This window comes from Hemiscyllium ocellatum, chromosome 43 (genome assembly GCF_020745735.1).
Source record: "Hemiscyllium ocellatum isolate sHemOce1 chromosome 43, sHemOce1.pat.X.cur, whole genome shotgun sequence".
NCBI classification, from domain to species: Eukaryota; Metazoa; Chordata; class Chondrichthyes; order Orectolobiformes; family Hemiscylliidae; genus Hemiscyllium; species Hemiscyllium ocellatum.
In genome coordinates this window covers 14,361,221-14,483,116 of record NC_083443.1, presented here as the reverse complement: position 1 = coordinate 14,483,116, position 121,896 = coordinate 14,361,221, and the positions used below count along the sequence as shown (strand labels likewise).

The 121,896-nt window shown below is 43.8% G+C and overlaps 1 protein-coding gene across 1 annotated transcript; it reads left to right on the top strand.

Moving 5' to 3' along the window:
* The first annotated feature begins 2,828 nt into the window (after positions 1-2,828).
* Positions 2,829-62,282, top strand: LOC132834949 (pyroglutamylated RF-amide peptide receptor-like). Its single transcript, XM_060854118.1, has 6 exons — positions 2,829-3,156; positions 41,987-42,139; positions 46,419-46,480; positions 51,151-51,386; positions 55,738-55,835; positions 61,879-62,282. Exons 1-6 carry the CDS (start codon positions 2,853-2,855, stop codon positions 62,280-62,282), a joined length of 1,257 nt encoding a protein of 418 aa, XP_060710101.1. The 5' UTR covers positions 2,829-2,852.
* The last annotated feature ends 59,614 nt before the right edge of the window (positions 62,283-121,896 follow it).

Sequence of the window (121,896 nt, the reverse complement as noted above, 5' to 3'; positions counted from 1 at the left end):
GGTCTCAGAAAAACTTACAATTTTACGATGTTGATTATCTACAATTAGCTTTTGCTTGTGATAAATGACAGCAAATAAGAAAGCACTGCTGCAAACATTGTGGCAAGAATAATGTGTTAATTGCGAGGATCCTCATGAATCACTAAACATGGAATGAGAATCTTGACATAATTTCCCATTGTTCTAAAATATTAATGAGCAATGTTGAATAGCAAACTGAGAGCAGAAACAAAGAATGCCTTTGCCAGAAATGAATGGGAACAAGTAATTAATAAACAGATGGATTAAATAAGGCATCATGTTGTGTGTCAGTATGGGGATAGTATGCTGAACTAATTGCTTTGCAATGTTACAATATACAGTCTGCCTCAGTAACAATCCATACAGCTTTTACATTGAGGCTTATACAGAAACATATGCAATCATTAATTCATCTGCAAAGTGGCCTATGAGAATATCACATCCTGAGAGTAATTTATGATTGGTGAAACAACTAATTAAGCAACAATCAGGGTGGCCAGCTCACCACTGGTATCTTATTTAGAGTCATATAGATGTAGAGCATGGAAACAGACTCTTCTGTCCAGCTCACCCATGTTTACCAGATATCCTAAATTAACCTAATTCCATTTGCCCCAAATGTTTTAAACCCTCTCTATTCATTTATCCATCCAGATGCCTTTTAAATATTGTAATTGTACCAACCTCTACACTTCCTCTGGCAGCTCATTCCATATATGCAATATTCTCTGCATTAAATTGTTGCCCCTTAGGTCCCTTTTAAATCTTTCCCCTCCCACCTTAAACCTATGCCCTCTGGTTTTGAACTCCCCTACCCTGGGGAAAAAAACATTGGCTATTCACCCTATCCATGGCCCTCCTGATCTAATAAACCTCTATAAAGTCACCCCTTATCCTCTGATGCTCCAGGGAAAACAGCCCCAGCTTATTCAACCTCTCCCTGTAGCTCAAATCCTCCAACCCTGGTAACATCCTTCTAAATCTTTTCTGAACCCTTTCAAGTTTAACAACATCCTTCCTATAGCAGGGAGACCAGAATTGAATGCAGTATTCCAAAAGTGGCCTAACCAATGTCCTTTACAGCCACAGCACAACCTCCCAACTCAATGCACTGACCAATAAAGGCAACCATACCAAAAACCTTCTTCACCACCCTTCTACCCACAAATCCACTTTCAAGGAATTATGAACCTGCACTCCAAGTTTGGCAATGCTTCCCAGGACCTTACCATCAAGTGCTATAAGTCTTGTTTGGGTCAACTGTTAACTTATTTTATGCAATAAATGCAGCCAGCCCACAAGGGTGGTTTACTGAAAGGGAAATGTGCTGGTTTGGGTTGCTGCAATACAATGTAGTCATGTTGTCGGCTGCTGCAAAAGGAGATGTTGTACTGGCAGTGGCACTGGATTAGTAATCTGCTGGCTGAGGCTAATGCACCACAGACATGACCACAAATCCCACTATCGTTTGGATAAGCCTCAAGTTCTTTGTTCAAATGGTACTTGTCTGTATTTCCCTGTATGCTGGTCTTGCAGGCATTGCTACCTGAACATTGGAAATGGGTGATGCTTTCAAAGAGTCACTCTCTCACAAGGTACTGAACTGACTGTTGCAACAGCATACCATAGTATTTTTTTGCAAAGCCTTTAAATGCCCATCAGTTTGTGTGTGTCTGTTTGTGTTTGTGTGTGTTTGTCAGAGTGAGAGAGAATGAGTGTGTGTGTGAGAGAGAGACTGAGAGTGAGTGTGTGTGTGTGAGAGAGAGAGAGAGACTGAGCAAGTGTGTGAGGCTGTGTGAGAGAGAGTGTGTGTGTGAGAGAATGAGTGTGTGTGAGAGAGAGACTGTGTGAGAGAATGAGTGTGTGTGTGAGAGAGAGACTGTGTGAGAGTGTTGTGTGTGTGTGAGAGAGAGAGACTGTGAGAGAGAGTATGTGTATGTGAGAGAGTGGGTGTGTGTGAGAGAGAGAGACTGTGTGAGAGAGTAAGTGTGTGTGCAAGAGAGAGAGACTATGTGAGAGAGTGAGTGTGTGTGTGATACTGTGAGAGAGTGTGTGTTTGAGAGTGTGAGTGTGAGGGTGTGTGTGTGAGACTGTGTGAGAGAGTGTGAGTGTGTCTGTGAGAGACTGTGTGCGAGAGTGACTGTGTGAGAGTGTGAGTGTGTGTATGAGACTGTGAGAATGTGAGTGTGGGACTGTGTGAGAGTGTAAGTGTGAATGTGAGACTGTGTGCGTGCGTGTGAGTGTGTGTGAGGGTGTGTGAGAGAGAGTGTGTGTCTGTGAGAGACTGTGTGCGAGAGTGACTGTGTGAGAGTGTGAGTGTGTGTATGAGACTGTGAGAATGTGAGTGTGGAACTGTGAGAGTGTGTGAAATATGAGACTGTGTGCGTGTGTGTGTGACAGAGAGTGTGTAAGTGAGTGAGTGTATCAGTGTGTTGATGCCACTGTGCTAAAGCAGCTAAGTTTAGTGGTACCTTTGCAGATTCTCCCAGTCTTCAGCAAAACAGGTGCCAATGAGTTAAACTCAAGTCAGTGTCTCATTGCCTTGCATGTGACTTCAGAGAGAATTCATCGTCTTTTGGAACAAGCTAGCGGCTCGCAAGTCCACAGTCTACCCACTCATGCTGAAGTCACCACCGTTTTGCAACTCGAACTTGTTTAATGAGCGTACTCCCTTTGGAGTTGGAGTTGGCAGGATAGTTGGCACTTTGGATGACTGAACAAAACTGGCATCTTTCAGAAAGCTTCCAAAGTCGTTCAAAAGAGAATCCGAGGACAATAAAACAATGAGAAGCACCGACTCCTTCAACGTGACCCCCGAGATCCTGAACCAGATGCTGAATTTTTATAACCTCTCCCGGCAGAAATTCATCCAGACTTACAAACTGCAGCCTCTCGTCTACATCCCTGAACTGCCGTTCGCCGCGAAGGTAACCTTGGTGGTGGTTTACTGCGCGATTTTCCTGCTTGCTTTCTGCGGGAACACGCTGGTGGTGCTGTGTATTGTGAAACGGGGTAAGCGATCTCGGACAGTCACCACAATCTTCATCTGCTCCCTGGCCGTCAGCGACCTCCTCATCACCTTTTTCTGCATCCCATTCACCTTACTGCAGAACATCTCCTCTCAATGGGTTGGAGGTGAGTGTATATCACATGTTATTCTACTGTCCTAGTGTGGTTAAACTGACAAATAAATGCATCTCTACACCAGGATCTGGGACCACAAAATAAAACAACTGGTTCTGTATTTATATTTTGAGTCCAATTCTCTCCATGAGTTTCCAGTAAAGCACTTATTTTTATTTTACATTTATTTAATCCAGTTAGAATCCCTAAGAATCTTCCCACTCCTCCTCCAAGACTTAACGCGAAAGGACTTAACATGCAGCAGCATCTGGATAAGGTCAGAAAGGATTCTAGCCCCAGCTTCCCATTCCCGAGGTGAATTGTCAGTTTTAGTCACCAGTCACACTGCGCCTCCTGCAGTATAAATGTGTTCCCTGCACTCGGCACCATGAACAACATCTACTGAGACTTTGGTGAGTGGGTGAGGATGTAAAAACGTAGGAAACAGGAGCTGAAGTAGGCCATTCGGCCCTTTGAATCTTCTCCTCTGATCATCCAGCTCAAGCCCCTGTTCCCACTTTCTCCCCACATCCCTTGATTCCTTTAACCCGAAGAAATGTTACCTAACACCCACTTGAAAACGTTCAATGTTTTAGGCTGAATGGCTTTCTGTGGCAGAGAATTCCACAGGCTCACTGCTCCCTTAGGGCAGCACGGTGGCTCAGTGGCTAGCACTGCTGCCTCACAGCACTAGGGACCCGGGTTCAATTCCCACCTTGGGCAACTGTCTGTGTGGAGTTTGCACATTCTCCCCATGTCTGCGTGGGTTTCCACCCACAGTCACAAAGATGTGGAGGTCAGGTGAATTGGCCATGCTAAATTGCCCATAGTGTTAGATGCATTAGTTAGGGGTTAACATAGGGGAATGGGTCTGGATGGGTTGCTCTTCAGAGGGTTGGTGTGGACCTGTTTCCACACTGTAGGGAATCTAGTTTAACAAATTTTTCCTCATCTCAGTGCTACCCCATATCCTTAGAGTCTGACCCTTGATTCTGGATTCCTGGTTGTGTTTAGCCATCAGCCATGTCTCAAAGCAGAGCCCACTGATTTATTTAATGCACATTTTAATTAAAGTTAGATCTCTGAAAAGTACATGTCTTTCTTTTATTGTTACTTAAGGGAATGAGCAATGTAACCAAAATCAAATTTCTGTGTAGAGAATCACGTATCATAGAAAATAAAATAAAACCTGTTTCAGAATATATATGTTAAATTTTTAAAAAAATTTCCAAGTTGTCAATTTTCCCCTTCCCTGTTCTTGTATTTCGTATGTTCCAACAAATTCTCCTTTCAGCTCTTCGTGGAACATTTAAAGAGCTTTGGCCAAAACTAACATGTTGAATGCAGTAATCTCAGCTCTGCCGTTTACAAACAGCCTTTCACTGTTTCTGACCTGATGAAGGGTCGGAGCCTGAAATGGCGACTTTCCCGCTCCTCGGATGCTGTCTGACCTGCTGAGTGTCTCCAGCTCCCCACCTACTGACTCTAGCTTCCAGCATCTGCGGTCCTTACTGTCTCCTTTTCACTGTGTTGGTTTGTTCCTGCCATCCTTATTACTGACTGAACTCTGACCACAGGCACGCATGTATGACAAGTCTTTTCCTTGCTGGGTGAAACTATCACTGTCAATCATCATTAACCGGTGATGCCCCTATCAAACGCAGCCCTCTTGCCAATTAATCTCAAGTGATATGAATGTTGATTTTACCCTTAAATTGGAAATCTTGCAATTTATCCTGATGATTGCAATACAAACATCTTCGAATCTGTCTCCTTTCAACAGTGCTCAGGCTCCATACAACAAAATGATGTTTATTGGCAAAACTTTAATTTTTAACACCTTCACCAAACATGGTGCGGAGTCTTTCTCTCCTGAAGACTGGTGACAGGGGAAGATAATATGACGGTGCTGGAGAGATTCATGCCACCCCACTGCTCATCTTTCTGATTCCTGTCTCTCCCCGACTCCCTAACATCACCCTAGTAAGTAACTTCTGTGCGGATTGCTGGCTCAATGTGCCCTCTAATGTGATACTGCTGTTCACAGAGCCACTGACCTCTTGGCTGGCAGCTTCAGGAGGGGTTGGAAAATGATCCTGGGGCAAAGCTCACTGTTTAACTCCAAGTACCTAATAGGGATAAGATAGCAAGCTGGCACGGTAGCTCAGTGGTTAGCACTGCTGCCGCACAGCACCGGTAGTTGGTTTGATTCCAACCTCAGGTGACTGTCTGTCTGTGTGGAGTTTGCACGTTTCCACCCCACCCTCCCCCCACCCCCGTGTCTTTCTCTGGATGCTCTGGTTTGTACACAAAGTCCAAAGATGCGTAGGTTAGGTGAATTGGCCACAGTGTCCAGGAATGTTCAGGTTCAGTGAATTGGCCCTGGTGTCCAGGAATGCGCAGGTTAGGTGAATTGGCTCTGGTCGCCAGGAATGTGAAGGTTAGATGAGTTGGCCCTGGTGTCCAGGGACGTGCAGGTTAGGTGAGTTGGCCCTGGTGTCCAGGAATGTGCAGGTTAGGTGAATTGGCCCTGGTGTCCAGGAATGTGCAGGTTAGGTGAATTAGCCACATTGTCCAGGGACATGCAGGTTAGGTGGATTAGCCATGGGAAATGAAGGGTTAGTATAGGGAGTTGAGTCTAAATGAGATATTCTTTGCATGGTTAGTATGGGCTGAATGGCCTGCTTCCACACTGCTGAGATTCTATGCTACAGTGGGCTTTGCCATTTGCAGTGATGGAGGGTTTTCCCATACCTATTGTTAAATTTGTCATCACACTGAGATCAGAATGTGGAATATTTCAATAAGGATTGACTTCTCTAAACCTGTTAACATTCCCAGGTCTTCAATACAACTTTCTTGTTTGACTCAGTAAAGCATAGGCTTTGCCCAGGCCCATTTAATTAATGCTTCCCTATTTGTTTAACATGTTTCCATCGATTGCTGTTAAGCAAGTGTTTGGAAAGCACTGAAATGTCTTACATTATTTTCTTAGCATGTTGTTAATCATAATGCATTCTTAAACCTCTGCAATCTGCTGCCTCTGCTGTTCCCTCCTATTCTGATAAAAACCTAAATTTGCAAAGCTTTCCTGACCAGCGGCAAGCTTTTTGAGAAAGTGACAAGAGCAAAAAGACAGGCGTGTGTTTTTTTGAAGAACATGAACTAACCAAATCCTTTACATATTATAGTTTTCTTAGATAACACCAGTGTAAAAAAAAATCATAATATTGTTTCAGGTCTAGTGACCCTTTCCAAGGTCTGTTCTGAAGGAAGATCACTGGACCCGAAAGGTTAACTCTGATTTCTCTCCACAGATGCTGCCAGACATGCTGAGCTTTTCCAGCAATATCTCTTTTTGTTTCTAATTTCCAGCATCCACAGTTTTTCATTTTTTTTTCTTAATATTGTTACAGTATTAGTGTAACAAAGAGATTACACAGTATATAATTACAGTACACCACTTATCAGGATAGAGAAATAAATCAAAATATTCCAGAGGGAATTGGATGTTATTTTTTGAGATAGAAATAAAGTGTAAGAGAATTGGTGAAAAATGCAGGAAATTGGCAGACAGTAATGACGCTCATTTGAAGAGCTGGTCCAGGCATGAAGGGCCAAATGGTCTCATTCTGCACCATAACATTCAGCGAAATGTTGCAACATACATTTTTAAAATATATCAAATAAACCAAGAACTGCAGAGGCTGGAAATCTGAAACAGAAATCGCTGGAGAAACTCAGCAGATCTGGAATTATCGGTCGCGAGAAAGTAGAGTCATCATTGTGGGCCCAGTGACCCTACATCAGAACAAGTGACTCCTTGGAAAAGGCGGGAAATATGGTGGAGAGGGGTGGGGGTTGGGGTTAAAGGAGTGATAGGATAGGTGGAGATGTAATGCAGAGAGAGAGAGAGAACTAGTTAGGCAACCAAAGGGTTAGATGATGGTAGACCAGGGAAATGGGGACTATAAATATGAAAGTGGACTGGTTGTGCTGAAAGCAGCCCATGTGATAACACAACCTGGTTTGTTTGGGAGGTAGGGAAAGGACATGAAAACAGGGGTTCAGGTTCCAAAATCATTGAACTCAAAGCTGAGTTCCAAAGGCTACAGGGTCCCCAAGCAGAAAATGAGGTGTTGTCCTTTTAGCTTGCACTTAGCTTCACTGGAACACTGCAGCAAGCCTGAGATGGAATTGTCAGCCATGCAACACAGGGGTGCGTTGAAGTGACAGGCAACAAGAAGCTCAGCGTCAGTTTTGCAGACAGAGCGTAGTTTTGCAAATCGGTCGCCTAGTCTGCATTCTGTCTGCCCAGTGTAGAGGAAGCCACATTGTGAGCAGGAGAAAGTGAGGTCTGCAGGTGCTAGAGATCAGAGCCAAAAAGTGTGATGCTGGAAAAGCACAGCTCGTCACATCACTGGTATCCTCAGTAACTCAGAAACCTAGGCACTGAAGACAAGGGTTCAAGGTACACCACTGCCAGTATATTTTCAAAAGTTGCAACACAAAATCAGGGTGGCATGGTAGTTCAGTGGCTAGCACTGCTGCCTCACAGCGCCAATAACCCAGCTTTGTTTCCACCCTGTCTGTGTGGAGTTTGCACATTCTCCCTCTGTCTCTGTGGGTTTCTTCTGGGTGTTCTGGGTTTTTTTACCACAGTCCAAAAATGTGCAGGTTGGAAGTGGATTGGCCATGCTAAATCGCCCATAGTGTCAAAGGATGTGCAGGCTGTGGGGATTAGTCATTAGTCATAGGAAGTGCAGGGTTACAGGGTTAGGTGTGGGCGGGATGTACTTCGGAGGATCAGTGTGAATTCAATGGGATGAATGGCCTGCTTCTACACTGTAGGAGTTCTTTTCTATTCTGTTCTAAAACCAGGGTGATTAGGGTTGGGTAATAATGACTGGCTCAGCCAATGACACCCATATTCAATGAACAAATAATAAAATAAATGAGTAACGCTGCTGTAAAAACCCATCTGGTACACAGATGTTCTTTAGGGAAGGAACTCAGCCATTCTTACCTGGTCTGGTCTACACACAGCCATGTTGGGTTGGCTCTTAACTGCCCTCTGAAAAATAGCCCAGCAAGTCATTCCATCCAAGGGCAACAAATGCCAGTGACCCCTATATCATTTCAAAGGGTTAAGAAAAACATTTGGAGCAGGTAATGGTGCACTAAGATTGTAAGAGTTAATGGTCTCATTGTGAAGGCACTGCTGGCTAGCAGTGACTATAACATTATTGAATTTTACATTCAATTTGAGGGAGAGAGGTGTGGGTCCAAGACTATTTTTAACATTTAAATAAACTCAATTATGAGCACATGAAAACAGAGCTGACAAAGGTGAGTTTGCAAATTTAAGTTAGAGGATAGGTTGACAGAGATACAGTGTCAGACATTAAATGGACAATTTCAAAATACACAGAATAAGTACATTTAAACAATAAAGAAAAAATCCATGGAACAGTTAAAAATAGATCAAACCAGAAGTCAAAGCATCTAATTATGTGAAGACAGGTGTAACCTCATCAAATTGAATAGAATGTAAGTAACAGCAAAAATTAAAAATTACTAAGGTTGAAAAAAAATTAGAGTATGAGAGAAAAATATCCAGAAATATAAATGAAGGAAGTGATTCTAGAAACGTTTTAGAGTCAAAAGAGATAAGAAAATGAGTATTCATGCCATAGAAGGTGAGTCAGCAGGATTAGTAATGGAAAATGAAAAAATGGCAGATGTATTTAATAGATTTTTTTTAATCAGTCTTCACAATTAAGGATGCAAGTAAAATCCCAGAAACTGTGACAAACCAGGAAGTGTCAGGGCATGAGAAACACAGGAAAATTGCAATCACCACAGAAATGCTGCGGATGGACCTCCAGGCAAGTGTGCCCAAGAACTGATGGACTTGATCCTGGGGGCTGATAAGAAATAGGTGGTGAGATAACCGATGCACTGGATCAATTTGGGGACAATCCCCTTAGACTGGGCAATTACAAATCTAACTCTTTTACCCAAAAATGGTGAATGGCAGACAGCAGCAACATGTATGATCCTAGGGGTCTTGATAGGGCAGATGTGGAAATGATGCTTCCATTTGGGAAAATCTACAACGAAGAGGCCACTGTTTGAAAATAAGGTGTTATCTACTTAAAACAGACAAATTGATTATCTTTCTCTTGCGGAGTCATTGGTATCTGCAGCACAGAACAAGGCCCTTCACCCCATCGCATCTGTGCTGGTCAAAAATCACCTAACTATTCCTATCCCATTTTCCAACCCATAGCCTTGTATGCCTTGGCTGCACAGGCACACATCTAAATGCCTCTTCAATGTGCTGAGGGTTTCTGCCTCTCCCATCTTTACAGACAGTGAGTTCCAGATTCCCAGCAGCCTCTGGGTGAAAATGTCTTTCCTCACATCTCCTGTAAACCCTTTGCCCCTTCCCTTAAATCTATGTCCCCTGGTCATTGGTTCCTCCATCAAGGGACTGGGCTGGGGGAGTCCAAAACTAGAGGCCATAGGTTTAGGGTGAGAGGGGAAAGATATAAAAGGGACCAAGCGGCAACATTTTCAGGCAGAGGATGGTGTGTGTATGGAATGAGCTGCCAGAGGAAGTGGAGGAGGCTGGTGCAATTACAACATTTAAAAGGTATCTGGATGGGTATGTGAATAGGAAGAGTTTAAAGGGATATGGGCCAAGTGCTGGCACATGGGACTAGATTAATTTAGGATGTCTGGTTGGCATGGACAATTTGGACCGAAGGGTCAGTTTCCATGCTGTACATCTCCATGACTCTATGTCTTCCTTATCAGTTGCCCTCAACACTTTATACATCTCACCATGTCCCCTCTCAATCTCCTCTGTTCTAAGAAAAATGACCCCAATCTCTATTCAGGATTGAAACACTCCCGCCCAGGCAACATCTGTGGAGTGTGGGTTTTTGAAATTCTCTTCCTTAAAAGGCTGTTGAAACAGAGGCTTTGAATGTTTTAAGGCTGAAGTAGATAATTTCTTGCTAAGCAAGGAAGTGAAAGTTTCTCTGGGGTACGGTGGGGGGGTGAGGAGAATGTGAATTTGAGGTTGCACTTATATCAGCCATGATCTTATTCAGTGGCCAGTGCAGGATCAACGACTGTTTGCATGGTCATATATGGAGAAAGTGAGGACTGCAGATGCTGGGGATCAGAGTCAAAGTGTGTGGTGCTGGAAAAGTGCAGAAGGTCAGGAAGATCCGAGGAACAGAAAACCGGCATTTCGGACATAAGCCCTTAATTTCTGATGAAGGCCGTATGCCCGAAACGTTGATTCTCCTGCTCCTCGGATGCTGCCTGACCGGCTGTGCTTTTCCAGCACCACACTCTTCGACTTATGCCCATATATGTGTGTGTGTGTGGCTGGCTATTTCCACATTCCTAATGAGTAATGGTGGTCATACAGTGTGCCTTTTACTGCCAAGCACTAGCCTCTGGAATTCCTTCCTACCCTCTCTGCTTTGTTTTCTCTCTCATCCTCTCCAAAAACTTGAAGCCCCCAGAGAATCTTGTGCTCTTAAGTAAGGCATCCCCACCTTCCTCATCCCCATCCTACACACTCTCTCCTCATGTGATGGTCCCTTCATTCATTGAACCCCTACAATGTGGAAACAGGTCGTTTGGGCAAACAAGTCCACACTGACCCTCCAAAGAGTAACCTACCCAGACCCATTCCCCTACATTTAACCTTGACCAATGCACTTAACCCACACATCCCTGACCATGATGGGCAATTTAGCACAGCCAATTCACCTGACCTGCACTGTTCAAGGAAACTGGAGTACCAGAGGAAACCTGCACAGACACGGGGAGAATGTGCAAACTCCACACAGACATTCGCCTGAGACTGGAATCAAACCTAGGTCTTTAGCACTGTGAGGCAGCAGTGCTAATCACTAAGCCACGGTGCCACCCTGTTATTAGCCTGGCAGACCTTCTCAGGATTGCCTCCAGTGGCAGAAAACCTTTCCTTTGAAAAGAGAAAAAACTATTCACAGTATTCCAGTATTTTTCTGACTGCTCCTTCCCTAAATTAGAAGCAAGCAATTTTGTGAACCGTTTCTTCCTGGTCATGATTCCGAAGCAATCAAAGCCTCCATCCCAGCATTTATCTGGGGAAATACTTCAAATTTGAAGAATAGCTTTTAGTAAATTTAGTTGTGAGCCTTAAAATTTCAAACAGTTCTGTAGAACAGTGTAAAATCTCTTAACCTTGCACATTCAATATTCTGGTTGTCATTGAGGTGAACAATGAATGCTACCCTTAGCAGCAGTAATTTTATTTTTACTTGAGCTCACTGAAATTTTTTACTTGGCAGCTGAGGATTACCATTTTTATAAATGTTGAAAAACACAATTACTCCAGAGATGGAGCACATTACCTAAAACTATTCAGATTGCTACAGTTAAATCATTTTGAAGAAAATGGTCTTACGATGATTTTTAGTCACCAGTTCACTTCCATCATCAACAGTTCTTTATTTTCTTTAACATATGATTGACAGGAACATGTAGATGGAAGTGTGTTACCTGCAAATTTGTTTGGGTGGCTATGTCTGTCGAGTTGAGACGTGGATTGTTCTGGGAAAGGAGGTGCTGTCTCTATTCTGAAAATAATGTCCTGCACTTCTGAGACTATTTTGTTTTCAAAGACAATGTGGTGAGGGACTTGGCAAGTCCGTGTGCAATTGTAGAAACCCTTGTGGTTGTCTTGTTTGAAGGAGTGAGGAAAATCAATGAAGTTGTAAGCTAACTGGGTTCATTCCCTAGAGAAAGTGAGGACTGCCGATGCTGGAGATCGGAGCTTAAAAATGTGTTGCTGGAAAAGTGCAGCAGGTCAGGCAGCATGAAAGGAGCAGGAGAATCGATGTTTCGGGCATAAGCCCTTCTTCAGGAGAATTGACGTTTCCTGAAGAAGGGCTATGCCCGAAACGTCGATTCTTCTGCTCCTTTGATGCTGCCTGACCTGCTGCGCTTTTCCAGCAACACATTTTGAAGCTCATTCCCTCGATGCATAGATTTCTTTAGGGATGTGCTTTGCTTCCAAAATTGTTTCTTCCAGAAATATATTCAGTTATTGAGCAGACTTTTGCATTCTGTGACTTCAGTCATTGATACTGTAGAATAATGGGTAGTCATTATGTTTGCTTGGGAGATATGGTTTTTACAACTGTAAAAGTCAGGCTTTTGATAGCTTTGCAGAAGAGCAGAGCTGCAAATCTGATATTGATCTTGCTTTTTGTGCACCTTCTTTGCAGCAGTAATTTTGTATCCCTCTGCTTTGTTCAATCACCAATGATCTTTCTGTCTTTGTTTGCTATGATCTGCCTGTACTGCACGCAAAACAAAACCTTCCAATGGACTTAGGTACAACAATTAATCAATGCAAAATCCCCAGTCTCAGAGACAGGCTGAATTTTGAGGGGCAGCTGCAACAAGTTTCCCTTTCTCCACCCATCATTGGTTTGAATTAAATTTCTCAGCACCTTCCCCTGTTAAGAAAATCTGTCAGTTTGTCTGATTTCATTTGGTCATTTTAAACACAGCATTTCGGACATTCCTGTTTGTCATACGTTTAAGTTTAGTCAGCACTAAACCCCATACTTGCAAAAGAATGCTCAAGGGTATTCATAACATGACACTGTCAGGAATGAAGAGCTGATGAAGGGCTTTTGCCCGAATCATTGATTCTCCTGCTCCTCCGATGCTGCCTGATCTTGTGTGCTTTTCCAACGCCACACTCTCGACTGTCAGGAATGAGGTGAGTGGCTCAGGTAAGCATTGACCGGTTTGTTTTATTTGTTTTGGACTGGAGTGTAAACTTACACTTTCTTTTCCAGTATTGCCACATAGAATTTGAAACCACCCAGAAAGCTTTCCAGGGCTTTGACTGGTGTTTTATTTCCAGCTTGTGAAGAAACTACATACCTGGGAAGTAAAATTGCTTATTTTTTTTGCATTATCAAGTATGTTTCCACTTGCAGTAATGGAACTGTTGGAAAATGCATCAATTTGCATTTTGAATGCAGAGTATCTAGCTGTTGCCAGGGGTCACTTTGAGCAACAAAATGAACAACAGTCACGGTATTAATTTGTTGAAATATGAAGTCAGTTGTGATAATTTCTCTTTCATTTTCAGTTTGCCATTAACAGAGTTTCTAACCGAGAGGCATATGTAGAGAATGGAAAAGACAAAAGCCATTCTGTGAAACTCTGAAATGCCCTGGAGTTTGGTTTGTGCAACTGATACTAATAACTTGCAATGATCATATAATTGTTTTGTTGATTTCTTAACTTTATCTTACAATTGACATTTGTTGAGGATAAGCGCCTATTCAATGTGAACAGAAATCCGGAAGAACTGCGGATGCTGTAAATCAGAAACAAAAACAGAAAGAGCAGGAAAAGCTCAACAGGTCTAGCAGCATCTGTGGAGAGACATCAGAGTTAATGTTTCAGATTGAGAGACCCTTCCTCAGAACGATTCTTCTGAAGGGTCTGAAAAAGAGTTCTGAGGAAGGGTCATTCAATCCGAAACATTAACTCTGACCTCTCTCTGCAGATGCTGTCAGATCTGCTGAGCTTCTCCACCTGTTTCTGGTTTTGTTACCAATTCTATGTGCCTTGACTTCAAGCTACAAAGGATGGAATCAACACTGATGTTTTGTCAATTCCAGAAATTAATGATGTAGCAATTTCTAGCATTTTAGAAGTTAAAATGTTGCAAAGGTCGTGAAATAAATTTACTGCTAAATTTAATATTTCCCTTCATCGCTTCACTTCCATCCTTGTTTAAAATCCTCCCCAAAATCCATCTTTTTGAAAAACATTTGGTCATCTGTATAACAGTTCCTTCAGCTTGTTGTCATGAAATGCCTAAGGGTATTTTATTTGATTAGCTTGTCACAGTAGAACATTGATTATCCTAATGAGATGGGTGGGAAGTTTTTTGTTCGGATAATTGATCGTTTGGATAATTGATCGTTTGGATAATTGATCGTCCGGATAATTGATCGTCCGGATAATTGATCGTTCGGATAATCGATCTGATCTCATAACCTGCATTAATTTACGAATGCCATTATCTGAATATTTCTCAGTTACCCGGCAGGGCACACCATAATGCTGTTTAACCAATAACTGAAAGCTGAGTTGCCTAAGGCTGCTTTTACATTACCTTGAGATCTTGTTCGGATAATCCGAAATTCAGCTAATTGACGTTCAGATAATCGAGGTTGTGCATTATTGCAAATCTGAGTTGAAAGATTTGATCAATTTACATGAAGGATTAATTTTAAAGTCTTTTTTTTATTTGCATGCCTCAAAATGGTGACCAATATAAACCCTTTTAAAACATTAAGATGATTAATTCAGCTATAACTAGATTCACAAGACCTGCTGCCAGGAAGGAATTCTCCTGAGCTGTTCATGGTGGTTTAAATGACGACTGACTGACCCAACTTAGTCATGGCACTCCCTAAATTTGCCTTTGCCAGGTTACATTTAACTAATGCTTAACCTCTACAACTCTTCCTTAAAATTTCTTGACTAAATCCCACATACCTACAAGAATCTAGTCGGCACACATGGACTCCATGGAATTGACAGAGATATGCTGGCATAGCAGCGACAGAGAGTGAGAATATATGATTTGGAGATGCCGGTGTTGGACTTGGGTGTACAAAGTTAAAAAAAATCACACAACACCAGGTTATATGCAAGGTTTGTGAAGGTTTGTAGCTCAGGTTGAGATTCAGGGTGTAGGTTTGCTCGCTGAGCTGCAGGTTTGATATCCAGATGTTTCATTACCTGGCTAGGTAACATCATCAGTGGCGACCTCCAAGTGAAGCGAAGCTGTTGTCTCCTGCTTTCTATTTATATGTTTGTCCTGGATGGGGTTCCTGGGGTTTGTGGTGATGTCATTTCCTTTCATTTTCTGAGGGGTTGATAGATGGTATCTAGATTTGTGTGTTTGTTTATGGCATTGTGGTTGGAATACCAGGCTTCTTGGAATTCTCTGACATGTCTTTGCTTAGCCTGTCCCAGGATAGATGTGTTGTCCCAGTCGAAATGGTGTTTTTTTTTCATCTGTGTGTAGGGCTATGAGGGAGAGGGGGTCATGTCTTTTTGTGGCTAGCTGGTGTTTGTGTATCCTGGTGGCTAACTTTCTTCCTGTTTGCCCTACGTAGTGTTTCTGGCAGTCCTTGCATGGAATTTTGTAGACAGCGTTGGTTTTGTCCATGGGATGTACTGCGTCTTTTAAGTTTGTTAGTTTTTGTTTGAGTGTTGGTGGGTTTGTGTGCTCCTACGATTCCGAGGGGTCTTAGTAGTCTGGCTGTCATTTCTGAAGCTTCTTTGATGTATGGTAAGGTGGTTAGGGTTTCTGGCTGTGTTTGGTCTGCTTGTCGTGGTTTGTTCTTGAGGAATCAGCGGACTGTATTTTTTTGAATATCCGTTCTTCTTGAATACGTTGTATAGGTGGTTCTCCTCTGTTTTCCGAAGTTTGTCTGTGCTGCAGTGTCAGGTGGCTCGTTGGAATGGTGTTCTGATACAGCTTCGTTTGTGTGTGTTGGGATGGTTGCTGGTGTAGTTAAGTATTTGGTCCTAAATACTGAAGAAAAAACTTGATAAACCCACAAACAAAGACAAAACCGATAACACAGGGGCATGGATAAAGAACTTATCAGACTGGACCCCATCTGACACAGAAGAAGCAGTACTAGTAAAAGGACTAAATTTCAATTACTGAGACGCTGACAAGAAGGATTTCCTAGCGGCATTAGGAACCACATTGAAGAACAACAATCTCACGGAAGAAACACAACAAACGATCAGACAGACAGTTGCACCTACTCTGAGCCGAAAAAGGGAAGGAAACAAACTGAACACACAAGAAAAGAAAGCCCTAGAAAACCTCAAAAAAGACAAAAACATCGTTATATTACCTGCAGACAAAGGTCGGCTCACAGTCATCCTGAAAAGAAGGGACTACATAGAGAAAACCAATGCACTATTCGCAGCCACCAACACCTACCAAAAGGTGGCGCTAGACCCTACCCCACAATTAGGAAACAAAATTCCATGTCTCCTAAGAAAATTACACAATTCCAGACAATTAAACAAGACGGAATTCCAACAAATGAAACCCGACGGGACCAACGCCCCACGATTCTACGAATCACCAAAAATCCATAAACCAGGAGCACCCCTCAGACCTATAGTCTCGCTACCCGGAACACCAACTTACAGACTGGCCAAAGAACTACACGCAAGACTGAAGTACCCAGTAGAAGAGTCACAGCACTCCATCCACTCCACACAGGAATTCCTAAAAATCATCAAAAACACCGAAATAGAGGAAGACGAAGCAATGATCTCATTCGACGTAACAGCACTGTTCACCTCCATCAACATCGACCTGGCAAAGGAAACACTTACCACACTTTTAGAACAGACCATCACACGCGCCCCAACCACCATTAATCACATTACCAACAATAACATCATGAAGCTAGTGGACCTGTGCCTCACCACCCACTTCACTTTCAACAACATCGTCTACAAACAAACCAATGGCACACCCATGGAATCTCCGCCATCAGGATTCATAGCAGAAGTGGTAATGCAAAGACACAGAACAAACAGCCCTACCAACCATCAAACCAAAAATCTGGGTCTGCTATGTAGATGACACCTTTGTCATCACAAAACGAAACATTTAACATCATCAACAACAGACATGAAGTTCACCAAGGAGGAAGAAACTGACAACAAACTCGCATTCCTAGACGTCACAGTCGAAAGAACGTACAATGGAGAACTACAAACCTGCGTATACAAAACCGACAAACACTGACCAACTACTCAACTACACCAGCAACCATCCCAACACACACATACGAAGCTGTATCAGAACACTATTCCAACGAGCCACCTGACACTGCAGCACAGACAAACTTCGGAAAACAGAGGAGAACCACCTGTACAACGTATTCAAGAAGAACGGATATTCAAAAAATACAGTCCGCTGATTCCTCAAGAACAAACCACGACAAGCAGACGAAACACAGCCAGAAACCCTAACCACCTTACCATACATCAAAGAAGCTTCAGAAATGACAACCAGACTACTAAGACCCCTCGGAATCGTAGGAGCACACAAACCCACCAACACTCTCAAACAAAAACTAACAAACTTAAAAGACCCAGTACATCCCATGGACAAAACCAACACTGTCTACAAAATTCCATGCAAGGACTGCCAGGAACACAATGTAGGATAAACAGGAAGAAAGTTAGCTACCAGGATACACGAACACCAGCTAGCCATAAAAAGACACAACCCTATCTCCCTTGTAGCCCTACACATGGAGAAAAAAACCACCATTTCGACTGGGACAACACACCTATCCTGGGACAGGCTAAGCAAAGACATGCCAGAGAATTCCTTGAGGCCCGGCACTCCAACCACAACGCCATAAACAAGCACATAGATCTAGAGGCCATCTATCAATCCCTCAGAAAACGAACAGGAAATGACATCACCATAAACCCCTGGAACCCCATCCAGGACAAACATATAAATAGAAAGCAGGAGACAACAGCTTTGCTTCACTTGGAGGTCACCAATGACAATGTTACCTAGCCAGGTAATGAAACGTCTGGATATCAAACCTACAGCTCAGCGAGCAAACCTACATTCTAAACCAGGCATACTAGTTTTCGGAGCGCCGCTCCTTCATCAGGTGATGAAGAAGCTGATGAAGGAGCGGAGCTCTGAAATCTAGTGCTTCCAATTAAACCTGTTGGACTATAACCTGGTGTTGTGTGATTTTTTAACTGGAAATATATGGGTCTTTTACTGAGTGGCAGGCATGGACTCATGGGTACCGCAATGATCAGCACCTGGGCCCCGGCATTTTCCAAAAACCCTTTTGATGAAAGAAATAGGATAGTATATATCTCTCTCAACAGCCAATATTCACCATATATGCAAAGACTCAGACAAGGATTCCAAATGCAGTATTTCCAAGTTTGCTGGCTACACAAAACTAGTTGCGATTGTGAGTTCTGAGAAGGATACAAGGAGGCTTCAGACAAGTTGAATGCATGGGTGCAGTGTAACACAAATGAATGTGACATTATACACTTTGAAACAGTAAGGTGGAATATTATTGCAATGATGATATGCTGTGAAGTGTGGGTGTACAAAGGGATCTGAGTATTCTTGTGCCCAGTCAATGAAAGTAGATGGGCCAGTGTAGCAAGCATTTAGAAGGCAAATGGCACATTGACCCTCATTGCAAGAGGTTTTGAGTTTAGAAGTAGGGATATCTTATTGCAGTTAAATGCCCTCCATATCCCTGTTCATCTGCCTATTACTCTGTCTTCTACATTAATAAGCATCTTGAAATTGAACACGTTGGCCAAACTTTGAGTACTTCCTGCAGGTAGTAACTATTTTGCTAACACCGCTGTGAAGCACCTCCGAGGATTTTGTTACACAAGGACATTACATCAGTATATGCTGTTGAATTCAGCGTCCATGAAGTTTAGTTACCATTTCTTGGATTCTGTGCTCTTTACTCTTTGAAACATCACCCCATTCCTAAAAAATACCACCCTCGACACCTCTGCTGTGCGAACCAGACTTGCATCTCTGCTTTATCTTCCTTTAACAACCATTTTGTAGTTGGGGGGACGTTCACCGAGATGGGAAGTTGATTTGTAACCCAGTGTTGCTTCCCAGAGAGTCATAGAGATGTACAGCATGGAGACAGACATAGAACATAGAACATAGAACATAGAAGGATACAGCGCAGTACAGGCCCTTCGGCCCTCGATGTTGCGCCGACCGAATCCTACCTAACCTATACTAGCCCAATAACTTCCAAATGCCTATCCAATGCCCGCTTAAATGACCATAAAGAAGGAGAGTTCACCACTGATACGGGCAGGGCATTCCATGAACTCACAACCCGCTGTGTGAAGAATCTACCCCTAACATCTGTCCTATACCTACCACCCCTTAATTTAAAGCTATGTCCCCTAGTAACACCTGACTCCATTAGCGGTAAAAGGTTCTTAGTATCTACCCTATCTAAACCCCTAATCATCTTATACACTTCTATCAGATCTCCCCTAAACCTTCTCTTCTCCAATGAGAACAGCCCCAAGTGCCTCAGCCTTTCCTCATAAGATTTTCCTACCATTCCAGGCAACATCCTGGTAAACCTCCTCTGCACTCGTTCTAAAGCTTCCACATCCTTCCTATAGTATGGCGACCAAAACTGCACACAATACTCCAGATGAGGCCGCACCAGAGTCTTATATAACTGCAACATGACCTCAGGACTCCGGAACTCAATTCCTCTACCAATAAAGCCCAGTACACCATATGCCTTCCTCACAGCACTATTTACCTGGGTGGCAACTTTCAGAGACCCTTCGGTCCAACCCGTCCAGGCTGACCAGATATCCCAACCCAATCTAGTCCCACCTGCCAGCACCCGGCCCATACCCCCCAAACCCTTCCTATTCATCTACCCATCCAATGCCTTTTAAATGTTGCAATTGTACCAGCCTCCACCACTTCCTCTGGCAGCTCATTCCATACCCGTACCACCCTCTGTGTGAAAAAGTTTCCCCTTAGGACACTTTCATATTCTGCCCCTCTCACCCTAAACCTATGCCCTCTAATTCTGGACTCCCCGACCCCAGGGAAAAGACTTTGTCTATTTATTCTATCCATGCCCCTCATGATTTTATAAACCTCTATAAGTTTACCCCTCAGCCTCTGACACTCCAGGGAAAACAGCCGTAACCTGTTCAGCCTCTCCCTATAGCTCAGATCCTCCAACCCTGGCAGCATCCTTGCAAGACTTTTCTGAGCCCTTTCAAGTTTTGCAACATCTTTCCGATAGAAAAGAGACCAGCATTGCATGCAATATTCCAACAACAATTTTCATTTTCACTTTCCAGCCCCTGCACTGAAACATTCTGACTGTGGGTAGCACACCCTTCTTATCTGTTAAAACTGTATTAATTATTTGGACTATACATCGGGAAAAATGATTTCTCAGGATTTGTCATTTTTCTTAAACAAGGAAATTCATGCCTAATGCCAACACTAACAGATATCTTGCAAAAATAGAACAAGGTAATAGAATCAAAAGGGTACCAGACAACTTGTGAGAAGCCTAAGGCTACCTTCATGCATTAATCGGCGTTAGCCTCCCCCTGACACCACAGAACCTTTTAAAATCACAATTGCTGCTGGCTACCATTTGGGACTGTGATGTAAAGGGAAGTCTTCACCTGGAGTGTAGTGAAGTTTTTAATTCTGTAACCCAGAGGGGTAGGAAACCTCAGTCTTTGACTTAGCGATTAATAGATTTCTAGACATTACAGATATCAAGGGATATGGGAATGGTGTGGGAAAATAGAATTGAGGTTGGATGGTGTAGCAAGCTCGATGGGCAGAATGGCCTACTCCTGCTCCTCTTTCTGATGTTCCTACCCTCCCTCAATCCCTCCAAAATTCACATTCTTTTGAAATCCTTTTACAATTTCTTCCACCTCTACAAACTCCTTTGACCCTACGATCTTTGATTAGACTTCTCTCTCAGTCAAACTGTAGCTGGAAATACAAGAATAGGAAGAAGCCACTCAGCCCTTTTGAGACTGTTCTAACCTTCAATCACAATCAGGGCTAATCTGTGACTCAACCCAATTGCCCTCTTCTGAGCTCCACAACCTTAATTTACATGAGTGCATTCCCTTCACTTTTACTCCATCCCTTGCTCAGTAACCCAATCTTCGTGCTCCAAGATATTCCAACTCTCTGCATTCCTCTCCTTCTTAAGAACCAAGTTTTAAAAAAAAACTCAAAGATTTTAATCATTCTCCTCCTTTGGATGTCATCCATTATCTGATTAACTGATTTATTGTGTACGGTTTGTGGTCGCTCCATTTTGACAGCGTCGTGAAGAGAGAAGGAGGAGTGAAGCAAGGGCTGCCGGGAAGGTATGGGCTTAATTTATATTTGGGCAGTGGCTAAACCCGGGATACTATACATGTAGTATCTCTCTCCCGCCCCCCCCCCCCCCCCCCCCCCCCCCACCCCCTCTCCCCCCCCGCCTCCTCTAACCAGAAGAAAAAGATTCAGTAAGGTAAGGCTTTTATTTTTTCTTTATCTTTCTTTTTCATGTATTTAAGTGCATTGTTTGGTTTTAGTTAGTTCATATAAAGCTAAGCTTACAATGGCAGGGGACCTCAGACCTATGGCATGTGCCTCTTGCTTGATGTGGGAGCTTGGGAACGTGTCTGACATTCCTGACTCTTACATCTGTAAGAAGTGTGTCCAGCTGCAGCTTTTGTTTGACCGCATGATGGCTGTAGAGCTGTGGATGGACTCATCGTGGAGCATTTGCGATGCTGAGGTGATCGTGGATAGCACATTTAGTGAACTGTTCACATCGTAGGGTAGAATTGCTGAGGGAGACAGTGAATGGGTGACCAAAAGACAGAAAAAGAGTGGGAAGGCAGTGCAGGTGTCCCCTGTGGTCATCTCCTTCCAAAACAGGTATACCGTTTTGGGTACTGTTGAGAGAGATGGTTCACCAGGGGAGGGAAGCTGTTGTCAGGATCATGGCACCATGGCAGGCACTGCTGTTCAGAAGGGCGGGAAAAAGACTCGCAGGGTCATTGTCATAGGGGATTCTATTGTGAGGGGAGTAGATAGACGGTTCTGTGGCTGAAAATGGTATGTTGCCTCCCAGGTGCTCGGGTCAGGGCTGTCACTGATCAGCTGCAGTGCATTCTAAAAAGGGGAGGGTGAACAGCCAGTTGTCTTGGTGCATATAGGCACCAACAATATAAGTAGAAAGCAAGATGTGGTCCTGAAAGAAGAATTCAGGGAGCTAGGAGAGAAGTTAAAGAGGAGGACCTCGATGGTAGTGATCTCGGGATTACTACCAGTGCCATGTGCCAGCCAGTGTAGAAATGAAAGAACAGGCAGGATGAACACGTGGCTTGAGAGATGGTGGAGGAGGGAGGGATTCAGATTTGTTGGACATTGGGACCAGTTCTGGGGAGGGTGGGACTATTACAAAATGGACAGTCTACATCTGAACTAGACCAGAACCAATGTCCTTGGGAGAGTTTTTGCTACAGCTGTTGGGGAGGTTTTTAAACTAAAGTGGCAGGGGGCTGAGAACCAGAAGAGAAAACAAATAGGCAGTGAGGTGGAGACTGGAGACTGTAAGAATTATGAAGATAGCATTAATAAAGGGAAGAGTAGGCAGGGAGCAGATGAACGCAAAAAAACTGGTGGCCTGAAATGCATTTACTTTAATGCAAGGAGTATAGTGTGTAAGACAGATGAACTTAGGGCTTGGATTGGTGCCTGGGAATATGATGTTATTGCAAACACAGAGACATGGTTGAAGGATGGGCATGTTGATTGATAACTAAATGTTCCAGGATATAGACGCTTCAGACAGGACAAGTAGGGAAGTAAAAGGGTGGTGGGTGGAGGTGAGGGGGGGGTGGGGGTGGGAGCAGGGTGGAGTTGTATTGCTGGTCAGGGACGATATCACTGTTGTGCTAAAGGTGCACACTATGGAGGTCTTGGGCAGTGAGGCATTATGGGTGGAGCTGAGAAATAAGAAGGGTGCAGTTACACTGTTGGGGCTGTATTACAGACCTCCCAACAGTGAGCGTGAGGTAGAAGAACAAATAGGTAAACAGATTATCGAAAGATGTAGAGGCGATAGGGTAGTGGTGGTGGGAGATTTTAATTTTCTCAACATTGACTGGGATACACTTAGTGTCAGAGGTCTGGATAGGGTAGGATTTGTACGAAGCATCCAGGAGAGTTTTCTAGAGCAGTATATCAATAGTCCGACGAGGGAAGGGGCCATATTGGACTGGTATTGGGGAACGAGCCAGGACAAGTGGTAGAAGTTGCAGTGGGGGATTTCTTTGGGAACAGTGACCACAATTCTGTAAGCTTTAGAATACTTGTAGATAAAATAAATGAGTGGTCCTAAGGGAAGAGTACTAAACTGGGCCAAGGCCAGTTATATCAAAATTGGGAAGGTCTCAGAAATGTGGATTGGACAATGCTATTTGAAGTGAAGTCGATAATTGAGATGTGGGAGGCTTTCAAGGATAGGTTAAAGATAGTGCAGGATAGGCATGTCCCGTTGAAGGCAAAGGATAGGAAGGGCAAGATTTGTGAACTGTGGATGACAGGAGAAATTGTGCGACTAGCCAAGAGGAAAAGGGAAGCGTACATAAGGTCTAGGCAGCTAAGAACAGAATGGGCCCTAGAGGAATATCGGAAGAGTAGGACAAGTCTTAAACGAGGAATCAAGCAGGCTAAAAAGGGTCATGAAATAGCTTTAGCCAGCAGAATTAGGGAGAATCTCAAAGCATTTTATTCTTATATAAGACGCAAGCGGGTAACTAGAGAAAGGATTGGTCCACTAAAGGATAACGAAGGAAGACTGTGTGTTGAACCTGAGCGAATGGGTGAGATTTTGAATGATTACTTTGCATCAGTGTTCACGGAGGAGAGAAACCTGATGAGTGCCAAGATTAAAGATAAAAGTTTGATTAGGCTGGATCATGTTGACATAATTAGGGAAGATGTGTTAGATAGGCTAGAGGTTATTAAGGTGGACAAATCCCCACGACCAGATGGGATCTATCCAGGATCTATCCCGAGAAAGGAAATAGCTGGGGCCCTGACAGATATCATTGTGGCATCCTTAAATACAGGTGAGGTGCCGGAGGACTGGAGGGTTGCTCATGTTGCCCCCCTGCACAAGACAAGTAGTAGGGATATTCCGGGTAACTACAGACCAGTGAGCCTGACGTCAGTGGTGGAAAAGTTGCTGGAGAAGATACTGAGGGATAGGATCTATTTATATTTAGAAAAGAATGGGCTAATCAGTGATAGGCAACATAGTTTTGTGTGGGGGAGATCGTGCCTTACCAACTTAATAGAGTTCTTCAAGGAAGTGACCAAGTTGATAGATGAAGGAAGGGCTGTTGATGTCATATACATGGACTTAGGTAAGGCGTTTGATAAGATTCCCCATTGTAGACCAATGGAGAAAGTGAAATCACGTGGTGTGCAGGGTGTTCTAGCTAGGTGGATAAAGAGCTGGTGGAGCAACAGGAGACAGAGAAGTAGTTGAAGGGAGTTTCTTGAAATGGAAAAAGGTGACCAGTGGTGTTCCACAGGGATCAGTGCTGGGGCCACTGTTGTTTGTAATATCATAAATGATCTAGAAGAGGACACTTTTGGTATGATCAGCAAGTTTACAGATGACACAAAGATTGGTGGAGTAGCAGAAAGCATAAGGGACTGTCAGAGAATACAGGAGGATATAGATAGACTAGAGAGTTGGGCGAAAAAGTGTCAGATGGTTTTCAATCCAGATAAATGCGAGGTGATGCATTTAAACAAGATTAATTCTAGAGCGAAGTATACAATGAACGCAAGAGCCTTGGGAAAAGTTGATGGGCAGAGAGATCTGGGAGTGCAGCCCCATTGTACCTTGAAGTGTGCTGCATAGTGAATAGAGTGGTCAAGAAGGCATATAGTATGCTTGCCTTCACTAGACAAGGTATTGAACATAAGAATTGGCAAGTCATGTTACAATTGAACAAAACATTGGTTTGGCCACATTTAGAATACTATGTACAGTTCTGGTAGCCACATTGCCAAAAGGATGTGGACGCTTTGGAGAGGGTGCAGAGAAGGGCGGCACGATGGCACCGTGGTTAGCACTGCTGCCTCACAGCGCCAGAGATCCGGGTTCAATTCCCCCCTCAGGCGACTGACTGTGTGGAGTTTGCACATTCTCCCCGTGTCTGCGCGGGTTTCCTCCGGGTGCTCCGGTTTCCTCCCACAGTCCAAAGATGTGCGAGTCAGGTGAATTGGCCATGCTAAATTGCCTGCAGTGTTAGGTAAGGGGTAAATGTAGGGGTATGGGTGGGTTGCGCTTCGGTGGGTTGGTGTGGACTTGTTGGGCCGAAGGGCCTGTTTCCACACTGTAAGTAATCTAATCAAGGTTTACAAGGTTGTTACCTGGTATGGAAGGTAGCTATGAAGAGAGGTTGATTAGGCTAGGTTTATTTTATTAGATAAAAGGAGATTGAGGGGGGGAACCTGATTGAGGTTTATAAACTCATGAAGGGTATAGACAGAGATGGATAGAGACAAGCTTTTTCCCAGAGTGAAAGATTCAATGACGAGAGGTCTCTCTTTCAAGGTGAGAGGTGGAAAGTTTAAGGGGGCAAGTACTTCACACAGAGGGTGGTGGGCATTTGGAATGCATTGCCAGCAGAGGTAGTAGAAGCAGGCACGGTAGATTCATTTAAGATGCGTCTGGACAGATGCATGAGTAGGTGAGGAGCAGAGGAATACAGATGTTTAGGAACAGGTTTAGACAGTTAATTGGAGGCCGAAGGGCCTGTTCCTGGGCTGTAAATTTTTTTTGTTCCAAGTTCTTTGATTTTGATTAGATTAGATTCCATGCAGTGTTGAAACAGGCCGGTCGACCCAACAAGTCCACACCGACCCTCCAGAGAGCAGCCCATCCTGAACCATTCCCCTACATTTACCCCTGACTAATGCACCTAACACTATGGGCAATTTAACATGGCCAATTCACCTAACCTGCACATCTTTGGACTGTGGGAGGAAACCGGAGCACCCAGAGGAAACCCACGCAGACACAGGGAGAATGTGCAAACTCCATACAGACAGTTGCCCAAGGCAGGAATCAAACCCAGGTCCCTGGTGCAGTGAGGCAGCAGGGCTAACCACTGAGCCACATGCTGCCCTTTGTTCTTTGTTCTTCACCAGCAGAAGAATGTGGAGGCTTTGGAGGGAATTAACTACGAGGGGAGATTGGACAAACTTAGTTTGTTTTCAGTTAAACCTCAAAGGATTAGGGGAGACCTGATAGAAGTTTACAAAATGATGAGAGGTGTAGATAGAATGGTTAGTCAGAGTCCCAGGGTAGAAACGTCAGATAATAGGGAACATGGGGTTTGAGGTAAAAGGGAGTAAGTTTAAAGCAGATGTGGGAGGCAAATATTTTTTACACAGAGGATGCCAAGTGACTGGAATTTGCTGCCAGATGAGATGGTGGACATGGATGCAATAGAAATGATTAAGAGCCAATTCAACAGATAGATGAATAAGCAGAAAATGGAGTGATATTGACGGCATAGAGACGGAAGGTTTTGGTCTAGAACGGTGTATTGTGTTGACACCGTCTTAGTCGCCCAAAGGAATTGTTCCTGTTCTGAGCTGTTCTTTGTTCTATGTATCCTTCAGTCTTGACTTTTCTCCATTTCAAAGGCACTACAGTACATGAAAAACACCACAGAGCAAACAATGATCACAGTTGTAACATTCTGAAAACTTTCTGGAATTTCTTGAAAGTGAAAAGAGACTGTGTTACTTTAGAACAAACTGTTGATTTTATATAAAAAGTACAATTGCCTACCTAACCCAGGCTATCACTTTATTTCATTTAATTTTAATACTTTGACAACAAGGCAGAGATTAACCAGTTAACAGCACACTATCCCAGAGAGATTCTTTCAAATCTTGCTTTGTTCCATCTGTCCTAATTTAATAAAATTGGGATTTAGAATACTGATGTTGAAATACAGCTAGGCATCTCTTTGGAAATTGAGATTTGTATTTCTTGATAGCTGAAGAGAGCCGAATTAAATGAAACAATGTGATGGTTCTAAACCAACGAGAACAGAACTTGATTTGTTCTTGGGATGTACACGTCATTGGCAAGATGGATTACCCTCTTAAATAATTCACACTGTGACTTTTTCCTGGAGCAGTTTGACGTATCTGAGTTGCTTGCTGGGCTGCGCCAGAGAGTACTTGAAAGTGAACCACATTGATGTCTGTTGAGAGTCACATGTGTGTCAGACCAGGTAAGGATAGCAGATTGCCTTTTGTAAAGGACGTTTGTGAACCAATGTCCAATCTGTTAGTTTCATGATAGTTCTGTAAGGGAAGACACTTTTGTTCTAGATTTACAAATTATGAATTGACAGTTAATCAATTGCATTTAAACATTCTCCCAGCAGCCACTGTGGAACTTGAACTCACTGGCAGCATGGGGGTGACTCAGTGGTTAACACTGCTGCGTCACGGTGCCAGAGACTCAGGCTCGATCTCACCCACCCCAGGCGACTGTCTGTTTGCACAGCCTCCCGTGCCTGTGTGGGTTTCCTCCGGGTGCTCCGGTTTCCTCCCACAGTCCAAAGATATGCAGGTTAGGTGGATTGGCCATGCTAAATTACCCATAGTGTCTAGGGATGTGCAGGCTACGTGGATTTAGCCATAGAATATGCAGGGTTACAGGATTGGGGGGATGGGTCTGGATGGGATGCTCTTCGGAGGGTTGGTGTGGACTTGATGGGCTGAACAGCCTACTTCCACAGTGTAGGGATTGTAATGATATTGGGAGTGTTAATATGGACTTGAGGTTACCCGTGCAGTAACACAATCTCTATACAAACATTGTAGTTATGAATTTAATTATTTTATGTAAGACGACTAGTACCTTAATGGTTAATGGAAATCACAAGATAAACTCTGTTATTAGGATGTAAATGACTGTTCCTAGAAGGTGCTAGGAAAAGAAAATGACTGCAGATGCTGGAAACCAGATTCTGGATTCGTGGTGCTGGAAAAGCACAGCAGTTCAGGCAGCATCCGAGGAGCAGTAAAATCGACATTTCGGGCAAAACCCTTCATCAGGAATACAGGCAGAGTGCCTGAAGGGTGGAGAGATAAATGAGAGGAGGGTGAGGGTGGGGAGAAAGTAGTATAGAATACAATAGATGATTGGTGGAGAGGATGAAGGTGATAGGTCAGGGAGGAGAATGGAGTGGATAGGTGGAAAAGAAGATAGGCAGGTAGGACAAGTCATGGGGACAGTGCTGAGCTGGAAGTTTGGAACTGGGGTGAGGTGGGGGAAGGGGAAATTAGGAAACATTTGAAGTCCACATTGATGCCCTAGGGTTGAAGTGTTCCGAGGCAGAAGATGAGGCGTTCTTTTTCCAGGCATCGGGTGGTAAGGGAGTAGCGGTGAAGGAGGCCCAGGATCTCCATGTCCTCGGCAGAGTGTGAGGGGGAGTTGAAATGTTGGGCCACAGGGTGGTGTGGTTGATTGGTGCAGGTGTCCCAGAGATGGTCCCTAAAGCGCTCTGCTAGGAGGCATCCAGTCTCCCCGATGTAGAGGAGACCGTATTGGGAGCAACGGATACAATAAATGATATTGGTGGATGTGCAGGTAAAAGTTTGATGGATGTGGAAGGCTCCTTTAGGGCCTTGGATGGAGATGAGGGAGGAGGTGTGGGCGCAGGTTTTGCAATTCCTGCGGTGGCAGGGAAAGGTGCCAGACGGGAGGGTGGGTTGTAGGGGTGTGTGGACCTGACCAGGTAGTCACGGAGGGCGGAAAGGGGTGGGGAGGGAAATATATCCCTGGTGGTGGAGTCTGCTTGGAGGTGGCGGAAATGTCGGCAGATGATTTGGTTTATGCGAAGTTTGATAGAGTGAAGGTAATTTGGTTTTAGTTCAGTGCTAAGTGTTGTGTAGTTAAAATTAATGTGCATGTCTGTGACAAACAGCTTGAGTTCTGACAAAGCACAGTGAGGTGGTGATATTGTTAATGGATCAGCAATCCAGAGAGCCGGGCAAATGCTAGACTAGAGTAGAGTAACTTTTATCTGTCATTTCTACTAAATACAACTGATACAGTAAAAACAAGACAGTGTTCCTCCAGGATTGAGAGTGCTACATGGACCGTACAATCAAGAGGCATGGGTTAAAATTCCACAGTGGCAGACGGTGAAAATTGAATCAAAGAAAGTTTGGGATGAAAAGCGAGTGACCATGTAACAATTGTGGTTAAGACCCATCTGGTTCACTAATGTCCTTTACGGAAGGAATTTTGCCATCCTTACCTGGTCTGGTTTACATGTGACTCCAGACCCACAGCAATATGGTTGTCTATTAACTGTCCCCTAAAATGGTCCTAGCAAGCTACTCAGTGCAAGTGTCCATTAGGAACTGGGCAATAAATGCTGGGCATCCACATCCCATGCATAGATATAGGAAGAAAAGCAGAAGTACTGGAACTATCTATTACGTACTGTGCTGTATAGTAAACTTACTGTGTTTTTCAAAACCGAGTCTCGCTTCTGCAGAAGACTTTGTGTGGCTATCCTTCACCACTTGTAACTCAGACTAATTCCAAGAAGAAGAATGGTTGGCAGTGATCCTACCTCGGGCACAATAGATGGTTCCAATGGCAGAGCTAGATCTGAAAATATACCAAACTACGCAATAACCAACAGAGCACCCAAGGAACCATGTGGTTAAAATTTCCTCCGGTAGTGTCATCAAAACAGTTATACTTGGTGGTATTACTTCCTGTTGTGTGCCATTACTTTGAATATGCACTTATTTTGTTCACTTGTGGGCATTGCTAGTTGGCTAGCACTTACTATCCATATCTGGTTGGCTTTGACTTACATTCAGTAATTCCGTCAGTCTTACTGGTATATGTCAAAGCATAATAATGGGTTTAAACCACTGGGGCTTGAGGAAGCATTATTATTTCCATGATGTATTTCTTCATCAGGCGTGACAGTGAACATTTCATGCAATCTAATTGTTACTCACTCTGACTGGACTCCAAAGGTTGCTGGTGCTGGCACTATGGAAGACTGCAACTCCAAAAATACTTCTACCCATTTATGTTGTGGCCAGACTTAGAAGAGTGCCCTGGTTTGTGTGCTGTGTGTGTTCAAAAAGCCATCAAAATAGGCAGATCATGACATCAAACAGCATCTAGTGCTAAATTGGAGCTAAACTGCCATTTCTGTCTTTGGGGTCACATGAGCATACCTGTTCCCCCCACCCTTTCAACACTAGCAATTAAACATGTGTTCAGCTGCATTATGGGTCATTAGTAGAGTAATAGGAATCATACCTTTGCTCTAAGGTTGGCTACTAAGCATGTCCAAAAGGAGTAAAGTCATGAAGAGTTGGCATTGAAGACTAATATCTGTATTCCATCCCTTATGACCTTCAACAGGCCATGGAGATGAGGCACAGAGGGAAAGATTGATGATTCGTCATAGAAAGGGGGAAAGATTGAAGATGAGGCACAGGTTGTAGAGAGGGAAAAGGGAAATGGTGTAGATGAGGCACACGCAGTAGAGAGGAAAGCCTTGCTCATGGAGAGGAGGAAGAGGAAGGGCAAAGATGGGAGAAAGAGATATTGATGAGTGATTCTAGTCCTCCTGAAACATCCCTGTTTGTCCCCATTTCTCTCTTCCACTGTTACTAGTCATCATAACATCACCTTGGCCAAAATCCCAAAATAAGGGACACCAAGAGAAATATTCCAGAACAGTTTGATCTGACGACCCTTCCAGTGAGCTGTATGAAACTGATATATTCACCTCAGCATGTCTTGCTCAGTGCCTGAGGTGGGGAGGGCCTTACCTGCGCAATTGCTCATGTGCAGAGCTACACTCCCGTAACTCCAGCACAGTCAGTGGAGTTCACTGAAGATGGCCTCACTGGTCTGGGTGTTCACCTCCTGGTTTCGGATGGGTCTACCCAGCAAAGGCAGCAATGGCCTGTGACAGCCAGCAGAGGGGCAACAACTTGGGGGTGGGGGGAGTGGGGGGGGGAAAGATCTTGTCAGACCGAAGGTGGTGGGAGCCTGAACATAGAATTGTGTTCCCCCACAGGCTTGGGAAGAGGGAATAGGGGAGCAATTGCAAAGCAACGCTGTCTGTGAACACCCCACCTGGAGCTTGCACTTGAAGTGGGATTTTAGAAGGTGGGAACAGAGAATCACATTCTCTGTAACCCCAAATGCAGCAGCCTGTATGATTGCTGTCCCTATAATGTGGAGTATGTCTCCTTTATGGAGCTCAGTATAACTGCCCTCCTGCCAGTATTCTGCGGTTATGTAGATCCTGACCTGCAAGACAGAGAGAAGAAAGTCTGAGTCCATTGTGATGTGTTTGGGAGTTTTGTGTGCAAGTTGCCAGAGGTTACAGAGAGGCTGGCAGTATTGGTACGTGTGTGTGATGGACAAGGTTGACCATCCAAATGTTAGAGGCACAAGTCCTGATCGCTAATAGGCTGGAAGTGAGGATGTGATGCATTGAGCAGTGTGAGGTTTTGGAAGTGGAGTGCGGAGGAGATTCCATATGAAGATACAAACATTGACCTTGATCAATTGTGTGAGATCATTGCACTTCTTTTTAACTTAGGACAGACCTTCTGAATTAATTCCCTTTGGGTGTGGCTACTCCCAGTCCCTTCTGAGGTGTGTCTTGAGGAACTCCTGCCCCTTCTCCCCCCCACCCCCATCGACACATCATCTCTCTCCTCCTCTCGGCCTCCACTATTAAACCTTTCAGCATTACTTCTGAGGATCTGGGAACACTGTTTCTTTGGAGCTATTGCTCTGTGTGCAGATTTTTTTCCAGGAGTTATGGGTGCACCTTCCCTTTATGAGGCTGCCTTTAGAAAGTGTAGTTTCAGTCTGCGTTATGCTGGCCTCACCACTGTATTTATCCATGGGCTACACTGTTTTCTTGCATTGATTAATGGAGAGCAAGAAATGGATGTAATTAACTTTAAATCTAGTGTGGTTAAAAACCCATCATTGTAGAAGCTTTTCAATGCCTCATGCCTTGACGTTATTCAAATCTATTCATAGAAATGGAAACAAAAAGAGCAGGCTACAATGAGAAAAATAATTGCTTATGCAAGTTACAGTCTGCGTTTCTACAGTTGTCACAATTCTGGGCTTAATTTTACATCCAGTTTTCATCAATTCATGTTATGGACCAGACCAGCTCCCCCCTCAAAATATTTGAAGAAGGTAACATAGACCCTAACTTTTTCTTATGTTTAAAAGCAAATGTAAAATGCCATGTTCCAGATGCAATGCAAGTGGTCAAACTACTTGACGTTAAGAAAACACAATTTAATTAAACACTATAGTTAAAATACAACCAAAGAAAGAGGAATTTAGAAGAACTTAACTCTATTGGCAAACTTAACAGAACAATAGGTACAGTAACTAATACTAATTAACTGTTTCAATATAGTAACATCCCATAAACATACCCATTGGTAAAAAGGAAAGTTCAGAAAAATAGATTTGCCTCAGAAGTAACCCAGCAGCAGAGAGAAACCCTAGCTTCTAGCCGTAACTGAGAGAGGGAAAAGATAGCTCCTTCCTCAAGCCCACAACAGCGATTGCTTAAAGCTAAACCTAAAACTTCAAAACAAAAACCTGGAATGCCTGCTGTGTGAGAGCTGGCCACACCCTGCCAGGCTGCTTCTATTGTTCCAACTTTTTAAAAAACTCCAAGGCCTCACACGTATTTGCTTTAGGGGTTTTTGGTAGGTGGTTCAGCGCTTATGTCTTAAAACCTCTATTTGAAAAAAAAGTGTAAAATATAATACTGCCTTTAGAAAGTGTAGTTTCATTCTACGTTATGCTGGCCTCAGCACTGTGTTTATCCATGGACTGTACTGTTTTATTGCATTGATTGCCAGAGGGCAAGAAATGGATGTAATTCACTTTAAACCTAGTATGGTTAAAAATCCATCATTGTAGAAGCTTTTCAATGCCTCATACCCTGACGCTATTCAAATACATTGTTAAGGCCACAGTATCATCACAAATATAAGCCTGGATAGACTCGTAGAGAGAAGTGATGTGCTCAGGCCTGACAGCTATAACATATAACAGGGTGGCATGGTGGCTCAGTGGTTAGCACTGCTACCTCACAGTACCAGGGACCTTGGTTCAATTCCAGCCTTGGGTGACTGTCTGTGCGGACTTTGCATGTTCTCCCTGTATCTCTGCGGGTTTGCTCTGGTTTCCTCCCACATTCCAAAGATGTGCAGGTTAGGTGAATTAGCCATGCTAACTTGCCTATAGCATTCAGGGATGTGTAGGCTAGGTGCATTAGTCAGGGGAAATGTAGGTTAGACGAAGGGATCTGGTTGGGATATTCTTTGGAAGGTCGGTGTGAACTTGTTGGGCCAAATGGCCTGTTTTCACACTGTAGGGATTCTATGATATTTTTCATCAAGTTGTTTGGGAATGTTATTGCAGACCTCTGGAACAGATGGGACTTGAACACAAACTGCATGGCTGAGAGGTAGAGTCTCTACCACTGTCCCACAAGAGTGCTAGGGCTGACAGCTGCAGAGTACATGCATAACTCACTGGCTTTCCTCACCCTTTTACTGCAGGAGTTTGCCTTAAGCCAATGACTGTAAGTATCTCTGAGGATAAACACATTCAAGAATTTTAAATTTGTGCACAATTCCCAATAAGTCAACTGAAATTTTGCAAAAAAGATTCTTGTTTTGTGTTTGTAAAGTAAAATGAATGAGCATCAAAGCGTCACAAAAATTTCCTGGGGCTGCATTCATGCCGGGGACATCTGTGTGTTCTTGTTGAGTAATTCTGTGAATGTTTAATTGAGTGAATTTTACAAACTCCTGTCATCCATCACAAAGTTATTCTTGAGTTCTGGCTAGTTTTCCCCCTTGCACCAATGAAGCATGCTGTTAGAATATAGTTGGGCTTATAGTTGGGCTTATTAATAGTGACCTCACTGATACTTGGCCACAGTGTCTTTGTTGCCAATGAGCAAGGAAAAAGCTGACTTGATTTCCAGCAATGCGGCTGTGGTTAGTTTGTTTTTAGATGATGCCTTTACAAGACTGTGATTACTGTCGTTGCGTACTGTAGGATTGGATTTGATGTGCCTTTTTGCACTGTGTTGAAAGACCATGAAGGACAGCAAAAGGAAATGACTCCGAATGATAGTATAGTTTGTACCCAGTAGGAGGGCATCCCACTGTGGAGTCTAGTCTTGCTCTCTGTTAGCAATTCCAATATTCCCATTCTTCCCCCCCTTCTCCCTGCATTTTCTTTTTAAACATCAGATGATTCTGCAATTTTCTCCTGAAATCCAGAATTGAATTTGCAATATTATCCCAATGTACCCAGGAACCAACCCCTTTCTGAGACAGTTACTGGGCGAATTCTACTTTTTAATTATATGTTATAGCCTGGTCTACAATTCTGGACAACTCCATATCTGCAGTTCTTACTGTAGAAGAACTGAACAGCACAGAGCCTTTTAGATCTCAGATGGTGCAAGGCATTGGCGCTGTCACTAAACTGCAGGTAAAATCCTGTGACTCTCTCCTTCAGAGAGAGTGAGTGCATTTACAACAACAGGGTCAAGAGAGCAGAGTCTGGTGTGTATTTTCTTTAATCGGATTTATTATTGCCGCATGTAGCTGGCTACAGTGAAAAGCTTTGCTTTGCATGCAGTACAGGCAGATCATACCATACAGCGTGCATTCGGGTAATAGGACAGAGCGAGGAATACATTCTTACAGTTGCACAGAAGTTGCATAAAGAGCGAGATCAACATTAAGTTTAAGGTTTGAAATGTCCATTCAGTAGTCCATTAGCAGTGGGGAAGAAGCTGTTTAAGCTTTTGTATCTTCTGTGTGATGGAAGAGGTTGGAAGAGATTATAACCGGGGTGGGAGGGGTCTTTGATGGCTGCCTTTTCGAGGCAGCAAGAAGTGTAGATGGAGTCAATGGAAGGGAGGTTGGCTTGGGTCATGGACAGGGCTGTGTTTGTAACGCTCTGTAATTTTATTTTATGGAACTTGGGCAGAACAGTTTCCATACGAACCCTTGATGCACCTGTATAGAATGCTTTCTATGGTGCATTTGTAAAAATTAATAAGTGTCTTTATGGACTTGCCGAACTTCCTGAGCCTCCTGAGGAAGTAGAGGCATTGTTGTGCTTTCCTGACCATTTTAGGTAGTCCAGGAGAGATTGTTGGTGATTGTCACTCCCAGGAACTTGATGCTGTCAGCCCTCTCCACCTCAGCTCCATTGATGTAGACAGGGCCATGCCCTCCATCTCACTTCCTAAAGTCAAGGACCAGCTCTTCCATTTTGTTAACTTTAAGGGAGAGGTTGCTATCTTTACCCCATGCCAGCAAACACTCTGTCTCTTTCCTGATTTAAAATTGTTGGTAAAGTTGTGTACTCCCCAAAAACTTCAGCCACTAAGCTCATCCCATGTCTCAGTGCTGTATAAAGTTGGGATCTTAGCATGAGAAACCTGCAGTGAGCAGATAGTTGTGGCTCTGAGCTACCTTCAACATTGAATAGAACTGTTTCATAATATTGATCAGCTCAATCTGAGTCACCATTCACCCCAATGCACAATGGGTGTACCATCTGTAAGAATGCACTGCACTAACTCAGCAAGACCTCCACCATCTAGAAGGACAAGGGTAGCAGCTTCATGTGAGCACCACCATCTGCAAGTTCCCCTCCAAGCCACTCATCATTCTGACTTGGAAATCTATCGCTGTTCCTTCACTGTCACTGGATCAAAATCCGGGAATCGCCTTCCAAACAGAATGTTACAGCTTTACAATCGAAGCAGTTCAGGAAGGCAGCTCCCCAATATCTTCTCAATGGCAACTCGGTGTAGTAGTAAATACTGGCCTAACCAACATCTGATAAACCATTCAATGAAAATAACTCTGCCTGTACTTCCAGGTTTTGTTGGGCCATTTCAATGACCTATTTAATAAGCTTAAAGAAGTGTCCACAACCTGCATACTTGCATTCAGGTGTGCCCTACTCAAGATGGGGTTGGACATTTAATGTTCTTTTATTATCAAGTCATAGATTCGTAGAGATGTACAGCAAGGAAACAGACCCTTAGTTAAACTTATCCATGCTGGCCAGATATCCTAACCTAACCTCGTCCTATTTGCCAGCACTTGGCCCAAATCCCTCTAAACGTTTCCTCTTCATATACCCATTCAGATGCCTTTTAAATATTGTAATTGTACCAGACTCCACCACTTCCTCTGGTAGCTGTTCCCAAACATGCACCACACTCTGTGTGAAAAAATTGCCCTTTAGGTCCTTTTTATATCTTTTCCCCTCACCCTAAACCTATGGCCTCTAGTTCGGTCTCCCCCGCCCCAGGAAAAAAGATCGTGTCTATTTATCCTATCCATGCCCCTCATGATTTGATAAACCTCTGTAAGGTCACCCCTCAGCCTCTGGCGCTCTAGGGAAAACAGTCCCAGCTATTCAGCCTCTCCCTAAAGCTCAAATCCTCCAACCCTGGCAACATCCTTGAAAATGTTGTGGTTCTGTTCGCCGAGCTGGGAATTTGTGTTGCAAACGTTTCGTCCCCATTCTAGGTGACATCCTCAGTGCTTGGGAGCCTCCTGTGAAGTGCTTCTGTGGTGTTTCCTCTGGCATTTATAGTGGCTTGTCTTTGCCGCTTCCAGTTGACAGTTCTTGCTGTCCGCTGCAGTGGCCAGTATGTCGGGTCCAGGTCGATGTGTTTGTTGATAGAATCTGTGGATGAGTGCCATGCCTCTAGGAATTCCCTGGCTGTTCTCTGTTTGGCTTGCCCTATAATAGTAGTGTTGTCCCAGTCGAATTCATGTTGCTTGTCATCTGCATGTGTGGCTACTAAGGATAGCCTGTCGTGCCGTTTCGTGGCTAGTTGGTGTTCATGGATGCGGGTCGTTAGCTATCTTCCTGTTTATCCTACGTAGTGTTTTGTGCAGTCCTTGCCTGGGATTTTGTACACTACATTGATTTTGCTCATGAGCAAAACCAACGTAGTGTACAAAATCCCATGCAAGGACTGCACAAAACACTACATAGGACAAACAGGAAGATAGCTAACGACCCGCATCCATGAACACCAACTAGCCACGAAACGGCACGACAGGCTATCCTTAGTAGCCACACACGCAGATGACAAGCAACATGAATTCGACTGGGACAACACTACTATTATAGGGCAAGCCAAACAGAGAACAGCCAGGGAATTCCTAGAGGCATGGCACTCATCCACAGATTCTATCAACAAACACATCGACCTGGACCCGACATACCGGCCAATGCAGCGGACAGCAAGAACTGTCAACTGGAAGCGGCAGAGACAAGCCACTATAAATGCCGGAGGAAACACCACAGAAGCGCTTCACAGGAGGCTCCCAAGCACTGAGGATGTCACTTAGAAAGGGGACGAAACGTTTGCAACACAAATTCCCAGCTCGGCGAACAGAACCACAACAACGAGCACCCGAGCTACAAATCTTCTCCCAAACTTTGAACATCCTTGTAAATCTTTTCTGAATCCTTTCAAGTTTCACAACAGCCTTCCAATGTCCTTTATAGCTGCAACGTGACCTCCCAAGGCTTATGCTCAATGCTCTGACCAACAAAGGCAAGCATCTCAAATGCCTTCTTCGCTATCCTACAATGAAAGATATGCTTTCAAGGAACCACGAAAATAATGATACTTTGTGTTATTTTCTGTCAAAGCAATTAACTAACAAGTTAATGGGTTCTCCATCCATGATGAAATTCAAGGCTTGCATTTGCTGAAAACTAAAGGCTTCTGAAAAACTCATGCTTTTATTGAAGCACAGATGACGAGCGGAACATAACAAACAAAATCTCCTGCACTGGTATCAAGCCTCAAGAAAAGGGTAAATGTTTTATACCATCATGAAAATAGTCAATTTTTTCTTCTTACAAAAGAAGCTTTTACCAGGTTTATTCAGCGAACTCAACAATAACAATTATTATTCACAAAATCTCTCAATAAAATAAGCACTGAAAGTGGTTATCGACTAAACCTGCGTACAGAAGTAAAATCTGTCCACTTTAATTCTGATAATACATGCTCTTACACTGACAGGACGAACAAACACAACTGTGCAGAGGTATTATGGATGGGAAAAATAGTAAATGGAAACAAGATTAAGAGTCACTATCAAGATCAGGATTCCAATCTAAAAGAATAGATTGAGTTGTCTACCTTTTGGTTTTGTGATAATGAGAAAATGTTGCTGTTGGACAGGAGAACCTTGGGTCTGGGAAAAGGTCAGTTTGATCTAGTTCTTAGGATTAAGTGTTCGGTACAGCTTCCAGGGTTTATGAGCAGATCAGAGATCCTTATTTCTGGAAGTTTCTCTGATTCCTGGAAGTTTTTGTTTTGTTATTCATTCATGGGATAAGGGTGTCACTGTCTAGGCTACCATCAATTGCTCATCCTTAATGGCCCAGAGGACAGTTAAGAGTCAACCACATTGCTATGGGTCTGGAGTCACATGTAGGCCAGACCAGGTAAGGATGGCAGTTTTCTTCTCTAAAGGACATTAGTGAATCAGACGGGGTTTTCCCTGGCAAACTACATGGACTCTTTCTTGAAAATTGAATTCAAATTCTACCATTTGCCATGGCAGGATTGAAACCAAGTTCCCAGAATGTTACTTGGATCTCTCATTGATAGTTCAATGAAAATACCACGAGGCTATCTTTTACTCATTGAAAGAGAGAGAGAGAGACAGACAAAGAGAGAGAAAGAGGCAGAGACAGAGAGAAAGAGAGAGAGAGAGAGAGACAAACAGACAGACACCTCACAGCGCCTAGACCTGGGTTCAATTCGCGCCTCAGGTGACTCTGTGTGGAGTTTGCACATTCTCCCTGGGTATGCGTGGGTTTCCTCTGGGTGCTCCGGTTTCCTCCCACAATTGCCCGTAGTGTTAGATGAAGGGGTAAATATAGGGAATGGGTCTGGGTGAATTGTGCTTCGGCAGGTTGGTGTGGACTTGTTGGGCCGAAGGGCCTGTTTTCACACTGTAAGTAATCTGATCTAATCTAATCTAGATGTTTTACCTCCTGCCAGATTTTTTTAACCTTACCCCTGCCAAGTCTGTGGCAAAAGATAAACCAAAACTCCAGAGGCATTTGCTAGACAACAGCAACTTAGTTTCTAGGATTTCTCTTCAAGTTCACAATAAATCTCTCTTCAAACCAGAAAGGTCCAAACAGTTCCATTTTCAAGATGTCGCAATCTGGATGTGGGTGTGTTCCTAATAATATTCAATTAATTATAAATCATCGCAGATTGCTGTTCAATTAGCCAGTGTCTACTGTTAACTTTGCTGACACAGCATCTACTGTGTAACTGAGTTTCATAAATATATTGTGCACATTAGTTGTCCATTGACCTTTCTATAGAAAGTTAAATGAAATAAGTAACAGCATAAGTACCCTTTTAATAACATAATTATTAATAATTGCCAATTAATCTTGCTTGTCCAATACACAAACAGCTACAAGCACACAGTCTCATTCTTTCATATTCTGAATAGTTTTGAGGTGTTAAAACTATTAAATTTTATATCATGCTTCTCCATTTTATCTCTTTCGTTGCTCTTAATCCAATCTTCTCAATGCTCTCTTTATTTGCCTTCCTGTACCAGCATTTGCCTCCTCCCTCCTCCTTAGTCTTTCCTTTATTTGTTTCTTGATCTTTAAATCACATTGTTTAAGGAGATGAAGAGATAATCACGTCTCAGAAATCTGATTGTGACTTGTTTTTAAATTGAACAATTTAATAAACTTTTTACTTTCTGGAATAGCTACAAAAATTCTGGATTCCTGATGATGGGCTTATGCCCAAAATGTCGATTCTCCTGCTCCTCAGATCCTGCCTTACCTGCTGTGCTTTTTCAGCACCACATTCTTAACTCTGATCTACAGCATCTGCAGTCCTCACTTTCTACCATCAGGGCATGTCTGCCAGATTTAATTCATTTCTTCTACAAGGTGACAGAGGCAGTGGAATGAGTTCTTGTGCTGTGGATGTAGTATATTTCAGAAAGCATTTGATACAGTGCCACACACTGGTTAGTTAGTAAATTAGAAATATTTGGCTAAAAAATAGGAAATAGAGGGGAGGTAGAGATGGACATTTCTCAGACTGGAGACAAGTTGAAAGTGGTGATCCCAAAGGATTGGTGTTGGAATTTTGCTTTGGGTATGAGTATGGAGAGAACGTAGGAGATTGGCACTACGTATGCTCTGTTAATGAGTTTGGTGCATCAACAATGGATCAAACACCTCCTTCTACGCTATAACACTGCTGTGATTCTGAAATAGTGAATAGTATGACATTCAACAACCAGAAAGATGTTGAATTTGACTGTCTCTTGGAACAGGACTTTTCATCCTGATGAAACTCGCTCCTGTTAAACATGTCTTTTTCAGTAATTCCCTTAGCAGGAGGCTCAGTGGCTTTAGTAAAGCCTCAAGCAATAGATTGAAGCTTGAGGAAGATGGTTTGAGGAATAAGATGAGGGAACTTAGGGGTGGGGGCTTGTGTTTTATTTCTGGGTTGCAAGCCAAGGGGGAAGCGAATACTCCAGCTCAGTTAATTTTAACCTTTACACATTAAAAAAAAGGAAGATATTGGCTTGATTATTGGTATTTTCAAACCAACCTATTCAGAGATGGCATGATACCCTCTGGAACAGGTGAGACTTGAACACAGACCTCCTGGCTCAGGGGTAGAGCACTATCATCACATCACAGGATCTCTTGGCCACTGGCCAGAACTCCGACAGTTCTTTCTGCTGAAGACCTTTGAAGAGAAGGAGGATTGAGTTGAATGTATAATGGCCCTTTGGTCAAACTTAGCTCACACTCTGTATCAAAGAAACAATTGTTAATGTTTCAGGAGAGCGCGAGGAGGTTTGCTTCCGTTGGAGATTCTTGGCCAATCAACCTTGTCCAATTATGTAACATGACTCAGGGGGTGTAAAGTGTGGGGGCGCTATAGAAGTACCTTTACTGTCAAAAAATAGGTCAGAAACAGTATTCCACAGCAAATACTTAAAGTCATCTTTATTTTAAAGACTGAAAATGAAGGCCTTTTCTAAAATCAAAACATAAGGTTTCCCTTTAGGATTTCATCTATGGGGTAGATCTGAAAGAAAGTTTACTTGTTAATGCAAGTGAACACAGCCATGCTAGTCTGAAAATGCCTGCTCTCCCATCTGATCTTAGTAGCTAAGCAGACTCAGGCCTGGATAGGAGACTGCTTGGGAACACCAGGTGCACCTTTTATTACAAAATTATGAGGAGCATGGATAGGTTAAATAGACAAAGTCTTTTTCCCTGGGGTGGGGGCATCCAGAAGTAGAGGGCATAGGTTTAGGATGAGAGGGGAAAGATATAAAAGAGACCTAAGGGGCAACTTTTTCACACAGAGGGTGGTATGTGTATGGAATGAGCTGCCAGAGGAAGTGGTGGAGGCTGGTACAATTGCAACACTTAAGAGGCATTTGGATGGTAAATGTATACGAAGGGTTTGGATGGATATGGGCCGGGTGCTGGCAGGTGGGATTAGGTTGGGTTGGGATATCTGGTCGGCATGGACGGGTTGGACCAAAGGGTCTGTTTCCATGCTGTACATCTCTATGACTCTATGACTTGATGCAATCTATATTTACTGCTGTTACAACCTTGAGCAGATCCATCTATCTTGTTATGCATAGTAACTTCCATTGTTTGTGCACTGGCTGGTCAATTTGTAGATCTCTGTCGGAATTTAGAGCTCTGAGCTATATGGAATAAAGTCTAAGTAATTAGTTCACTTTTTCCCTGTTGAATGCGCCTTTGTTAGTAGCCACTTAAGAACTGAACATCCATCTAATTAAATCCTGCGGTCCCAACTGGTTTGATATTGTTTGACAGATGTACAAATTATCAGATGTACAGCTGATAATTTTTCAACCTTTCATCTGATTTCTAATTTCCAGGCACTTTTGTCTGCAAGATGGTTCCTTTTGTTCAGACTACAGCTGTGGTGAGCTGTGTCCTAACAATGACGTGTATAGCAGTGGAGCGATATGAAGGAATAGTGCACCCACTGAGAAGGCATTACCTGAACACAAGGGCACGCAAAATGCTCGGTAGGTCTTCTGTACATCCTAATTATGCAGAAGATGATAATGTGGTGATACTGTCATTGGAAGAGTGATTAGCCTCTGGGGCTGGGGTTCAAATCCCATTACGGTTACCCTGTAGAACTTAAATTCAACTACAGTGAAATCACAATAAGTCAATCTCAGTTAACCTGAAGGGCCAGTTGTAGAGAAGTTATGTCTGGCTGGATAGGATTTATAATGGAAGTTTGCTGGTGGTAAGCTAAAGATCTGAACTGATAAATTCTGATTAACCAAGTTCTTGCACACTCAGTGCAATCACTCCCTCTAAGGTGCACTACACCAATGTTCTTTGCATGACGATTGGCGTGTCAGTATGCCAACTGCCGACCAAGTATTCTCGAAAGCTGGTCAGAAGATTGGAAGCAATGTTGGTGCCAGCCGATTGTCGCAGAGTTAGGCTTTGCTAACCAACCAAATCTGTAAGAATACCAAAGCCATTGAGACAATGAAAAGTGTTGTGCTGTCAATTGGAGGCAATGGACTGAACTTTTTTTTTGGCAAAGTATTGTATTTGTTGAGATTCACGGGGCAGCACGGTGGCTCAATGGTTAACACTGCTGCCTCACAGCGCCAGGGACCCAGGTTCAATTCCCGCCTTGGGCAACTGCCTGTGTGGAGTTTGCACATTCTCCCCGTGTCTGCGTGGGTTTCCTCCGGGTGCTCCAGTTTCCTCCCACACTCCAAAGATGTGCAGGTTAGGTGAATTGGCCATGCTAAATTGCCCGTAGTGTTAGGTACATTAGGGGAATGGGTCAGGGTGGGTTGCTCTTCGGAGGGTCGGTGTGGACTTGTTGGCCCAAGGGCCTGTTTCCATACTGTTGGTAATCTCATCTAACCATAAAAGTGCAGGGCAATGACCATCAACAACAGTTTACTGTGGCCAATGTTGAATTTTCTCATGCCATTTTCTCTTCAGCTCGCTCATTATATAACTGTCCTCTTGCAATCGTGTGGCAGGAGTGCTAACCACTGCCAGGAGCTGGTGAGGTTCTTGTTGGTGAAGCCACATTGAAACAGCAGGTCACAGAATCCCCTCAGTGTGGGAGCAGGCCATTTGGCCCTTTGAATCCACACCAACCTCCCAAGAGCACTCCACCCAGACCCACCTGACCATCCTGGTAACCCTAAAATCCAAGTAAGCTCCACATCTTTGGACTGTTGGAGGAAACCAGAGCAATCGGAGGAAACCCACACAGACACAGGGAGAATGTGCAAATTCCATACAGACAGTTGTCCAAGGGTGGAATAGAACTCGGGTCACTATTGCTGTGAGTCAGTAGCGCTAACCACTGAGCTACAGTACTGCCCACGGGAACAGCATGTCTCACTGTGATGCTTGATCCATTATCATTGAGGACATGACCTAGAAGGGAAACTTGCACTCTGTATTTTAGACAGGGTCTTGGAGGCACTGTTGGAGAGGCAAGCTGGAGACTAGCAGACTGGGAAACCACTCCACTAATCCCCAGGCAGCTCCTTCCCAGACAGCACCCCTACCTCTCAGACCAAGCAAAATGTCCAGCAATGCCAGGAAGAAGGTCACTGCAATGCTACCATCTTCTTCCCACTACTTTCTTGTCATTTTAACCCTGCCACTGCACAGTAAGGTCACTGAAGTGATGTACAGAGGTCAGCAAGGTGGACCTTGTACAATGTGAGTTCCCTGATTGGGGCTGTTAGCCTAGGCCAATCGGGGAGGCCTCGCTGACAGATATAAACAGGACTGTCAGTGGTTCTGCTCACTGTAGGAGCCGGCTCTGTGCTGGCTAGGTCAGTGTCATGTACTGTGCACATGTAAAAGTAAAGGGTGACTTAGTGATGGGATACTGGGCCTGCACGGAGTTATGTCAATCACCAAGCTACTGGTCCACAATTCCCACTATTTCCTGCAGCATCTCCACTCAATGGCCCCCAGAAAGTTCATCCTCCAAGTACCGAGCCTTCTTGCCCTCAGTGTTTCTACTGGGGATACCTCACCATATCTACTACTCCTCCATCTCCACTAACAACTTTTCTAACCACTTCCATCTCACTCAGTCCCTCTTTTTGGCACATTGTAGGTAAAACCTATACTAGGGAGGTGTTGGCATAGTGCCAATGTCACTGGATTGCAATCCAGTGGGCCAAGTGGGGGATTAAAAGCTAATCTAATGGTGACCATGTAATCACTCTTGATTATCAGTAAAAACCCATCTGGTTCACTGAAGTACTTTAAAGAAGGAAATCTGCTGTTTTAAACCTGGTCTGGCCTACATGTGACTCCAGATCTCACCAATGTGGTTGACCTTGAACTGCCCTCTGAAATGACCTATAAAGCCATTCAATTCAAGAGCGATTGGGAATGGGCAACAATTATCAGACTTTGCAGTGATGCCCAAAACTGAGCTGAGATGGCAAAGCTGGGTGGTAGGAGGTTGGCAGTGGACACTATCAGGCGAGTGGGCAGAGTGCTCATGTGGAGATGCTCTATGTCCAGCCAGCCCAGTGTACTCATATTTCCACTCCTATTGCACATTGATGATCTCAACTCTGTTAAGCAGATATTAGCAGTACCCACACAACTCAGGCCAGCTCTTCCTGCATCGGAGGAGAAAACCAGCTCAGAGACTTTCCATCTCAATCTATCTGAGCGGACTGTCAGAGATCAGAAGCATAGAATCCCTACGGTGCAGAAACAGGCCATTTAGCTCATCGTGTCTGCACTGACTCTTCAAAGAGCATCCCACCCGCACCCAGTCCCTGTCACCCTGCATAACCCATGGCCAATCCACCTAACCTGCACATCACAGAAAGTAACCAGAGCCCCTGGAGGAAACCCATGCAGACATGGGGAGAATATGCAAACTCCACACAGACAATCCTCCAAGTCTGGAATTGGGTCTGGGCCCCTGATACTATGAGGCAGCAGTGCTAATCATTGAGCCACCCATAAATACAATCAGTTATGACTCTAATCGGTGATTAAGCTTTTAACATGACTGAGCAATGTAAGGCTGTATCTTACCATCGGCCTCAGCCAATTGGAGGCATTTGTTACACAGGAACACTGGCCCTCAGATTGCTTATGCCTTTAGCTTGCGTCAGTGTCACCGCAGGAAGACACTCTGAGACTGAGCTCCATTTTCTAACCTGTTCAGAGATGTTTTGACACACTTCTGGAGCAGATGGGATATGAACCCAGCTCAGAGCTGGGGATTCTACCATTACACCGCAAGTGTCCTCCCAATTATGAGGCAACAACTCACCTCCAGGCAGAAGATGATTCATAGTGTTGTGTAAAAGTTTTGTGGAAGGCGCAGAAACAGCAGGCAGGTTTGGCGGAGACTAGAGGTTGGTGTGAGGGACCAATTTTTAAAAATTCCATGTGATGGAAGTAGGACTGCTATATAGCTGAGATACCACGTGTGTTTTGCCACTTGGACAAATCAAGGGATGCACATTTAGATTGTGTCAGGCAATGTCACTGTTAGCACAATGAGATGGATACATAATCAATTTGAGTAGCTTTAGGTGTCCTTGAATTTAAGGAGGACCACCCGGAAACAGCTCTCTACTTCAAACAGTTGCAGTTTGTTACAAATTTCAAAATGCAAGAGCCCGCAGTCTGAAAACATTCTCTCTTTCGGTGTGAGTGAAATGGGAAAAAGAAGAAATAGAGATTGGGGAGCTGACAGAATTGAGACGTGATTCAGGTACGAGATCAGGGAAAAGGCCATCATAAGCGGATTTGGGCTTAATGTCTAAAATTCCTTACTTTTTTAGCGCTTTTATGGCCAATTGCTCCCAGTTTGTGTTGAAATTAGGGATAAGCAACCAGAACCGCGACCATGCAGTTTCGATAAATTGTAGTCCCAATTCTCAGACTATTGGTATATATGAGCATGGGCCTAGGAATTAGGCCTAGGAAACTATGTAGGAGGAGAAAGTGAGGACTGCAGATGCTGGAGATCAGAGCTGAAAATGTGTTGCTGGAAAAGCGCAGCAGGTCAGGCAGCATCCAAGGAACAGGAGATAAGAAGGGCTTATGCCCGAAACGTCGATTCTCCTGTTACTTGGATGCTGCCTGATCTGCTGCGCTTTTTCAGCAACACATTTTCAGCTAGGAAACTACGTATCACAGTAAAAACAGCATAACTAAATGCTCCGTCTATGCCATCCTCCAGTGATTACATATGTTTTGTTTTCATAATTTGACTGGAAATGAGTTCAGGATGAACAGTGCTAACATACTTTTCATTGCCAGGATTCGCATGGGCAGTGGCTGTAATTGTTGGATCTCCTATGTTGTACGTTCAACAACTTGAGGCAAGTTCTCTCATTTACTTTATATTAATGCATTATTCAAAATAAAACATTCTGGATTCATTTATTCAATTTAAAATACAAATAATGAGATGCAATCTTCTCAAAACTCACAAATATGAGAGCCTGGTGCTTAAAAGCAGTACTTCCCAGTGACTCATGAGGAGAAGTGTTTTAAGACTCTTACTTTACCAAACAAGATTAATCAACATTAATTGAACATTAATTTTGCACACAAACTAAATCAAACTAAAGGAAAAGTACTTTCACATGAGCAAATTAATGCAACTTTCAAATGTCTTTCAAATCCAATTGCTATGCTCCATTCTTCTCTGTGAGACATGAAATATTACCGAAACAGTTCCAAACAACTATAATATACAGCTCTGAAGCAGACTCACCTCCCCCCATCATAGCAGGAGAAAAAAAAAATTCATTCAGGCCAACTTATCAAGATCCAGTTTTCACCTTTGTAGATGAATATGTCTTGTTTCATAAATGCCAAGAGACTCTTCTGTTTGGTTTTTTTTTCAACAGAAAATTAACTCTTGTTAGCATTGTGGCTCGTTGTTAGCCAAAGCAATTTTCTCTGCTGTCATTCCGATTTGCGAGTCTGTGTAACACGATGGTTAGCACTGCTCCCTCAGTGCCAGGGACCTGGGTTTGAATTGAGCCTCAGGCGATTGTCTGTCTGTCTGAAATGTGCATGTTCTCCCTGTGTCGGCATAAGTTTCATTTGGGTGCTCCGGTTTCCTCCCACATCCAAAGACGAGCAGGTTAGGTGGATTGGCCATGAGAAAAAAATGCCCTGCCGTGTTTATAGATGTGTGGGTTAGCCATGGCATGTGGGGTTATGGGGAGTGAATGCTGTTCAGAGGATCAGTGCAGACTCAATGGGCTGATTTGCCTCCTCCCGTACTCCAGGGATATTACAAGAATTTTAAGACTATCGCTTGCCATTTTTTTGACATTTCAATAGTTTCTTCTGTTTGGCATCTAGATCACATGGGCATGAATTCAACTTGATCCTTCCCTTTCAGAATATTCTACAGAATGTTTTGACAAGATCAAGAAGATCTATAGTACAGCAGAAATGTCCGTTGGCCAATCTGTTGGTCATTTCACTTTAAGATCGAGGAGACATTAACCTTTGTGACATATATATATATATATATATATATATATGTGTGTGCGTATATATACATAAAAATGGGTTGCTCAGTTAATGGCCAGGTTTTGTATTTTTAAAGCACGTTTAGGCTTGTTAAAACATCTGCAGGGGTCTCACAAAAACATAATCAAAAACAATTTGGCGCGGAGCTACAAAAAAATCTCTCCACCCCCAAGACTCCCAGCCTCATTCCTGATGAAGGGCTTTTGCCTGAAACATTGATTTTCCTGCTCCCGGATGCTGCCTGACCTGCCTTGCTTTTCCAGCACCACATTCTTGACTCTAATCTCCAGCATCTGCAGTCCTCACTTTTGCCTACTGAAAGAGACATCAGGGCACGTGAGAGAAGTCTTGGTCAAAGAGGTCAGTTTTAGGGATAGACGTAAAGGAGGGGGAGAGACATAACGAGCGAGAAAGGTTTACGGAATCTTCAGAGCTTAAGGTCCATGCAGCTGATAACATGTGGAGCAGTTACGATGGGAGATGCACTGGATGACGAAATGAAGATGTGCAGATATCACAGAAAGTTAGAGCCTAAAGGAAGTTATAGAGATGAACAGAAGAGATTAACTTTTCCTTGAGCATGAGGTGCACAATTTCTTCCCTTTCTGCTCCAACATTTATCTCCATTCACTCCTTGGTTTCACCATCAGACAACAACATTGTATATGCTGAATACTTCAGTATCATCTCTTGATCCATCCACTGAATCTAATTTGTCACACTACTCATACAGCCTCTGATAATGGATGATCAGAAAATTACTTTGACTAATTTTAGAGAAGCCATGCCTTTAGACCGCAGCCACAAACTGTTGTCTAACCGCTGACTCCATCTCACTGGTCTGAGGTTAAACTAACCCACCTGTAACATTGGTGTCACATTTGTTCTGATCATCCAGTTCCAATCACACATCTGCCCCATTACTAAGAGGGTACATCTCCCCCTTGTGACAGTGCCAGCTCACCCCACCTGGTGACTCTCTGTTCTTTAAGTTTCTAACATGTCTGTCTGTTTAGTTCCCATTTAAACAGGCAATGAACTCTCATGATCATCCAGCTTTGTTGTGAACACAAAATAATTCTTCCCAACTCCAGAAACTTCAACCATACTTTTTCTTACTTTAGACTTGAAGATCCCAATATTTTCCTGGGTGGGCTCCTACCTCCATCCTTCATAAACTTGAGTTCATCTCAAGGCCCTTGGTCTGTATTTGAACTCCCATTCATTCCTGCGCTTATGGACTCAATTTTGAAAGTTCTCATCTCTTTTTTACACCAAAAGCCTCAAGAGCTGTTCCTCTCCCTCACTCATAGATTCTTATCTCCAGTCCTACATCTTTCCAAAATCTCTGAATGCTTCAAGTTCTGATTTTGACCCCTTTCCCAGTGGTGGCTATGTTTTGTGTTGCCAAAGCCCTAAGCTCTAAAATTTCCTCATTATACCTTTCCACATCTCTCTCTATACTTTGAGTCTCCCCCTTCAGCCTTTGACCTTTACCTCTGAGAATGTGAGGGCAGTAGTCCCAATCTCTTGGAAGTTACCTTCCAAGTTACTCACCATTCTGACCTTGAAACGTGCTTTTAATTCTTTCACAGGATACAATGTCGCTGTCTGGGCCAGCATTTACTACCTATCCCTATTGTCCTTGGGAAGGTGGTGGTGAACAGCACTCCCAGTTCTGTACATAGATCTGCAATGTTGTTACAGAGAGGATTTCAACCAAACTCTATCAACAAACACATCGAGTTAGACCCCATCTACCACCCCCTGAGAAAAGGAACAGGAAGTGAAATCACCACAGGAAATAACATCATCACAGGAAATGACATCACCAACCCAAGAAACCCAAAGATATAAACAGAAAGCAGGAACTTTCAGCAGTGCTCTGCCTGAGGCCCACTGAAGATGTTACCTAGTAGTGTGATGAAATGTCTGGAAATAAACCTTCCAGCTCAGTGAGCAAACCTACATCTGAAAGGGTTTCATGGTTTTGATCCATTGACAGAGAATGAGCAGGAATATAATTCCAAAGCAGGATAGTGACTGGCTTAGAGGACAACTTGCAAGCACAGGTGTTCCCATGTATCTGCTGCCCTTGTCATCATAGAATCCCTACAGCATGGAGGCACATTTGTCCTGATCACACAGTTCTGATCACACATCTGCCCCATTGAGTCCACACCCACCCTTCAGAAGAGTACCCCACACAGACCCACCCCAAACCTGAAACCCTGCATGGTTAATCCATCTAATCTGCACATTCCTGAACACTATGGGTCATTTGTCATGGTCAATCCACCTCACCTGCACATCTTTCAACTGTGGGAGGAAACTGGATGACACAGAGGAAACCCACACAGACATAGGGGCAACATCTGTGCAAACTCCACACTGACAGGTGGACTCGAACCAGGGTCCCTGCCGCTGTGAGGCAGTGGTGCTAATGGCTGAGCCATCGTGCTGCTCTAAATTGACTCCATCCAGGTCGGTCCTTCTAGGTGGTAGAGGTCATGGTTTAGATGGTGCTATCAGACCAGCTCTGGTGAATTGCTGCAGTGCAACTTGTATGTAGTTCACGTTGATTCTTCATTTTTGTACGGAGATATGGCTAGTGTTGTCTACCTGCACTTCACTTGAACTGCTGTAGAGTAAACCATCCTGCCTTGAGTTACATATACACAGATCATATAAGGATGTCAGATTTCCTTCCCTAAAGGAGATTAGTGAAGCAGATAGACTTGATAGTGGATACGGTCTTTATTATGCTTTATTTGTGGATTTTATTGAACCCAAATTTCAACCATCTGTCATGGTGAGGTTCCAACCCATGCCCCAGACCATGAGGTCTATGTTATTCACAGAGTGACATTCTCAATACAGCGCTACCCACTTCCCTGATTGGAAGGGGGTGGAGAACACTACTCCTTCACTGTTGCCAGGTCAAATTGCTGGCCCTCTCTCCCTCTCTAACAGCCCTGTGTATTTACTGACACCAGATGGACAGCAGTGGTCTGAGACATGAATAGAAATGAGAAGTAAGCTGGTGGCAAAAGGGAGCTCACTAGTGCAACTAGGGATGAGCAACACATCCTGCCCTTGCCCATCACCCAAGAATGACTGTACAGAGAAAAACTATTGCTTTCTGTTATCGACCGTAGTATTGGCTTATGTGGTTCAGTGTCAAATATTGCTTAACAAAGACCTTGAGGCACTTCTATTATGAATTCAGTTATATTTATTTTAAATCTGAGGCATTTCCCAAATGAGGAGACAATACAGGTCAGAAAGCACGTGTCTACGAGTTAGTGTAATGGTTAGGTAACTGGCAAAATTCACAACACCAGTCTCACTGCTGTAAAATCTGAGCTGAAATAAAATTATTGCCTCACTTGCTGTGCAAATAGCAATGTTTTGGTAAGATATGTTTAAGTCGTTAATTAGCTTATTCAGCAAAAGGCAGCCGCTTTAAAAAATAACAGGCAGTCCTTTTTATTCACAGGTGAAGTATGATTTTCTCTATGAACGTCAGTACGTTTCCTGCCTCGAGTGCTGGAAATCTGCTTCACTCCGAAAAGCCTACGCTGTTTTCATTCTGGTGGCGCTGTTCCTGCTGCCCCAGTTGGTAATGCTGCTACTTTACAGCAGAATTGTTTTTGAGCTCTGGATCAAGAAACGTGTGGGGGATAACTCCTTTCTCAATGCCCTGAACCAAAGGGAAACGTCCAAGATTGCAAGGTAAGCACTTTAAATGCACACTATATTCAGAACAAAACAAAAGAATTGAATTTAGAATTAGGTTTATTGTCATGTGTAGTCAGGTTACAAAAGTACAAGAATACAGTGAAAAATGTACAATATCGCCAACACATCGCGCCATCTCGTACAAAGTGTACAGGTACAAATCCTAGGTACAAAAGTGTAGAGAAAGTTAAGAAGAATGTTGCCCCACCTTACAGATATGCAAAACATAAGTGCAAGTTAGGAAAATAATAAGTAAAGCTCAAAAGATAGATATTATAGTTTTTCTATAAGAGATTCCATATGATCTGACTGAGCGCCACTGGTTCTCAACCAGTAACTATCTTCATTCTAGACACTGGCCGTCCCCATTCTGGTCCAGACCATTGGCCACAGTCCCCTCTCCAGGCCACTGGCTGTCCCCACTCCATTCCGGTCCACTAGCCACCCCCACTCTGCTCCAGGCCACTGGCTGTCCCCACTCCATTCCGGTCCACTAGCCACCCCCACTCTGCTCCAGGCCACTGGCTGTCCCCACTCCAGTCCGGTCCACTAGCCACCCCCACTCTGCTCCAGGCTGCTGGCTGCAATCCCACTCCAGGCACTGACCACCCCGGCATTGCTCTGGGACACTGGCAGAAGAGAAAAAGACAGAAGAGAAAGATTGGCAGGGCAAATAGGGCCTAATGGGCATACTGCTCAAGCGACAGCGGCAGTCACAAGGAGATCAAAACTGGGAACTAAATCTTCAGGTGTTTTTTTAAAAGGACAGGCAGATTAGAAAGTCTCATGAGATAACGTTGTTGGTACAGGATGGAATTAGTACAAGAGCTGATTATGTAGAATCCATATGGATGGAGATAAGAAATGAAAAGGGCATGAAGATACTGTCAGAGTTTAAAGGATCCCTAACAGTAGCAATGTAATGGATTGGAGAATAAATCAGGAGATAATAAGTGAATATAAAAAAAAAACATTAGTCACGGGTGATTTTAGTCTTCATGTAGATTGAGTTTGTCTGTTGGCAGAGGAAGTCATGATGAATAATTCAGAGTTTAAAAAGGACAGTTTCCTAGAATAATATGTTGTGGACCCAACTATGGATCAGACTGCTTTGGATCTGGTGATGTGTATAGAGGCAGTTTTAATACATGATCACAGAGTAAAAGATCCCCAAGAAAACAGTGACCATCACATGGTAGAATTTAGCATTCAGTTTGATGGTGAGGAACTAAAATTGGAAACAACTGTACTAAACCTAAATAAGGTTTAATCATAAATGAGAGAGGGCAGAGTTGACTGTAGTCGACAGGGAAAGAAGTTTCGGAGAAAAGATGATTGACAATAGTCATTTAAGAAAATAGTTCATGACAAACAAGCCCCTGAAGAAAGGCTTATGCCCGAAATGTCGATTCTCCTGCTCCTTGGATGCTGCGCTTTTCCAGCAACACATTTTTCAGCTCTGATCTTTAGCATCTGCAGTCCTCACTTTCTCCTAAACAACAATGTTATGCCCCAGTAAGGAAGGATTCTATTGACGAGAAAAACCAACCATGGCCAATCAACAATGTTGAGAAATGGGGCAAAGATTAGTGATTAACCAGAGAATTGGGAGCACTCTAAAAACCATTAAAATATAACCAAACAACAATAAAGAGGGAGAAAATAAGCTATGTGTGTAAACCAGCAAGTAATATCAAAACAGTCAGCAAGAGCTTATTTAAATATATGAAAAGGAAGAGAGTGGTGAAAGTAAGCATAAAGCCCTTTAGAGAAGGAGGCTGGGGCATTAATAATGAGGAACTGGGAAATGGTAGAGAAATTGAATAAAAACCATGCATTAGTCTCCAAAAGAACACTAATAGCAAAATCGAGTGATGAGAATAGGGGAGGAAATAAATACAACAGCTATCACTAGAGAAACATTACTAGGGAAGCGAATGGGGTTAAACACCTTGGGCCTGATGGATTGTGTCCTAGGATTTTAAAGGATGGAGCTCCAGAGATGTAATGGTACTAAACTTCCAGAAATGATTAAATCGAGGAAATATCTCGACTTCCGAATTGAGTGAGCCAGGAAGTGAAAGCTTTTGTTTACCCCAATAACACTTGTATCCAACTGGGGTTCAGCTGTCAGACCAGGAATGTTCCTGTGATGTTCCTGATGACCTGTGTAGCAGTAATCATAAATCACATTGCTAATAAAGACGGGTTTGAATTACTTTTTGGAATACATTTACCCAATATTGCTAAATTCAGAAAAAATATTTGTGATAGCTTCTCATTAAAGATGAAATCGGTTGAAAATATCACAAAATGATCTAGGACTATGAATCTATCTGACTACCTAAAGGCTATGTTATCTAAACGTTGACAACAAAAAGTATAAATTGCTGGGTAATGTCTGCAGGTCTGGCAGATCTGTGGAATGAAATCAAAGTTAATGTTTCAGGTCCACTGACCTTTCTTCAGATCAAAACTTTGACTTAGTTAGATAGAAATAGGTAGAAATACAATACTGAAAATTTTGCTGGAAAAGCGCAGCAGGTCAGGCAGCATTCAAGGAACAGGAACAGGAGCAGGGCTGAAGAAGAGCTTAGGCCCGAAACGTCGAAACTCCTGTTCGTTGGATGCTGCCTGACGTGCTGCGCTTTTCCAGCAACACATTTTCAGCTCTGATCTCCAGCATCTGCATACCTCACTTTCTCCTCGAAGAAATACAATACTATAGTGAGTAAATGTACTACAGCATGTATTCTGCCACCAAGTTGCTCTTTATTACATCTCGTTCGTATATGGGCTCTGACCTAGAATCAAGAGACTTTCTGAATCTCTTGTTTATTTTTTTGTGTGTGGAGGTGTGGGACACAGTGAAAGACACAAGGTGTATAAATCTTTATTCGATTTCCATCACCAGGAACAAAGCAAATACCCAAGTGGCCAGTGACAAGCAGTGTCCTTCTTAGAGGGCAATGCTGCATGCTCAAACAGTGAAGGGGAGGGCAGGGCTTAAATCAAAATAGAGTTGGAGGGGGAAATAATACACTCCATTCTCTGCGGTGCCCACCCCTCCCTGAAAGCTCAAGCGTGTTGGTGGACACCGCATGCTCCTTCTCCAGAGAAACCCAGGCTCTGAATCTCCTGTTTAATTTTTTTTATTACCCCTGCACTACTGCCTAACTGTGGTAGTGCTTATTTTTCCCCAGCACCCATGGTGTGTGTGTGCAGGTGTGAGACACAGTGAGAGACACAAAGTGCACAAATCTTTATTCAATTTCCACCACCAGGAAGATAGGAAGACACACGAGTGGCCAATGACAAGCAGTGCCCTTCACAAAAGGGCAATGCTGTGTGATCATAACAGTGAAGGAGAGGGCAGGGATTAAATCAAAATAGAGTTGGAGGGGGAAATAATATATTCCATTCTCTGCGGCGCCCACCTCTCCCTGAACAACTCTCGGGTGTTGGTGGACACCACATGCTCCTTCTCCAGAGACACCCAGGTTCTGAATCTCCTGCTTATTTATTTACCTTTTTTCTTTTTTTTCTTTTACCCTCATCTTTTTATTTAATTTCCTGTTTAAATTTTTTCTTTGTTTTTCTTTTTTTTAAACCCCCACACTACCACCTAACTGCAGTAGTGCTTATTTTTCCCCAGTACCCATGGTGTGTGTGTGTGTGTAGGTGAGAGACACAAAGTGCACGAATCTTTATTCAATTTCCACCACCAGGGAGATAGAAAAACACCCGGGTGGCCAGTGACAAGCAGTGCCCTTCACATCAAAGGGCAATGAGATCCACCTGGTTCCAATCACTACAGTAAGCTGTCAGGGTTTGGGAATTAGAGATCAGATCAGGCTGATCAAACTCTTACACTCAGTGATTTGCGTTAGGACAGCTTAACCCAACTGATGATAACAATGATAAAAAGACAAAATTGCTTAGACTTAGCAACCATGAACCATTGTCCTTTGAGAAGCTGAAAGATGGAGGCAGAAAATCCACAGAGCCGATATTCTTTGAAGTTAAACTTCAGCCCTTTAACAACATCGTGACGATAGTGTAGATGCAGTTACTTCCTGCATTTTGCTGAATTGTTGTATTTACCACGATTGGGTGGGGCCTATTTCCTTGTACTTACCAGGAGGCAAATTTGTTGATAATTTTATAGCAGTAAGTAGATCATATCTTAACTTTAATATGTTGATTATCTTTAATTATTTATTTTTTTCACAGTAAAATATAGCATATGCAGTAGATATAAGTCAGAATATATTAAATGTTTCTTTGATAATATATCAATAGATCCTGTCATCAAGGACTAATATTATCTGATATTCTTCTACAGAAAGAAGAAGCGTGCTGTTGTTATAATGATAACTGTTGTTGTGCTCTTCACCATATGTTGGGCCCCATTCCATGTGGTGTATATCCTGTTTGAATTCAGTAAGTGACTCTTTCGCTCCCATTTCACTAGCTATTTCAGCAGCAGGAGTCGATAGAGCATGAGCCAGTGGGCAGCTGGGAAGGTAAATTAGAATATTAAACGTTTACCTTGTGAATCAGTAGCTTCCATTACAGCAGCGGGAGTCGAGAAAGCACGAGCTAGGAGGGAGCCAGGAAGGTAATTTAGAATATTAAATAGTTACCTCATGAATCAGTGAAGCGAAGGCTGAATCAGGAGTGGAAGTGGACATGGGGACTGCTGGGTAAATGAACTAATATAGTGGCTAAGCCCGAAACACTACAGATGTAGTGTCTCCCACCTGTCCTCCTCCTTGAACCAAAAAGACTCTGTGTGGAGGGTTGGTAAGGTCTGGCTTTTTAAAATCTCTTTTGGCAATTTAGACCAGAGGGGATAGAAGAATGTGGGAGGTCAGGGTCACCACTGGTGTCCCTGAAGATTTCTCCTGCGAGAAGGGCACCCGACTCCAGCTCCTTAAATCCAGTGTTAGGGAACTGGAGCTGGAGCTGGGTGAACTTCGGATCATTCAGGAGGCTGAAGGGGTGATAGAGAGGAGTTACAGGGAGGCAGTTGCACTTAAGTTACAAGATAAATGTAGCAACGTGACCATCAGGAGAGGGAAAGGGAATAACCAGACAGTGCAGGGATCCCCTGTGGCTATCCCCCTTAACAATAAGCTTTGAATACTGTTTGGTGGGGCAGGAATGAATATCAGGGGAAAGCCGCAATGGCCTGGTCTCTGGTCTCTGGCACTGACCCTGGCTCTGTGGCTCAGAAGGGAAGGGGGGAGAATAGGAGAGCAATAGCAATAGGAGATTTAATGGTTAGAGGAACAGACGGGAGATTCTGTGGGTGTGAACGAGACTCCCAGCTGGTTTGTTACCTCCCAGGTGCCAGGATCAGGGATGTCTCAGATTGAGTCTATCATGATTCATAAGGGGGAGGGTGAGCAGCCAGAAGTCGTGGTACACATTGGTACCAATGACATAACTAGAAAAAGGGATGAGGACCTGAAAAGTGAATATGGGGAGTTAGGTTAGAAGCTAAAAGGCAGGACGTGCAGAGTAGTAATCTCAGGTGCCCCAGGTTAGAGAGGCTAGGAACAGATAGCGAGTGCAGGTGAACATGTAGCTGCAGAGCTGGTGTAGGAGGGAGGGCTTCAGATATGTGCATCATTGGAATACCTTCTGGGGAAGGTGGGACCTGTACAAGGAAGACTGGAGGGGTGCCAATATTCTGGGCAGGAGGTTTGCTTGAGCTCTTTGGGAGGGTTTAAACTGGTTTGGCAGGGAGATGGGAACCTGAGTTAGAATCAGAGGATGGAGTAGCTGGTGAACAGACAGATACAACATGCAGAGATTCTGAGGAAGGATAGACAGTTGATAGGGCAAAGCTACAGTCAGTGTGATGGGTTGAAGTGTGTCTATTTTTATGCAAGAAGTGTCAGGAAAAAGGGTGATGAACTTAGAGCACGGATCAGTACTTAGAGCTACAATGTTGTGACCATTACAGAAACTTGGATATCACAGGGGCAGGAATCGTTGTTGGATGTTTTGGGGTTTAAATGTTTCAAAAGGAAAAGGGAGGGAGGTAAAAGAGGTTGGGGGAGTGGCATTACTAATCAGGGATAGTATCACAGCTGCAGAAAGGGAGATTGTTGAGGAGGGTTTGTCTACGGAGTCAGTATGGGTGGAAGTCGGAAACAGGAAAGGAGCAGTCACTATATTGGGAGTTTTCTATAGACCCCCCCAAAAGCAATACAGACACAGACGAGCAGATTGGGAGGCAGAATTTGGAAAGGTGCAGAAGTAACAGGGTATCATTGGTGACTTCAACTTCCCTAATATTGATTGGAATGTCCTTAAAGCAAATAGGTTGGATGGAGCAGATTTTGTCAGGTGTGTCCAGGAAGGATTCCTGACTCAATATGTAGATAGACCGACTGGGGGCGAAGCCATATTGGATTTGGTGCTTGGCAATGAGCCAGGTCAGGTGTCAGATTTGTCAGTGGGAGAGCATTTTGGTGATAGTGATCACAACTCCCTGACCTTTACTACACTCATGGAAAGGGACCAGATTGTATTTACTTGGGGGAGAGGGAACTACAATGCTATTAGGCAGGAACTGTGGGCCATAAATTGGGAGCAGATATTCTCCGGGAAATGCATGACAGAAATGTGTAAGTTATTTAAGGAGCACTTGCTGTGAGTGCTAGATAGGTTTGTCCCACTGAGGCAAGGAAAGCTTGGTAGAGTGAAGGAACCTTGGATGACAAGGGATGTGGAACATGTAGTCAAGAGGAAGAAGGAAGCATAGTTAAGGTTGAGAAAGCAAGGATCAGACAGGGCTTTAGAGAATTACAAGGTAGCCAGGAAAGAACAGAAGAATGAATTAGGAGAGCTAGAAAGAGGTGTGAAAAAGCCTTGGCAGGTAGGATTAAGGAAAACACTAAGGCATTCTACACTTATGTGTGGAACAAGAGGATGGCTAGATTGAGGGTAGAGCTCATCAGGGATAGTGGAGGGAGCTTGTGCCTGGAGCCAGAGGAGGGAGGGGAGGTCCTGAATGAATATTTTGCTTCAGTATCCACTACTGAGAGGGATCTTGTTGTTTGTGAGGACAGCATGAAACAGGCTGATATGCTCAAATAGATTGATGCTAAGAAGGTGGATATGCTGGAAATTTTGAAAAACATGAAGTTGGATAAGTCCCTTGGGTCAGACGGGATATACCCAAGGTTACTGTGGGAAACGAGGGAAGAGATTGCTGTGCCTTTGGCGATGACCTTTGCATCCTCACTGTCCACTGGAGTAGTAACATATGATAGGAGGGTGGCAAATGTTATTCCCTTGTTCAAAAACAGGAATAGGGATAACCCTGGGAAAAACAGACCGGTCAGTCTTACATCAGTGGTGAGCAAATAATTGGAAAAGATTCTGAGAGACAGGGTTTATAGTTACCTGGGGAAAAGGATAGTTTGATCAGAGATAGTCAGCATGGCTTTGTGAGGGGCAGGTCATGCCTTACAAGCCTTATTGAACTCTTTGAGGGTGTGACAAAACACACTGATGAAGGTAGTGCAGTGAATGTGGTGTACATGGAATTTAACAAGGCATTTGATAAGGTTCCCCATGCTAGACTCATTCAGAAAGTAAGGAGGCATGGGATAATGCAAAGTTTAGTTGTTTGGATACAGAATTGGCTGGCCCCTGGAAGACAGAGGAAGGTAGTAGATAGAAAGTACTTAGCCTGGAGCTTGGTGACCAGTGGTGTTCTGATACCTCTGCTCTTATGATTTTTATGAATGACTTGAATGAGAAGGTGCAAGGGTAGGTTTGTAAGTTGGTAGAATTGTGGATCATGTGGAGGGCTGTTGTAACAGGAAGGATGCAGAACTGGGCTAAGAAGCGGCAGATGGAGTTCAACCTGGAAAGGTGTGAAATGATTCCTTTTGGAAGGTCAAATCTGAATGCAGATTACAGGATTAAAAGCAGGATTCTTGGCAATGTGGAGGAACAGAGGGATTTTGGGGTCCATATCCATAGATCCTTCAAAGTTGCCACCCAAGTTGATAGGGTTGGTAAGGTGTGTGGTGTGTTGATTTTCATCTGCAGGGAGATTGAATTTAAGAGTCTCTAGGTTATGCTGCAGCTCTATAAAGCCCTGGTTAGACCACACTTGGAATATTGTGTTCAGCTCTGGTCACCCCATTATAGGAAGCTTTAGAGAGGATGCAAAGGAGATTTACCAGGATGATGCCTGGACTGGAGGGCATGTCTTATCAAAAACGTTGAGGGAACTAGGCCTTTTCTCACTGGAGCGAAGAAGGATGAGAGGTGACTTATTAGAAGTTTACAAGGTGATGAGATGCGTAAATAGAGTGGATAGCCAGAGATTTATTCCCAGGGCAGAAAAAGCCATCATGAGGGGGCATAATTTGAAGGTGATTGGAGGAAGATTTAGGGGAGATGTCAGAGGTAGGTTCTTTACACAGAGAGTGGGTGAGTGCGTGGAATGCACCGCCAGCAGTGGGAGGAGAGTCAGAGACATTCGGGACATTTAAGCAACTCTTGGATAGGCACATGGATGATAGTGAAATGATGGGTATGTAGGTTAGTTTGATGTTACAGTAGGATAAAAGGTCGGCACAACATTGAGGGCCTATACCTTGCTGTACTGTTCTCTGTTCTATGTTCACCTTTAATGCATTTACTTTGCTAAACTCTCAGCAGCAATTAACATTTATGTCACATTATGTTAATGTAATGAGATATCCCAGGGCTTTTGGCAAGACCCATAGTGAAATATAATTTGTTATTGAACCATTGAAGCAATATAAGCACAGATGCTCAAAATCTGGTTTATTACTTGGATCTGTGATGAGTTGTTTGGTCTCATTTGAGGGAGATTGGAGTTATAGAGTAATAGAGCTGTCCAGCACAGAATCAGACACTTCGGTCCAACTCATCCGTGTCAACCAGATATTTTAACCTCATCTAGCCCCATTTGCCAGCATTTGGCCCATATCCTTCTAAACCCTTCCTAATCATATACTTATCCAGATGCCTTTTAAATGTTGCAATTGTACCAGCCTCCACCACTTCTTATTGCAGCTTGTTCCATACGCACACCACCTTTGTGTGAAAAAGTTACCCCTTCGGTCCCTTTTAAATCTTTCCCTTCTCACCTTCTAGTTTTGGGCTGCCTTACCCTGGGGAACAGATCTTGACTATTAAACATATCTACACCCTTCATGATTTTATAAATCTCTATAAGGTCACTCTGCAGCCTCTGATGCTCCAGGGAAAATATTGTCTCTCTCCTGACATTAACGAAGGGTGAAAAGCAGGCCTGAATCCACTGGATTCCATCCAACACTGACCTCCGTAATGATGCCACATTAAGTTTCATGCCCTTCCTGTTGAGACTTGACTAATGATGGAGTGAATGAATTACCAGAGGAATGGAAGTGAAGTTTGATTGTCTTCGGCGGGGGAGAATGTTAGCAAAGAGAGAATCATTGAGAGGAGCAAAATTTATATCCTTTACTGGTCAACTGAGAGTTCAGTATCTCCACAATTCAGTAGGACCTATATACTCCTCAGTCTTCCACCACTGAGGCTCTTACTGTTGCTCCCCTGCACCTATCATGTACCTTTACCAGTCTAGTGATCTGCACTGTTCCCACACTATCCCCAAATCTGTTTAAAAATTCCTTTGGCCTACCTCATGCTGGGAGAGGGAAGTTGACACAGGAGGTTATTAGGCTGTGCACCGAAATCTCATTTGGAAATGTATGGTCCTAACCTCTCAGTATTTGTCCCCTTCCCATCACAAAGCTGTGGAATAGTGGAGGCCACACCAGTCTCACTTTCCCCAATCCCTTGGCTATGGCCATATGATTACCACAGAGAGAATGTGGTCAGAAGGCCTGCACATAATCTGCGGGCTGGCTCTCACCCCAACTTTCAGCTGCATTTTAAAAACATTTCAAATCAAAACGATATGTATCATCAAAAGTGCTGTAAGCCCACACTTGCTGAGCGTGGAGCTTAAGCAAGGGGTCAAAGGGCACAAGTTCAATGCTAGGAAGCCAGGGATGAGGATGGCAAACTAAACCGTTTTCATGCGAAAGGAGAATAGCCGTATGGACTAGGTCAGTGGGCAATGAAAACCGAGCAGGAGGGACGTGTACGTGTCCAGCATCTCATCTGGATTGTATGTACTAATTCCCACAATGAAAAGTTGGAAAGCTAAGATTGGTCTCCTGGAAAATGCATTTTCCTCTCTTTTAATTTGCTCGCGGGATAAAAGTGATGCTGCCAAATCCACTTTGCTACCCACTGGGAACATGGCAGTCTGTCTCTGCCTTGGTCTATTGACATGTTATTTTGGATTTCCATTATTACAGTTCGTTATCCCACCACTTAACCCCTCACCTAATTGATAACCATTGTAGGACTCGGGTGATATTCTGACCAAGGTCATGACCTCTTCAATGTTGACTGAGTTCTGTTTCCACAGACAAGTTGGACGAGATATATGATGATGTCACTGTCAACATGATCATCGCTGTTGTGCAAGCGATAGGCTTCTTCAACTCCTTCAATAATCCCATTATCTACACCTTCATGAATGAAACCTTCAAGAATGATTGCTTCTCTTTCCTGTCATGTTGCGCTCAGAGGCAACATCAGAAGGCCACTGCTCGTGTGCAAAACCCAAACGTAGCAGCAAGGCTAGCTGCCTGGGTGGAGGATCCCCCTCAGATGAGGAAACACATGAAGCCCGAGAATAATAACCAGATTGAGCATGTTGAGCTGAACTGGTGTGTAAATTATAAATTAGCGACTCGTGAGCCAACGCAGTTACCCATGCTTCCATGTGCTCCTCACCAGGACCTACCATGCACCTCAGGTCATGGTTGAAAATGTTTCCTTTTCGTCGGCCCTATAGCTGTTTTACATGTGACAGTGATGTTAGTGCAGCTACAATTGTCAAAAGTGATTATTTGCAGTAATACCTGGTGTCTAGAACAAGCAATTTAATAGGATTGTTTAAAAGTTGCAATAGGATCCTCTTCAACTGAAAGAGAGATTTGCGTTTGTATAATGCCTGTAACAGCTTAAAGCATTTTGCAGCCAAGTGAGTTCTCCGTGAAATGTAGACACTGTTGCAGACAGCAGTCCTTGCTAAATGAGCACACGTTGGTTAAAGGATAAGTGTTTGCCTGGACGTAGCATTCCTGCCTCTCGTTGAAATATTATCATGGCTCTTTCACATCTAGTTAACAGATGTTTTATCTGAAATACAAGGATGTGGCAGTCCCATTCTCCCTCTGATGCAGCTCTCCCGCATTCCTGTATTGGACTAAATGTCAGTCTTCAGTGACATTTGTTGTTATGATCATTTAACTCAAAGTTGAGAGTGCTACCACTGAGCCATTGCTATAAGGTTGATTTGATTTGATTTATTATTGTCACATGTACCGAGATACAGTGGCAAGTATTGTGTTGCATGCTAACCAGACAAATCATAACGTACGTAAGCACATAAGGGTAATAGAACAGAATGCAGAATATAGTGTTACAGCTGCAGAGAAGATGCACATAAAGATCAAATCTAATATGTGAGAAGTGAGTTCATAAGTCTGATAACAGCAGGAAAGAAGCTGTCCATAAATTTGTAGGTATGTGTTTTCAAACTTTTGTATCTTCTATCTGATGAAGAGGGTGGAAGAGACTGTAAGTGGTATGGGAGGGGTCCTTGATTACCTTGGCTGCTTTCCCAAGGCAGAGGGAATGGGGATGGAGTCAGTGGATGGAAGGCTGATTTTTGTGATGGTCTGGTCGGCATTTACAGCTCTCTGTAATTTCTTGCATCTTGGGGACAGCAGTTGCCATGCCATTCTGTGTTGCATCTGGATAGGATGGTGCATCTATAAAAATTAATAAGAGTCATTGTGGACGTGTTGAATTTCCTTATCCTTCTGAGGAAGTAGAAGTGTTGGTGTGCTTTCTCGACTAATGTCGACGTGGATGGACTAGGATAGATTGTTGGTGATATTTACTTCCAGGAACTTGAAACTCTTGACCATCTCCACCACAGCACCATTGATACAGACAGGGGTGTGTCCTGCACTCTGCTGCCTGATAACCAGTCATCCCGTATTCCCAATTCCTCCGCCTCCGCCGTATCTGCTCCCAGGAGGACCAGTTCCACCACAGAACACACCAGATGGCCTCCTTCTTTAGAGACCGCAGTTTCTCTTCCCACGTGGTTAAAGATGCCCTCCAATGCATCTCGTCCACATCCCGCACCTCCGCTCTCAGACGCCACCCCTCCAACCGTAACAAGGACAGAATGCCCCGGTGCTCACTGTCCACCCTACCAACATTTGCAGAAACCAAATCATCCGCCGACATTTCCGCCACCTCCAAAAAGACCCCACCACCAGGGATATATTTCCCTCCCCACCCCTTTACGCCTTCCGCAAAGACTCCTCTGTGACTACCTGGTCAGGTCCATGCCCCCCTACAACCCACCCTCCCATCCTGGCACCTTCCCCTGCCACCGCAGAAACTGCAAAACCTGCACCCACACCTCCTCCCTCACCTTCATCCAAAGCCCTTAAGGAGCCTTCCAAATCCATCAAAGTTTTATCTGCACATCCACTAATATCATTTATTGCATCTGTTGCTCCCTCACCACCAGACGCCTGGAGGAAGAACGCCTCATCTTCCGCCTCGGAACACTTCAACGCCAGGGCATCAATGTGGACTTCAACAGTTTCCTCATTTCCCCTTCCCCCACCTCACCCTAGTTCCAAACTTCCAGTTCAGCACTGTCCCCATGACCTGTCCTACCTGCCTATCTTCTTTTCCACCTATCCATTCCACCCTCCTCCCTGACCTATCGTCTTCATCTCCTCCCCCACTCACCTATTGTACTCCATGCTACTTTCTCCCCACCCCCACCCTCCTCTAGCTTATCTCTCACGCTTCAGGCTCTCTGCCTTATTCCTGATGAAGGACTTTTGCCCGAAACGTCGATTTTACTGCTCCTCAGATGTTGCCTGAACTGCTGTGCTCTTCCAGCACCACTAATCCAAAATCTGATTTCCAGCATCTGCAGTCATTGTTTTTACCTAGCTCCTTTGTTTTGCTCATGTTGGGGAAAGGATTGTTGCATTTACACCATGCCATTAGGCTCTCTACCTCTTTCCTGTGGTCTATCTCATCATTGTTTGAGATCCAACCCACTATGGTGGTGTCATCAGCAAATTTGTGAGTGGAGTTAGAGCTGATTTTGACCACACTGTAGTGAGTGTATAAGGAGTATAATAAGGGGCTAAGTACACAGTCTGGTGGGGGACCGACATTGAGGATTATGGTGGAGGAGCTGTTGTCCCCTATCCTTACTGATCGTGATTTATGGGTCAGGAAGTTGAGGATCCAGTTGCACAGTGGGGAACAGAGTCCTAGGTCTTGGAGTTTGGAGATGAGTTTAGTTGGAACTATGGTGTTGAAGGTGGAGCTAAAGTCAATAAATAGGAATCTGACTTAAGTGTCCTCATTATCCAGCAGGTGCTATCGTGTAAGTCTTACCACAGTCGACATGTGTTCGTGTGGTTAGTCTGGGATTCTAGTTTAGTCTGGTATTGTCCCTAGACCCCCACTTTTGGCTTTGCGAAGATCATATCTGGATTTTCTGTATAGATCAGGGTCACCTGACTTGAACGCCTTAGCCCTGGACTTCAGTTGGGAATGTGAGGCCACTCACAACCTTTCTGTCAATGGACCTAATTGGGTTAGAAATGGGAGCCCTATGCTGCCATCCTCTTGCCCAATTAATTAAAAGCACCTCACGGAGTCGAGAGGGGGGGAGCGGGGAAGCATAAAATTCTGTCCAAGGGCTCACCAGTAGGGAAGAGTGTAACAGGAAGAGAAATGTAATGTGATGATCTGAATACATGTGCGATTCAAGGTTATGAAAGGTCTGGATGCGTTATAGAGGCTCTAATGAAGTAGAGTTGAGGCTCAGGTAAACAAGATGATCATTATTTACTTGTTATTATTTTTATGGTATTTGTTTTGCAACTTTTATTTTTTTGCTTTGAGTTGTCTCTCTTCAATGTTAAGCCTGGTATTGCTTTCTGCTATATTGTAAGTAATTGTATGAGCAATATCTTTTCATGTCACTGCATTCTGACCGGTTACTTTGTCCCTTATAAAGCTTCAATAAACAGTTAATTCCAAGACATCATGCAGAGAGTGGTGGATTTTATTGGTTTTCATATCTTGAACTCCTGACTGAAGTATTTGGTATTCCCTACTCCATACTGCAAGTAAAGGGGTCAATGACATTGCTGCCTCTCAACTGGAAGCTCTGGATTCAAGTCCCACTCTAGTGTTAATAGAATGTCTGGTTTCTCCATTGTGGAGAGAGTTTATTATTTGGGTGGTATCACAGCTCTCATCCCATGTCCACATGTGTACAGTTAGGTGACTGAGTCAGGCCTATCAATGGCAGGACCAACATGATGAGCAACAAGAGTGCGCGTGCAGGAGAGAGAGTGAGTGTGTGCATGTGAGAGAGTGTGTTTGTATGTGTGTGCATGTTTGGTAAAGCGTGTGTGTGGGTGTGATGTGATGTAAGCCTGTGAGAGGGTGTGTTCATGGCTGTGAGTGTGGGGGTGTAGTGTGTGTGTCTGTGTGTGTGTGTGTGAGAGGCAGCGTGTGTTTGAGAGAGGGTCTGCGTGAGTGTATGAGTATGTAAGAGTATGTGTGCTTGTGCGTGTTTGAGTGTGTGTGCGCACGCGCGCATGTGTGTGTGAGACAGTGTATAGTGTAATGGAGTCACCCGTAATGCAACACGAACCCAAGATCCGGGTTGAGGTCATCCTCGTGGATACCGATTTTGGCTATCAGCCTCTGCTCGGATACTCTGCGTTGCTGTGTATCCCGAAGTCTGCCTTGGAGGATGGTCACTCGAAGATCCAAGACCGAATGTGCTAGACCGCTGAAGTGCTCCCTGAGTGGGAGGGAACACCCCAGTCTGGTGATTGTTATGCAGTGTCCATTCATCTGTTATCGTAGCATCTGCTTGGTCTCGCCAATATACCATATCTCAAAGCATACTTGCCTGCAGTGTATGAGATCGACGTTAGCCGAGTCACCTGCCGTGTACATGGTGGGTGGTGTCCCTACAGGTAATGGTGGTATCCATGTCAACACTCTGACACATCTTGCAGTGGTTGCCATGACAGGCTTGTACGGTGTGGTTGATATTGGCCTGAGGGCTGAGCAGTTTGCTGCGAACAATGGTCTGTTTAAGGTTTGGCGGTTGTTTAAAGGCAAGAAGTGGAGGCGTAGGGAAGGTCTTGGCGAGGTGCTCATCCTCATTGATAATGTGCTGCCAGCTGAGATGAACGTGGCTGGCTTTTCAGCTCCTGGGAAGCACTGGATAACGAAGGGTACCCTAACGGTTGCAACCCGTGTCTGTCTCCTGAGGAGGTCATTGTGGTTTCTCGCTGTGACATGTTGGAACTGGTGATCAATGAGATGAGCATCGTACCCTGTTCTTATGAGGGCATCCTCGAGCACCTTCAGGTGTTTATCACGTTCCTCCTCATCTGAACAGATCCTGTGTATGTGTAGGGCCTGTCCGTAGGTTATGGCTGTTTTAATATGTTTAGGGTGGGAGCTAGAGAAGTGTAGCATCATGAGGTTATCCATGGGTTTGTGGTAGAGTGAGGTACTGAGGTGCCCGTCCTTGATGGAGATGCGTATGTCCAGGAATGAGACAGTTACTAAAGAGTAATCCATGGTAAGTCTGATGGTGGGATGAAACTTGTTGATATCGCCGCGTAGTTGATTCAGTGACTCCTCGCCATGGATCCAGAAGAAGGAAATATTGTCAATATTCCTGGTGTATAGGGTTGGTTGAAGGTCCTGTGTGGAGAAGAAGTCTTGTTTGAACTGTGCATGAAAATGTTGGCATATTGAGGTGCAAATTTGGTCCCCATAGCTGTTCTGTGTGTCTAGATGAAGAACTGGTTGTCAAAGATGGAAACATTGTGGTCAAGGATGAAGTAAATGAGTTGTAGGATGGTACTCAGAGATTGGCAGTTGTTGGTGTTGAGTACTGAGGCTGTCATCGTGGGGGGGTGCTGGTGTCGAGTGCTGAAACGTCCATTATGACGAGGAATGTTCTCGGTTCGACTGGTCCGTGGGTGCTAAGTTTCTGTAAGAAATCTGTAGTGTTGCGATAGAATCTGGGGGTGTCCCCTGTACAATGGGTTTCAAGATGTCTTCGACATAGCCAGAGAGGTTCTCACCCAGGGACCCACTGCCTGATCCGATGGGATGTCCCAATGTGTTGGCTTTGTGTATGCATTCTGTGTTGTTTGGTCCTATTTCACAACCACCTGCTGAAGGAGCAGTGTTTCGAAAGCTAGTGCTTCCAAATAAACCTGTTGGACTATGACCGAGTGTTGTGATTTTTAACTTTGTCTACCACAATCCAACACCGGCTCCACCACATCATGGACTGCAGCAGTTCAAGAAGGCAGCTCACCACCAGCTTTTCCAGGGCAATTGGAGACAGGCAACAAATGCTGGTCTAGCCAGTGACACACCCATCCTGTGAATGAATAATAAAGAATAGGATCATGTGTGATCATCTGGGGAACCGAAAGTTAATGGCATTCTTCTTACAAAATTGGAACAGAAGATGACCATTCAGCCCCTCAAGCCTGGTCTGCCATTCAGTACTATCACGGCTAATCTATTTGCACTTCGAATTCCACATTCCCATCTTCCTCCAATAACCTTTCCTTTCTCTGCCGCAGAAGAATCTATTGTCTCAGCCTTAAAAATGACGGCGTCTTCATTGCGTTCTGAGGCAGAGAGTTCCAACATCACACAATCCTCTGAGAGAAAGGATTTCTCTTCATCTCTATTGTAAAAGGGGGAGCAACAATTTTAAAATGGCATCCCATAATTCTGGACTGATTCACAAGAGGAAACCTCCTTTCCATGACAACTTTGTCAGGACCATTCAGCCTCTTCTGCACTTGAATCATGTCATCCCTCACTCTTCGAACTCTAAGGCCCTGTCTGTACAAATTGTCCTCATAAAATAACGCACTCAATCTAAGTATCAATCCAGTAAATCTCCCCAAACCACTTTTAATGTATTTATATCCTTCCTTAAATAAGAAAACCAAATCTGCACGCAGTATTCAAGATGATGTCTCACCAATGCAGTGTACAACTGAAGCATAATATCCTTACGTTTGTGTTCAGTTCCTTTCCAAGTAATTAGAATATAGAATGTAGAACATTACAGCACAGTACAGGCCCTTAGGCCCTCAATGTTGCATCGACCTGTGAACCAATCCAAAGTCCATCTATCCTACACTATTCCATTTTCATCTATATGCCTATCCAATGACCATTTAAATGCCCTGAAAGTTGGCGAATCTACTACAGTTGCAGGCAGTGTGTTCCACACACGTACTTCTCTCTGAGTAAAGAAACTACCTCTGACATCTGTCCTATATCTATCACCCCTCAATTTAAAGCTATGCCCCCTCGTGCTCGCTGTCACCATTCTTGGAAAAAGGCTCTCCCTGTCCACCCTATTTAACCGTCTGATTATCTTATATGTCTCTATCAAGTTACCTCTCAACCTTCTTCTCTCTAATGAAAACAGCCTCAAGTCTATCAGCTATTCCCTCCATACCAGACAACATCCTAGTAAATCTCCTTTGAATCCTTTCCAAAGCTCCCACATCCTTCCTATAATGTGGTGACTGGAACTGTACATAATACTTCAGCCGCACCAGAGTTTTGGACAACTGCAGCATGACCTCATGGTTCCAAAACACGATCCCTATATTAATGAAAGCTAACACACTGTATGCCTTCTTAACACCCCTATCAACTTTCTGGGATCTATGTACATGGACACTGAGATCTCTCTGCTCATCTACACTAGCAAGAGTCTTACTATTAGCTCTGTACTCTTTATTCCTGTTACTCCTTCCAAAGTGAATCACCTCACACTTTTCCGCATTAAACTCCATTTGCCACCTCTCAGCCCAGCTCTGCAGCTTATCTATGTCCCTCTGTAACCTATAACGTCCTTCGGCACTATCCACAACTCCACCAACCTGAGTGTCATCCACAAATTTACTAACCTATCCTTCTATGCCCTCAAATAGGTTGTTTATAAAAATGACAAACAGCAGTGGCCCCAAAACAGATCCTTGCAGTACACCATTAGTAACTGAACTCCAGAATGAACATTTCCCATCAACCACCACCCTCTGTCTTTTTTCAGCTAGCCAATTTTTGATCCAAACCGCTAAATCACCCTCAATCCTATGTCACCGTATTTTGTGCAATAACCTACCATGGGGAACCTTATCAAACGCCTTACTGAAATCCATGTACATCACATCAACTGCTTTACCCTCATCCACCTGTTTAGTCACCTTCTCAAAGAACTCAGTAAGGTTTGTGAGGCACGACCTACCTTTCACAAAACCATGTTGACTATCCCTAATCAACTTATTCCTTTCAAAATGATTATAAATCCTATCTCTTATAACCTTTTCCAACACTTTACCCACAACTAAAGTAAGGCTCACTGGTCTATAATTACCAGGGTTGTCTCTATTCCCCTTCTTGAACAAGGGAACAACATTTGGTATCCCCCAGTCTTCTGGCACTATTCCTGTAGACAATGATGACATAAAGATCAAAACCAAAGGCTCTACAATCTCCTGGCTTCTCGGAGAATCCCAGGCTAAATCCCACTTGGCCCAGGGGACTTAACTACTTTCACACTTTCCAGAATTGCTAACACCTCCTCCTTGTGAACCTCCATCCCATCCAGTCTAGTAGCCTGTATCTCAGTATTCTCCTCGATAATATTGTCTTTTTCTAGTGTGAATACTAACAAAAAACATTAATTTAGCACTTTCCCTATCTTCTCAGACTCCAAGCACAACTTCCCACTAATATCCTTGATTGGCCCTAATCTTTCTATAGTCATTCTTTTATTCCTGATATACCTGTGGAAAGCTTTAGGGTTTTCCTTGATCCTATTGGCGAATGACTTCTCATATCCCATCATGGCTCTTCTTAGCTCTCTCTTTGGGTCTTTCCAGGCTAACTTGTAACTCTCAAGCCTCCTAACTGAGCCTTCACATCTCAACCTAACATAAGTCTTCTTCTTCCTCTTAACAAGAGATTCAACTTTCTTAGTAAACCATGGCTCCTGTGCTCAACCACTTCCTCCCTGCCTGACAGGCACATACTTATCAAGGACACACAGTAGCTGTTCCTTGAATATGTTCCACATTTCAGTCGCAAGCATCCCCTGCAGTTTCCTTCCCCATCCTATGCATCCTAAATCTTCCCTAATCACATCGTAATCACCTTTTTCCCAGCTATAACTCTTGCCCTACAATATATACCTATTTCCTTCCATTGCTAAAGTAAACATAATGAATTGTGGTCACTATCACCAAAGTGCTCACCTACCTCCAAATCTAACACCTGGCCAGGTTCATTACCCAGTACAAAACCTAATGTGGCCTTACTCCTTGTTGGCATTCCATTAGATTTCTTGATTATATGCTGTATCTGAATACTAACTTTTGTGAATCATGCACTAAGAAACCTCTGTGTGTTGGAATTCCACACTCATTCTCCATTTAAACAATGGCAACAAAATGACCAACCTCAAACTTCTTGACATTACAGTATACCCCATCTCCCAGAGTTTGACCCTTTCACTCAACCCATCTATTATGTCTGTTTCACAATGTATTTTCCAAGCTATCTTGGGGTTGACTGCAAATTTAGCAACAATGACTTTGTGCAATTTGCCTTCAGTCTTTGATAAAAACTCTAAAAGGTTGGGGACCAAGCACAGACTCCTGCGGGAATCCACTCACCATATAGCACCAATCAGGTGGGGACCCATTTATGTATTCTCTTTGTTTTCTGATCGTCTTCTATACATGCCAGGATGTTGTGCCTCTACCTTTTGTTTTCTTAAATATGTTTCATGTAACTCCTTATCAAATGCTTTCTGAAAAAGCAACTACATTATATCTATAGGTTCCCCTTTATCCAAAGCAAATTAAATCTTTACTGAATTGTGGGAATTTTGGAAAATTAATGCCTACGCATCTAATAGTATATTATCTCCCTCTTCTATCCCTTGGTAGTAAATGTTACATGGAGCTGGTCGCTGGCTAACTAAAACTGGAAAGTTGTTCTGGTTCATCGTATAAATTGTATATTAGCAGCCACAGTGCATTGTCCCACATTCAGCCAGTTAAGAGGGTAATATTGAAAAAAACTGATCTGTCTTGCATGGTGTCAAGCTTCTCAAATGTGACAGAGCCACTCGTGAGTGCAGACGGTTCCACCATACTCCTGACTTGAATGTGATAGATCGAGAATAAACTTCCAGAGATGGTCCACTCAACCTGTCCTTCTCCTGTAGCTACAGTGTTGAGTTAGCTAGTCCAGTGAGGCTTCTGTTCAATGGTATTCCTGTTGGTAATGAGAGAACTCATCATCATTGACACAGTCCCCAAGGCAGCTCTAGGGGTGAATGCTGGACTTCAAAATGGTTATTATTTAATATTTACAAAGTCCAAAAATTTTTGCCACTTGCCTGTAAAGGTCTATATGTGATCTGCAATATGCTGCCACTGATTTGGCGTTGTCATTATTAGGTTTGTAAAACATTGCAGAATCCTCACCCTAAGGTTCCTTCACTGATCTAATGTTGGGAGGACGTTCAATATTGAAATGATTGAAGGTGGTGGGACATAAAATACATCTGTGAAAGATAGATGTAATGTTACGCTGGACCTTGGATGATTGGCATCTGATAATAACTTACAAGACTTATCCTTTGTATTTGGTCTGACTTCAGTCCAACTTTGACCCCAAGTGACCTCAATTGGTTAGGGTTCTTAAGCTACAAAGTTGTTCAGATGTTCCCCTAATATCAAGGGCAGCAATGTTAAATCTCCTGTTGTAGGGTAGATTAGATTACTTACAGTGTGGAAACAGGCCCTTCGGCCTAACAAGTCCACACCGACCCGCAGCCATTCCCCTACATTTACCCAATTCACTTGGCCTGCACATCTTTGGATTGTGAGAGGAAACCGGAGCAAACCCACGCAGACACGGGGAGGATGTGCAAACTCCACACAGTCAGTCGCCTGAGTCAGGGATTGAACCCAGGTCTCTGGCGCTGTGAGACAGCAGTGCTAACCACTGTGCCACCGGGCTGCCCACTAAGTGGCTGTGTCTACATCAGGATTATCATAAGATTTGGACCTGACTGCTTCCATGTACCTTAAAATGAGCAGGTTAAAAGAGAATAAATGTGATTTGCTTATGATTGCTGACTCTTTCAATCTTTACAGTTAATGGGGAGTAGGGGCGGTTGGTTGGATAGTAATTGTCTCAGTCAGATTTTCATTGCTTTTGAACTAAACACAACCTTCCACAAAATTGGATTGATAGGTCGGTCACAGAGAAAGCAGCAACTGCTCAGCAATCCACAAAATAAAGATAATTACAGACATATAAAAGATTGTCTCAAGAATTAAAAGCAGAAGCAGCATATCCATCAATAGTATTTGGTTATACAGAACTTGAGAATTGCTAAGACAAATTACATCAAACCACCATATGAAGGAGCAGCGCTCCAAAAGCTAGTGCTTCCAAATAAACCTGTTGGACTATAACCTGTGATTTTTAACTTTGTACACCCCAGTCCAACACTCCAAATCATATCTCAAAGCTGTTTGCTTAGCCACCATCAAAGGAAGAATGCAATTAAAAGCAGAAAACCAACATTTATGCTTTATGAAAGGAATGTGCCTATTAGTTGACAGGTGGATTCTGATTGGTAGAGGTGTTGCCATGAAGATTGCAGCAGGTAATGATTGACAAATAACTGCCAGTCTTTGAAGCACGTGGATTGATCCTAATCGGGCCAGGTCATTGGTCTGAGAAAGGACATCACCGATTTTGTTAAGCATGTGTACTTTTTGTCTGTAAAGAAGGGAGCCCCGTGTATTAATGCACAAAGCTTTCAGACCACGTTAATGTGCCACATGTGAGCCCAGCTGACAAGTTGGATTTTCTTTGCTCACTCAGGATTATCCTGCAAATTCCATCCATCAGCAGAATTTGATCTAACGTTGGACACTGTGTCATAAGTTTTGCGTGCTTGAGACAATTGGGTATAATCAATGCTTTGGTTGTTGGGAGCAGCTAGAGTTGTAATGCTGTTTGATACAACCTGCCAGCCTTTGGGATATGCCAGTGTTTCATAACACCAAGGCATGCCCACTGTGCACTGCTTTAAATCATGTAAGCGCAGGTTCTGGGGCCAGCAGCAGGGGGAATAAGAGATTGAAATGGGGGGGTGGGGTGTAAGAAATTGGGACCAAGGGAAGGGTAAGAGATCAGGTGGAAATGGGAAAGGGGGTGGGGTGGAGATTGGGATCCAGGAGAGAATTGGAGGGGAAGTGGGAGGTTATAAAAAAGGAGAAATGGCAGAGGGGTATGGAAGGGGGACAAAGAGGGCCCCTAGGCATCCTTGTTGCACCCTCACACCCACCATGCCCCTGTGTCTGGGCCATTTTCGCTTCTCACAGAGCCATAGGGAGAGGCTGAATACACTAGGGCTATTTTCCCTGGAGCGTCAGAGGCTGAGGGATGACCTTATAGAGCTTTATAAAATCATGAGAGGCATGGATAGTCAAGGTGTTTTCTTTCCCTAGGGTGGGGGAGTCCATTGGTTTAAGATGAGCGGGAAAAGCTTTCAAAGGGACTTAAGTGGTGGCTTTTTAATGCAGAGGGTGGTGCATGTATGGAATGAGCTGCCAGAGGAAATTGTAGAGGCTGGTACAATTATAACACTAAAAGCCACCTAGATGGCTATATAGATAGGAAGGTTTAGAAGGAAATGGGCTGATTGCTATCGAATAGGACTTGATTAGTTTAGGATATCTGGTCGGCACGGATACGTTGGACCTGAAGGATCTGTTTCCGTGCTGTACATCCCAATGATTCTAAATGTCGTCTAGAAAAGGAAATCTGCCATCCTTACCAAGTTTGGGCAATAATGCAACTGACAATTAATTGCCTTCAGTCATTGAGTTCCAGGGCAGTTGGGAAAAGGCCATAGATAATGCCCACATTGTATGAACAAAGAATACAAAGACCACCATTGTGCGTCACAGCTGAAACCTGGGTCAGTACTATGGCAGCTAATTCCTGACTTGAAGGTAGAGCTTATCAAGGAATTTAGCAACTGTTTTACAAATGCACTTACATTGAACAGAGGCAATACAGGAGAAAACGGAATTCCAACCCCGCAAAACTAACTGGAAGTGAAAGCCAAATGATGGGAATCGGATGGTAACATTGGATCCAGCTTTCAATGAATAAAGTCACATATTCTGAACTCATGGATGCTGTAGCAGTCAGGAACTGCGTCATTCATTCTAACTGCTTGCATCAGTGGGTTTATTGATAACAATATATGGTTACTGTACACAATGGATGATAAAACTGGTCTCTGCTTGCTTGATTTTGCATGCCCGGTATTAAAATGCACTTTGGTATTCGATACATCTCCTACCAGGTCTCTATATTAAATTAGAAAACATCTAAAAACAAAGCTTGCCAGAAATAACAAAGTTTTTTTTAATAAAGTATTTTATGACCTCAAGGAGTCTCAAAGTAGACTACTCAAGAGTAGCTTTATTTGTCATTTCTGCCATATACAACTGATACAGTAAAACTGAGACAGTGTTTCTCCAGGACCAAGGTGCTACATGAACAGCACAAACTACCCAATTATACACAGGGCAGTATAAAGTGCATCAGAAATGCAAAACTTGCAAGACAGCACAGTAATTCCTGACACGACAAGACAATAGGCACAGTGGTGCACAAATTATACTGTAATAAAAGAATGATAATTAATAAAACATTGTTCTCGCAGCAATTCAAAGTATTTCAAAGAGTTTCAGATGGGAAAGGGTCCGATCATACTGTGTTCAGGGGCCTGCTGGCTTGGAGGAAGAAACTGTTGCATAGTCTGGCCGTGAGAGACCGAATGCTCCACTGTCTGCTGCCAGACAGCAAGAGGGAGAAGTGGTTGAGTGAAGGGTGTGTGGGGTGTTCCACAAAGCTCTTCACTTTTCAGATGCAGTTGGTGCAAATGTCTGTAATGGAATGAAGAGAGACCCCAATGATCCTCTCAGCTGTCCTCACTATCCTTTGTAGGGTCTTACAATCCAAGACTGTGCAATCCCCGAACCAGGCAGTGGTGCAGCAGCTCAGGGTATTCTCAATGAACCTTCTGTAGAATGTGGTGAGGATGGGGGTGGGAGGTGAGCTTTCCTCAGTCTCTGCAGAATGTAGAGACGCTGCTGGGCTTTCTTGTTTATGGAGCTGGTGTTGACGGCCCAGGTGAGATTCTCCGCCAGGTGTACACCAAGAAATTTAGTGCTCTTCACATTCTCCATAGGGGAGCAGTCGATATCCTGTGGAGAGTGGTCACTCTGTGTCCTCCTGAAGTTAACTATCACTTTCATCTTGTCCGTGTTTAGAGACAGGGTGTTGGCTCTGCACCAGTCTGTTAGCCACTGCACCTCCTCTCTGTATGGCTGAGGCCCCCTACAGTCATATCATCGGCGAACTTGATGATATGATTCAAGTTGTGCATTGCTGCACAGTCATGTGTCAGCAGGGTGAACAGCAGTGGACTGAGCACACAGCTCTGGAGGGGTCCCTGTGCTCAGTGTGGTGTGTCGGAGATGCTGTACCCAATCCGGACTGACTGAGATCTCCCAGTCAGGAATTGCAGGATCCAGTTACAAAGGGTGGTATTTAGGGCCAGCAGATATTGATAACATCACACTTATGAAGGGTAGCTGCTTTCACAATGCAGGACGTGTGAAAACCTATTAAGAAAATCAGCACGTAAATGCAGAAATTAAAGTGTCAAATTAATAACAGACATGCAACTTAATAAGAAGAGGCTACTATAGAATCTGAATCTTTGCCAAGAACCAAGTCATTAAAAAACCTTATTAGATTAGATTAGACTTACAGTGTGGAAACAGGCCCTTCGGCCCAACAAGTCCACACCGACCCGCCGAAGCGCAACCCACCCATACCTCTACATTTATCCCTTACCTAACACTACGGGCAATTTAGCATGGCCAATTCACCTGACCCGCACATCTTTGGACTGTGGGAGGAAACCGGAGCACCCGGAGGAAACCCACGCAGACACGGGGAGAACGTGCAAACTCCACACAGTCAGTCGCCTGAGTCGGGAATTGAACCCGGGTCTACAGGCACTGTGAGGCAGCAGTGCTAACCACTGTGCCACTGTGCCGCCCATATGTTCTTGTACCTGCCAGAAGTTTGAGAAACCTTGGAGCTGTGTGAAAGGAGTGATCTTCAAGAATATTTTCTCACAGAATAAATAGTGGACACCAAGAATCAAACAAAGAACTGCAGATCTGGAACAAAAACTGAGATTGCTGGCAAAATTCAGCAGAACTGGTATCATTCTTGGAATGAAAGCAGAGTTAATGTTTTGAGTCCATTGACGCTTCATCAGAACTGGGAAAATGTAGCATTTGTGCTGAAGATGGGGCAAGAGGTGAGTGGATAAATGGAGATGGAGCGCAAAGAGAGAGAGAGAGAGAAATGAAAGGGGTAGATAAATGAGGGAATTATTAACTGTTCCCTCTGGGATACCCTGGTCAACTCCTCTTCCATTCCCAACATTTCCCACACTCCCATGGCATCTTCCCATACAATTACAGAAGGTGTAACAGCTGCCTATTTATTTCCTCCTTCCTCACTATCCAAGGTCCAGACACATCTTCAGGATGAAGTAGCAATTTATGTGCAACTTCACTCAATCTTGTCTACTGTATTTACTGCTCACAGTATGTCTCCTCTCCACTGGGGAGACAAAACACAGACAGGACGATGGCTTTGCCAAACACCTATCTTCCGCCCGTAAAGATAACCCTGAGCTTCCAGATGCCTGCCACTTCAACATCCGTTGTGTTCCCACACCAGAGTCTCTGTCGCAGACTTGCTGCAGTGTTTCAGGGGTCCTCAGCACAAGCTCAAAGACCAACATCTCATTTTCCACTTGGGACCCTGCACTCAAACATCGAGTTCAATAACTTTAGAGCCTGATTCCTTCTCTGCTTTTAACCTAATCCCCATTAGATTAATGCTATTGTGCTATTATGAAATGGGTTTTTTTTAGCACAGCTTTTACCTACTCTCTGGCCGGTTATCCCATTACATGGTCCATGCTGAAAGCAAACTGTCCATTCTCTGCAACTCTCAGTTCTCAATATCACTATTCAACTTCTCTTCTAGGAGGCTAGATGCCAGCATTGATTGGGTTGGAATAACTAAAAATTAGAGTCTAGATTAGAGTGGTGCTGGAAAAGCACAGCAGGTCAGGCAGCATCTGAGGAGCAGGAAAATCCAAGGACCTGGTTTGGAAGAACTGTTACTCTGAACTTTTTATTCCTTTATTTTTCTCATTTATTCCTATGATGTTGTACTTCTGTATCTAAGATGGTACCAAGATTTGTAATGCTACTGCTATATATTTATTTATTTTTCTAACTTTTTCCTAAGAATTTGTACTTAAGAATCTGTACTGAGGTAGCTGTGTACCTAACATTAGTGGTGTCTTGTAAGGTTTTCACTGTGCTTATGTGATTACATGTGATTATAAAGCTAATTTTATTTTTTTTTATCCTGGCCTTCCACCTACAATGGACTTAATGCTTTCTGAGTACTATTATCAAAGTGGCACTGAAATTACACAAATCTAGATTATAACTTGCACACGTATGACCATAGTTACCTCATCCACAACATTAGCGATGAGATCTTTGGGAAAATAAAAACTCCATTTCGGTGGCTTTGAAAATTGTGATTCACTTCCAAGCAAAATTGTCACATTACATTTCTTTCCTTGGTGAATATAAAGTCAACATAAATTTTAAATGGGTATATTACTGAAATTTTCTCTGCATCTGCAGTCCTCACTGTCTCCAAGAACAATATGGCACAGGGACAGGCCCTTCAGCCCATCAAACCTGTGCCTATTTCTAAACCTTATTTAGGTACACTACTTATTGCCCATACACAGTTTCTATCCCTCTATCCCCCCAGGGAAAAGACTTGGTCCATTTATCCTATCCATGCCCCATAAGGTCACCCCTCGCCTCTGACGCTCCAGGGAAAACAGCTCCAGTCTATTCAACCCACCCCTGTGTTCAAACCCTCCAACTCTGGCAACATCCTTGTAAATGTTTTCTGAATCCTTTCACGTTTCACAACATCCTCCCGATAGGAAAAAGATGGGATTGCACACAGTATTCCAAAAGTGGCCCAACCAATGTTCTGTATAGCTGCAACATGACCTACCAACTCCTATACTCAATACTCTGTCCTATGAAAAAAACATACTTCCTCAAGCGTATGAATTCTGTGAAGAAGTGTTGCAGTATGTGCTCAGTGCTGGACTGTCAACCTAAGGTATTGTACTTAAGTCCAGTAGTGGGATTCAAATCTGCAAACTTCCATAAACATACCAAGTCATCCACACCTGGCTAGAGGGGAAAGGACAAAAGAGATCGGAACGGACAGCTTAGCTCCAGAAAAATAGCAGTAGTTGGGATGTTGTGGCTCTACAGGACATTGGAATACTTTCAAAATTCGACTTTCAATTCAGGTCTCCCTGCTATAGGAAAGATGCTATTAAACTTGAAGGGATGCAGAAACGATTTACAAGGATGTTCCCAGAATTGGAGGACTTGATCTATAGGGAAAGGTGAATAGGCTGGGACTGTTTTCCCTGGAGCATCGGAGGCTGAGGGGTGACCTGATAAAGGTTTACAAAATCATGACAGTTATGGATTGGGTGAATAGCCAAGATCTTTTCCCCTGAGTAGGGGAGTCCAAAAGTAGAGGGCATGAGTTTAAGGTGAGAGGGGAAAGATAAAAGAGACCTAAGAGGCAGTTTCTTTCAGGCAGAGGATAGTGCGTGTATGGAATGAGCTTCCAGAAGATGTGCTGGAGGCTGGTACAATTATAACATTTAAAAGACACCTGGATGGGTAAATGAATAGTGGAAACCAAACACCTCATCTACTGTGTCTGTTGCTCTCAACGTGATCTCCTGTACATTGGGGAGACAGGACACCAACGGAACGTTTCAGGGAACATCTCTGGGACACATGGACCAAACAACCCCATTGCCCTGTGGATGACCACTTCAACACCCCCTTCTACTCCCTTGAGGACATGCAAGTTCTGGGCCTCCTCCACCCGATGACTGGTGGAAGAATGCTTCATCTTCCACCTTGGGGATCTCCAACCACATGGCATCAACGTTAATTTCACCAGTGTCCTCATCTCTCCACCCACCCTTCCTCACCTTATCCCAGATCCAACCCTACAACCTGGCGCCACTCTATCGACCTGTCCTACCTGTTCATCTTTCTTCCCACCTATCCATTCCATCCTTCCCTCCAACTTGTCACTATCACTTCCCCCCCACCTTCATCTACCTATTGCCTTCCTAGCTACCTTACCCCCCAGCTCCACGCACTTTCCAATTATCTCTCAGCCCACTTAGCACCCACCCGTCTCCCCTCGCTTCACATTCCTGATGAAGTGCTTATGCCTGAAACATCAACTCTCCTGCTCCTCAGATGCTGCCTGACCTGCTGTGCTTTTCATACGCCACACTTTTTGACTCTGATCTCCAGCACCTACAGTCCTCACTTTCTCCAGGGAACATGAAGTGGAAGGATTTAGAGGGATATGGGCCAAGTGCTGGCAAATGGGACTAGATTAATTTAGGATATCTGGTCGGCATGGACGAGTTGGACTGATTCTGTGCTGTACAATTCCATGACTCTATGACACCCGTGAGCCTGCACTAACAGTACACAGCTATTCTGAAGAAACAGTAGGTTGAAAAAAACCACAACATTAAAATATCTTCTGAGTCAAAACAAAGACACTTAAAGAATAAACTGGTCTTCTGGCTCACAGTCCAGTATAGGCTTTATAAATGATAATGGCAAACCTGATGAATCTACCCAGTGCTTCTTTCTAACATCCAGCCCTGGCATCCTAACTGGGACAGCTGTCCCACAGGCTGATCAAGCTGATGTGCTTTATACCCTTAAACCTTTGTGGGGACTACTTCTGATATGCAGTATTTCTCTGATAATCTCTCCAGGTTATATTAAGCTGGATAGATCTCATGGACACTTGTTTGGATCAGAGAAACTGATCTATCTCTCCTAAAGGAAAGGAATATTCCTTTCAGCAGAGAATATTTCCTTCTTTTTATAACCTTCCTTAAGATGTTTCAGCTAAATTACAAATAACCTGAAATTATGAGGGTGTCAGATCCTCTTTTCAAAATGTACCTCTTACTTAAGAGCTTATGGTGAGAGGTTCTTAGAGCTACATGCAAAATACTTGATGAAACAATATATTTGGTAACCTATTTACAGGTTATTAAAGAATTGAACATGTAATGCGCTCCATCAAGGAAAAGCACAACATTAAAGATGATTAAATAATAAACCTATTATTAAATGTAGAATTCAAAATGTTCAACTTCAATAATGTCATGGCAAAGTATCTTAGAATATGTGTCAAATTTCAATGCAAAATGTTACCTTAAAGATAGCTCACTGGGTGAGGCATGGTGGCTCATTGGTTAGTGCTGCTGCCTCACAGCGCCAGGGACCCAAGTTTGATTCAAGCCTCTGGCGACTGTCTGTGTGGAGTTTGCACATTCTCTCTGTGTCTCTGTGGGTTTCCTCTGGATGCTCCAGTTTCCTCCCACAAAGATGTGCAGGTTAGGTGAATTGGTTATGCTAAATTGCCCATGGTGTTCAGGGGTGTGTTGTTTAGGGGCATTAGTCAGAGGTAAATGTAGAGTGGTAGGGGAATGGGTCTGGGTAGATTAGTCTTTGGAGGGTTGGTGTGGACTTGTTGGGATGAAGGCCCTGTTTCCACACTGTAGAGATTCTAAAACCACCCTCTTAGCAAGATATTCCCCCTTAATTAAGTGCGTCTTCTCAGATGTTTAAGTTCTTTTTTATTCTGAGAAGTATTGATAAGGATTTCAATACTTCTAAATTTCCAATGCCAAAAGTACTATTTTCACGGTTGCTAACCTTTTGTAAATGTGGTTATCACCTTTCTGTGTAGGTTCATTCATTTTTCCGTATTCTGAAGGTAATCTCACTATTATTTTCAATTACTTAGTGGTTGAGAGCTCCCTTATCATGAAGTTTTGAACTTCTATCTGGTCTAAAAAGAATGCTATGTTTTTTCTAACAATTACTACAACTTTGGTTTATTTAATATTTATTTTTATAATTGTATGTTATTCTTAAAATGTTTTTAAACTTTGCAAAGAACAGTCAGTAAATTCTTTTTCAGGAAATTCACCTGTAGATTACGCAGCATAAATGTCATGTTCCTTTGACGGTCCATTTTCATGGTTAATCATCCTTCCTTGGTTTAATGATGATTCACAAAACATTTCATTTTCTGTTCCTACCTTATACCACTTTTTCAAGGTTCCACTTCTCATATATGAGGTTGGACACCAAACAAGCATTGCAAGAAGACATTAGTGTCTTCTTCTTTAATGTTCCTTTCACTAATAGCTTCTTTGTCAAGCCGTTTGCAGCCTGTACACTTTTTCAAAATGCATTAGTGAGTACCCTGTACTATGTTTTAAACTTGAAAAAAATGCTAAGGTTGAAACTCAAATCTTTCAATCTATTCATTCACCCTTCGGCCTAAATATAAGCTTTTTACACACTGTACTTGCAAAAGTATTCAGAGGAAAATTTTAACCCTTCAACTGTTCAAAAAAGAATATCAAAAGCCACCAATGTATTTAATCTTTAACTGTATGTTCAAGCTAAATGTTTGATTTTAAGCCTTATAAATCTTAATGCATTTAAAAGGCATCTGGATGGGTTCAGAGGGATAGGGTCCAAGGTTTGGCAAATGGGACTAGGTCAGATTGGGATATTTGGTCGGCATAGATGAGTTGGAGTGAAGGTTCAGTTTCCATGCTGTATCACTCTATGACTCTGAGTGAACTGTAAGTAAACCAGTATTCCTACAGAAGGGCTCAGTTGACTGGTTTCCAATGCAGCGTGATATCAATAGTGTGAGTTTAATTTCCACCTCAGCTGAAGTTGCCATGGTAACCTGTGGTGGTGCAGTGGCATACATTTGGAAGAGAGTTGCCCAAGAAGGTCTCAGTGTTGACTCTGGACCCTATGAAGTTTCAAGGCAATAGGCCAAACATGGAAAAGGAACCTTGATGAAAAAAGCTGAACTACTGAAATGAGAGTGACTACTTTTTATTCATTCTTGGGATGTGGGCATTACTGGCTAGGCCCACATCCTTAATTACCTACAGGGCTGTTAAAAATCAACCCCATTGTTGTGGATTGGGATCCACATGTAGGAAAATCAGATTAGAGTGGTGCTGGAAAAGCACAGCAGGTCAGGCAGCGTCCGAGGAGCAGGAAAATCGATTAGAGTTTTACTGAATGGTCTGTTTCCATGCTGTACATCTCCATGACTCTATGACTCTAACCCGTTGGAGGCACTGAAGATTGCAAAGGCAATGGTCACTGGCAACATTCTGGAAACTGTATTGAAGACTTATGCTCCAGAACTTTCCACTTCTTCAGCCAGACAAGGGCAGCACATTTCCTTCCCTAAATTACATCAGCAAACCAGATGGGATTCTGCAATAAGCGACTGTGATTACAGAAGAGCCTGTAGTCTTTTGTTCCAGATTTTCTATTGAATTCAAATTTCACAATCAGCCATAATGGGATTTGAACCCACATCTCAGAGGTACCAGTCCAGTGACATTGTCACCATGCCACCACCTCCCCTCAAGACTTCCCATAGTTGCATTTGATTGAGTGTGACATCAACGAGCCCTAGTAAAACTAAAGTCAATGGGAATTGGGGGAAATTCCTTGTTGGTTGGAGATATTCCTGGAACATAGGAAGAATGATCTCAACTCCAGGACATTTCTGCAGGAGTTCCTCATGCAAGTGTCATAAAGTCTACAGTGTGGAAACAGACCCTTTGGCCCAACTCATCCATGCCCAACCATGTTTCCTAAACTGAATCAGTCCCATTTGCCTGCATTGGGCCCATATCTCTCTAAACCTTTCCTACTCAGGCACCTATCCAGATGTCTTTTAAATGATGTAATTGTCCCTGCCTCCACCATTTTTTCTGGCAGCTCATTCCATATACGCACCATCTTTTGCTTAAAAAGGTTGCTCCAACTATCTTGATGCTTCATCAATGATCTTGCCTCTATCATAAGTTCAGAAGTGGAGATGCTCCTTGATGATTTCACAGTGTCCAGCATGGTTCATGATTCCTCAGACACTGAAGCACTATGTGTCCATATGTCATAAGACCTGGCAACATTCAAGTTCTGACTGACAATTGGCAAGTGACACCCACTCCATATAAATGCCATTTAATGACCACCTTCACAAAGGAGGGAATCTAATCATTGTCCCTTGACAGACAATGGCAATAATACCTCCAAATACCTCAATATCAACTTCCTGTGAATTACTATTGACAAGAAATGAATTAGACCATGCGTATAAGAGCAGATCAGAAGCCAGGAATCCTGCAGCAAGGAACATACCTCATGACTCCCTAAGGTCTGTCTACCATATACAAGGCAAAAGTCAGGAGTGTGGTGGAATCCTCTTTATTTGCCTGGAGAAATGTGCAGCTCCAAAAATCTTCAAGAAGCTTGGCACGTCCAGCACAAAGCAGTTCATTTGAGTGGCATCATGTCCACAAACAATCAGTCTCTTCATGGCCAATGCGCATTGGCAGCAATGTGTACCCATCTATAAAGCGCATTGCACCAATTCACCAAGGCTCTTCATAGGTCACACAGACCCCATGACCTATATCGCCCACAGGAGCAAGGACAAAAGATGCATAGGAACAGCACTGCTGAGCATCAGGTCCCTTCAAGCTGAAGATATATGTCCCACAAGTGGATGCAAACACTGAGGGAGTATCCTGATGCCAAATCCGTGGCCACCAAAAACCCTAATCAAACATGGGGATTAACAAGCTAATTACAAGCTGTTTGATATATGTATGTATAAATGACTTGGATGAAAATGTAGATGGGTGGGTTAGTACGTTTGCTGATGATACAAAGATCAGTGGAGTTGTGGATTGTGTAGAAGATTGCCAAAGGATACAACGGGTTGTAGATCTGTTGTAGATGGGCAGCAAAATGGTAGATGGAGTTTAATCTGGGTAAGTGTGAGGTGCTGCACTTTAGGAGATCAAATCTTAAGGAAAAGAATACAGTTAATGGCAGGTTTCTGAACAGCATTAATGCACAGAGGGATTTTGGGTTCAAGCACATAACTTCCTGAAAGTGGCCATGCAAGCAGATGGGGCAGTAAAGAAGGCCTATGGCATTCCTGCCCTTACTGGTTGGGGAATTGAGTACAAGAGTCAGGGTGTCATGTTGCAGCTTTATAAGACTTCGGTGAGGCCACACTGAGAGAACTGCATTCAATTCTGGTCGTCTCTTTACAGGAAGCATGTGGAGGCTTTGGAGAAGGTGCAGAAGAGGTTTAGAACATAGAACATAGAACAATACAGCACAGAACAGGCCCTTCAGCCCACGACGTTGTGCCGAACATTTGTCCTAGCTTAAGCACCTATCAATGTACCTATACAATTGCCGCTTAAAGGTCACCAATGATTCTGACTCTGCCACTCCCATAGGCAGCACATTCCATGCCCCCACCATTCTCTGGGTAAAGAACCTACCCCTGACATCCCCCCATACCTTCCACCCTTCACCTTAGATTTATGTCCCCTTGTAACACTCTGTTGTACCCAGGGAAAAAGTCTCTGACTGTCTACTCTATCTATTCCCCTGATCATCTTATAAACCACTATCAAATCACCCCTCATCCTTCGCCGTTCCAATGAGAAAAGGCCTAGCACTCTCAACCTATCCTCCTATACGACCTATTCTCCATTCCAGGCAACATCCTGATAAATCTCCTCTGCACCCTCTCCAAAGCTTCCACATCTTTCCTAAAATGAGGGGACCAGAACTGCACACAGTACTCCAAATGTTGCCTTACCAAGGTCCTGTACAGCTGTAACCTTATCAAATGCCTTACTAAAATCCATGTACACTGCATCCACTGCTCTACCCTCATCCACATGCTTGGTCACCTCCTCAAAGAATTCAATAAGACTTGTCAGGCACGACCTACCCCTCACAAATCCGTGCTGGCTGTCCCTAATCAAGCAGTGTCTTTCCAGATACTTATAAATCCTATCCCTCAGTACCCTTTCCATTACTTTGCCTACCACCGAAGTAAGACAAACTGGCCTTGTAATTCCCAGGGTTATCCCTATTCCCTTTGTTTTTGAACAGGGGCACAACATTCACCACTCTCCAGTCCCCTGGCACCACCCCCATTGACAGTGAAGATGAAAAGATCATTGCCAACGGTTCTGCAATTTCCTCTCTTGCTTCCCACATAATCCTACAATATTACCCGCCAGGCCCGGGGGACTTGTCTATCCTCAAGTTTTTCAAAATGCCCAACATATCTTCCTTCCTAACAAGTATCTCCTCTAGCTTACCAGTCCGTTTCATAGTCTCTTCTTCAACAATGCGGTCCCTCTCATTTGTAAATACTGAAGAAAAGTACTCATTCAAGACCTCTCCTATCTCTTCTGACTCAATACACAGTCTCCCACTACTGTCCTTGATCGGACCTACCCTCGTTCTCGTCATTCTTATGTTTCTCACACACGCATAAAAGGCCTTGGGGTTATCCTTGATCCTACCCGCCAAAGATCTCTTAGCTCTCCTCATCTCTTTCTTCAGCTCCCTCCTGGCTATCCTGTATCCCTCCGCCGCTCTGTCTGAACCTTGTTTCCTCAACCTTATGTAAGACTCCTTCTTCCTCCTTACAAGACATTCAACCTCCCTCGTCAGCCAAGGTTCCCTCACACAAGCATCTCTTTCCTGCCTGACTAGGATTGACAGGCAAAATCTTTTCCCAGAGTTGAAATATGTAAAACTAGGGGGAATGAATTTAAGGTGAAAGGGGTAAGTTCAAATGAGATGTGGGGAGCAAGGCTTTTAACCCAGATAGTCGTAGAAGGATTCAGGCTAATCCAAGATGGAGGATGGGAAAAAGTTGTGACTGTAAGAGCTGCTCCTTTTTTGAGACATTTTAAGTGTTGGAGGTGATTTTCTTGAATTCCAGGAGCAGTAATGACTGTTTTATATGTTGTTGCATTGTTTTGGAACTTTGGGGGACAAACGATCAAAACAATGGCACATTAAAAAGGAGGGAGACAGACAAAGGCAGCATATGGTCACAGAAAGAAACCTACACTGCTGTCAGACACAGCAGTGAATCTGCACAGTTACTGCCTTTGCTGTTTGAGTTCAAGTATCTCTGGACATCGGAGTGTGTCTCAGAAAAATGAACAAACAGCGAAATTCACAGCAGAACTTGGAGGAACCTGTGTGGGTGAACTCATAGCGCAGGAGTTGATAAGCGCATAGTTTTTAAGTGAACCTTGCTGTGAATATACAATAGTAAGTAGAGTGGGTTCTTTCTTGATTATATGTTTTATTGAGACCTGCCTCTTGGTTAAATGTTAAAAATATAAGCCATAAGTATTAAGTTAGCCAGGAGCAGTTGTTTTAGAGAAATAAGACAGTGTTATTTTCTGAGCTTGTAGATTGTTAAGGTGCAAAGGTGGCCTTTAGTAGAGTGATGTGCTCTTCCACCAGATATGGGAGATTAAGGAGAGTTTCCATATTACTAGTGATTATGTTTGCAGGAGGTGTCTTTGGTTGCGAATCCTATCATATCACATGGATCGGTTGGAGTGGTAGTTGGAAGCAATAAGGAAATTACAAGAGCTAGGGAGTATGATGGATTGCAGTTATAAGAAGGGAGAAAAACTGCAGATACAGTCAGGTAGATGGGTTACCTCCAGGAAAGATGGGAGGGTTAAGAAGGCAATGCAGGAGTCCCCCGAGACTATCCCCATTTCAAACAAGTATGCTGTTTTGGAAAATACAGGGGGTGATGGATTGTCAGGAGAATGTAGCACAAACAGCCAAGTTTCTGGTACCGAGAATGGCTTTAATGTAATGAGGGGTACATCAGGTTCCAACCGAACGTTTGTGATAGGGGCCTCTCTAGTCAGGGGAACAGACAGATGTTTCTGTGGCTGGCAGTGAGAAATCAGAATGGTGTGTTGCCTTCCTGGTGCCAGGATCAAAGATATCTTGCAGAAGGTGCAGAATGTTCTCAAAGGGGAGAAGGCCCAGCAGGCGGTCATTGTACACATTAGAACGAATGACATAGGAAGGGAAAAGGATGAGATTCTGAAAGAAAAATATAGAAAGTTAGGCAGATAGTTAAAAAGGAAGTCCTAATGGATAGTAATATCTGGATTACTCTTGGTGCTATGAACTAGTGAGGATAGGAATAGGAGGATAGAGCAGATGAATGCATGGCTGAGGAGCTGGTATATGGGAGAAGGATTCACATTTTTGGATGATTGGAATCTCTTCTGGGGTCGAAGTGACCTGTACAAGAAGGACGGATTGCACCTGAATTGGAAGGGGACTAACATACTTGTTAGAGTGCTCGGGAGGATTTAAACTAGTAAGGTTGATGGGGGGGGTTGCAGTTGGGAAAGGGAGCGAGTCAAACAGTCAGGGCAGGCAGGGACAAAGCAGAGAAAAAGGTAGGATTGATAAATTAAACTGCATTTATTTCAATGCAAGAGGCCTAACTGGGAAGGTAGATGAACTCAGGGCATGGTTGGGAACATGGGACTGGGATATCACAGCAAATACAGAAATGCGATGGACAGGACTGGCAGCTCAGTGTTCCAGGATATAAATGCGATAGGAAGGACAGAAAGGGAGGGCAAGAGAAGAGTGGGCGTAGCGTTGTTGATAAGGGATAGTACTTAGGGAGAATATTCCTGGGAATACATCCAGGGAAGTTATTTTGGTGGAACTGAGAAATAAGAAAAGGATGATCACCTTATTGGGATTGTATTATAGACCCCCTAACAGTCAGTGGGAAATTGAGAAACAAATTTGTAAGGAGATCTCAGCTATCTGTAAGAATAATAGGGTAGTTATGGTAGGGGATTTTAACTTTCCAAACATCGACTGGGACTGCCATAGTGTTAAAGGTTTAGATGGAGAGGAATTTGTTAAGTGTGACAAAGAAAATTTTCTGATTCAGTATAAGGATGTACCTAATAAAGAAGGTGCAAAACTTGACCTACTCTTGGGAAATAAGGCAAAACAGGTGACTGAGGTGTCAATGGGGGAGCACTTTGGGGCCAGTGACCATAATTCTATTAGTTTTAAAATAGTGATGGAAAAGGATAGACCAGATCTAAAAGTTGAAGTTTTAAATTGGAGGAAGGCCAATTTTGATGGTTTTAGACAAGAACTTTCAAAAGCTGATTGGTGCCGAAGTTCACAGGTAAAGGGATGGCTGGAAAATGGGAAGCCTTCAAAAATGAGGTAACGAGAGTCCAGAGACAGTGTATTCCTGTCAGAGTGAAAGGCAAGGCTCATAGATGTAGGAAATGCTGAATGACTAGAGATTTATGTTAAGAAAATGGAGGAAGTATATGTCAGGTATAGATAGTAGAAATCGAGTGAATCCTTAGAAGGGTATAAAGACTGTAGGAGTATACTTAAGAGGAAATCAGGAGGGCAAAAAGGGGAAATAAGATAGCTTTGGCAAATAGGGTAAATGAGAATACAAGGGGATTTTATAAATACATTAAGGACAAAAGGGTAACTAGGGAGAGAATATGGCCCCTCAAAGGTCAGCAAGGCAGTCTATGTGTGGAACCACAGGAGATGGAGAGATACTAAATGAGTATTTTGCATCAGTGTTTTGCCTCAGGACCTGATTAGGTGTACCCTAGAACTCTGTGGGAAGGTAGGGAAGTGTTTGCTGGGCCCCTTGCTGAAATATTTGTATCATCGATAGTCACAGGTGAGGTGCCAGAAGACTGGAGGTTGGCTAATGTGGTGCTACTGTTTAAGAAGGGTGGTAAGGACACCTATAGACCAGTGAGCCTGACGTTGGTGATGGGCAAGTTGTTGGAAGGAATCCTGAGGGACAGGATGTACATGTATTTGGAAAGGCAAGGACTGATTAGGGATAGTCAACATGGCTTTGTGCGTGGGAAATCATGTCTCACAAACTTGATTGAAGCTTTTGAAGAAATAACAAAGAGGATTGATGAGGGAAAAACAGTGAACGTGATCTGTATGGACTTCATTCAACAAGGTTCCACATGGTAGGCTAGTAAGCAAGGTTAGATCTCATGGAATACAGGGAGAATTAGCCATTTGGGTATAGCCATTTGGCTTGAAGGTAGAAGACAGAGGGTGGTGGTGGAGGGTTGCCTTTCAGACTGGAGGCCTGTGACCAGTGGAGTGCCACAAGGATCGGTGCTGGGTCAACTGCTTTTTGACATTTATATAAATGACCTGGATGTGAACATAGGAGGTATAGTTAGTAAATTTGCAGTTGATACTAAAATTGGAGATGTAGTGGACAACGAAGAAGGTTACCTCAGAGTACAATGGGATCTTCATCAGGTGGGCCAATGGGCTGAGGAGTGGCAGACGGAGTTTAATTTAGTTAAATGCGAGATGCTGCTCCTTGGAAAGGCAAATCAGGGCAGGACTTATACAGTTAATGGTAAGGTCCTGGGGAGTGTTGCTGAACAAAGAGACCTTGGAGTGGGGGTTCATAGCTTCTTGTAAGTGGAGTCGCAGGTAAAGAAGGCATTTAGTATATTTAACGTCATTGGACAGAGTATTGGGTACAGGAGTTGGGAGGTCATGATTGCAGCTATACAGAACCTTGGTTAGGCCACTTTTGGAATATTGTGTGCAATTCCCATCTCGGAAGGATTTTGTGCAATTTTAAATGGTTTAGAAAAGATTTACAAGGATATTGCCAGGGTTGGAGGGTTTGAGTTAAAGGGAGAGGCTGAATAGGCTGGGGCTGTTTTCCCTGGAGCATCGGAGGCCTGATAGAAGTTTACAAAATCATGAGGGGCATGGATAGGGTAAATAGGCACTTGTAAGACCTACCTCAAAGCTAGTCCATTACCACCTCACCTCTGACCACATTTGTTTTAAAAAACTTGCATGAATACATCAGGCATGTTTATAAAAGTCTTTCAGCTTGTTTGCTGAAACCCCTTCTATGATAAAGAGGGCAAACATGACAATCCAAATAACTTTTCAAGGTATAGAAATCTTTTCAACAATAAGATCCAAAATCGTTGAAAAAGCTCAGCAGATCTGGCAGCATCTGTAAAGAGAAATAAGAGCTAACGTTTCATGTACAGTGACCCTTCCTCAGAACGGGCAGCATTCCTCAATTCTGAGGAAGGGTCACTGTACCCGAAACATTAGCTCTTATTTATCTCCACAGATGCTACCAGACCTGCTGATCTTTTCCAGTAATTTCTGTATTTGTTTCTGATTTCCAGCATCTGCAGTTCTTTTGGTTTTTATTTAGAATTCTTTCCGAATTCATTTTACACCTCATGCACAATTCCAAACTTCTCAATTCTATTTGAATGAACCTGTTACGAGGTTCTGGAGCAGATAGGACTTGAACTTGAGTCTTCTGGCTTCAAGGTAGGAACAATACTGTGTACAATTCTGATTGTTGTTCGATAGAAAGGATGTTGTTAAACTGGACAGGGTGCAGAAAAGACTTACAAGGATGGTGCCCAGACTGGAGGGTTTGAGTGAAAAGGAGAGGCTAGATCGGCTGGGTCATTTTTTTCACTGGAGCGTCGGAGGCTGACAGAGATTTATAAAATCATGAGGGGCGTAGATAAGGTGAATAGCCAAGGTCTTTTCCCCCAGGGTTTCGAAATCCAAAACTAGAGGGGCATTGGTTTAAGATGAGGGGGAAAGATTTAAAAAGGACGCAAGGAGCAATTTTTTCACATTGTGGATGTTGCGCACACGGAGAAAGCTGCCAGAGGAAGTGGTAGAGGTAGGTACAATTACACATTTAAAAGATATTTGGACAGGTACAGGGTTTAGAAAAGGTTTAGAGGTACAGGGGCCAAACACAAGCAAATGGGACTAGTTCCGATTAGGATATCTGATTGGACTGAAGAGTCTGTTTCCGTGCTGTTTGACTCTATGATTCTATAACCCCTTAAATAACTATTTTCTAATTCAGTGTGTTAGAGATGTTTCTGTACATTTGGTATTGATTGACCAACAAGTGAGTACAATCACCATTATTTGTTGTCTCAAAATTCTTCCTAATATCAACAGGGTTCCTCAGTCAAATTTCACTGCTGTGGTGAGTACACTCCTAGCTTTTAGAATGTGACCTCTGTTTTTGAATGAATGATTTTGGTGACAAAATGCTTTCAGTAATGTTTTTCAAATTATCCAATTTTCTAAAAGAAAAATAATTCAGATTTTCTTTCAAAGGTTCCCACAAGTAACAAAAACAATCTGCCATTGTTACTAGCTTAAATTGTTACTCGCTTCCTGAATCCTAATTCACTGATGTTTTAAAACCCAGGAATAAAATGGATTTGTTCCTCATTTTCAATACCCACAGTTCTTTGGTATTTTTAAGAAAATCTTTTAAACGTTACATCACTATTTCTCTCCCAGGTATAGTGCTGCTGCTGTTAATGTCAGAAATCATACAATACCAGGTTATAGTCCAACAGGTTCACTTGAAATCACATGCTTTTGGAGTTGCAGATGGTGAAAGAGCAGCACTCAGAAAACTTGTGATTTCAAATAAACCTGTTGGACGATAACCTGGTGTCATGTGACTTCCGGTCTTGTCCACCCCAGTCCAACACCAGCACCTCCATATCACGGCCATTAATGTCAATTATGGTTTGGGGGAGTGCGAAAGGAAGCTGTGCTTCTGACTGTCTGCTACTTCTCAAGGTCCCATTTCTAAGTTTTAGGTCATGGATCGTTGCTAAATTTGCTGAGATTTATAATACAGGAGTGGTTTTTCATTTCCTTCCACAGGATGGTTGACCAGGTGTTTACTAGAACATAGAACATAGAACATAGAACATATGTTTACTACCTCCTATCATGTGTATTAGAAGCATTTACAAGGTGACAATTAATCTTGGGTAAGGCCAACCAGTCCTAGTGCAGGACTTAGACCCAGAGCTTCTGGTCCAGAGGCATGGACGCTTCTGCCTGATCTCCTTAGATTGTGGCTGGGAGTTAGAAAAATCCAGTCAAGATTAGAGTGGTGCTGGAAAAGCACAGCAGGTCAGGCAGCATCCGAGGAGCAGGAAAATCGACGTTTGGGGCAAAAGCCCTTCGTCAGGAATTTTTCTGCTCTTCGGATGCTGCCTGACCTGCTGTGCTTTTCCAGTACCAATCTAATCTTGATTCTTATCTCCAGCATCTGCAGTGCCCATATCTGCCCTATTAGAAAAATCTAGACATTTCAAAGAAGGGACACAGGACACAGTTACAAGCTTAAAAAACACTTAGATAAGTAAATGAAGAGGAAAGGTTTGGAGGGATGCGGCCCAGGAGCAGGCAGGAGAGAATAGTTTAGTTTGGGATTATGGAGTGGTTGGACCGAAGGGTCTGTTTCTGTGCTGCATGACTCTAGCATTCAAAACTTTAACTCTGCTTTCTTTCCACAAATGCTGCGTTTCTCCATCAATTTCTATTTTTGTTTCAGATTTTCAGCATCTGCAGTTCTTTATTTTATTGCTTAACCAAGCTATGAAGTACAGAGTTGATTGATTAATTGATTTATTGCTGTACCGAGATACAGTGAAAAGCATTGTTTTGTGTGCTCTACAGATCGCACCACAGAAAGTGCATCAGGATAGCAGACCAGAGAGCAGAAAACAGTGTTACAGCCGCAGGAAGGTGCAGAGAGAGAGAGATCAGAATTAACATTTGAAAGGTGCACTCAGAAAGTCTGATAATAACGAGGGAGAAGCTGTTCCTGAATGAACTCATATGCTATTCAGACTCTTTTATCTTCTGCTCAATGGAAGAGAGTGAAAGAGAGTATAACCAGCGTAGGCGAGGTCTTTATTTGATTGCTTTCCCGAGGCAGTGGGAAGTATAGATGGAGTCAATAGATGGAAGGCTGGCTTGTGTGATGGACTGGGCTGTGATCACAACTCTCTGTAGTTTCTTGTGGTCTTGGGAAGAGCAGTTGCCAAACCAAGTTGTGATGTATCGAGATAGAATGCTTCCTATGGTGCTTCTATTAAAATTAGTAAGAGACCTTGTAGACATGCCAAGTGTCCTTGGTCTCCTGAGGAAGTAGAGATGTTGTTGTGTTTTTTTGACTGTCAGTGTGGGTGGACCAGTGTAGATCGTTGGTGATCATCACTCCCAGGAACTTGACATTCTCCACCATCTCCACCTCAGCTCAGTTTATACAGACAGGGGCCTGCCTTCCACTCTGCCTCCTGAAGTCATGACCAGCTCTTTCATTTTGTTGACACCAATGGAGAGATTATTGTCTTTCCACCATGCCATTAAGCACTCAATCTCTTTCTGCACTCTGCCTTGACATTGTTTGAGATCTGAACTACAATGATGGTGTCCTCAGCAAACTTGGAAATGGAGTAGGGGCGGAATTTGGTCACATTGTCGTGAATGAATAAGGAGAAAGTAAGGGGGTGAGTATTTAGTCTTGCGGACACCAGTGTTGAGGATTATGGTGGAGGAGTTGTTGTCCCCTATCATTACTGATGTGGTCTATGGATCAAGAAGTTACAGAGTGGGGAGTTGGAGTTTAGAGATTAAATTGTTTGGAATTATGGTGTTGAAAGTGGAGCTTTAGTCAATAAGTAGGAGCCTGACAGAGGAATCCCTGTTTTCCAAATGTTCTGGGGGTGAGGGTAGGGCCAGGGAGATGGTGTCTGCTGTGGATCTATTGCGCTGGTAGGCCAATTGCAAATGATCAGACAATTTGATTGGCTGGAGTTGATGTGAGCTATATCTAACCTCTTGAAACACTTCATAATTGTGGAGGTCAGAGCCAATAGGTGGTGAGGCACACTGCACGATTTTTCTTTGGCCCCTGGTTGATCACGGTCAACTTGAAGCAGGTGGGGATTTCAGATCATAGTAAGGAGAGGTTAATGATATCGGCAAATACCCTCACCAACTAATCTGTGCAGAATCTGAGTACACGTCTGGGGACTCCATCCAGGCCAGTCACATTCCGTGGGTTGACTCTCAGGATGGCTGATCTAATGTCCGCAGCGGTGTCTATGGGTACAGGTGCATCCAAGGCTGTTGGAATAGGAGGCATCGTTTTACTGTTCAAAGCAAGTGTGGAATGCATTGAGCTTGACGGTAGGGATGTAGTGTTATCTGCGATTCTGTTCGACTTTTCTTTGTAGCCTGTTTTAGAAACATAGAAAATAGGAGCAGGAGGAGGCCATTCAGCCCTTTTTGCCTGCTCCGCCATTTGACACAATCATGGCTGATCATCCAACTCAGTGCCTTGATCCCGCTTTGTGCCTATGCCCTTTGATCCCTTTAGCCCTAAGAACTTTATCTAACTCCTTGAAACCTATTCACAGTTAAACTTAAGAGCAAATCATGAAGCAGGAACTTTGACCTACACATCTCAATTCACTCATTTGCTCATCAACTTGTTAAAAAAAAAGTCTAATACCATGTTGAAGCAAGAGTGGTGCTGAGAATGAACAATGAAGTTAACTATGAAATCAGTCAGTAATTATCTCCTCACCCAGAACTTGCAAGAACTGGTTCAAGATTGGCAGTGTTGAAATTGGTATCCAATCAAACATTATGCAGTCATTTAACCTCCAATTTGTCTGATTACCAAGTATTAGGTGAACCTTGATGTGTACAAAGTGTGTAATGCCTTTTAGACTGTGAGTTAAAGCTGTCAATAGTGATTTTAAATTCCTTGTTATACAGTATTAGCAACAACGACAGAACTAATTAAAGTCTCCACATGAATAAAGTGGAGTTATTCAGACTATGGATCAGCCTGAGATTTCATAAACTATAACCATGCATTGATGAAGAGGACCTTGGTGTTAAACAGTTGAAGTAGTCCATTACAATAATGAGGCAGAATGCATATATATTAACTTCCTGTAGATTAACTTCCTGTAGATATCCTATAGATACTGTAGATTTCTACAGTTTCTAGTTTTCCATTAACTGGTGTAAAGTGAGTTTCCAATAGTAAAGCTCCAAATAGTTAGTCTACAAACTTTCACCAACTTTTACAGACGCACCAATGAAGGCACTCTATCTGAGTGCATCATGTTTTGGTACTGCAACTGTTCTGCCCAGGACCATAAGAGACTACAGAGAGTTGTGAACACAGCCTAGGCCATCACACAAGCCAACCTCCCATCCATGGACTCCATCTAACACTCTCATTATGATTAACAGTCAGAATCTTTTTCCCAGAGTTGAAATGTCTAATACTAGAGGAGATGCATTTAAGGTGAGAGGGGGAAAGGAGATGTTTAAGGGGAGATTAAGGGGAAAGGGGGAAAGTTCAAAGGAGATGTGAAAGGCACGTTTTTTACACAGAACATGTTAGGAGTCTGGAATATGCTGCAAAGGGTGGTGGTGGAGGCATGGAGGCATTGAAGGGATTTCAGATAAGCACATGAATAAGCAAGGAATGGGGAGATATAGAACAAGAGCATGCAGAAGAGTTTAGTTTCATTTGGCATCATGTTTGGCACAACATTGTGGGCTGAATGGCCCATTCCTGTTCTATGTTCTTTGTTTGTACATCATCAAAGATCCCTCCCACCCTGGTTATCCTCTCCTCCAACCGCTTCCGCCAGACAGAAGACACAGAAGCTTAAACACATGTACAAACAGATTCAAGAACAATTTCTTCCCTGCTGTTATTAGACTTCTGAATGGACCTCTCTACTTTCAAACCTAATGTTGATCTCGCTTTGTTAGCATGCTGTGCAGCTGCAACCTTGTATGCCTCATGCTGTCAAAACATCCTATGATCTGTACGTCCTTGTTTGCTATGATCTGCTGATACTGCTCACAAAATAACCTTTTCACTGTACTCAGGTACATGTGACAACAATAAATCAAATCAAAAGACAAGCAAACTGAATCTGAAATCAAAACAGAAAATGCTGTAGAAACTCAGCAAGTTCAACAGCATCTGTGAAGAGTTATCATTTCAGGAAAGATTTACAAGGGTGTTGCCAGGATTGGAGGATTTGAGTTAAAGGAAGAGCTTGAACAGGCTGGAGTTGTTTTCCCTGGAGCATCGGAGGCTGAGGTGTGAACCTATAGAGGTTTCTAAAATGATGAGGGGCATGGACAGGGTGAATAGACAAGGTCTTTCCCCTGGGGCGGGGGAGCCTAGAACTAGAGGGCAAAGGTTTAGGGTGAGGAGGAAAGATATAAAAGGGACCGACAGGTCAGCTTTTTCGTGCAAAGGGTGGTGCGTGTATGGAGTGAGCTGCCAGAGGAAGTGGTGGAGGTTAGCACAATTACAGCATTTAAACCACATCTAGATGGGTACCTGAATAGGAAGGGTTTAGAGGGATATGGACCAAGTGCTGGCAAATGGGACTTGATGAGGTTAGGATATCTGGTTGGCATGGACATGTTTGACTGCTTCTGTGCTGTACAATTCTGTGGCTCTAAGTCTGTTGTGACTCCATCTTTCCACAGATGGTGCCAAACTTGCTGATATGACTGTTTTCATTTCTCTCTCCAGAGCTTAATTTTTAGTTCAGAAAGTCATTTTCACAAAAACATTTCTCTGTGAATATTGGTTATGAGTTGCGTATCATGACTCAAAATCCAACTCAATCACTCCCTTGTTGAAACAGAACATGTTTTCAATCTTCATGCACAAGCAGTAACAATGAACAATAGATTTGCAGATAATTTTGTGTAATTAATATTGATAGAGAACAATATAACGTCTTGGAATCTGAGTGAAGTTATTTTGGCAATGGTGGGATTTTGGTGCAGTTAGTATAGAATAGAATCCCTACAGTCCACACTGATCCTCTGAAGAATAACCCACCCAGACCCATTTCCTTACTATCCCATATTTACCTTTGACTAATGCACCTAACCAACACATCCCTGAACACGATGGGCAATTCAGCACAGCCAATTCACCTAACCTGCACATCTTTGGATTGTGGGAGGAAACCAGAGCACCCAGAGGAAACCCACCCAGATACTGGGAGAATGTGCAAACTCCAGACAGACAGTAGCCCAAGGCTGGTATCAAACCCAGGTCCCTAGTGTTGTGAGACAGCAGTGCTAACCACTGAGCCACCGTGCCACCCCATGTAACTGAGTGGAGAGGATTTTCTAGAAAAATATCTTCAGCTTCATACCATCAGCTTGTATTTCAGGTTTTTGGTACTTGCTTGTTGCTGAAGTGTTGCATGAATATCAATAATCCTTATTCCTTCCTGGTTCTATAATTGCTACATATCTTTCCCCTTGATTCCAAAGGCTGGAAAGGTTTGAGTAAAATCAGTATTTCCCCTAAAACCTGGCTGAATGCTGATTGCGTTATATCCCTCAAACACTGCTATTGCTCCACCATTTCTCTTCCTTTTTCAGGATTGTCTTGTATTGATCCATTTTGAACTGAAAATGAATGGCAATGCAATGTGTGGGATGAACAGCCTCTCCTTGGGACTTTGGCTGCTTTTTGGCAGGTTTGCCGTCTCTTGTTCATCCTCTTCAGTCCCTTTTATAAATGTGAAACATGGGTGTATTAAATGCTAAGCCACCATGAAATTGGTTGGCATTTTTTAAAAAATCCTAACCATCCTGGGGCTCTTGCTCCATTTCATGTGGAGGCTGTAATTATTTATTGTTGCTAATACCACATAGCAAGGATTTAAAATTACTAATGCCTGCTTTAGCTCCCAGCCTTCAAGTACATTATACACTTGTGTGCACCAAGGTTTGAGTTAACACTTGGTAGTCAGACAAATTGGAAGCAAAATAACTGCACAATGTTTGTTTGGACAATCACTTCAACTCTGTCAGGCTTTTGTTAAGCTAGTTGTTCTGAGGCTGGATGAGGAAATAATCATCGATTGGACAATGAAGTTGATTATTGAAATCCTTCTCAGGATCATCCTTGTTTTAACGTGGCTTTTGATTTGTTTCATTAAAAGTTGGTGAGCAAAAGAGTGAATCGAGTTGCGTATGTCAATGTTGCTGATGTTACTTTTCCCAGCTGATACACTGCTGCCTATAAACAATAATCTAACTTTGCATGATTGAAGACAATTGTTCTAATGGTGTATTGACGTGTACAATTGGCACTGTCAGAAATAGACTCACTACAGACTGGAAAAAGTGAGGACTGCAGATGCTGGAGATTAGAGTCGGAAATTGTGGTATTCAAAAGGCAAAGCAGGTCAGGCAGCATCCGAAGAGCAGGAGAATCAACGTTTCGGGCATCAGTCCTTCATCAGGAGTGGGGAGGAGGAGAGGACTGAGAGATAGATAGGAGGGGATGGGTGGGGTTGGGGCAAAAGTAGCTGGAAAGGCTGTAGGTGGATGCAGTGGGGGGGGGGGGGGGGATAATGGTGATAGATCAGAGCAGTGGGTGGAGTGGATAGGTGGAAAGGAAGATGGACGGGGGGGGGGGAACAGTTCAAGAGGACGGTGCTGAGTTGGAGTATTGTGTAAAACATGTGCTCACACCTCCCCCATCACCTCCATCCAAGGCCCCAAAGGATTCTTCCACATCTGGCAGAGATTTTCCTGTACCTCCAAACACGCCATTTACTGTGTCAGTTGCTCTCATTGTGATCTCCAATACATTGGGGATACAAGACGACAACTCGCGGAATGTTTCAGAGAACATCTCTGGGACACACCCTCCAAATAACCCACCACCCTGTGGCTGACCACGTCAACTCCCACTCCTCATCCGCCAAGGACATGCTAGTATGGGCTTCCTGCACCGCCAAATCCTAGCCACCTGGTGCGTGGATAAAGAATGCCTCAGCTTCCACCTTGGGACCTTCTATAGTAAGAAATAGTTGAGTTGAGCAGATTGAAAATGTGCCATTAAAGAACATTAGTGAATTTGATCCTTCTTTTGCTTGTTGTCAGTATGTTGCAAACCTTACTAGTGAGATCATAGCCATAGGAACTGTGAGTCAATGTGACATTTGAGGAATCAATTCAGTTGTAATTGGGTGAGCCATAGAATTGTCTCAGTGAAGTGTGTCAAATGGTTGGGAATCACTGCCCTAAATCAGAAATAGGTTGATTTAATGTTAAGTATGAACAAAGAAAATCCAGAACCAATACATATTGCAACAGCAAAAGGTTTGTTGAATTTTGTGGGGAGCTTACAATTGGCATCAATGGCAATTTCACCAGTTTCCTCATCTCCCCTTCGCTCACCTCATCCCAGATCCAACTCTCCAACTTGGCACTGCCTTCTTGTCTCATTACGTATACACTTAATGGTAAAGTTCTCAGGAATGTTGTGGAACAAAGAGACCTTGGAGTGCAGGTTCATAGCTCCTTGAAAGTGGAGTCGCAGGTAGATAGGATAGTGAAGAAGGCATTCGGTATGCTTTCCTCTATTGGTCAGAGTATTGAATACAGGAGTTGGGAGGTCATGTTGCGGCTGTACAGGACATTGGTTAGGCCACTGTTGGAATATTGCGTGCAATTCTCGTCTCCTTCTCATCGGAAAGATGTTGTGAAACTTGAAAGGGTTCAGAAAAGATTTACAATGATGTTGCCAGGGTTGGAAGATTTGAGCTATAGGGAGATGCTGAACAGGATGGGGCTGTTTTCCTTTGAGTGTCGGAGGCTGAGGGGTGACCTTATAGAGGTTAACAAAATCATGAGGAGCATGGATAGGGTAAATAGGCAAAGTCTTTCTCCTGGGGTCAGAGAGTCCAGAACTAGAGGGCATAGGTTTAGGGTGAGAGAGGAAAGATATAAAAGAGAGCTAAGGGGCAACTTTTTCACACAGAGGGTGGTATATTGAATGACCTGCCAGAGGAAGTGCTGGAGGCTGGTACAACTGCAACACTTAAGAGGCATTTGGATGGGTATATGAATAGGAAGAGTTTGGAAGGAAATGGGCCGGGTGCTGGCAGGTGGGACTAGATTGGGTTGGGATATCTGGTCGGCATGGACGGGTTGGACCAAAGGGTCTGTTTTCATGCTGTAGATCTCTATGACTCTATGACTGTCCATCTTCACTCCCACCTATTCACTCCACCCTCCCCACTGACCTATCACTATTATCCCCACCTGCATCTACATATCTCCTTCACAGCTAGCTTCTCTCCAGCCCCACCCCACCATTAATCTCTCAGCTCCCCCTCCCCATTCCATATGAAGGGCTTATGCCTGAAACGTCGATTCTCCTGCTCCTCAGATGCTGCTTGACCTGCTGTGCTTTACCAGCACCACACGTATCGACTCACTAGAAATGGTTGATGTGTGTTGTACTCCATATACTCCAAGGGATCTGTGACATCATGATAGATGCTGTGTTAAAACAAATTGTTTTACACGCTAGGTACATCAAATTAATTTACATTCACACTCTTTTTAATGCCACTTTGCCCCATAACTGAGACACTTAAATGGCAATGCAACCAAATCACTTAAATGGACAAGATTTGCGCCATACATCATCCCAGTTTATAATCCAGCTGAATTTGCACAGTTGCTCTTCAGTTATGATGTCTGTCTTCTGCTGGATGATATAAATGCTTTATAACTTTAAAATGCTTTATGACGTTAAGCTTTTATGGGCAACATGGGGGCTCTGTGGTTAACAATGCTGCTTCACAGCATCAGGGACCTGGGTTCAATTCTATCCTCAGATGACCATACAATCTCCACACAGATGTTCTCCCTGTGTCTGTGTGGGTTTACTCCAAGTGCTCTGGTTTCCTCCCACAGTCCAAAGATGGATTGGCCATGCTAAATTACCCATAGTGTCCAGGGATGTGTGGGTCAGCCATGGGAAATGCAGGGATGAGGGGAGGTGGGATGCTGTTTAGAGGGTTGGTATGGACTCAATGAACTGAATGACTTGCTCCCACTCTGTAGGGATTCTCTATAAATCACTGTCATTGAACAACACAGGCTTTTGATTTTGGGTTAGTGAATGTCAATGTTGTTTTGCATGGTCTGAGTGCACCGTCTGTTGCAATGTTTTCTTTAAATGGCACTTAGTGAAGATTTTATGATGGCAACTCTGATTGAGGCAATGCATTGATTCCTCCACCTTTGGATAAAAGTTATTTCACCTGCTTCCATTAGTCTTAAGCAATCCAGCTTTACATTCTCTGTTGGAGAAAGTGAGGACTGCAGATGCTGGAGATCAGAGCTGAAAACGTGTTGCTGGAAAAGCGTAGCAGGTCAGGCAGCATCCAAGGAGCAGGAGAATCGACGTTTCGGGCATGAGCCCTTCATCAGGAATGAGGAGAGTGTGCCAAGCAGGCTAAGATAAAAGGTAGGGAGGAGGGACTTGAGGGAGGGGCGTTGGAAATGCGATAGGTGGAAGGAGGTTAACGTGAGGGTGATAGGCCGGAGTGGGGGTGGGGACGGACAGGTCAGGAAGAAGATTGCAGGTTAGGAAGGTGGTGCTGAGTTCGAGGGTTGGGACTGAGACAAGGTGGAGGGAGGGGAAATGAGGAAACTAGAGAAATCTGAGTTCATCCCTTGTGGTTAGAGGGTTTCTAGGCAGAAGATGAGGCACTCTTCCTCCAGCCGTCGTGTTGCTATGTTCTGGCGATGGAGGAGTCCAAAGACCTGCATGTCCTTGGTGGAGTGGTAGGGGGAGTTGAAGTTTTGAGCCACGGGGCGGTTGGGTTGGTTGATCCGGGTGTCCCAGAGGTGTTCTCTGAAACGTTCTGCAAGTAGGCGGCCTGTCTCCCCAATATAGAGGAGACCACATCGGGTGCAGCGGAAGCAGTAAATGATGTGTGTGGAGGTGAAGGTGAATTTGTGGCGGATATGGAAGGATCCCTTGGGGCCTTGGAGGGAAGTAAGGAAGGAGGTGTGGGCGCAAGTTTTGCATTTCTTGCGGTTGCAGGGGAAGGTGCCGGGAGTGGACTTTGGATTGGTGGGGGGTGTGGACCTGACGAGGGAGTCATGGAGGGAGTGGTCTTTTCAGAACGCTGATAGGGGAGGGGAGGGAAATATATCCCTGGTGGTGGGGTCCGTTTGGTGGTGGCGGAAATGACGACAGATGATATGATGTATATGGAGGTTGGTGGGGTGGTAGATGAGGACCAGTGGGGTTCTGTCCTGGTGGCGATTGGAGGGGCAGGGCTCAAGGGCGGAGGAGCAGGAAGTGGAGGAGACGCGGTGGAGGGCATCGTCGATCACGTCTGGGGGGAAATTGCGGTCTTTGAAGAAGGAAGCCATCTGGGTTGTTTGGTATTGGAACTGGTCCTCCTGGGAGCAGATGCGGCGGAGACAAAGGAATTGGGAATATGGGATGGAATTTTTACAGGGGGCAGAATGGGAGGAGGTGTAGTCCAGATAGCTGTGGGAGTCAGTCGGTTTATAGTAAATGTCTGTGTTGATTCGGTCGCCCGAGATGGAAATGGAGAGGTCTAGGAAGGGGAGGGAGGGGTCTGAGACGGTCCAGGTAAATTTGAGGTCAGGGGTGGAAGATATTGGTAAAATGGATGAATTGTTCAACCTCCCCGGGGGAGCACGAGGCAGCGCCGATACAGTCATCGATGTTGTGGAGGAAAAGGTGGGGGGTGGTGCCAGTGTAGCTGTGGAAGATAAACTGTTCCACATATCCTACAAAGAGGCAGGCATAGCTGGGGCCCATGCGGGATCCCATGGCTACTCCTTTGGTTTGGAGGAAGTGGGAGGATTGGAAAGAGAAGTTGTTCAGAGTGAGGATCAGTTCAGTCAGTCGAAGGAGGGTGTCAGTGGAAGGGTACTGGTTGGTGCGGCGGGAAAGGAAGAAACGGAGGGCTTTGAGTCCTTCGTGATGGGGGATGGAGGTGTACAGGGACTGGATGTCCGTGGTGAAGATAAGGCGTTGGGGACCGGGGAAGCGAAAATCTTGGAGGAGGTGGAGTGCTTGGGTGGTGTCCCGAAAGTAGGTGGGGAGTTCTTGGACTGAGGGGGACAGGACCGTGTTGAGGTATGCAGAGATGAGTTCAGTGGATCAGGGGCAGGCTGAGACAATGGGTCGGCCGGGGCAGTCAGGTTTGTGGATTTTGGGCAGGAGGTAGAAACGGGCGGAGCGGGGTTGTGGGACTATGAGGTTGGAGGCGGTGGATGGGAGATCCCCTGAGGTGATGAACTTATGGATGGTCTGGGAGATGATGGTTTGGTGGTGGGAGGTGGGGTCATGGTCAAGGGGGCAGTAGGAGGAGGTGTCCGCGAGCTGGCGTTTAGCCTCAGCGGTATAAAGGTCGGTGCGCCAAACTACTATGCGCCTCTCTTGTCTGCAGGTTTGATGGTGAGGTTGGGGTTGGAACAGAGGGAGTGGAGGGCTGCCCGTTCCGAGGGTGAGAGGTTGGAGTGGGTGAGAGGGATGGAGAGGCCAGCTCGCGGGAACCTCCTCCTACTGCCCCCTTGACCATGACCCCATCTCCCACCACCAAACCATTATCTCCCAGACCATCCATAACCTTATCACCTCAGGGGATCTCTCATCCACCACCTCCAACCTCATAGTCCCACAACCCCGCACTGCCCGTTTCTACCTCCTGCCCAAAATCCACAAACCTGACTGCCCCGGCCGACCCATTGTCTCAGCCTGCTCCTGCCCCACTGAACTCATCTCTGCATACCTCGACACGGTCCTGTCCCCCTCAGTCCAAGAAATCCCCACCTACGTTCGGGACACCACCCAAGCCTTCCACCTCCTCCATGATTTTCGCTTCCCCGGTCCCCAATGCCTTATCTTCACCATGGACATCTAGTCCCTGTACACCTCCATCCCCCATCACGTAGGACTCAAAGCCCTCCGCTTCTTCCTTTCCTGCTGCACCAACCAGTACCCTTCCACTGACACCCTCCTTCGACTGACTGAACTGGTCCTCACTCTGAATAACTCTTTCCAATCCTCCCACTTCCTCCAAACCAAAGGAGTAGCCATGGGCACCCGCAAGGGCCCCAGCTATGCCTGCCTCTTTGTAGGATATGTGGAACAGTCCATCTTCAGCAGCTACACTGGCACCACCCCCCACCTTTTCCTCCGCTACATCGATGACTGTATCGGTGCTGCCTCGTGCTCCCACGAGGAGGTTGAACAGTTCATCCACTTTACCAACACCTTCCACTCTGACCTCAAATTTACCTGGACCATCTTAGACCCCTCCCTCCCCTTCCTAGACCTCTCCATTTCCATCTCGGGCGACCGAATCAACACGGACATTTATTATAAATCGACCGACTCCCACAGCTACCTAGACTACACCTCCTCCCACCCTGACCCCTGTAATAACGCCATTCCATATTCCCAATTCCTTTGTCTCCGTCGCATCTGCTCCCAGGAGGACCAGTTCCAATACCAAACAACCCAGATGGCCTCCTTCTTCAGAGACTGCAATTTCCCCCCAGACGTGATTGACGATGCTCTCCACTGCATTTCCTCCACTTCCTGCTCCTCCGCCCTTGAGCCCCGCCCCTCCAATCACCACCAGGGCAGAACCCCAATGGTCCTCACCTTCCACCCCATCAACCTCCATATACATCATATCATCTGTCGTCATTTCCGCCACCTCCAAACGGACCCCACCACCAGCGATATATTTCCCTCCCCTCCCCTATCAGCGTTCCGAAAAGACTACTCCCTCCGTGACTCCCTCGTCAGGTCCACACCCCCCACCAACCCAACCTCCACTCCCGGCACTTTCCCCTCAACCGCAAGAAATGCAAAACTTGTGCCCACACCTCCCCCCCCTTACTTCCTCCAAGGCCCCAAGGGATCCTTCCATATCCGCCACAAATTCACCTGCACCTCCACACACATCATTAACTGCATCCGCTGCACCCGATATGGCCTCCTCTATATTGGGGAGACAGGCCACCTACTTGTGGGACGTTTCAGAGAACACCTCTGGGACACCCGGACCAACCAACCCAATCACCCCGTGGCTCAACACTTCAATTCCCCCTCCCACTCCACCAAGGGCATGCAGGTCTTTGGACTCCTCCATCGCCAGACCATAGCAACATGACGGCTGGAGGAAGTGCGCCTCATCTTCCGCCTAGAAACCCTCCAACCACAAGGGATGAACTCAGATTTCTCCAGTTTCCTCATTTCCCCTCCCCCCACCTTGTCTTAGTCCCAACACTCGAACTCAGCACCACCTTCCTAACCTGCAATCTTCTTCCTGACCTCTCCGTCCCCACCCCACTCTGGCCTATCACCCTCACCTTTACCTCCTTCCACCTATTGCATTTCCAACGCCCCTCCCTTAAGTCCCTCCTCCCTACCTTTTATCTTAGCCTGCCTGGCACACTCTCCTCATTCCTGTAGAAGGGCTCATGCCCGAAACGTCGATTCTCCTGCTCCTTGGATGCTGCCTGACCTGCTACGCTTTTCCAGCAACACATTTTCAGCTACATTCTACGTTGCCATTTGTGCATCTATTCCGTCACTGTAATTACAACTGCAGCTAGTAATTAAATTTGGATTAACCACTCTTTTGAAAAAGAAAAGCTTCCTTGCAAATCAAATTCTGTCACTTGCTATTTTTTGGCTTATGAAAAAGACTGGTTATTTTCCCCGGGTGAAATAAATATTTACAAACCACTTAACTCTTTCAGGTTAACGTTGCACAAATCCCCACAAAATTCAACAAACCTTTTGCTGTTGCAATATGTATTGGTTCTGGATTTTCTTTGTTCGCATTGTAACATTAAATCAACCTACCTCTGATTTAGGGCAGTGATTCCCAACCATTTTGGTATCAAGACACACTTCACTGAGACAATTCTATGGCTCACCCACTTACAACTGAATCAATTCCTCAAATGTCACATTGACTTGCAGTTCCTATGGCTATGATCTCACTAGTGAGGTTTGCAACGTACTGACAACAAGCAAAAGAAGGATCAAATGCATTAATGTTCTTTAATGGCACATTTTCAATCTGCTCAACTCAACTATTTCTTACTATTGATGGCCTTACATCTGTTCTGTACACTGCATTGAAATTCATTGAATCAGAGTGAACCAGAGAGTGAATTTATACTGTACCTGGTTAGTGGGAAACCTGGCATGAGTAGATCGGGGAGGAATTGATGAGGGAGCCTCCTGCAAATCACTGAGTGCTCTATCCAGTCATTTTTTATAAAAATGGTGATGCCTCCAATTCTGCTGGTGAAAGAGCTGAACTACTTGATACTGTCCCTCTTCCTGCTGAGATTTTTGTTTCATTTGACCTATTTTCCTAATCAACCCCTTCAGAGATGTTACACACCTCTGGGAGCAGATGGGATTTGAACCCAGGTCTTTTGGTTCAAGGGATAGGGACACTACCACTGCACCACAAAAGGGCCCTCCCTCCAGTCATTAGAATCATTCCAACAGAAAGTACACGAACACTATCTGCTCAGTCACCATATTTAAACTATCCGAAGATCCCAATTTTGCCCATGGCCTACTGTTTAGAATTTAGACCTGCATGTTCTAGAATCCAGAAACTAATACTTTTCTTTTAATTTGATTTAATTTTCAGTTTTTAATTTTGGTTTAAGATAAAATGTGGAATATTTGCGTGACATTTCACGTGGATGGTTGCCACAGCACATCGGTTAAAAAGCACTAATGTCGAGACATTACTAAACTCTTCAGTTATTGGTAAGATTACCTTCTTTTTAAATTTTGGTGACTCTATGCTTTCAAATAGAGCAGAAGACTGCACACAACCATCCCCTTCCAGTCTGCTATCATGAATTTGCACCTCTAACATAGGCTGTCAATTTACTTACTTGTATTAACCTTTAACTCTATACCATGCAAGGGTAAATTGCAACGTTTAACCAACCTGTTCAGAGGTGTTACGATTCACCTCCGAGGTAGGTAGGACTTGAACGCAAGCCTCCTGTCTCAGAGATAGGGGCAATACCACTGTGCCAAAAAAGCCCAGCAAATTATATATACACTCAGTGTGAAAACTTGCATATTGATTTAACATACTCACTTAATGCAGGCTTGCCAGTCTTTGCATATTTTTTAAAAAGTACAAAACCAGATAGGATGTTGTGACTGGGATCTTTTCAGCAAATGAGACTCTGAAGTGCTCTTCCAGAGAAGACTTGGTCAAATTCCACACCAGGGAGAGGGTTCCAGGCTGTCCTAGAGATAGCTGCCAGCCATTTACAAACCAGCAGCTCTTGCGCTCAACCACACCACAGAACCCCATGGCTACTTGTGGAGAAATGTACAGCATTGCAGAGGATGTGGGAACAAGGGAAGTGATTTTGTTGCAGGATTGTTTTGGACAGATGTCCAAGGTCTGGATAGAAGAGGGCAGAGTCTGGCTTCCACAACATCTCCTGCCCTGTGCCAAGCCTCTCTAACAAGCACTGTTTGTTTGTCCAGGATTGGCCCTGCTGCCCCCCTCACTGCCACCTCCAGATTGATCTGTTGGCACAACAGTTGACTCATTTACAGTTTTTGGTGGATCACTGCAGTGGCAGGTCGAAACCCTTAAGTGGCACTTAATAAGCAATGTATAGGCCTCAATTGGCAGGGGCTGGCCCTAGGTTTCCTTCTGGAGATGTGAAGGAAGTAAGCTGGGTATGCCATCACCTCATTGAGCATCTATCTCATCTCCAAGCTTGCTCCCTCTTGGAATACGACATTCCACTTTTCTTTAGCATGAAATTAAGTCTTATCTTGGAGATGTTTGCAGCTAGGAGATACGATGCTCTAAAGAGCATTTAGTATGTTGTTCCCCCAGTTCAAATAGCATAAGAATGTCTATCTAATTGCAAATTCAAAGCATTGTACAGGTCAAAAACTCTTCATAATCACTGGTTACTTCTAGAGCTTGGTCTTATGTCTAATACCCCAATCACAGCATATTTTGCCTTTTAAGATGAATTCAGGATTAACTCAACCAAACTACCTGTATCCAAATAGTTTGTGTTCTTTCAGAGTCCCCATCACAAGTCTGGAGGCAGATTGGTACTCTTCCCAAGAGTGCACTGACTAGGAGAACGGTTAGCTTCATTTACTGATTTCAAACCTTAAGTTAAAGCAAGATTTGGGATTTCACAACACACTGATTCTCATATTGAATTGAACTGAATTGAATTGATCCACGTCAGATGCCATATCACTTGCCCTTCACTCCTCCCTAAAACATCTTCATCAAGAACAGCTACATAAGAATCCTACTCATTGACCATGGTTCAGCCTTCAACACTATTATCCCCTCAATACTGATTATTAAACTTAGTGATCTCGGGCTAAGTCCCACTCTCTGCAACTGGCTACTCAGTTTCCTGACCCACAGTGAAGATTGGGGACAATATTTTATCCTCATCAATACTCAACACTGCAGCCCCCCCAGGGGTGCGTACTTAGCCCCTACTGTACTCACTGTATACCTATGACTGCCTTGCCAAATACCAGACTAATGTCACTTACAAGTTCGCTGATGACACCACCATAGTCAGTCGAATCTCAGATGGCGACAAAACAGACTACAGACGGGAGGTGGAAGACCTGGAAAAATGGTGCACCGAGAACAACCTAGCTCTCAATGCTGGCAAAACCAAGGAACTCATTATTGATTTTCTCAGGATGTTACTTATGCCCCCCCCCCACTACACATTAACAGCACAGAGGTGGAACAAGTGGAGTGTCAAACTCCTGGGAGTGGTCATCCACAACAAGCTTTCTTGGACTCTTCATGTGTGGATGCACTGGTTACAAAGGTCCAGTAATGTCTCCTCTTTCTCAGGCAGCTGAGAAAATTTGGCATGATGGCGAATACCCTTGCCAGCTTTTATAGGTGTGCCATCGAGAGCATTCTGTCTGGATGTATCACTACCTGGTATGGCAACTGTACCATTCAAGATCGGAGACGGTTACAGAGAATGGTGAACGCGGCCCGGACAATCACAAAGGCCAACCTCCCATCTGTAGAATCCATCTACCAGGCCCGCTGTCAAGGAAAGGCCGCCAGCATTCGCAAAGAGCCAGAGTCTAGATTAGAGTGGTGCTGGAAAAGCACAGCAGGTCAGGCAGCATCTGAGGAGCAGGAAAATTGATGTTTCGGGTAAAAGCCCTACATTAGGAATAGAGGCAGGGTGCCTGCACAGTGGAGGGAGAGGAGGAAAACTTCTTCAAGGCAGGCATCCTTGCAAGAGGATGAAGGGTTAAAATCAACTAGGGATTTTGCCTGAAACATCGATTTTCCTACTCCTCAAATGTTATCTGACCTGCTGTGCTTTTCCAGCACCACTCTGATCTAGACTCTGGTTTCCATCATCTGCAGAACTTCTCAAAGATCCATCCCACCCTGGCAATGTTTTTCCACAACCTCTACCATCGGGGAGAAGGTACAGAAGCCTGAACATATGCACCAGCTGGTTTTGGAACAGTTTCTACCCTACTGGCTTTAGAGTACTGTCACAAACTCTCGCCTGTACTGTGTTTTTGTGTTTGCAGCTGTTTACCTATTATCTACTATCTATGCTACTTAACCTTGTGATCTGTCTGTATTGTTTGCAAGACAAAGCTTTTCACTGTGCCTCAACACACATGACAATAAATTCAATTCAATTCAATTTAATTTAATAAATTGCTCAAAGTAACACAAAGACTTATGGATGAATAGGCTTGGCTTCTACCAGGATGGATGTTTGTGTGAATGTAGCTCACATAGCTCTATATCTATGCTAGAAATGGAAAATTTACTGGAGTTTGCCTTGTTTAATAAGCTTTGTGCAAATTAATTCCATTTCTCTTGAATTTTGAATGAGAGTATATTAACTTCAATACCATATCACCAATAATGTCTTTAAATTGAACATAGCATAACAGATTAATATAACCTGGCATTCTGTTAAACGTTATACAGAGTTTATAGGAGGTTTTCTGCAGAGACATTTGATGACATTAATTACTTTGTGTTTCGAATAATGTTACACCGATTACCAATTCCTCTAATTTGGACCAGCTTTTCCGTCTCATGGGAAAATTCTACCCTTGTTTTAGGATTGTAATACATAAACCAACAGCTTTTGTATGGTTTAATACTGGTAATTTTCAAAGGCTCTTGACTGGTAATTTTGACGTTAAACAATTCTCTTGGCTACTTGTTCAAACCATTAAGTTCTACTATAGTTTGAAAAATGGGAACAGGTGCTGATGAACAATTTGCAGAGTGCTCCCTTGCAGAAGCTGGTTTCTTCATTGACAGAACATGCAGGCGTCAAACCTAGAGAGAAAATCTACTTTGCAAGTAAATATCAATAAGGTTATCTGCAATTTTTCATCAAATAAGGGGTAAGATTTGAAAAGGACATGAGGGGTAACTTGTTTAAGAGTAGTTTGCATATGGAATGAACTGCTGGAGGAAATGGTGAATGCAGGTACAGTTACAACGTTTAAAAGAGTTTGAATAAGTACATGAATAGAAAAGGTATGGTGGGAGATGGGCCAAATGCAGGCAGATGGGACTAGTTTAGTTTGGGAACATGGTCAGCATGAATGAAGTGTCTAACTCTCTGGCTGTAATCCCAGAACTGATTTTGTTTCAGCAAAAAAAACCCTATTTAGTATCCTAGATGCAATAAAATACTTGACTAATCAACTTTATACAGAGGCTTTGGACTGAGGTTGACAAGGTCAGAAGTCACTAGACACCAAGTTACAATCCATCGTGTTTATTTGAAATCACAAGCTTTCAGAGCACTGAACCTTAGTCAGGTGAAGTGCACTTCACTCGATGAACGAGCAGCGCTCTGAAAGCTTGTGATTTCAAATAGATCTGATGGATTATAACCTGGTGCTGCATGACTCCTGACTTAATTAGCTTGACACTTGGTAATCAGCATGGTGGCTGCTGCCTCACAGCACCAGGGATCTGGGTTTGATTCCACTCCATTTGCACATTCTCCTGGAGTCTACATGGGTTTCCTCTAGGTGCTCCAGTTTCCTCTCACATTCCAAAGATGTGCAGTTAGGTGAATTGACCATGCTAAGTTGCCCACAGTGTTCAGGGATGTGTGTTCAGGTTTGGTGCGTTAATTAGGGTCGAGGGTAGGGGAATGGGTCTGGGTGGGATACTCTTCGGAGGGTCAGTGTGGACTTGTTGGGCCTAATGGCCTGTTTCCACACTGTAGGGATTCTATGATTATCTGTTCATGGGGTTGTTCCCATGGGCAGCATTTATTGCCATCCTTAAACCACAAAGTTGGGAAGCATGTAGACAGTAGAGATGATAGCATAAAATTACACAGGAATGAGGGTAGATTGTGAATGAGCAAAACAGTGGCAGAGAGAGTTCAATGTAAATATGAGCTTATCCATTTTGAACTGATTTCTTCAGAGGATGGATCAAAACGCTTTCTAGATGAAATGAAATTAAATGCAGTATTGTCTGAAGAGACTTTGGAGTTCAGGGGCATAGATCTTTAAAATGTCACAAACCGGTGCAGAAGATAAATTAAGATAGCTAATGGAATGCTGGCCTTTATATATGGAGGGCTGGAGAACAAGGAGAAAGAAGTTATGCTGCAGTTATACAAAACCCTGGAGAGACCTCACTTGGAGCATTGTGAGCAGATCTGGGCACAACACCTCAGGAAGGTGAGATGAGGGCGACATAGATTTACAGGAATGATACCTGGACTCCCAGGGTTACATTCTGAGGAGAGATTATACAAATTTTTCTGTTTTCTTTTTCTACAATTTAGAAAGTTAAAGGTGACCTGATCAAAGTCTTAAAGATATTAGCAGGAAAAGATAGATTAGATTACTTACAGTGTGGAAACAGGCCCTTCGGCCCAACAAGTCCACACCGACCCGCAACCCACCCATACCCCTAACCTAACACTACGGGCAATTTAGCATGGCCAATTCACCTGACCCGCACATCTTTGGACTGTGGGAGGAAACCCACGCAGACACGGGGAGAACGTGCAAACTCCACACAGACAGTCGCCTGAGGTGGGAATTGAACCCAGGTCCCTGGCGCTGTGAGGCAGCAGTGCTAACCACTGTGCCACCGTGCCACCCTTAAAGATAAAGATAAACTATTTCCACTGGTTGGAGATTCTGGAATTGGGGGCATGGTCTAAGAATTAGGGCCAGACTGTTCAGGAGAGATGTTAAGAAGCACTTCTGCACATGAAGGGTAGTATATGTTTGGAACTATCTCCCAAAAATAGCAGTTGATGTAGGATTAGTTGTTAATTTTAAATCTGAGATGGATAAAATTTTAAGTAAAAGTATTTGGGGATATGGGTCAAATGCAGCTATGATCTCTTGCTGCAGGACTTTGATCCAGCAAGAATGAATGAATAAGGTAACTGGGAGGGGAATGTGCTGGTGACATGCACCCTTGCAGGTGCTGCTATTGTATTTTTAGGTAGTACAGTGTAGACAGGCAGGAGGCTGGGAGAACGCGGCTAGCCAGGCAGCATCAGGAGGTGGAGAAGTCGATGTTTCAGGTCCTGAAGAAGGGTTACACCCAAAACATTGACTCCTCCACCTGCCTGGCCTGCTGTGTTCTTCCAGCCTCCTGCCTGTCTACTTTGGATTCCAGCATCTGCAGTTTATTTGTCTCTTTAGGGAGTACAGGTCATGGATTTTGGAAGGTGCATTTTGTGGTTGTACACACTGCTGCTTTAATGCAATGGCCTTGGTGGACGCTGATCAACCAGGCTGTTTTGACTTGGAAGTATTTCATCAGACCCCTGACATGTTCCTTTGTAAGTAGTGGAAAGGCATTGGAGAATCAGGGTCAAGTTACAAGTTGCAGAATTTCCAGCCACTTACTGGATCTTGGAGCCACAGATGTACGCTACTGATCCAGTTGACTATCTAGGGCAATGGGTGGATTGTCTCCCTTGTTGAATAATTGTTGCTTGGCATTTGAGTGCTGAGTTGGACGTCACCTAACTATACTGGAATGCTGTTCAGGTCGTTCTACATTTGGGAATGCACTGCTTCATACTTAAACTTTTGCAGTGTTCAATACCATTTGCAAATGGCCTCCTGCTGGAAGGGAAGTTTATTGATGAAGCTGAAGATGGTTGGGCCTAGATCACTGCCCTTAAAAGCCTATCTCAATCAAGTAATCGTGGGATTGAGATGTTTGATCACCTTCTCTCAAGCACAAAGGGAGATGGTTATGCTTCCAATATGTAGAGAATTGGGATCCTGAATTCCATTGACTCCAGTCTTGCTTGGATTCCTTGATACCACACTGACCAATCACTCACTGCACCTTACCCCTACAATTTTGCTTTTTATTTCTCCCCCAAGTTGTACCGGCCTCGGTGAAACTCAAATGGAGCATCGGTGAGCAGCTTTGGTAAATACCACTGTAATAGCATTGTCAATCCAATTGTCATGCTGGCTGAGGTTACCATGACGATCCCACCCTCTCAACCTTGCCCTTCCCCTAAGGTGAGGTGATCCTCAGGTTAAACTCACCATCCCAGTCATCTGAGGGCAAGCCTAATGTCCTCTGGCAATAGGGAGATCTTACCTGACTATTGATTCAAAGTAGACCGATAATTAGCTGGATTGGTCCTGCTCTTTATGGTTGAGACATGGCTGTGCAAACAAAGATGCCAGTGTTGTATCTGCAGTGGAACCACTTGGCTGGGTATGTGGCTAGTTCTGGAGCACAAATCAGGTGACCTTATATAGGTTTATAAAATCATGAAGGGCATGGGTAGGAAAAATAGACAATGTCTTTTCCCTGGGGTGGGGGAGTCCAGAACTAGAGGGCATAGGTTTAGGGTGAGAGGGGAAAAATGTAAAAGGGACCTAAGGGGTAACCTTTTCATGCAGAGGGTGGGATATGTATGGAATGAGCTGCCAAATGAAGTGGTGGAGGCTCGTACAATTACAACATTTAAAAGACATCTGGATGGGTGTATGAATAAGGAAGTGTTTAGAGAGATTTGGAAAAGTGCTGAAAAATGGGACTAGATTAGGTTAGGATTTCTGATCAGCATGGATGAATTGTACCGAAAGCTTTGATCCGTGCTGTATACCTCTGTGAGTCTATGACTCTATAAATCATTGGTCCTAATGCCAGAATATAGTTGGGCCCACAGTGCAATGTGCTGTGCCTTTGCACTCTTCTTGATCAATGAACCAAATTGGCAGCTAATTGCTACTGAATCTTGCAACACACGCTCTTCAGAATTTTATTTTGGACAACGAACTTAAGATGTGATACCTTCAGCAAAAAATATTGCCTACAGAGAGAAAAGCACTTGCTTACAGCTTGCATTGCTAAAGCACTCTCAGCCTGTTTCCCTTTTCCAAGGTGTTCAGCAGGATCTGTTGGAACCAGATGTCAGCACTTTGATTTACTGGTTGTGTCTTCTGAGAATCCAGAGACTGGGAAAATCCTTACATTTGCGATGATTCCATCCTGGTTACACGCCTGGCAGCTGCATACTCGAAACGGCGACTCTCCTGCTCCTCGGATGCTGCCTGACCGGCTGTGCTTTTCCAGCAACACACTTTTGACTGTGATCTCCAGCATCTGCAGCCCTCACTTTCTCCCAGTGACATTCTGCCTCTGCATACCACAAGCTGGACACTGAACTATGTCACGTGTATGTTGAAGAGCTTTGTCTTGAATTTTTAAGGCAGCTTTTGATTTTAAACTGACTCTGCATATTTGGGAAATATAATTTGTGGGCAACTTATCTTTTGGAGTTGGATTCTCTGTCCAGCTGCCTCTACCATTTTTTTCCCATCCACCAGCCTAATGCTTTCTTTATCCTTTTTTAACTCTTCGATAGCTCGTCATGCCTTCAAGCTTATCCATGGGCCACAAATCCCAACTCTGTTTCTTCAACCCCATTCCCAAAAAATGGATGACTACCTAACCTCTCCTTTTCTTAGAATCTGTTTATTCGTAATGGACCACTCATTATGCCTTTTGATTGATTTGTCATGTCTCCAACCACACACTCTCCCCATATCTGTCATCTATTTTCCAAATTCAATAGCAAAGGAACATCTTTCCAACCTTCTATCTGGTGCCCTATGTGACTGGCACAAATGCTACACCATTGTTCTCAACCTGTCTGCAGGCCAGTCTCTCCCACTGTCCTTCAGTGCATCTCTTCCATTTTCTATCTGGGTGAGACTGAGCCACTGTTGCAGTGCATGTCTGAGCCAAATGAAACCACCCTCTTTACCAGGGCCCCCCATCCCACTCCTGCGCCATTACCTTCAGTGTCCCCCATGCTCTTTTGACTTTCCTCTTCCTCATCTACATCCTGTCGCCTCAGCCACATCCCAATTTTCATGTGGAGGTAGCCACCTGTATGACCTGGATGCCTCCTTCTTCCTGTCCAATATCCAGTGTGAATGAGCAAACAAAAATCTCCAATTAAGTATTGGAACTGAAAGCAACATTGACCAATCGTGCCACTGACTCCAATCCTACTGGTCATTTGGGTTGATGTAGACTGTATTTCTCAACCTTTTTAGTGTTTGACCCCAAAATGAATTTTGAACCGTATCCAGACTATCGCTAAGACTACTTCCTTCCCCCTTCACATTATCTGCCTCATACATACACCACCTAAAAACTCATCCATGTCTTTTTGTCTCTGATTGACGGCTCCGCCACATAACCCACTAGCTTTTCCAATTCCATCTTCCATAAATTTCAACCCCTCTAAAGCTCAGTCCCGATTTAAACACGCACCAACTTCCCATGCTTACTGATGTGACTCTTGGTTGAGTTTAAAATTATCTTTTTTTTCAAATCCCTTCCATCCATACTTCTATAATCTTTGGAGACATCTGTGCTCCACTAATTCTGGTCTCCCATATATTCATGGAATTCCTACAGTGTGGAAACAGGCCATTTGGCCCAACAAGTCCATACCAACCCTCTGAACAGTATCCCACCCAAATTCCATTCCTCTACACTATTACCCTACATTCCATATAATTAGTGCACCTAACCTACACATCCCTGAACACTATGGGCAATTTAGCATGGCCAATTCACCTGACCTGCACATCTTTGGATTGTGGGAGGAAACCAGAGCACCCAGAGGTAACCCACGCAGACACGGGGAGGACGTGCAAACCCCACACAGACAGTCGCCCGAGGCTGGAATCAAACCCAGGTAATATCCACCATAGGCGTTCTGCCTTCAGTTCCCAAGCCCCAGAACTGTTTTGTATTTGCTTGACTAAGTGTTTGAGCATCTGTTTTAACTTGCCAAACAGTTTGATAGTCTCCTTGTAAAGAGTGATGGGAATGGTTTACCATGAAGATGCTATACAAATGCAAGTTCTTGTGGCTGTATCAATCTTTTCTTTCTCTTTATTCATTCACGGGATGAGGGTGTCACTTGCATGACTCTTAACTGCCCGTCCCTAATTGCCCAGAGGGCAGTTAAGAGTCAACCACATTGCCATGGGTCTAGAGTCATGTGTAGGCCAGGATGACAGCTTCCTTCCCAAAAGGACATTTGTGATCTAGATGGGTTTGTCCAACAATTGACAATGGTCACCATGAGACTCTTAATTCCAGATTTTTATTGAATTCAAATTCCACTGCCTGCCATGGCGGGATTCAAACCCAGGTCCCCAGAACATTCCTGATGAAGAGCTTATGCTTGAAACATCGATTCTCCTGCTCCTTGAATGCTGCCTGACCGGCTGTGGTTTTCCAGCACCACACTCTTCGTCTCTGGATTAGTCCAGCGATAATACCACTAGACCACAGCCTTCCCTTAGGGTCTGTCGGGCTCTGACTGGTTTTCTTGCCCCACCACTAGTTGGTACAAGAATACATCCAGTGACTGTACCAGTGTTCCAAAATGAATTTGTTTGCTGCATATTTCCAATACTTGAACTCCAAGCAAACTATTTATTGGCTTTTGACATTTTTTTTAAAGATTAGATTCCCTACGGTGTGGAAACAGGCCCTTTGGCTCAACCAGTCCACACCAACCCTCCGAAGAGTAACCCATCCCCCTCTGACTAATGCACCTAACACTATGGGCAATTTAGTATGGCCAATCTACCTGACCTGCACATCTTTGAACTGTGGGAGGAAACCAGAGCACCCAGAAGAAACCCATGCAGAGACTGGGAGAATGTGCAAACTCCACACAGACGGTCACCTGAGGCTGGAATTGAACCTGGCACCCTGAGGCAGCAGTGCTAACCACTGAGCCAACATGCTGCCCTTTTGAGGCTAGACTGGTTTAAAGAGAACAAAATTGCAGTATTAGGAATGTCAACAGAATAAGTCATTCATCTGTAACATTTTGTTTGTTTTTCATGCTGTATTGATTTTGTACCTTTGACCTTTCTCTGCTATTTTATATTGACACAGTCCCAAATGCATGTCCACCCTTTATTAGCCGATGGAAAATTGCACCTTATCTATCTGAAGAGAGAGACTATAAACCTTTCTTTTCAGAAATGCCATTTAACTCACTAAAATGATCTTGAGTTTCTGTTGTTGGAATGGTGATTAAACAGAAGATGGAGTTTGCACAGATGGCAATCTAGTGTGAGGTACAATAAATGATTCATATCAAAGAAAATGAAAAAGTAAATTTGCAAGGAACACAAGGGTCTGAAAATCTTCTAAAAAGAAACATTCTATTAGTGAAGATAAATGTTGGTCTCCTGCATTCTGAAAAGGGAAATCGATAAAGGAAAGCAAAGAAATGGCAGATAAATGTATTATTTGTATTAGCTCTGTCTTCTACACTGTAGAAAATTATGGGGGTGGGGGAGAATTCTGTATCACCATTGCTCTGAACTGGTGCCCTGCTGAACTGACTAGCTAATTTACTACCTAACTAAATTATTCTAACCAACACAGTTATGTTGCTGTTCCCAATGGTTTAATTTGAATTAGGAATTCCTAGAATCCCTACAGTGTGGAAGTAGGCCATTCATCCCATTGAGTCAACCCCCAACCCTTCAAAGTGCACCCCACCTAAACCCTTTGCCTACCCTATCCCTGTAACCCTGCATTTCCCATGGCCAATACACAGTTATATGTGTGCATACGTGCATGTGAGGGAGCATGGGTAGAGAGAGAAAGAGAATGTGTTTGTGTGTGTGCGCGCGTGTGTGTGTGTTCGCGCGTGTGTGTGTGTTCGCATGTGTGTGTGTTCGCATGTGTGCGTGCTTGGTAAAGTGCGTGAACCGGGACCTTGGGTTCATGTCACACTACAGGAGACCCCACTACACTATACAGTCTCTCACTCACATATACATGGGCACTCGCACACACGCTCACTCTACCAAGCACGCACACATGCAAACACACACTCTCACACACACTCACTCACATGCACACACACACACACACACTCTCTCTCCCCCTCCCTCTCCCTCACATGCATATACACACATATACGTCTGTAAGGTGAATTTGCATTTGCAGCATTGTAATTGCAGAAACATTCTATTTTATTGAAAAAACACATGATCTGCAGGCAGTCATTGTAACATTTTATAAAGTCCTACTTCGGAAATAGAATCCAGATTTGTTCAATATATTGTTTCAGTTGCATGACACTGTGATCTTTTGCTATAAATTCCGTGGTTTACGATCCTGCTCCACAGCTACCTGACAAAGGAGTAGCGCTCTGAAAACTAGAACTTCCAAATAAATTTGTTGGACTATAACCTGGTGTTGTGTGATTTCTAACTTTGTCCATCCCAGTCCAACACCAGCACCTCCACAATGTAACATGGGTAATAGAAAGCCTTCCCTGGCAATGGAGGAACATAGAAGTCACCATGATTGGGTTTGAATGGAAGACAGGATGATAAAAGAGGCTAAATAAGAATTCTTTGGAAAGAATTCCCCATATATCCAGAAGCTGATGACTGAGGTCAATCTGCTTTGTCACTCAAATAGATTTTTATGGCAGTGATCCATCAGGGTTGGACCAATAAGATTAAGGCTAGGCTGGTAGCGAGAGGCTTTGAGGAATGTCTGGGGGCAGGAGGGATCAAGGTAAACTCTCCCCCGGTGAGAAAGATAATTTTGAAAATCTTTTTAACCATTTTTACAGCCTTTTCTTGGAAGCATAACTCTTACAGATATCAAAGTGCTTCTGAATATTCTGCTTGGGAATAGAGTAATTTTACAGCACTTAAAGGTAGCACCAGAAATACAGGAGGTACTCTGGAAATAATAAAAATATACTTGAGCTAAATTATATTTCTTGGCAGTGATAATTTTTAGCAAGGTCTGTTTTGTTAATGAGATGGTGTTCAAAATTGAAAGTGGTTCGGGTGATGATTGATTGACAGTATATCGGAATAATTTTAGATATTGTTAATAATGTTTTTGTGGTGGGTGGAAGTAGAGACATAGAGTCATAGAGATCTACAGCATGGAAACAGACCCTTCGGTCCAACCCGTCCATGCCAACCAGATATCCCAATCCAATCTAGTCCCACCAGCTAGCACCCGGCCCATATCCCTCCAAACCCTTCCTATTCATATACCCATCCAAACAATGACTTTTTAAAAAATTTAACCTATTTTTCTAATCAACCTGTTCAGAGATGTTATTACCCATCTCTGCAACTTGAACCTCTGCTCACAAGAGGGCCCCATATAAAGTCTTTTTTAAATTTAACCTATTTTGCGAATCAACCTGTTCAGAGATATTCTTACAGTCCTCTGGAGCATGAACCTGGGCCTCCCAATCCTTGGTCAGGATGCTGTCATTGTGTCACAAGAGGGTCTCACCAATGACATTAAAGAAAAGATGGTCAATTGAATGAGGAAGGAATCTTGAAATGGCAAAAAAGCTTCTGGAGCTGTCAAATACATGGGTTACATGGGGCAAGTCAGATGTAATTATACTTCAAAAGTCTTTCTTTAAAGACGTCAATCCTTTTGCAATTAGTCTAGACAGACTGATGGGGCTGCTACCAAGGAGGAGATGGAATAGCTGAGGAGCTTCTTCAGAAAGCTCAGTTGGTCAGACACATGGACCGGACCATATCCTAGTTTTGATATTCCTGCTATGAAGTCCGACCACGCTGCTTCCAAAGCTGGAAGGCAAATCAGACTTTTTAAAAAATGAAAATTATGCTGAAGTCTTCAGCTTTGGGTGATCGCAATAATATGACATTAATCTACCTCACACACAAAGCTTGGCAATAAATCTTCCAAGGTTAGAGACAAAAAAAACCTAGCAGATGATGGAATCGAAGGTAGACAAGCAAGAGGCTGGAAGAACGCAACAAGCCAGGCAACATCAGCAGGTGGAGAAGTCAATGTTTCAGGTGTAATCCTCCTTCATGACTGGGGCTAGGATTAAGGGAGCTGCAGATAAAGGGGGAGGTGGCGGTAGGGTGATGAAGTGGGGATAGGTGAACACAGGATGAGGATACAACCTGATTGGTCGATGGGAGGAATAAATCCAGACACGTTTCGCCAAGCATCTCAGCCGGGCCTGCAGGGGCTGACTGGACCTCCCAATCACCACCCATTTCAATTCCCTCTAACCACTCCCTTTTCACCATGTCATTTCCCCTTCCCCACCTCACTCTAGTTCCAAACTTCCAGCTCAGCACTGTTCCCATGACTTGTCCTACCTGCCTATCTTCTTTTACACCTATCCACTCCCTCCTCCCCCCTGACCTCTCACTTTCATCCCCTCCCCCACTCACCTATTGTACTCTATGCTACTTTCTCCCCACTCCCACCCTCCTCTAGCTTATCTCTCCACCCTTCAGGCTCTCTGCCTTTATTCCTGAGGAAGGGCTTTTGCCCGAAACATTGATTTTACTACTCCTCGGATGCTGCCTGAACTGCTGTGCTCTTCCAGCACCACTAATCCAGAATCTGGTTTCCAGCATCTGCAGTCATCGTTTTTACCTATCCTTGGCCTCCTACATTGCCACAGCAAATTAGACCGCAAATTGGAGGAACAATGCCTTATCTTCAGCATGGGCAGTCGACAACCCAGAGGACTAAACATTGAGTTCTCCAATTTCAAATAACCTCCCTTTCCATCTGCCAATTCCCTTCCTAGCCCTTTCCCCT

Coding starts and splice junctions, on each gene's coding strand:
- LOC132834949 (XM_060854118.1), top strand. CDS start 2,853: ATGCTGAATTTTTATAACCTCTCCCGGCAGAAATTCATCCAGACTTAC. Junction 42,140..46,418: donor AAGGGCACGCAAAATGCTCG/GTAGGTCTTCTG, acceptor TTTCATTGCCAG/GATTCGCATGGGCAGTGGCT. Junction 46,481..51,150: donor TGTACGTTCAACAACTTGAG/GCAAGTTCTCTC, acceptor TTTTATTCACAG/GTGAAGTATGATTTTCTCTA.